The following is a 121,896-nucleotide window of genomic DNA, read 5'->3' on the forward strand; positions in this document are numbered from 1 at the left end:
TCCATTCCACAAACCACTGAGGAGAAAAAAAACCTACAAAAACTACAATTCAATAAATAACTAAAAAAAAACTAAATTTAACCAAGTTGAACCAAGGTAAAACTAAAATACATTCAGTTAAGTTACCGCACAGAGTGCAATCCCACTAAAGCTCCCAACCACTGAGTGCATCAGTTGGCAAATCTGTATTTGTTCAGGATTCTTCTTCCCAGGGGCCCCTTGGCCCACCAGACACATCCCTCATGACTACACAAAGGCCCTGACCAATATAGCTGACAAGTCTGTGTCCATATAATTCAGATAGGGCCACCATGTTCTATAAAACAGCTCCATTTTCTGGTGCACCATACTCATACGGAGGTCCAGGGGGTGTACTCTATACTTGATCTAAGCCACCCCGAGGGTCCCGGGGGATTCTCCGACACAGCTCTTAGAATGTTCTTCCTCACATGGAATGAAAGAATGCTGAACAGTTCCTTCCCATGCGTGTCCAAAGAAGGGAGATTTGGAAAGCCCAACAGGAGGGACATCGGACCCACCCTGACCTCAGTTCCCAAGACCCCTTCCAAAACACTTGCTATGACACCCCAATACCTATGACGCTTGTAGCATGACCAGAAGCAATGAGTAAGAGTACCAACATCTGCTTTACACTTGGGGCACACTGGGGCTGGTCCTATCTTAAATTTCGCAAGGCACTCCGGTTCCAAATGAGCCCTGTGGTGTACCTTCAGTTGCATAGCCTGCGTCCTGCTACAGATTGAAATTTTCCTTATATTCTCCCAAATATCCTCCCATGCCTCTGACAAGATTGTCACCCCCAATTCTTGAGTCCAGATTCTGCATAGCCGCTCAATGCCCTTCGAAACATTGCTTCCGAACAAGTGATAGAGGGTGCTGACCGAGAGAGCTCCCGTAGACTGAAGCACTCCCCTCTCCATATCTGATTTATAGGGACTAACCATCAATGTAGGCTTTTTCTGTATAAAGTCCTTAACCTGAAAGTAATAAAAGAGGTCCCTTCCTAGATAGCTCATATTTCTGGCTCAGCTGCTCGAAAGACATCATGTCCTCCCCATCAAATAAATCTCCCAAACAGGAAACTCCTCTAGACTCCCAGAACTGAAATCCAGAGTTCAATGACCTCGGCCGGAATCCTAACATTCCTACTATGGGAGTGAAAGGGGAAGTTTTTTGTAGTTGCCCTCACCTTGTCACATCCTTCTCCATGCTTTAACCGTGTTAAGCACAATTGGGTTTCTGCAATGCTCCATAAGAGTCCTCATCTTGTCCATAAAGAACAAATTGATGAGGGGGTATTTTGTCTGGGAGGCCCTGATGTCCAGTCAGATTGACTGTGGGTCCTGGCAGGCCCAGTCAGCCACATAGGATAGTAAGGTACTCAATTAATATTTCTTAAAATCCGGGAATCCAAACTTCCCATCCCCTGCAGAAACTGCAATTTGTCCAGCTTAAGAGAATGCCCATGATGCCAGATAAAAGATCCAAGCCAACCGTAAAGCCTCTGTAATGCTTGTCTAGGCCGCATCAACAGAGAGCATTCCTATGGGATATAATAAATGAGGAAGAACATTCATTTTGACCAGAGTTATTCTACCCAACCAGGATATCAGGAGATCCTCCCAACGCCGAAGGTCCTGCGTTATCTTCTCTTGCAACTGCACAAAGTTAACTTTATACAATTGATCAAAGGCCAGGGTGATAAAAATGCCAAAATACAGGAAACCTCCCTGAGACCACCTGAAAGGGAAACGGGTTCCATCCCCAAGATTGGATATTCTAGTGAGGCCCCCCACAGCATGGCCTCCGACTTCATAAAATTAATTTTATACCCTGAAAACAAGCCAAATAGATTAATCACTTGTATTAAAAGGTCCCAGATGTCATTGGATCAGTTAAAAAAAAAATCATCCGCGTAAAGGGTGATCTTATATCTGGGGCAATTATGTTGGGATCCCTCTGGATAGCCTCTGCCAATGGCTCAATCACCGATGTAAATAATAACGGTGAGAGAGGGCACCCTTGTCGGCTGCCTCTGCTGATACTAAAATTATCCGACCTTATAACATGAGTATGAACCGCTGCTTTCGGGTCACTATATAACACTGCCACCCAACTGGCAAAAACCCCTCCAAGACCAAACCGCTCCAGGACATGAAAGAGGTACAGCCACTCCACTCGGTCAAATGCTTTCTCTGCATCCAGGGAGACTACCAAACCCGGGATCGATCCTTGTTGGTATACCTGGACCATCTAATATTATTAGTTGACCTACAACCCTTAATAAAACCTGTCTGGTCCTCCTTTACAATGAAGGGCAAAAGCCTCTCCAACCTTAATGCCAGCATTTTTGACACGATTTTAAAATCCACATTCAGTAACGATATGGGCCTTTACGAAGTGCAATCCTCTGGGGTTTTCCCTTTCTTGAGAATAAGAGAAATATTTGCTCCTCTTAGAGAGGATGGGAGGCAGTCCTGACTGTATGAGTAGTTGTACATCCCTTGTGTCTTGACTGGCCTATCATTTCTATGCCTTCTTGACTTCCTTGCCAGCTCTTCTAATTTTGGCTATTCATCTCCTCCTGCTGAACTTTCTCTCTGTATCCCCCTCTTGCCAAGTTAGTTTATCCTTTCCAGCAGCACTAGCGAACCTCCCCACAGGGATAAGGTGAGGGGGGAGGGTGAGTGGGACTGGGTGGGGTGCTCTTTGGAGATCCAGTGTGGCTTTGTCGGGCTGAATGGCCTGTTTCCACACTGTAGAGATTCTATTCTATGAATGCTGACCCCATTTCTGGTTCAGGTGCAATCTGTCCACCTTGTACAGGTCCCACTACCACCAAAAGTGGCCCCAATGCCTTTGAAATCTGAAGCCCACCCTCCTGCACCATCTCTTCAGCTATGTACTCATCTGGACTAACCTCCCATTTCTGTACTCATTAAAATGTGGCATTGGAATTTATCTAGAAATCACTACCATTTGGGTTCTGTTCTTTAATCTACTTTCTAGTTCTCTAAATTCTGCTTGCAGGATGCCATCCCTTTATTTGTACGGATGGTTGGTAAAGACCATAAGACTACAAGACATAGGAGTGGAAGCAAGGCCATTCAGCCTATTGAGTCCAGTCCGCCTTTAATCATGGCTGATAGGCATTTCAATTTCACTTATCCGCACTCTCCCCATAGCCCTTAATTCCTTAAAGCTTTTGTGAAAGTTGTGCTTTTGTATGGATGGTTGGTAAAGCTTGCAGGAACAGTGAAAACAGAAGTATGACCATTACCAATAAAAGCACAAACTCAAAATAACCGGTGGCTGTGGTCTCAGCAAACAGACACCTGCAAGCAGATGACATTTTTTCTGAAGAACTATTTTTGTGGACGAAACAGTGTGCTTTGCTGTGATTAAGGGTAGAAAAGGCTGTTGATCTCTGTAATTTGCAAGAAGCTAGGTCTGATTGCATTGTGGTCACATGCTTATGCTTCTCCCAAGAGCTTTTATTAAATAAATGGCTTCTGATTGACTTATAAATTCGTAATGTGATATTATTTTACCTACAACACACAGGTCACAACAAAAAAATAAAACATTTTTAAAAAATTAACAAAGTAATCCATTAAATACTATATCAATATCAATTTTGTAATAAAAATACCTATTACCCTGGTTCCTTAATTGAAACATGGGAATTGGACCAGGGTAGGCCAATCTGCCCTTTCATGTCTGTTCTGCCATTCAATATGATTAAGGCTGATCATCCGAATTAATATCCTGTTCCCAGTTTCATCCCATACCCTTTGATCCCTTTAGTCTGAAGATCTACATCTAACTTCTTCTTAAAGACATTTAATGTTTTATCCTCAACTGCTTTCTGTGACAGAGAATTCCACAGGCACACCAACATAAGTTGGAGAAATTTCTCCTCACCTCTGTCTGAAATAGTCTAACCTTTATCCTTAAATTCTAACCCCAGTTCTGGACTTCCTGGTTCATCAAAAACATCTTTCCTTCATTTTATTATCAATATTGTTTTTTTTAACCCAAACAAGACTTATTCAATGAAGATGTAATAATCGTTTAACAAACACGACAGCGATAAAGAATTATAAATACTTATCCTTTTAATTATCTCCAAAACACACACATGAAAACATACTGACTTCAGACAAACAGAAAAATAAAAACTGATTTCTTTGTAGAGATTGATTTTCTGAAAAAGAAATTACATTGACCCATGGGTTATTCTGGAATGTAAAATGATAAGACGTAGGATGTGCCAGAGTCTGTTGTTCTGATCCTCTGGCATGTGTGGTCAAGTCACCAATCATGTGATTTATAGGAAACCTTGTTAAAAATGGATTTGTGATGTCCACAGGGAACTTCCAATGACCTCTTTTAAAGAACCATTGCAACAATACTTTAAGTCCTTCAAACAAGTTAAACATAAAACATCTCCATAACACATGGCACTAACCTATGCAAACCTGCTAAGGGTGCAGTAATTCTGCAACCATATAGTGCAAGGTTATGTGGCACAAAAATAGAAGTAGCATAAAATTTGCATGCAGCATACATCACTTTGATAGGAGTTGGATAATTGCACATTATGATTACCTCCACACAATTCCACTCTAGCCTCCAAGAGAATGACCTACCATCTCATTATAATGAAAGTCAAATCGTCACAGTCTTCACAATCTATCAATGTGCATCCAAAGTACTGGCCTTAATTTTAAAAAAAATCATAAAACAGTAATTTAGACATTAAGAGTTGCAGTTGCTGAGAACAAAGGTAGTCTTTATCTTCACTGGGCACTTTGTTGCCTTGATTGAAGCTCCATGGGTAATTCTCTGCTGATGCATCTCTGTGATGGGGGTGAGTGGGAGGTTGGGTGTATTCAGGATGCTTCCAGTGGAATGTTGATGCCCATTTTTTGCAATTTGAGGGAGTTGTATGTAATAACATATACAGACGTCAGTTATAATCATCTGTGCAGGGTGTATGTGGGGGAGCCTTGAGAAGAGCAGTTAAGCCCTTTGTGGAGGTGGAATGTAGATATTAATGACTTGCCGGTGGGCATTGACGACACACAGATGATCTGATACTGAGTCACCACTAAAACAGGCCTTAGGAAAAGTAAAGAGGTGTGTTAAGTAGGAATGGTGTTCTTGGCAGATTAAGAATGGGAGGTAGGTAGCTAGAAAACTAATGTGGAATTAACTAGCAACAACAGGATCAGGTACATTCGCTGATGATTGCAATTTTATTGCAAATCCTCAGATATTGAAGCAGTCTTTGTCAATATGCAGTAAGACCTGGAAAAACATTCAGGCTTGTGCTGATAGCAAGTAATATTTGGCCTTCCCAAATGCCAGCTTATGACTATATCTTTCAAGGAAGCATTTAACCATTTCTCCTTGTCATTTCTATTGCTGAAAACCCTATAATCAAAAGCTTGGAGTTTACCAATGACCAGAAATATAATTGGACTAACCATACAAATACCTTGATTATAACGGTAGACTAGGGCTGAGAATTCATCTCCTGATTCCCCAGAGCCTGTTCACCATCTACAAGGCACAAGTCAGGAGTATGATGGAGTTCTCTGTGCTTGCCCTAATGGATACAGCTCCAACACTCAAGAAGCTTGATCCTATCTAGAACAAAGCAGCCTATTTGTTTGCTATCCCATTCAGGTAAAAAGTGAGGTCTGCAGATGCTGGAGATCAGAGCTGAAAATGTGATGCTGGTTAAAGCGCAGCAGGTCAGGCAGCATCCAAGGAACAGGAAATTCGATGTTCCAGGCACAAGCACCTCATCAGGAATGAGGAAAGTGTGTCCAGCAGGCCAACCCAACCACCCCGTGGCTCAACACTTTAACTCTCCTCCCACTCCACCAAGGACATGCAGGTCCTTGGACTCCTCCATCGCCAGAACATAACAACACAACGGTTGGAGGAAGAGCGCTTCATCTTCTGCCTGGGAACCCTCCAACCACAAGGGATGAACTCAGATTTCTCCAGTTTCCTCATTTCCCCTCCCCCTACCTTGTCTCAGTCGATTCCCTCGAACTCAGCACCGCCCTCCTAACCTGCAATTTTCTTCCTGACCTCTCCGCCCCTACCCCACTCCGGCCTATCACCCTCACCTTGACCTCCTTCCACCTATCACATCTCCATCGCCTCTCCCCCAAGTCCCTCCTCCCTACCTTTTATCTTAGCCTGCTGGACACACTTTCCTCATTCCTGATGAAGGGCTTGTGCCCGAAACATCGAATTTCCTGTTCCTTGGATGCTGCCTGACCTGCTGCACTTTAACCAGCAACACATTTTCAGCTGCTATCCCATTCACTATCACAAACATTTCATTCCTGCATCATCTCCAGCTGGAGGTACATAAAAGATAAACTACAACAACTTGCCAAATCTCATTTCCAAACTCACAAGCTCTACCATCTGGAAGGATCTGCTCCACCAGCAGGCACATGGAAATGCCACAATTTGCTTGCTCTCCTCCAAACCATGAGCATTCCAGACTTTCTTCACTGTCACTGGGTCAAAATCCTAGGAACTCCATTCCTAACAACAGTGTGGATGTACCTATACAACATGCACTACAATGGTTTCTAAAGACGGCCCACCACCACTTTATTAAATACAATTAAGGATGAGGAACAAATGCTTGCAAGTGATATTCACTTCCATTGAAAGAACAAATAAGAACTTTGTATAATGGCTTCAGTGTAGAAAAATAAATTCCAGTTGCTTCATAAGTAGGCCACAATGGACAGCCAATTTGTTAGTAATTATTAATATGTAAATAATCCATTAATTTATGGTGAGTCAGAGATGGTTCACAATTCATTATCTATCACAAATGTGGTTGAATTTGCATTCATATATTATTAGCTTCATTAAAACATCGCTTTTCTCTCACTCTTTCCTTGTTGCAAACAGTTTCTGAAATATAGAAACATAGAAAAGAACATTAGTTGCCATCTGGCCCTTTGAACCTGGTCCTCCATTCAATATGATCATGGTTGATCATTCAACTCAGTACCCTGTTGCTGCTTTCACCCCATACCCTTTGATCCTTTTAACCCATAAAACTATATCTAATTCCTTCTTGAAAACATTCAGTGGTTTGGCCTTAACTGCTTTCTGTGAGACAGTTCTTTGATGTGGTTCATCATTCTTTGGGTGAAGAAATGTTTCCTTTTCTCAGTTATAAATGGTCCATCCAGTATCCTCAGACTGTGACCCCTGGTTCTGGACTCTCCAGTCATGGGGAATATCCTTCCTGCATTTATCCTGTCTAGTCTTGGTGGAATTTTATGGGTTTCTATGGTCAGTGCTGGTCCACTGATTTTCATTATTTATATAAATGATTTGGATGTGAACGTAGGAGGCATAGTGAGTAAGTTTGCAGATGAGACCAAAATTGGTGGTGTAGTGGACAGCGAAGAAAGTTACCTCAGAGTACAACGGGATCTTAATCGGATGGGCCAATGGGCTGAGGAGTGGCAGATGGACTTTAATATAGATAAATGTGAGGTGCTGCGTTTTGGAAAAGCAAATCAGAGCAAGACTTATACTGTTAATGGTAAGGACCTGAGGTGTGTTGCTGAACAAAGAGACCTTGGAGTGCAGATTCAACGTTCCTTGAAAGTGGAGTCACAGGTAGATGGGATAGTGAAGAAGGCATCAGTGAAATCAGAGGAGTTAGTCTACTGGACAAAGCCTACTTGTGGTTTCCTTCCCCTGGAATCTGGTGCTAACTTGCTTGAACAATAAATTGACAGCTGAGGGAAACTTTCAAAGATGCTTTTAGTAAGTAAAGGTATTTTGACAAATGCTATAAAGAGAAAATAATCTTTTAGGAAATCAGCTGTGAAGCTGCAACACCCACATCTCCCATTCCTAACACAGCTTTATTTAGAAAAGGAAGTTTTCCACCGACAAGCTGATAACGATTTGTTAATGCCTTTTCTTAAAGAATTATTGGTTGAAACGATGAGGCAACATGCATTTTCTCATGGTGTGATTTTATTTGATTTGCATTCTTGGAAGGTATCCTAAAAACTTTTGTTTTTAGTTTACAGTAGGCTTAGCTGATCACTGACCTTCTGGATTTGTAATCTTTAAGTGAATGAATAACTACACCATTCTTAAAAAGGATGACCAAATGCAAGTAGTACAGTATTGGAACATGTATTCAGAAGTTATAAATCATCATTGAGATTTTCTGTTTGTTATCTCATTTTGCCAAATATGTATTTATATCATGATCTGTTTATAATTCGTTGTACAGTCCTGGCAATTTGATGAATTTGTAGTTGTTGTTTGAAGAACATAATTGTTCTTTTTCCACACTATTGTTTTACTCCATAAACCTACTGTTAACTAACTAATCAAATCCTATTTCTATTTCTATTGAGAAGCTATAAGCTTGTCTTAGTTTGGTGAGAAGATAAAATCTAGGAAGTTACTGAGCTAATTTTCATTGAATTTCCATGGCTTACATCATTGGGAAATTATCTGTTCTTGAGCAATTTGCAGTGTTGCTTTGCATTGACTATAATAAACAGAACCAAAACAAAATACTGTCGGTGGCATAGTGATTAGCACTGTTACCTCACAGGATCAGAGACCTGGGTTCAATTTCCACCTCAGCAACTGTCTATGTGGAGTTTGCATATTCTCCCTGTGTCTGTGTGGGTTTCCTCCCGCAGTCCAGAAATGTGCAGGTTAGGTGAATTGGTCATGCTAAACTACCCGTAGTGTTAGGTGTAGGGGGGTGGGTTGTGGGTTGGTATGGACTTGTTGGGCTGAAGGGCCTGTTTCCACACTGTAAGTAATCTAAAAAAAAATCTAATGTTTATTTTCTGATATCTTCTCTTTCTATAGGCAATCCAACTGGAACTTAATCCTCACCACCTAATCTTCTGGCAATTAGTAATTCCGTGTAAAATAATTCCCCCAATGATGAAGCTTCAAAGTTTCATTACTCAATTGCTTAGAATCTAGTGTTTTATAAAATATGTAGTTTTAAAGTATCTGCATTTATTGAGCAAAATATTTTGAATACCAATGAACAATGTAGATCATTGTTTTCATCTTTTAAAAGACATTAATGTTTTTTAAATGTTTAACATTTTGAAAAGGATCCAAGCTAAACTTATTTTCTAAAAGACCACAGATCAATCTGAAGAAGATTTTAATTGTCAAGAGGAAATTCAGATTGTCTGGGTAAATGCCGTACTGTTATTTTCATACTCTTCAGTGATTAATGTGCACCCATGCTGGGCAAAGGCTTTGGGCTGGCCGTGTGTCCATTTTCACCAAGTAATAGATATTGCACCAGATAAGTTTGGTATGTGGATTTATGGCCACACCAAGGAGCTGCACAAATACCAGTTTAACATAAGGTGGCAAAGACCTGCTGAAATGGGAAAGTGAAGGGTGTCAAAGCTCTGAAAAATATGTCCCCATTATTATGTGCAACATCAAAGCTACTGAATTTTGTTGAACGCAAGTGAGGACTGCAGATGCTGAGATCAGAGTCAAGATCAGAGTGGTGCTGGAAAAGCACAGTAGATCAGGCAGCATCCAAGGAGCAGGAAAATCGACGTTTCGGGCAAAAGCCCTTTATCAGGAAGGGCTTTTGCCCGAAATGTCGATTTTCCTACTGAATTTGTTTGTCAAGCCAAATTCAAAATCCTGTAGAACCTTCAAAATCTCTATTAAGCACAAAGAATTTAGGCACTGCACAGCACATGGCTCTGTAACTGTCATACTTAATTTATTTCAAGCAGCCATTTGTCTTCTCAAATGAGGTTTCCCTCTGTAAAAGCATATATAATATTATTCGTAACATGATGCACAGGAACATCAATTGATACAAGTTCTAACATAACAATAGTATTTTTATTTATTTGTAGATGCTTTTAATTAATATAATTCTATTTCTGATAAAAATGAGGTTAATGATTCCTGTTATTCTATTCTATCACTGATGGAAGTTTGAAAGGATTTGAGATAGTGAAATCTGCAGAAGGATTGTCAAAAGGATGAATATTGGTGCTTTTGGTACAATAGGCATTCCAAACTAAAATAAAAGGCGATTTAAACCAACAGGATTCTGGTATCATCCTTATTTCCCAATTTTAACCAGCAGTCTATTCCTAATTTATAACCTAATTGCACAAAGTTGCATCTAAAATCAAACTGTCACTGTGTTTGGTTCACAGACACTTCCTAATAAATAAAGGTGAAGTTTATTCTTGTGTGTGCAATCATGCATATGGGATTTTCAATTTTTCCCACCATCTTTTGCCACAGATTTCAGAGGGGATCAGACCTGAATTAGATTTCCGGGGGAACTGGTGGAATTCTCATATTACTCTGATAATGAAAGCGTTTATTGCATTTCAATGCCCTGAATAAACATTTGCACTCCACCATATTTCAACAAGTGCTTCCACTGTGTTTTAAAGTTGAACGTGATGATAAAATGTTAATGAAACAAAGGCTACTGACCATTTCGGTCCACACCATGACAACTACAAGAAAGTCTGCTGTTCAGTCAGCTCATTGTAAATCATATTATTGTAAATCTTATCTGAAAGCCATGAAAGTTGCCATGGCGATATCCTAGCAACGCTGCTCTGCAACTAACTACTGTATACTATTTAAAATAACTTTCCATTTTATGTGGATCAATGGGGCCACCTAGTGCTTGAAGTAGATGAAGCAACTTAGGCAGGTATTCACAAACAAACCACATGTACTTAAGAGGGAAATCAGGAGGGCAAAAAGGGAACATGAGATATCTTTGGCAAATAGAATTAAGGAGAATCCAAAGAGTTTTTACAAATGCATTAGGGACAAAAGGGTAACTAAGGAGAGAATAGGGCCCCTCAAAGATCAGCCTTTGTGTGGAGCTGCAGAAAATGGGGGAGACACTAAATGAGTACTTTGCATCAGTATTTACTGTGGGAAAGGATTTCGAAGATATAGACTGTAGGGAAATAGATGGTGACATCTTGCAAAATGTCCATACTACAGAGGAGGAAGGGCTGGATGTCTTGAAACGGATAAAGTGGATAAATCCCCAGGACCTGATCAGGTGTACCCTAGAACTCTGCGGGAAGCTAGAGAAGTGATTGCTGGTCCTCTTGCTGAGATATTTGTATCACCGATAGTCACAGGTGAGGTGCCGGAAGACTGAAGGTTGGCTAACATGGTGCCACTGTTTAAGAAGGGTGGTAAGGACAAGCCAGGGAACTATAGACTGGTGAGCCTGACATCGGTGGTGGGCAAGTTGTTGGACGAATCCTGAGGGACAGGATGTACATGTATCTCGAAAGGCAAGGATTGATTAGGGATAGTCAACATGGCTTTGTGCATGGGAAATCATGTCTCACAAACTTGATTGAGTGTTTTGAAGTAGTAACAAAGAAAATTGATGAGGGCAGAGCAGTAGATGTGATCTATATGGACTTCAGTAAGGCGTTCGACAAGGTTCCCCATGGGAGACTGATTAGCAAGGTTAGCTCTCAAGGAATACAGGGAGAACTAGCCATTTGGATACAGAACTGGCTCAAAGACAGAAGTCAGAGGGTCGTGGTGGAGGGTTGTTTTTCAGACTGGAGGCCTGTGGCTAGTGGATGCCACAAGGATCGGTGCTGGGTCCTCTACTTTTTGTCATTTACATAAATGATTTGGATGTGAGCATAAGAGGTACAGTTAGTATGTATGCAGATGACATCAAAATTGGAGGTGTAGTGGACAGCGAAGAATGTTGCTTCAGATTAAAATAGGATCTTGATCAGATGGATCAATGGGCTGAGGAGTGGCAGATGGAGTTTAAGTCAGATAAATGCGCTGTGCTGCATTTTGGGAAAGCAAATCTTAGCAGGATCTATACACTTAATGGTAAGGGCTGCTACAGGCTGCTATGTGGAATGGGCTGCCACAGGAAGTGGTGGAGCCTAGTACAATTGGAACACTTAAAAGGAATCTGGATTGGTATATGAATAGGAAGAGTTGGAAGGATATGGGCCATGTACTAGCAGGGGGGTTGGGTTGGGAAATCTGGTCAGCATGGAGGAGTTGGACCGAAGGGTATGTTTCCGTGCTGTACATCTCTATGACTCTATGACTCTATAACACCAGGTTATAGTCCAACAGTTATATTTGAAAATACAAGCTTTTGGAGCACTGGTCCTTCATCAGGGAGGCAGTGGGCCAGGATACACAGGACACAGAACTTATAAATACAAGATCAAAGTATAATGCAAGTTGATAGGGTTCTTAAGAAGGCGTATGGTGTGTTGGCATTCATTAGCGGGGTTTGCATTTCAGAGCCGTGAGGTTACGCTGCAGCTTCGTAGCATCTTGGTTCGACCACACTTGGAATATTCTGTTCAGTTCCAGTCGCCTCATTGTAGGAAGGATGTGGAAGCTTTAGAGAGGTTGCAGAGGAGACTTACCAGGATAACAAGGTTGAGGGGGCTAGGGCTTTTCTCGTTGGAATGAAGAAGGATGAGAGGTGACTTGATAGAGGTGTACAAGATGATGAGAGGCATAGATAGAGTGGATAGCCAGAGACTTGTTCCCAGGGTGGAATTGGCTATCATGAGGGGGCGTAATTTTAAGGTAATTGGAGAAAGATTTAAGGAAGCTGTCAGAGGTATGTTCTTTACTCAAAGAGTGGTGGGTGCATGGAATGCACTGCCAGTGATGGTAGAGTCAGGGATCTTAGGGACATTTATGCAACTCCTGGAAAGGCACATGGAAGATAGTACAATGAAGGGTATGTAGTTTGGTCTGATCCTACTGTAAGATAAAAGGTAAGCACAACATTGAGGGCTGAAGGGCCTGTACTGTGCTGTACAGTTTTATGTTTTATGTTTTATGTTCCAACTGATGTGATGTATAGGACAAACTTGATGGCTGTTGAGTCTTTAATCATCAGGATGGGGACGTGGGTTTTGAATGATTAATACAGAAATCCCAAAATTTCTTTCAAGTCACTACCCTGAGATAACTTTTAAAAATTCTAGGATTTACATATTAATCATTTGAAGCCTGCATCCCCATTCTAAATGATTAAAGATTTAACAGCCATCGAGGTTTGTCTAATACATCACATCAGTTTTATGACACTTTGATCTTTCACTTATAAATTCTGTGTCCTGTGTATTTGCCTCCCAGATGAAGGAGCAGCACTGCAAAGCTAGTATTTTCAAATAAATCTGTTGGACTAGAACCTGGTGTCAAGTGATTTTCAACTTTGTCCACCCCAGTCCAACACTGGCACCTCCACATCATCACAACCAAACCAATTTGTTTCATTTCAATTGTTGAAAGGAAAAAGCTACTGTGGCACACTTTAAGCTTTTGCATATTTATAACTAAGCAAATAAAGAAAATTATAAGCCGGATTTTACAGTACCCACCAGTTTGAGGATTGGGTTATTTCCTGTCTGATTTTTCCTGATGCGCACGTATGGTTCATCTTCAATCATTTAGTGGCTACATAGGATTTTGTTCCTTCATGTTGTGGCTGTAAAGGACATTGGTTAGGCCACTTTTGGAATAATGTGTGTGCAATTCTGGTCTCCTTCCTATCAGAAGGATGTAGTGAAACTTGAAAGGATTCAGAAAAGATTTACAAGGATGTTGTCAGGGTTGGAGGTTTGAAGCTATAGGGAGAGGCTGTACAGGCTGGGGCTGTTTTCCCTGGAGCAACAGAGGCTGAGGGGTGACCTTACAGAGGTTTATAAAATCATGAGGGGCATGGACAGGGTAAATAGGAAAAGGCTTTTCCCTGGGATGGGTGAGTCCAGAACTAGAGGACATAGGTTTTGGGTGAGAGGGGAAAAGTTTAAAACAGGCCTAAGGGGTAACTTTTTCATGTAGAGGGTAGTGCATCTATGGAATGAGCTGCCATAGGAAGTGGTGGAGGTTGGTACAATTACAGGATTTAAAAGGCACCTGGATGGGTATGTGAATAGGAAGGGTTTAGAGGGATATAGGCCAAGTGTTGGCAAATGGGAATAGATTAGGTAAGGATATCTGGTCAGCATGGACGAGTTAGACTGAAAGGTCTGTTTCTGTGCTGTACATCTCTATGACTGAATGACTTGGCCTATAACAGGGAAGGCCACAAGGGGAGACCTTCTTCATGATCTTCTGGGACAATGGGAGGTACCTCCATCAGTAGGCATTGTCCATTTTAACCCTCTATGAGGGTCTTGAATTGGCCGCAGAATCACTGCCCCATCGGCCTGAGACCAACAATTTTAATCAGAACTGGGCGGACCAGCATGGTCAACTCGCTGACATCATGTCTGCAATAAGTGTTTGTGACTCAAAGAGACTCAGCTCAGGTGTCAATGAGGTGGACAATGTGCTTTGGACCCTGCTATACATTAGGGATGGGACAGTTGTACCAGCAGGCAATCAGATCATTTAGGATAGAGACCTCTGATTCAATCAGTGGTCAGGGGCAGATGGATTATCTACAACTTAGGCAGATAAAGAGAAAGAGGGCAGGCATGTCAGCCTCTGCAATAGTCCTCTTGGAATGTCTGGAGGGTTCCAGAGTGAATGAGCTAACTCATCATGGCATCTTGGTATGAGAAACTATTCAAATGGGGAAAGCAATAAGGGATGGAGTAGTAGTACAGGCTAGTATAGTAATGTACTGTTATGGACCAGACCAGACCCCTTCAAAATATATGAAGCAAATAGCCTTGACCCTAACTTTTTCTTATTTTAAAGGCAAGTGCCAGTTATTGCATTCTGGGTGCAATTTGATTGGTCAAACCACCAGATTTGAAACAAAACACACTTTATTCATACACTGTAGTTAATATACAACAAAAGAAAGAAGAAATTAGAATAACTTAATTTGATTGGAAAACTTAACAGAATAATAGATTATTTAACTACTAAACAGTAACTGGTCCAATACAATAACATCCCATAAACACGCCCTTGGAAAAAGGCATATTCAGTAAAATAGGTTGTCTCACATGCAATTCTTCAGGCCAGGAGGAAAAACATCAAGAATAAACTCTGATACAGAGAGTAGTAGGGAGGGATATACTGCAGCTTCGAAATCTTGCCTCAAGTCCCCAACAATAATTGTTAATGAAAATCTAAAAATAAATATCTGTGGCTCTGTGGGAGCTTGCCCCACCCATTTAGGCTGTTTCTATTGTTACTACTTAAAAAAATCCCAAGGCCTCCCAAATTGTTTACTTGAACAGCTCCAAGTAGACTACTCATCACCTGTCTCAACCTTCCTTCACAAAAAAAACCCAGGACAAAATATACCTCTAAAGCCATAGTCTCATTATCATATTGCAGCCAAGCTGCATAGATTGGCAAATGGCGAGAGATGGGTCATAGGCTTGGAACACTCAGGGCAGCAATGCTTTTAACACAACTTCATTTAATATGGAAGCTATCCAGGACTTCTGGAAATCTGAGAACAATTTTATCAAGTGATATCAGTGTTCCATATGTTCTTTGGAAATACTTACCACGTTGTCAAATCAGTTTCAAAATTAAGTTCCATTGTCTATATTTGCAATAATGCAGGATTTTATTTGTTAGCATTGGTCTTTGTTCCTTCTTCATGTCTAATGTAAGATAAACTATTGATTTTGCTTTTGACCAGGATCTAACACACACAAGAAAGCTGTGTCCCTTTGAAGATCTGGATAGATGAAAAGAAGTCAAGGACACCTGCATTCATTTCACATGTGCCACAGATACTAAGAATGTCAGTTCATGTTTGCTACAGTGACAGATAGCATCAGGAAAAATAGCTTGAAGTAATATGGATTATACCAAGACCTATTAGTGAGAGCCCATCAAGATGAGAAGTTCCAACCTACGTTTCATAGTCCACAAAGTGTGAGAGCAAAAAAAAAGAACATTTTCTGACAGCACGTAGAAGACAGGCGTAACACTTAATTGGAAATAGAGTTTCAGATTCATAACTATATTGCCTTGGGGGATACAATATTGTTACAGTATTACTTCTCTGATTAAATGCGTGATGATACTGTGCCTTTAAGAGATGCGTTCTGTGCTGTTTTTCTTGCAGAGGGATGTTGTCACAGTGGTGCTGAAATGTCTCCTTCAGACAGGGAGTTGGTGAACAGCTTTTGAGTTCTCCCTGGGTGTTGTTTTCTGACAATAAGACAAAAGAATCATGAGTAGGCAGGGTCAAGGTTCACACAGCCCCAGGAAAGGTAATTTCTTTGCTGTCAGTTGTTGAATAGGTTTTGCTGGCTGCTGCAGCAAAGAGCTTGAATTCTCTGGTGCTAGAGTGAAGTCTTAGACAGTGAGGATTCCTCAAAAGGAGCAGATTGTTTCTTCCAGATTGAGGGAGTCAGTACGTAACTATCCTGCCAAATTGTCTTTGCCAAGACTGCTGTCTATATTGGAACAGTTGATGATTAGTGGTTAGTAGAATGGTGGTGCAGTGGTTAGCACTGCTGCCTCACAGCAACAGGGAGCTGGGTTTCTGCCAGATACTCTTGTTTCTTCCCACGATCCAAAGATATACAGAGTAAGTGGATTAACCTTGCTACTGGCATGGCAATGTGGCTCAGTGGTTAACACTGCTGCCTCACAGCACCATGATCCCACATTTAATTCTACCCTTGGACAATTGTCTGTGTGGAGTTTGCACATTCTCCTCATGTCTCTGTGGGTTTCCTCTGGGAGTTCATTGAGTCACTACAGTGTGGAAACAGGCCTTTCGGCCTAACAAGTCCACACTGACCTTCTGAAGTGTAACCCACCCAGACCCATTCCCCTACCCAATTACTCTACATTTAGGCCTGACTAATGTGCCTAACCTCCACATTCCTGAACACTATGGGAAATTTAGCCTGGCCAATTCACCTAACCTGCATATCTTTGGATTTTGTGAGGAAACTAGAGCACCCAGAGGAAACCCATGCAGACACAGGGAGAATGTGCAAACTCCACATGGACAGTCCCTCGAGGTGGGAAATTGAACCCGGGTCCCTGGTGCTGTGAGACAACGGTGCTAAACACTTAGCCACCGTGCTGCCCCACGTAATGTTCTGTTTTCCTCCTACAGTCCAAAACTGTGCAAGTTAGGTGGATTGACCATGCTAAATTGCCTATTGTGTCCAGGGATGTATGGGTTAGATGTGGTAAATGCAGTGTTATAGGTTAGGGGAGTGGGTCTTGATGGGATGCTCTTTGAAGGATCAGTGTAGACTCGATTGGCTGAATGTCTGCACTGTAGGGATTCTCATTCCAAATTGTCTGTAGTGTCCATGAATGCGCAGGCTAGGTGGATTAACCACAGTAATTGCAGGGCTACAGGTATAAGGGAGGAGGCTGGGATAGGATGGGGTGCGCTTCAGAGGGTCTGTGAACTCTTGATGAGCTGAATGGACACTTTATGCACTATAGAGAGTCTAAGATTATATGCTTATCGATTTCAATAAAGTTATGCCAATGTTTCTTTTTGTCATATTAGGGAAGGCAATTGTCTAGCGGTATTATCGCTACACTGTTAATCCAGAGACCCAAGTAATGTTCTGGGGAACCAGGTTTGAATTCTACCACGGCAGATAGTGTAATTTGAACTCAGTAAAATCTGAAATTAATGATGAATGTGAATCCATTGCTGATTGTTGGAAAAACCCATCTGGTTCACAAGTGTCCTTTAGGGAAGGAAACTGCCACCCTTACCCTGTCTGGCCTAATTGTGACTCCAGACCCACAGCAATGTGTGGTTAACCCTTTAATTCCCTCTGGGCAACTCGGGATAGACAATATTTGTTGGTCTGGCCAGCGGTGCCCTCGTCCCATGAATGAATTTTTTAAAAACGACGTTGTTAGAATAAAGTGTGTTTTGATTAAAGCTTAGTGGTGGACCAATTGAATCAGATGTGGAACACAGTACCTTACTCTTGCCTTTTAACAAATATAAACATTAGGGGCTAGGCTATCACCATAATATATTTTGGCAGAGGAACCTGGTCTGGTCTATAACACCTGTCATCCACAGGTCATGATTCCAATGACATGTGTAGTGAACATTAGAAATAATGTCTTTATTAATGTGAGTGGTCAGCATTTGCATCATCCACAATTGACTATTTAAAACAATCTTTGCCACAGTGAGACAGGGAGGACTCGAACAAAGAGAGAACTATGGAAAGCCCACACATTGACATCTGACATAATGGAATGCATTCCCCCGATCATTGCAACACAAGGCATAGTGCTCAAATTCAGGAGGAGGTTATAGGATTACTGAAATCTTGTACCCCACACATCACCCAAGAATGGTAGCACTACCATACAACAGCAGGATGTCAAATGCTTACAATCGAAGCTGCGAAGAAATCAATTCCATGATCTTGTGCAGCCTCACAGAACTTGGATTGTTTTTGTGAATTGTGGCCCACAAGTAAGACTTTTAATTCACCTGTGATTACTTCTGCTTCTCAGAGATAACTATCTTCAATCTATGTCAAAAAGTGCAGCGCTGGAAAAGCACAGCTGGTCAGGCAGCATCCGAGGTGAAGGAGACTCGAAGTTTTGAGTATAAGCCCTTCATCTGGAAAGTGGAGGTGGCCCCAAGGGGGCTGAGAGATAAATGTGAGGGGGTGGAGCTGGAGGAAGTGGGGGAGGTAGCTAGGAATGCGATAGATAGATGAAGGTGGGGGTAATGGTGATAGGTCAGAGTGGAGGGTGGAGCGGATAGGTGGGAAGGAAGATGGACAGGTCAGCCAGTTCAAAAGGGCGGTGCCAAGTTGGGGGGTTGGATCTGGGATAAGGTGGGCGGAGGCGAGATGAGGAAACTGGTGAAATTGACATTGATTCCGTGTGGTTGGTGGGTCCAAAGGTGGAAAATGAGCTGTTCTTCCTCCAGTCGTCGGGTGGCCAGGATTTGGCGGAGCGGGAGGCCCAGGATTTGCATGTACTTGGCGGAGTGAGGGGGTGTTGAAGTGTTCGGCCACAGGGTGGTGGGGTTGTTTAATGCGGGTGTCCCAGAGATGTTCTCTGGAATGTTCCGCAAGTTGGCATCCTGTCTTCCCAATTTAGAGGAGACCACACTGAGAGCAATGGACACAGTAGATGACATATGTGGAGGTACAAGAAAATCTCTGTTGGATGTGGAAGGATCCTTTGGGGCCTTGGATGGAGGTGAGGGGAAATGTGTGGGTGCAGGGTTTACACCTCCTGTGGTGGCAAGGGAAGATGCCAGGAGTGGAGGGCAAGTTGGTGGAGGGGGGAGGGGGTGCGTGGACCGAATGAGGGAGTCGTGGAGTGCTGATAGGGGTGGGGAGGGAAATTTATCCCTGGTGATGAGGTCTTACTGTAGGTGACGGAAATGGTGGAGGATGATGAGCTGTATCTAGAGGTTGGTAGGGTGGAAGGTGAGGACCAGAGAGTTCTGTCCTTGTTGCGGTTAGAGGGATGGGGTTCAAGGGCAGAGTTGCGGGAAGTGGAGGAGATGAGTTGGAGGGCATTGTTGTCCACGTGGGAGGGGAAATTGCAGTCTTTGAAGTAGGAACTGTTCCACCTGTCCATCTTCCTACTCACCTATCTGCTCCACCCTCCACTCCAACCTATCACCATCACTCCCTACCTTCATCCACCAATCGTCCTCCTAGCTACCTTCCCCCAGCCCCACCCCTCTTCCATTTATCTCTCAGCCCCCTTGGGGCCCCCCAACATTCCTGATGAAGGGCTTGAAACATCGACTCTCTACTCCTTGGAAGCTGCCTTACCCGCTGTGCTTTTCCAGTGCCACACTTTTTGACTCTGATCTCCAGCATCTGCAGTCCTCATTTTCTTCTATCTTCAATCTGTGCCATGATCAATGGCCTGGTCAGGATTGCTTGTAGCCAGGATTTGGTCATTTCATGACTTTAACAGAAGTGCCAAATGTGCTGTATGGCATAAGTGTTTGATTCACTTGACGCAACTGCCTGTTGAAGAGCCTACTTCATGGCGACCACATCCTCAGGCAAAGTAAAACGTTCTCCACCCAGTCTGGGTGCAGTGGCAGTTACTTCTCGTTGCCATTACACTTTTCGGATTTGGATGTGGGTGGAAGCCAACCCTTTGTGCAGTGCGTCACAGGCTCAGCCTGTTCATTCAATGGTCACATTCCTTTCTTCTTCGCAATCCCTGTCAAACCCAAAGGTTCTGGGCAGCCCATCCAACTAGATCATGTAAGTCTTCATCTATCTCCCCATGTTACCACTGAGCTCCGGTCCTATACCCTAGCTCATAGAATCATACAGCTCTCGACCACCAAAAATAACCTACACCATCCCACATTCCTGTCTTAGCCACATCGATGTGAATGTTATGTCACTCCAAATGCTCAAGCAAGTCCTTTTTAAAGGTTGTGAGTTTTCCTACCTCAACTACTTTCTTCAGCAGTGCATTCCAAAACCATACCTGCCTTTGGAAGAGAAAAGTTTTCTTCAAATCCCCTTCAAATCTTCTGCCTTTTGCTTTAAAATTATGCCCCTTGATAGTGACAGTTCTAATAAGGGGCTTCCTATCTACACTCCTCATAATTTTTCGCACCTCTATCAGGTCTCAATTCAATGTGCTCTCCTTCAAAGAAAACAACCCATGATTATTCAGCCTCTCTTCAGAGCTGAAAAGATTCATCCCAGGAAACATCCTGGTGAATCTCCTCTGCACCTACTCCAGTGCAATCACATCTTTCCTATAGCGTGGTGACCAGAACTGCACACAGTACACCAGCTATGGCTTCACCAATGTTCTGTACTGCTCCAACATAACCTCCCTACTCTTGCAATCTTTGCCATAACTGATAAAGACAAGCATCCCATGTGCCTTCTAAACCTGTCCAGCCACCTTCATGGTCCGTGGACAAAACCCCAAGATCCCTCTGTTCCTCTGAGCTTCCTGGTGTCTTGTCATTCATTGAGTACTCCCTTGTCTTGTTCCTTGTTCCAATGTGCTTCACCTCACGCTTCCCAGAGTTAAATTCAATCTGCCACTGATCTGCTCATCAAACTAATCAGTTTATAAATCACACGCCACCAGGTTATAGTCCAACAGGTTTAATTGGAAGCACACTAGCTTTCGGAGCGACACTCCTTCATCAGGTGATAGTGAAGGGCTCGATCATAACACAGAATTTATAGCAAAAATTTGCAGTGTGATGTAACTGATATTATACATTGAAAAATTGATCATCTGTTAAGCCTTTCATCTGTTAGAATACAGTGATAGTTTCACTTCTTTCATGTGTAATTCACAAAACCTTTTTTTACAAGTTGCATTCTCGGGTTAGCTGTTAACAATGGTGATAGCTAGACAATATGTTGAAGGTGTTAGCCCCCTGTGTTCTCTGTCTATGACCTGATGTTTAGATTGATTCTAATCTAAAAAGTGAGATAACAGAGTTTACATAAATTCATGCAGTTTTTGACCTCAGAGTTCTACATGAATATATGCAGTTTTTGAGCAAAGTGCAATGTAACTCTGCAAGTACAAGTTCACCACACAAAATATATGTGTGCATGTGGGTCTTTGTCTGTCTGTCTGTCTGTGTCTGTCTGGGGTGGGGGTTGTGAGTGTGAGAAAGAGTGTGTGTGTGTAGTGAGTGCAGAGTGTCTTAAGTCTGTGAGGGGGTGCATGTGCGAGTGTGGAAGTGTGTGTCTATAAGGGTGTGTGTGGGTGTCTATGTGCGCATGCGTGTGTACCTTTGTCCATGTGTATGTGAGAGTGTGTGTATGTAGTGCAATAATGATCACCTGTATTGTGACATGAACCCAAAGTCCCGGTTGAGGCCCTCCCTATGGGTACAGAACTTAGCTATCAGCCTCTGCTCAGCCACTTTCCTCTGCTGCCTGTCCCGAAGTCCACCTTGGATTGCGGGACAGGCAGCAGAGGAAAGTAGCCGAGAAGAGGCTGATAGCTAAGTTCGGTACCCATAGGGAGGGCCTCAACCGGGACCTTGGGTTCATGTCACAATACAGGTGACCACCATTGTACTACATACACACACACACACTCTCACATACACATGGACACAGGTACACACGGATGCGTACACAGACACCCACACACACCCTTATAGACACACACTTCCACACTCGCACATGCACCCCCTCACAGACTTAAGACACTACACACACACACACTCTTTCTCATACTCACAACCCCCACCCCAGACAGACACAGGCAGACAGACAAAGACCCACATGCACACATATATTTTGTGGGGTGAACTTGTACTTGCAGAGTGACATTGCACTTTGCTCAAAAACTGCATACATTCATGTAGATCTCTGAGGTCAAAAACTGCATGAATTTATGTAAAACTCTGTTATCTCACTTTTTAGATTAGAATCAATCTAAACATCAGGTCATAGACAGAGAACACAGGGGGCTAACACCTTCAACATATTGTCTAGCTATCACCATTTTAGCAGCTAATCTGAGAATGCAACTTTCAAAAAAGGTTTTGTGATTTACACATGAAAGAAGTGAAACTATCACTGTATTCTAACAGATGAAAGGCTTAACAGACGATGAATTTTTTTAACGTATAATTTCAGTTACATCACACTGCAAAGTTTTGCTATAAATTCTGTGTTACGATCAAGCCCTCCACTATCACCTGATGAAGGAGCGTCGCTCCGAAAGCTAGTGTTTCCAATTAATCCTGTTGGACTATAACCTGGTGTTGTGTAATTTTTAACTTTGTACACCCCAGTCCAACACCGGCATCTCCAAATCATAATCAGTTAATATCCTCGTGTAACAGCCATACTGCCTCCTCACAGCCACCAGCCAATCGTGTCATCCACCACCACCACTACCACCCGCCCCCCCACAACATTCTCATCTATGACATTAATGAATATCACAAATGTTGAGGGACTCTGCACTGATCCCTGTGGCATGTCATTGCACACCATGCTCCAGTCACACAACAGTTTCCAATACCATTCTTTGTCTCGTGTTGCTAAGTCTATTTTGGATCCAACTTGTCAAGTTGCTTATTTTTTATTCACTTGTGTGACACTGGCTGGCATGTAATTGTTATTGCCCATCCCTACTTGCCCTTGAGAAGATAGCCTTTTTGAACCATTGCTGTACATTTGATGTAGGCAGACTCAAAATGTCCTTATGGAGGGAATTCCAGGATTTTGATCTTAAATCCCATGACCTTTTACCTTCTTTATCAGTTTCTCATATGAGACCTTGTCAAAGGTTATGCCAAGTGCCTTGTCAATAGTTATACCAACCAATATGATGCACTTTCACCCCATTGAAACAAAGGTGATGATGACCATCAATGAGCTCACGCTCCCCCCCCCCACCAAGTCTGTAATTTATGTCCTCCAATACTCTATCATCACCCACCCTTACATCCTGTTACAATTATTGATCCCCCAACATCTCAGCATGCTGCCTCCAATCTCCACAACTGACTTTCCCAACTTCCTTGCTGCAAGGGTGGCTCCTGACCCGACTGAAAAAACTCTGAGACTTTTTTACATCACAGAGTCATACAGCATGGAAACAGACTCTTCAGTCCAACCAGCCCATGCCAACCAAGTTTCCCAAACTAAACCCATCCCACGTGCCTGTGTTTGGCCCATATCCCTCTAAACCTTTACATATTTACGTACCTAACAAAACTTATTTTAAAGATTGTTTTGGACCTGCATCCAGTACTTCATGTGGTAGTTCATTCTGCTGTGAATCACCTTCTGTATGAAAAGGTTGCCTCTCAGGTCCCTTTCATCTTTCTCCTCTCACTTTAAAAATATGCCCACTACAGAAAAGAGCTTTGCTATTCATCTTATCTGCGCCTCTCATGATTTTATATCTTTCTAAAACATCATCCTTCAACCTCCTATGCTCTGATGAAAAAAGTCTCAACCTATCCTTATAACTCAAATCCTTCAGTTCCAGCATAATCCTGGTAAATCTTTTCTGAACCCTCTCCAATTTAACAATATCTTTCCTATAGCAGGCTGGCCAGAACTGAACATTATTCTCCAAAATTACCCTCACCAATGGCTTGTACAATCTCAACATGATATTCCAACTCCTATTCTTAATGGTCTGAGCAATGAAGGCTATCGTACTAAAGGCAAATGCCTATCTGTGAGGCAGCTTTCAAAGAACTGTGTACCTGAACACTGATGTCTAGCTGTTGGACACAACACCATCCAGGGCCCTACCATTAACACTGTAAGTCCTGCCCTTGTCTGTTTTACCAAAATGCAATACCTCTCATTTTCCCAAATTAAACTCCATTTGCCACTCCACAGCCCATTGACCCAATTGATCAAGAATCCTTTGTAACCTTAGGTAACCTTCCTTAAACCTACTAACCATGGCTCCTAAATTCTCATCAAATTATTTGGGTGAAGGTATTCAGTGTGCTGTGTGAACCACTGTCACACATTGCCAGTGTGAGATTGACAGAACACAGTGCCATACACCATGCTCATCACTGTTGACAACCTCGATAAAGTGCCCTGCTCTGTGTCTGTGCTGAAAGGAACTTAGTAAAATCACAATGACTAGAGGTTGTACTGAGCAAACTGACGGAATTACAGACTGACAAGTGGTTAGGTCCAGATGGACCTTGGGTCTTAAAAGAGGCACTTAAGGATGGAGGGAAATGCCGTGGAGATGGTTCAGGGGAGGATGATGCATAGAATGAGTGTGTTGTCTGAGGAGGATTAGTTGGACAGCCTGGGGTTGTTTCGGTTGGAGTTTAGAAGAGTGAGGATTGATTTGATTGAAATATATAATATTCTGAATTGTTTTGACAAGGCGGATGGGGAAAGGACATATTTTCTAGTGGTTAGGTCCAGCATTAGGGAGAACTGTTTTAAAATTGGTGATTACCCTTTCAGAACAGTGGTGAAGAGAAACATTTTCTCTCGGATAATTGTGTAACTGTAGAATTCTCTGCCATAGAAAGTAGTGAAGGTCAGGTCATTGAGTAGTTTTAAGGTGGAGGTGGATAGATTCTTGCTAGGTAAGAGAAACAAAAATTATTTGGGTTAGAGGGGAATGTGCAATTTGGAACATAAGCAGATTATCCATGATCCTACTGAGTACCAGAGCAAACTTAGTCCGGCTGCATGTCTTAATGCTGCTCCTATTCTGTATGTTCATACAAAGACCTTTAAGCAAGCTCAAAGGCAAATATTTTCATGTGAAAAGGCTTGAGGCACCATGAAGCTTAGGAAATTGTGGCAGAGTGTTGTGATGTCACAATTTCCCTTTCCATCACCTGGAAAGTCAGTGACTAATGTATTGCTGCCCACTCTAGATGCTCTGCAGCCATTTAACAACCCAACCAACGTTAATTCTGTGGAGATGTAACTTCATCCCCTCACTTGAAAATCCCACCTCCTACAGCTCCCACTCAAAGATTGGCCAGCAGCTGTCCTGTACCAGACGCTGCAGTAGATAGCACCAGTCACCAGTGTTAAAGTGCTGGGAGTTCAGGAAACATATATATGTGAGGTTTTAAGGAGAGGAGCGGAGGTGAGGCACAAAGGAGAAGGCGGGAGAGGGATTGGGGTGGGGTGGGCGGGGGATTGGAATAATGGTGGAAATGCCAGGAGGAGAAGGAGCACCAGTAGGGAGTGGACCGTCTAATGGGTATTCAGGCACTGGTCCCAATATTAAAAGGAGGCTATTGGCGGAGGCATCTCTACCCTCAGCAAGATCACTCTGGGTTTCCCCCTGCACCTGAACTGCTCCGGCCAGACTGAAAATTGAGGCTGGGTGGGAATCAATTCTAATGTGGACATTAATTGACAAACAGAGACTTGCTGGCAGAGGTCTCACCTGCCCCACTGTAAAATCTGGACAGGTTGGTTTGGGTAGCAGGCAGGTAGGAAGGCCAACTGAAGAATTCTATCACCCCCTGATTACCCCCACCAACCCTTAACCTTTAAACCTACCAGTGGGAAAATCACAAAATCCTGGCTTTGCTGTTTAGGCAGTGAAATATTACTGGAATGTCTGATTAATAATCTGCCTGCCACCTCATTTGAGTGAAGGATCTTGTAACATTGATCCCCAGCTCCCTCGGTCACCACAGAGATGAATGACCATTCAAATGCTTGTTTTCTTTTAATGAAGAAATATTCAACCACACTCTGAAAGATCTGCTCAAGAACTGAATATAGCATCTTTTCCAATCATCTGGGTTCCCACAAAGTTCCCTTCTGAACCCAACTAACTTCTTAATTACAATAATTATGGCTGAATGTACCTCTTTGGACTTATGCTCAGCTGTTGGAATTGACACTTTGTAGCTATATGGTCATGTAAGAAGAGGCCAGACCTTTTACACAGAATGTATAGAAATACTTGACTGTTTTCCTAGAATAGAGCTAAGTAGAGCTTAGTTGCCTCATAGCAAAACTATTGCACCAATCCACACATAAATCTGGTATACATAAAGACAATTCATTGCTGTTTGTCACAAATTGATTGAACATTGATTCCCTTAACAGAAAGATGTTTTAATGGTTCATAGCAATGCAACTTATGTATTTCTCCCTGAATTTTGGAGAATTCAACAATATTGCAGAACTTTCTTGTTTTCATGTCATTTTCATGCCTCTGTGATGGAATGGTACAAAAATGCATGCATTTGTTGTCTTTTTCAAAAGGTGGGTAAGTGAGAACTTCCGCAGGGATCCCCAGGACCTGATCAGGTATACCCTTGGACTCAGTGAGAAGCTAGGGAAGTGATTGCTGGGCCCCTTGCTGAGATATTTGTATCATTGATAGTCACAGGTGAGGTGCCAGAAGACTGGAGGTTGGTTAACGTGGTGTCACTATTGTGGTAAAGACAAGCCACGGAACTATAGACCGGTGAGCCTAACGTTGATGGCGGGCAAGTTGTTGGAGGGAATCCTGAGGGACAGGATATACATGTATTTGGAAAGGCAAGGACTGATTCGGGATAGTCAACATGGCTTTGTGCATGGGAAGTTTCAGGGACTTGATTACGCTTTTTGAAGAAGTAACAAAGAATTGATGAGGGCAGAGTGGTGGATGTGATCTATATGAACTTCAGTAAGATGTTCAACAAGGTTCCCCATGGGAGACTGATTAGCAAGGTTAGATCTCATGGAACACAAGGAGAATTAGCCATTTGGATACAGAACTGGCTCAAAGGTGGAAGACAGAGGGTGGTGGTGGAAGATTGTTTTTCAGACGGGAGGCCTGTGACCAGTGGAGTGCCACAAGGATCCGTGCTGTGTCCACTGCTTTTCATCATTTATATAAATTATTTCAATATCAACATAGGAGGGATAGTTAGCAAGTTTGCAGATGAAACCAAAACTGGAGATGTAGTGGACAGCGAAGAAGGTTACCTCAAAGTACAGTGGGATCTTGAGCAGATAGGTCAATGGGCTGAGGAGTAACAGATGGAGTTTAATTTAGATAAATGTGAGGTGCTGCATTTTGAGAAAGCAAACCAGAGCAGGACTTATACACTTAATGGCAAAGTCCTGGGGAGTGTTGCTGAACAAAGAGACCTTGGAGTCCAGGTTCATAGTTCCTTGAAAGTAGAGTCGCAGGTAGATAGGAGAGTGAAGAAGGTGTTTGGTATGTTTTCCTTTATTGGTCAGAGCATTGAGTGTAAGGTTGAGAGGTCATGTTGTGGCTGTAAAGGACATTGGTTAGGCCACTTTTGGAATACTGTGTGCTGTCTTGGTTTCCTTCCTACTGGAAGGTTGTTGTGAAATTTGAAAGGGTTCAGAAAAGATTGACAAAGATGTTGCCAGGGTTGGAGGATTTGAGCTATAGGGAGAGGCTTAACAGGCTGGGGCTGTTTCCCCTGAAGCATCGGAGGCTGAGAGGTGACCTTATAGATGTTTATAAACTAAAGAGGTGCATGGACAGGGTAAATAACAAAGTATTTTCCCTGGGGTGGGGGAATCCAGGACTAGAGGGCATAGGTTTAGAGTGAGAGGGAAAAGATATAAAAGGAACCTAAGGGGAAACCTTTTCACGCAGAGGGTGGTACGTATATGGAATGAGCTGTCAGAACAAGTAACGGAGGCTGGTACAATTGCAGCATTTAAAAGGCATCTGGATGGGTGTATGAATAGGAAGGGTTTAGAGGGATATGGACTAAATGCTGACAAATGGGATTAGATTATGTTGGGATATCTGGTCGGCTTGGACAAGTTGGACCAAAAGTTCTGTTTCTGTGCTGTACATCTCTATGACTCCTGGTTTCCACTTTATAATTTCAGCAGAAGATCAATGGCTTACAAACTGTTTACACCGATGTTCTGGGATTTTTGCCATTTGTCCACCATAGAACCATTAGGAGACCAAGTCAAGCCTTAGGTCAATTTTATATAAAAAACTGAAGCAGTGGTGAGCAACACATTGAGTGGTGTTACTCACAGTCACAGTAATTGCCTTTAAAAATCCAATGGGATAGAGACTAAGAACTGGGTTCAATTTCACTGGCATTTAGAAAAATGCTCAGGCTCCTCATCTGAATGTTGCTCAAGGGACAGAAGCTGAGAAAATTCAACTGCAAACCTAATGACAAGGAATTCTTCAGACATTGAAAACATCAAGGTGAGCGAGTTCGAAGCAACTTAAGACCCCTGTTTAAAAAGTGGCTGGAGCATTGTGGGGAAGAGCCAGCACCAATTTATATTAATCCACTAGAGGGCCTGCAAGATCGATGCATAGAGGCTCAAATTCCATATGTTTTACAAATTTCACAATTCAAAACTGGTCATCATGATGCACTGTGGGGCATCGACAGCAGCAAAATTGTGTTCAACAACAACCTTTCACTTAATAGCTCAACAGGTGATGGTGGAGGGTTGTTTTTCAGACTGGAGGCCTGTGACCAGTGGATGCCACAAGGATCGGTGCTGCGCCCTCTACTTTTTGTCATTTACATAAATGATTTGGATGTGAGCATAAGAGGTACAGTTAGTAAGTTTGCAGATGACACCAAAATTGGAGGTGTAGTGGACAGCGAAGAGGGTTAACTCAGATTACAATAGGATCTTGATCAGATGGGCCAATGGGCTGAGAAGTGGCAGATGGAGTTTAATTCAGATAAATGCGAGGTGCTGCATTTTGGGAAAGCAAATCTTAGCAGGACTTATACACATAATGATAAGGTCCTAGGGAGTGTTGTTGAACAAAGAGATCTTGGAATGCAGGTTCATAGCTCCTTGAAAGTGGGGTCGCATGTAGATAGGATAGTGAAGAAGGCGTTTGGTATGCTTTCCTTTATTGGTCAGAGTATTGAGTACAGGAGTTTGGAGATCATGTTGCGGCTGTACAGGACATTGGTTAAGTCACTGTTGGAATATTGCAGGCAATTCTGGTCTTCTTCCTATCGGAAAGATGTTGTGAAGCTTGAAAGGGTTCAGAAAAGACTTACAAGGATTTTGCCAGGGTTGGAGGATTTGAGCTTTAGGGAAAGGCTGAACAGGCTGGGGCTGTTTTCCCTTGAGTGTCAGAGGCTGATTAGATTCCCTACAGATTAAATTCCCTACAGTGTGGAAACAGGCCCTTCAGCCCAACAAGTCCACACCAACCCTCTGAAGAGTAACCCACCCAGATCCATTTCCCTCTGACTAATGCACCTAACACTATAGGCAATTTAGCATAGCCAATTCACCTGGCCTGCACATCTTTGGACTGTGGGAGGAATCCGGAGCACCCGGAGGAAACCCACACAGACACGGGGAGAATGTGCAAACTCCACACAGACAGTCGCCTGAATCTAGAATTGAACCTGGGTTCCTGGTGCTGTGAGGCAGAAGTGCTACCCACTGAGCCACCGTGCTGAGGGGTGACCTTATAAAGGTTTACAAAATTATGAGGGGCATGGATAGAGTAAATAGGCAAAGTCTTTTCCCTAGGGTTGGGGAGTCCAGAACTAGAGGGCATAGGTTTAAGGATGAGGGGGGAAAGATATAAAAGAGACCTAAGGGGCAACTTTTTCACAGAGGGTGGTATGGATATGGAATGAGCTGCCAGAAGAAGTGGTGGAGGCTGGTACAATTGTAACATTTAAGAGGCATTTGGATGGGTATATGAATAGGAAGGGTTTGGAGGGATATGGGCCGGGTGCTGGCAGGTGGGATTAGATTGGGTTGGGATATCTGGTCAGCATGGTCGGATTGGACCGAATGGTCTGTTTCCATGCTGTAAACCTCTATGAATCTATATCCTCCCTCTACTTTTACTGTCAGCTCAGAGCATCAACCCTGTTTCAACTGAGAGTACAGGAGGAAACGTGAGGAGCAGCGCCAGACATAGGCAAAAAAAGGTGTCAATTTGATCCAGCTATCACATAGGATTTCTTCCCAAACAGCATAAGCAGCAATTGATAGATAGAGCTAATCCATTCCTGAATCAATGAATCAGATTTAACCTCTGTAGTCGTCACATTTGGTCATGAACAGTGATGGACAATCTAATAGAATGCTGGCCTGTACATCTGGAGCTGAAAATGTGTTGCTGGAAAAGCACAGCAGATCAGGCAGCATCCAAGGAACAGGAGATTCAACATTTCAGGCATAAGCCCTTCTTCAGGAATTCTTCAGATTCCTGAAGGGCTTATGCCCGGAACGTCGAATCTCCTGTTCCTTGGATGCTGCCTGATCTGCTGCGCTTTTCCAGCAACACATTTTCAGCTCTGATCTGCAGACCTCACTTCCTCCCTGTACATCTGGAGGATTGGAATACAAGATGCAGAAGGTCTGCTGCAGTTATACCAAACCCTGGTTAGACCCACTTGGAGTAGTCAGAGCAGATCTTGGCACCACACCCTAGAAAAGATATATTGGCCTTGGAAGGAGGTTTACAAGAATGAAACCTGGACTTAAGGGGTTAACTTCTGAGAAGTTATACAAATCAAGACTGTTTTCTCCAGAATGTAGAAATCTAAGATGTGATCTGATCAAAGATACTAACAGGAAAAGACAGGGTAGATAAAGTTAAACTATTTCCACTGGTTGGAAATTCTAGAACTGGCAGGGGCCATTGTCAGAGAGTCATATCTCATTGATTGACAGTTTTAAACTTGAAGGACTGAATGGCCTATTTCTGTTCCTATCTTCCTAACTCATTAGAATAGGAGGCTTCATAAGTATCCCATCCTGAACAATGGAAGTGCTTAGTACATTTGTGCAAAAGACTAGAGTGAAGCATTTGCATTTTCAGCCAAAGGTTATTGAGTCCTTCGGTTCTCAACCTCACAGTTGCTAGTCTTTAACCAATTAAATTCACTGCACGTAATATGAAGGAAATTGGAAGCACAGGATTCTGTAAAAGCTATGGACCCTGTTAATATCTCAGCGAAAGAACCAGACACTTATGCTACAGAAGTAGCCGTTCCCCTAGCCAAAGTATTTCAGTCCAGCCACACTATCATCTAATCAGCAATGTAGAAAATTGCCCAGGTATGTTGAGTGCACAAAAAGTAGAACAAATTCAGTGTGGCTAACTATCAGTCTGTTAGCTTACTCTCAATCAGCAGAAATGTAATGGAAAGGGTCGTCAGCAATCCTGTCAAGCAACACTTTCTCAATAATAGTGTACACACTGACACTCAGTTTGGGTGCTGCAGTGTTACTCAGCTCCTGACCTCATTATTTCAAACATGGACAAAAGTGCTGGACTCAGGAAGGGAGTTGAAGGTGACTGCCATGATATTAAGGCAGCAATCACTTGAGTGAAGGAGTTCTAGCAAAACCGGAATCAATGGGAAATAAGGGAAAATTCTCCAGTGCTTAGGTTTCTACCTGAACTTAGAAAAATGGTTATGGCTGATGTCAGTCAGTCATCTCAGCCCAAGGACATCACCAAAGGTGTTCCTCGGTTCAACCATCTTGAACTACTAGATGAATGACCTTCCCTCCATTGTAAGATGAGAAGTGAGCATGTTCATCGATGATTCTATAATGCTCAACACTATTTGTGACTCCACCAGAATTCTAAAGTGGTCTGTTTCAATATTAATAAAGTTAACTTCGCAGCTTGGCTAACAAACGGAAAGTGAGAATTGAACCATGTCTCTTGACATTGAATGGTATTACCATAATTGAATAACACTACTATCAAAAGCCAGGGGGTTACCATTGACCAGAAACTGAACTGAACTAGCTATATTATTACTTTGTCTACAAGAGCAGGTCAGAGGCTAGGAATACTGTGGCGAGTAACTGAGTCCCCCCGATGAAGGATTTTTGCCTGAAATGTCAATGTTCCTGCTCCTCAGATGCTGCCTGACCTACTGTGCTTTTCCAGCACTACTCTAATCTTGACTCCTGAGTCCCTGTCCACCACCTACAAGGCACAAACAAGGAGGGGGATAGAATATTCCCCACACGCCTGGATGGTATAACTCCATGAAATTCAACATCAAGGACAAAGCAACCTGTTTGGTCCATCCATTGCCTTCAACATGCATTTGCTTCCCCAGCGATACACAATTGCAGCACTGCATATTATCTACACATTCACTACAGCAACTTGCTAGTGCTTCTTCCATAGAGGTTGTGTGTAGGATATAGGTAAAGTAGTGTTACTTCTGCAGTCATAATTACTTATGCAAGGTAAATGAACTCACGCCAGTGTATAATTGTTTCAACAAAGAGCTGAGTCAACAAGAATGAAAACTATGTGAAGGAAATATATAATTGTTTTTGTATTAGGTAAAATGTGCATACAAGAATGAAACGTGCCTGCAAACAATGGTAGATGTTACAGACAAATAGATAAGGTGCTGTGAGGTTGTAGGATAAGCCAGATATGCCTGTACAAACAATAGTTATAAGCATTTGTTTCCTGCTTCTGCAAAATCAAAAACAAACCCCAATGAAAAGGTCATAAGGTTCAATATGGTTGAGGAATGGGAGGAAATGTCACAAGTAAGGGAAACAGATGGCAGTGAAGGAGGATATACCTAACAATGGGCCACAGCAGGATGTGGTGAAATGGTCAAGTAAAACTTGTACTTTGTTATGCACAAGGCCGGATAAGGCAAGAGGTAAACAATAGTAATGAGCACCGGGTTTGGAGTAGTGAATCCTATATAAGATATGTACTTGCGAAACTGTGTGTGTCTATTTTAGGCACCACACTTGCAAGCGTATAATAAACATACTGATTGCTTCAGATCTAGTCTCAGACTGAAATTATTGAAGTGAGTGAGCTTCGTTTCTCACAATTGGGGGCCATCCAGGATATTCTTCCATCGCCGGGGGGAGTGGCTGGCCTTGGACAATGGGAAGATGTGTCCCGTTCCCAATTGAGGAGTGGTCTCATGTCCTGGTTTGGTCCGCTCCCTTGGGTGACTGGTATGAACTCCACAAGAGAGACATCTGAATCAGACAGTGAAAATACAGAAAAAAGGGGCCAGGCAACTCTGTGCACAGGCCAAGGTAAGAAAACTGACTTTTAAGTATTGCCTTGCTGGCTGGGAAAATGGGTATTTAATCACTGAGGGACTGGCGAGGGTCCCGAGAAATGGGGGGTAGGCAGAGTAAGTCGAACTGCGACGAAGTAAAGGAAGAAAAAGTCCCTGGTAACATTTCTCCTGAAAGTCCGTTGGGGAGGATGTTGTGGAAATGGCCAAGTAACACTTATACAAGGGAAAAAGATAAAAAGAAAATGATTAAATATTGTTGTTTCGTTTGGACCAAAGAACCAATCCTTCATCCGGCTGTCTTCTGGTCAAAGTATGGTTGGGACGAGAATTGGATATGTCAGTATTTAGATTTGTATGTGAATGAGAAAACAACCTTTTAGTCAAGAAGAGGCAGACTGTGTGTCCTGTCGGAAGGGCAGTTTGGGAATGATGGTAGTAAAGACAAGGGATTCCCCCTCGGCCCCACCCAGTCCCTGGGATCCTCTTGGCTGCTTCCCCCCTCCATACCATAAAATCAGATGAGGTGAAAATGGGGGAGGAGGAGAGACAGACAGGGACAGGGAACGGATGACCCACAAGAGGTGGACGAAGAGGGCGGTGGACGGGGATGTTGTTGTTCCAGACCCTCAATCCTCAACGAAAGACAGGGAAGATAAAGTAGACGTAGAGGAGGCCTCCGGAGCATCTAAACCAAAGCCTAAGGGGGAGAAACAAAAACAAAAAAAGGGGAAGAATGTAATGACTTATCCCCTTTGGGAGGTACCAATAGGTGAAAAAGAGATTGGGTTTGTAAGTGTCCCCCTCACCAGTGGGGAGGTCAGAACATTTAAAAAGGAAATGACGGTCCTGGTTGAGGATCTGGTAGGGTTGTCTGAACAAATTGATCAATTCTTGGGGCCCAGTCAGTGTATGTGGACTGAGTTAATGTCTATTTTGAATATACTATTTACTTGGGAAGAAAGGAGACTTATACAAGGAACAGCCATTAAAATATGAGACAGGGAACATCTCATTGGGGATGGGGATGCTGGACAGGGAGAGACGAAGTTTCCCCTCGGAGGCCCCGAGTGGGAAAATCAAAACCCGGAGCATAGAGAAGAAATGAGGGAATTGAAAGACCTGATTCTAAAAGGAATGAGAGAGGCAGTTCCAAAGTCGCAGAATTTGACTAAAGCCTTTGAATTTAGACAGGACAAAGATGAGATTCCCTCAGCTTTCTTGCAAAGATTAAGAGACTCAATGCGAAAATACTCTGGAATTAACCCTGAAGACCTAGTGGCGCAGGGTCTTTTGAAAGTACATTTTGAGATAAGGGCATGGCCAGACATACAGAAAAAGATACAGAAGATAGAAGGATGGAGCAAAAAACCATTAGATGAATTGTTAAGAGAGGCACAGAAAGTGTTTGTAAAGAGAGAGGATGAGAGACGAAAACAGAAGGCAAAAATGATGGTAGTTATGGTTGATGACGTAGTTAAGAAAAGAATGGAACCAATAGTGAGCAACCGAAGCGGCGGGTGACAGCATGTAGGACAGAGAGGAAGAGGGAGAGGGAGAGGACAAGGGGGAGCATTTGATAGAGGGTTTGGGCGACAGGGGCAGAGATGGAAGTCTCCACAGACAGGATGCTATTATTATGGAAAGATAGGGCATTTTAAGTGGGAGTGTCCTGATCTACAAAGGGAAGAAAGGGCAATTCCTCTTATGAATTTTGATGAAGAATAGGGGTGTCACGGGTTCCTGCCCCCGGGGACCCACCAAGAACCCTTGATAAACTTGAAGGTGGGACCCTTTAGGGAAGAGGTAGTCTTCCTAGTAGATATGGGGGCAGCACGGTCATCGCTGAATTTTAAACCAAAGAAAGTAGGAATGTCAACATGGTCAATTACTGTTTCCGGGGTAAAAGGGGAAGGATTTACTGTTCCAGTATTTGAACCTATGATGATAGAAGGTCCTAAGGATAGAGTCACAGGGGAACTGTTGTAGATCCCTGCTATAGGAAGTAACTTACTAGGGAGAGATTTAATTATCCTCTTAGGACTGGAGATTGGAATTCAGGAAAAAGAAATAGTTGTACAAATGGCGATGTTGACAGAGGATGTGGAGAGAGAGAGATAAACCCTATTGTATGGGCTAGAGAAGGGAATCGTGGAAAACTATAGATCCCTCCCCTAGAAGTAAGTTTAATAAGGAAAGGGGACATTGTCTGTGAGCGACAATACCCCATTTCCATAGAAGGTAAACGAGGACTGCAGCCAGTAACTGAGGGACTGATTAGAGATGGACTGTTGGAGCCATGTATGTCTCCTTATAATACCCCAATATTACCAGTGCAGAAATCTGATGGCACTTATCAATTTGAGAACATTAAATCGAATAGTACAGGTCAGACATCCAGTGGTGCCAAATCTCTATACGTTATTAAGTCAGATCCCTCATGACCACAAATGGTTTAGTGTGATAGATTTAAAGGATGCCTTTTGGGCTTGTCCCTTGGCAGAGGAAAGTAGGAATTTGTTTGCCTTTGAATGGGAAGATCCCAAGACAGGACGGAAATAGCAATACCGGTGGACTGTGCTCCCCCAGGGGTTTATGGAATCCCCGAATTTATTTGGGCAGATGTTAGAACAAATATTGGAGAAATTTAGCAGCCCCAAGGGAACTACCCTGTTGCAGTATGTAGATGACCTCTTAGTAACAGGAAAAAGAAGAGAGAGTAGTAGAAGCCACTAACAAATTATTGAATTTCCTGGGTCAGCAGGGACTGCGAGCATCTAAAAACAAACTACAATATGTGGAGCAAGAAGTGAAATACTTGGGACATTTAGTTTGTGAGGGAAAGCGAAAGATAAGCCCGGAACGGATCGAGGGAATAGTGGGGGCGCCGCTGCCCAGACTAAAAGGGAGTTAGGTAAATTTTTGGGTCTAACGGGATATTGCAGATTGTGGATTGATTCTTATGCTCAAAAGACTAAGAAATTATATCTCAAACTATTAGAGGAGGAACCAAAGTGTCTAAGTTTGGATGATGAGGAAAAAGAACTAGTTGAGGAACTCAAAAGAGATCTGATCCATGCCTCCGTGTTAGCCTTACCTTCTCTAGATAAACCTTTCCACCTCTTTGCTACCGTGGATAAGGGAGCGGCTTTGGGAGTATTAACCCAGAGGTGGGGAGGAATGAAACAGCCAGTAGCGTATCTTTCGAAGCTATTGGATCCAGTATCCCGGGGGTGGCCTGAGTGTTGTGCAGGCCGTGGCTGCCACTGCACTGTTGGTGGAGGAAAGCAGAAAGCTTACATTTGGGGGAGCCCTAATAGTAAGCATCCCACACCAAGTGAGAACGATCCTAAACCAAAAAGCTGGGCGATAGTTGACAGACTCGCGGATTCTGAAATATGAGGCAATATTAATAGAAAAGGATGATCTACTGTTAGTCACGGACAATTGTTTAAATCCAGCTGCCTTTCTTTGGAAAGGGGAAGGAGAATCTCCTCAGAATCCAGGGCACGACTGCCTTGACATTATAGAATACCAAACTAAGGTCCGTATGGACCTGAGGGATGTTCCGCTTCATGCAGGAGTCTGACTTTTTATAGACGGATCAGCCCGAGTGACTGAAGGGAAAAGACAGTTTGCAGTTGTAGACAGGACGAAAGGTAGAGTGGTAGAGACAGGGAGGTTGTCAAATGGGTGGCCAGTTCAGACCTGCGAACTCTAATCATTGGAAAGAACCCTTAGGGTGTTAGAAAATAAAGAGGAAACAGTATACACTGACTCTAAATTGTGCACACTTTCTGAAAGATATGGCAGGAAAAAGGACTGATCAATAGCCGGGAGAAGGAATTAGCACATGAGGAGTTGATTAAACGGGTCTTGGAGTCCCTATTACTCCCCCGAGAAATAGCGGTAGTGCATGGAAATGGTCATCAGAAAGGAAATGAACCAGAAGTTAGGGAGAATAGATTAGCCGATGAAGTGGCTAAGGAAGCAGCCCTGAACCCACAAGAAGTGGCGATTCATTCCCTAATACCTACTGTCCCAGATCCTCGGGAAGCTCCTATATTTACTGAAAGAGAGGAAAAAGAATTGAAAGATTTAGGGGCTGTAAAAACAGCAGACGGACATTGGATGTTACCTGACGGAAGGGAAATGTTAAAAAAAATGATGCGAGAAATTATGGCTGTCCTACATCAAGGCAGCCATTGGGGAGTACAAGCAATGTGTGATTTAGTTCTTAGAGAATATGGATGTAAAGGAGTATATACAATTGCTAAACAAATATGTAAGGGATGTATAATATGCAGATAGGTAAATAAGAAAGTCTTGAGAAAACAGACCCGGGAGGAAGAGGCCCGGGATTGAGACCCTTCCAGAGTATACAAGTAGATTATACTGAACTACCCAGAGTAGGAATTCTAAAATATAAGTTGGTCATAGTAGATCATCTATCTGGTTGGGTTGAGGCATACCCCCTTGCTACTGCCACTGCAAGTGGGGTGTCTAAAACAATATTGGAGCACATAATTCCCCGATATGGGCTAGTGAACCATACAGATTCTGACCAAGGAACTCATTTTACCTCTAAAGTCCTACAGGGGGTAGGTTTGGGAATTTCCTGGGAGTTCCACACTCCATGGCACCCATCCATCATCAGGAAGGGTTGAGAGAATGGGCCAAACACTCAAACGACAGCTCTCTAAATTGATAATAGAAACCAGACTCCCTTGGACCTAATGTTTACCTATAGCTCTTTTGCAAGTACAAACAGCCCCAAGGAAAGATTTGGGACTATTCCCCCTATGAAATCTTATTTGGATTATCTTATCTGGGAACGAATGGGGAATTACCAATTCCCGAAACTAAAGATTTATTCTTAAAGAGCTATATACTGGGCTTGTCCTCCTCTTTTGTGTTTCCTGAGGAAACAAGGTTTATTGGCACAGACTCCGCCCCTTGAATTCACCGTTCATCCCATCCGGCCGGGAGATTGGGTCCTAGTAAAATCATGGACAGAGACTAAATTGCAGCCGGACTGGGAAGGGCCGTACCAGGCTCTTTTGACTACCGAAACGGCAATAAGGACGGCGGAGAAAGGCTGGACCCACTACACTCGGATCAAAGGGCCAGTGGAATCTCCAGTTGAGGAAGAGGTCAGGACAGCCAAATCAACGCAAGACCCGCTGAAACTCAGACTAAAGAGACTTTGGGTAACAGATTATACAGTGGCGACGCGAGTGCAGGATTATTTCTATAGGATTGTATGTTAAGTCTTTTTTGCTTCAGCACTATTTTTAGAATGCTAGCGATGCTTAAAGTTATGATACTAGCCCTCTTAGTATTGGGATTTTGTCAAATATCATTTTCATATGTGTTATTAATGGTTCCAGAGTCTGATAATCCACAAGTAGTAGACGCTGATGCATGTAGCTTAGTAAATTGTGGGGATGTAGATAATCAGAGACAATACTGCAGCTCAGAGATACATCTTTAGTCCTTTGGGGATGGTACTTGGTATAATTATTTCATCACAGTACACCGGGACCCCTTCCGACCAGCTCTCGATTGTCCCAATAAAAAGTGTATCCCAATATACCTAACAATAAAGAAAACCACATGGCACGAAGCAATTCTTGGAGGCGGGGGGGGGCACCTATCAGGTACAATTAAATGAAACATTTGGGATAGAAATGAAAACAAATGGGAATGATTTCTCGGGCTCTTGTTTTTGAATTAGTGTAGAACAGGGAAAACAGGCAGAACTACTGGATAATAAGGTACAACCTTTCACCCCTCTCAATGACCTTAAAGTAGTCAAAATTATAGAGGCAAAGGACTTAAAACAGACCATTGAAATAGAAACTGGGTACGGGGATGCAAATGCCTGGGTTGAATGGGTAAAATATCCTGTAAAAAGTCTGAATAAGAGCAATTGCTATGCATGTGCCTCTGGTAGGCCAGTGGCCCAGGTGATTCCCTTTCTGCTCGGGTGGAAGCGAGACAGGCAGGGCATGAAAAGTATGATAGCCCTGCATCAGGATAAGACTGCATGGAATGACAGGAATTGTACCTCCCTATCTCTGATGTTCCCTCCCTTGGAGAAGAAAGATTCAAAAGCAACCCCCACGTTTTCAGCCGTAGTTGGAAATCACACGCCATGAGTGCATAGATGAGGTACAAATCAGTCCAGAGATTTAGGGGAGCTGAAATTATGTACAGAGATTAAGCTTGTCACCGAAACGGACAAGGGAGGGAACTACTCAGCACTAAAGGTTCCCCGAGCAGATCTATGGTGGTACTGTGGAGGCAAAATATTGAGACCCACCCTACTTCCTGATTGGAGAGGGATATGTGCAATTGTACAATTGGCAATTCCATTTACCCTGGCATTTGAGAAGGAAAAGATAGTAGGGAAGAAGGGAAGGAGTAAGAAATCACAGTTAGACACTTCTGTCAATGACAGGATTTATCTCGATTCTGTAGGAGTCCCGGGGTGGGGGGTGGGGCACCTGAGGAGTTCAAGGCTCGTAACCAGATTGCAGCAGGCTTTGAGTCAGCTCTCTTTTGGTGGGTAACAATTAATAAAAATGTAGATTGGATAAATTACATTTTCTATAATCAACAGCAATTTATAAATTATACAAGGGATGCGGTTAAAGGAATATCAGACCAGCTTGGTGCGACAAGTAGGATGGCATAGGAAAACAGAATGGACCTTGATATGATTTTAGCAGAAATGGGGGGTGGGGTGATGTTAGGAGGAAGCTGTTGTACCTTTATTCCTAATAACACTGCACTTGATGGTTCAATTACTCGGGCCTTAAGGGGATTGACTACCTTAGCAGAGGAACTGGCTGAGAATTCAGGAGTAGACTCATCTCTCACGGGATGGCTTGAATCATGGTTTGGAAAATGGAAGGGGGTGGTGATTTCCATCCTTACTTCCCTGATAGTAGTAGCTGGGTATTGGTGGCCATTGGCTGTTGTATCATACCATGTATACGAAGGCTCACCCAAAGACTGATTGAGGCAGCCTTAATGAAACAGATGCCCCTAAAAGGGAATCAGGCAGAGGAACTTTATCAATTAAATAATGAGGGGATGAGTGAGACCAAGATGGATGAAATCTCCGGAATGATGCTTGCGAATTTTGGGGGTGATGCTTAAAGGAAAAATGCAGAAGATAACAAATGATAATTAAAGAAAAAGGGGGAAATTGTGGGATAGAGGTAAAGTAGTGTTACTTCTGTAATCATAATTACTTATGCAAGGTAAATGAACTCACGCCAATGTATAATTGTTTCAACAAAGAGCTGAGTCAACAAGAATGAAAGCTATGTGAAGGAAATATATAATTGTTTTTGTATTAGCTAAAATGTGTATACAAGAATGAAACATGCCTGCAAACAATGGTAGATGTTATAGACAAATAGAAAAGGTGCTGTGAGGATGTAGGTTAAGCCAGATATGCCTGTACAAACAGTAGTTATAAGCATCTGTTTCCCACTTCTGCAAAATCAAAAACAGACCCCAATTGAAAAGGTCATAAGGTTCAATATGGTTGAGGAATGGGAGGAAATGTCACAAGTAAGGGAAACAGATGGCAGTGAAGGAGGATATACCTAACAATGGGCCACAGCAGGATGTGGTGAAATGGCCGAGTAAAACTTATACTTTGTTATGCACAAGGCCGGATAAGGCAAGAGGTAAACAAAAGTAATGGGCACCGGGTTTGGAGTAGTGAATCCTATATAAGATATGTACTTGCTAAACTCTGTGTGTCTATTTTAGGCACCATGCTTGCAAGTGTATAATAAACATACTGATTGCTTCAGATCTTGTCTCAGACTGAAATTATTGAAGTGAATGAGCTCCGTTTCTCACATTGTGGATTTGGAAAATATGATCACCTGGAAGGACAATGTCGGCAATTTCTCCTCCAAACCACTCCCGATCCTGACATCGAAACATACAGCTGTTCTTTCACTGCCACTGGCCAAGATCCTGGAACTTACTCCCTAACAGCTTTCTGTGGTTGTTCCTACACCATATGCACTGTAGCAGTTCAAGAACATTGCTCAGCAGCACCTTGTCCAGTGTAGTTAGGGATTGACAATAAATGCTGGCCCAGCCAGTGACGCTCACATCCCTTGAGCAAATAGCAAAACCAAAAGTTAAGGCCCCAAAACCAGGCATGTGGTAGGCCTTAGATTTTTACACCTTACACATGGAGAAATGGTGCCAATTTGAGTCAGTGTAAAGAGCTTTGTGAACCAGATTACTAGCCCAAATGTTAAATGCAGGATTCTTCAGTTTATTTTCCTTGTTAAAATTTCACTGATCCTCTTTTATTGTTAAATGTACATTATTTCTTCACAGGGTTGCACCTTAAGTTCTAATCAAATTAATACAGGTAATCACACTACACTGTATATTGGAGCTTACTTTATATATTAGCATCATTTTAATTGATTGCCTGTCTGTATAAAAGCAGGAAGCTTTAGAAATTCCATGAGAGTAGCTTAAGCAGGTCGGCCAGTCATGCAATTGGCTTTTCACCTAATTTGCAGGATGGATGATCCAACTTGTCCATACACTGCAGCATTTTAGCAGCCCTATCAAGAAAACAACAAACATTTTAAAAAAAAACTTTAAAATAAATGAACATAGCTCAAAACCCATACATCAAGTTTCACATTTTCATCTAAACAGGAACAGCCACTTGAGTAGTAAATGAGGATGTTTTGCAATTCAGATGTTTAGCACTAATCGCAGTGCGGAATTCACAATTTAGTACTTTACTCTCAATACATTTTGTCACTTCAATATTAGAAAAATTGAATACAGACAATGTTTATGCAAGATAGCTGTTATAAACAACAGTGAAAAATCTTATGAAGAATGCATTATTAACTTTGCCACCATTGTGATATTGCATGCATCGATGATCAGGCAAGCACACATCTTTAAGAGAACTAAGCAATGATATCTGCGTGACACCATGCTTTACAATATTCCTGTTCTACATCTCATGAGTTCTATCCAAAGTGGCTACGAATGACTGGGTGTGAAGATGACATGGGGGGTAGATTACGAGGTATTGGGAGGGATATGAATGGGTCTGGTGAGTGGAGCAAGTGAAGGGTAAAGGCAAGGGTACTTAAAGTTCATGTTCCAAACTGAGCCAAAGTTCCAGTGAATGGAGACGGGCCATTTAACTGTCCACATTGGAAACTGCCACCTCCGTGCCTGCCAAGGATCTGCTTCAGAAAGCAATGACCTCAAATCTAGCCTGGTCCCACCACTCTGCTGTGAAGATTATAGGATGGATACTGCCAAGCAGGATGGGAGATCAAAACAATTGGAAAAGCTCTGTTTTGTAAAATTTGCCTTCAGGAAGAAAATCCCAGCCTAAGAATCTCTGCTTAAATCCAGTCTAATTGTTTCAAAAATAATTTGATCTCCACTCCTTAGTTCCAAAGTGGATGACCTCAGTCTATTTTCCACATTGAACACCATCTTTCACAGTTTTGCCTTCTCACTGAATCAACTGATGTCCCTTTGCAACTATCAACCTCAACCTACGCAACTATATGTTGCATCATCTAACTTAGTGTCAGCAGTAAACTAGTGAGAAACAGCTCTCTATTTCTTCATTCAAAACATTTCTAAATATGAGCAAAGTTGAGGCAGGCCAGATATCTGAAGGGCACTGTTAGATACATTCTACCAATGTGAATACATACTCATATGTACTGGTTATCTTCAAACTCTGAAACAAATAGTCTTTAATTGATTCTGTCTCACTTTTGTTAACAGTCCCTAATGCACAATGTTGTTAAATGCCCCCTCACATTTATGGAAATAACATCCTTAGATGCTGTTAGATTTACCATCTGAGTTACTCTTTAAGCATTTTAATTAAATTTGTCAGAGTTAACTTTCCCACTGCAATTTCAAGCCATGGGCTTTGTTAAGATAATTTTCCCAAATTTTTTGTTTTTCTTTTCCAAATTGCACAATATTTGGAGATAATTCTTGAATTGGTGTGGCTTGGAAAATTACAACTACTTCATCAAACATTTCCTCATCTACTTCTGTTAATAACTGGGAAGGAAACATCAAAACCAGAGGAATTGTTTAGCTTTAATATCATGATTTTGATCATTGTCATTTACTAATCAATATAGTTAGTTCCTTGCCTTGATTTATTTCGAGATTGCTTAGAACCTCCAATATTTTATACCCACCATTTATTATGAAATGGATGTAAAATAGTTGCAGGGAGGGTCAGCCATGTCATAATTGCCAATTATAATATGATTGTAATCAAAGATTAGCCAGTCATACCATTTCTCTTAAAATAGCAAGATGGTGGAGATGGCAGGTTAGGTAGTGTTTGGAATCTTGGTCTATCTGCTCCTTTTTGGCTGACCGGCTGTATCCTTTTTATTTTTTCATCTTATAATCATTTCTTAATTTCACCTTTTGCAACAAGTTTACTTTCTTTGTTCTGCAGCTGAGGTGTGGCAGTTTCAGTGGGCCCACATCATTGGCAATTTCAGCAGGCTCTCAGTCTACAGCAATTTTGGCAGGTGCCTATTCCTCAGTGGCTTCAGCGAGCTCCTGCTTCCCCCGTGGTTGTGGCAGGCCCCCAGCCCCAGTCTCCCAATTGTGATCAATATGGATAGACCTTAGTCTTCGGTTGACGTGGCCCACCCCTGGCCTTCGGTTGACGGGGCCCACCCCTGGCCTTCGGTTGAAGGGGCCCACCCCTGGCCTTCGGTTGATGGGGCCCACCCCTGGCCTTCGGTTGATGGGGCCCATCCCTGGCCATTGGTTGAAGGGGCCCACCCCTGGCCTTCGGTTGATGGGGCCCATCCCTGGCCATTGGTTGATGGGGCCCATCCCTGGCCATTGGTTGATGGGGCCCATCCCTGGCCATTGGTTGAAGGGGCCCATCCCTGGCCATTGGTTGAAGGGGCCCACCCCTGGCCATTGGTTGAAGGGGCCCATCCCTGGCCATTGGTTGACGGGGCCCATCCCTGGCCATTGGTTGACGGGGCCCACCCCTGGCCTTCGGTTGACGGGGCCCATCCCTGGCCATTGGTTGAAGGGGCCCACCCCTGGCCTTCGGTTGCCGGGGCCCACCCCTGGCCTTCGGTTGCCGGGGCCCACCCCTGGCCTTCGGTTGCCGGGGCCCACCCCTGGCCTTCGGTTGCCGGGGCCCACCCCTGGCCTTCGGTTGACAGGGTCTGCCACCGGTCTTTGTGGTCTCGGCACGCCCTTGCTCTTTGGCAGATTTGGCTGATCCCTGGTCTTTGGCGGTATCGATGAGCTGACAGTCTTGGGTGGCTTTGGGGGGTCCTCAACCTTCGGTGGTCGTGTTGGGCCCCCAGTCTTTGGCGGTCTCGGTGGGACCCCATCTTCTGAGGTATCAGCAAGGTCTAGAGTTTGGTTGGTTTGACAGGATCCCAGTCCTTGACAGTCGGATAGGTCCTGGTCTTCGGCAGTACTTGATTTGTGAAACCAAGAGACGTGGAATGAACAAAACATGATAGCTGTCTTAGATTTTTAAAAAATAAACATACTTCATGTAATTAAGTGGCGCCAATTTTCTGGTGACTGACACATTTTTACAGTATTTACACAAAAGCAAGTGACAATAAATTTCTATCTATCTAATAGCTTTTAAAATGATGCTTGTGGCAGAACATTTCCAGGTGACATCCAGAAACACACCCAATTACTGCCATTTGATCTTAGGCCGGATGTTTAGTGTCAGAAGGCTTGCCCCTGGCCCTCAACAGAAACGTTGGTGCAATCAGGGTTTGTTCTATTCTCCAGTCCCTCTCAGCTCCACACAGAATCAAACAGAAATTTCAGGCTCTCTCTATATATATATACATGTGCTAACAGTAATAACTGCTGTTTGTCCAGGCTGAAGTTTTAATAAAAAGAAACTGCAACTTCAATTTGTATCAGTTTTGGGGGTGATGGTAGCATTGTGGTGATGTCACCCAGACCCAAATGGGCACAGGTTCAGGTCCCTGCACTTGGCCAAATTTAAGTTCAGCTCATGGTTGTGGTAGACAGGGTACAGAGGAGATCAACCAGGATGCTGCCTCAACTTGAGACCCTGTGCTATGAGGAAAGACTGGGAAGGCTAGGAATGTTTTCCTTGGAGTGGAGCATGTTGACAGGAACCTGATACCGGAGTATAAGATTATGAAGGGCATGGATAGGTAGGCACTTTTCCATGAGTAGGAGGTTCAATAACCAGGGGAGCATTGCTTTTAGGTAAGAGTGAGGAAGTGAAGGGAGGTTTGGGGAGAAACTTGTCACACAGACGGTGGTGGAAGCCTGGAACTCTGCCTGAAAGGACAGTTGAGTCAAAAACTGCTGTAACATTTCATCAGTATGTATATAATCAGTCGTTATTTCCTCCAGGACAATGGTGAAAAGCTGGAAATTGGGATTAATGCAGTCAGACCTGTGTTGTCCAGTGCTGACAGAACCAGCTGAATGGCTTCCATCTGTGCTGTAAACACTACTTGTCTTGTGGTATGTTATCAATTGTAAAGAGATGGTCAACTTTGTACATTCACTAATATGACCTATCCAAAAAGCTGACCAAATATCATCTGCACATATTTGGACACCAAATTTCTGAATGGTTTCATGTCACAGTTTCTCATAAGCTTCAGAACTGGAATGAAATGGTATACAATTCCTTGCCTATGAACTGAGGAGTCAAAAATGAAAACAGTGGCATGTTCACCATTTCTAGGTGAGGTCATGTCCATAATATGATAATAAATAATCAATCATTTTAAATGAAACCGACTTTGTCTTTCAAGGATTAATATAACAGACATCGATCCCTTTGTGGCAACAGGGAAAAGGACCATCCTCACTATCAGTGACTCACGCTGTAAAACTGATAGAAAAAAAAATTACCGTCCAGACAATGTGATATAATGTTAGAAACTTGATCTAAGAAATGGAATTGTATTGGAATTATTGAATCGATACAGTGTGGAAGCAAGCCATTTGGCCCATTGAGTCCACACTGACCTTCTAAAGAGTATCCCACACAGACCAACCATACCTCTGTAATCCTACATTTCCCACGGCTAACCCACTTAGTCTGCACATTGCTGGACGCTATGGCTAACTTAGCATAACTAAGCCACCTAACCTACACATGTCTGGACAATGGGAGGAAACCCTTGCAGACATGGGGAGAATGTGCAAACTCCACACAGAGTCTGGAATTGAACCCAGAACCCTGGCACTATGAAGCAACATTGCTAACCATTGAGCCACTGCGCCACCCTAGAAGGAGCAGAAGTTTCTTTTTATTTGGATTTATGACTGGCATCAGTCTGATCCTTCGGAATTGGAGAGCATGATGTCAATATGGAAATGGGGAAACAGTGAGCTACTGGGGATACTCTCTGTTGTCTTCACTGATGTGCATAATCTGTGAATACTGGTACAGATGAAGTTTGAGAATTTTGAAGAATACACATCATAGCAGCGTTGTGAGATGGACTGATCAATGATAATATATCCATTTCCCAGTGAAAGGCTCAGTGCACATGAATAAATGGACATTGCCAGGTTCTGAAAGAATCAGATAGAAACTGAAGTGATTCAGGGAACAACGATGCTGGCCTTGAATTTTTTTTAGATTACTTACAGTGTGGAAACAGGCCCTTTGGGCCAACAAGTCCACACCAACCCGCCAAAGCACAACCCACCCAGACCCATTCCCCTACATTTACCCCTAACACTATGGGCAATTTAGCATGGCCAATTCACCTAACCTGCACATCTTTGGACTGTGGAAGGAAACCGGAGCACCTGTCTACGCAGACACGGGGAGAACGTGCAAACTCCACACAGTCAGTTGCCTGAAGCAGGAATTGAATTCGGGTCTCTGGCGCTGTGAGGCAGCAGTGCTAACCACTGTGCCACCATGCCACCCACAAAGTTTGTACACCGTAGAAGGCAATGTAGATTGGGGATGGGTGGTGAAATGTAAGGATATGGGAACATGGAATAAGAGTTAGTCACTCAGACCCTGAAGCCTGTTCAATCAGATCACAATTGATCTGGAGCTTAACTCCATTGCTGTACATTGTTACTCATCCTTACCCAACAAGTATCTAGCAAAGTTAATTTGAAAAATTTCTACAGTCTGCCTTTGGTGAAGGGGGATAACTGAAAAAAAGTTCCAGATTTGTAATGTTCATAAAGTATCTCCAGATTTCACTTTAAAATGACCAGACTGAGTTTTAAGGTTAGCCTCCCTAACCCATGGATTTTACTGCATACTTCCAAATGGTGATCACAAGCCTGCACTTGCCAGCAGTGAGCTTGTCATTCTTCACGGGCTCCCGGTACTGCCAACCTCATCCAAAGGCCAGCACATCTGGAGGTTCGGCAGCTCCACCAGGAGAGCTGGGCTATGTTGGAGGCACGAAGCATCATAAAATGTGATCATGTTTGAAGCCAGTGGCTTCTCAGAGTGGAGATCAAATGCCACGGAATGAAACCTTTGTGCCGTGGATATACTGCCTCCCCCTCGACAGCCCCATCACTGGGGCAAAGGCACTCTGACTCTAATGGTCCCAACCCACGGTGGGGGGCGGGGGCGGGGGGGGCTCCCACCAGCAACCTGGTAGCCACTGACTGTGATGGTCAGGAGCCCTGCAGCAGCAAAATGCTGATGAGGCTGCAGAATTGCCCTTATTACAGGCATCAACCAGTCAAACTGGGCGCCTTCTCCATGGAATGGACAGCCCTCCATTCGCTGTCCTTCTCCTGTAGTAGACTGCATCAGGGTACAGCCTTGACACACAATTTTCCCTTACTTCCCGGCCTCCTTCATGTCTCCAAGTCCGGTACCACGACACTGAGAAATCTCCACTCCGTTTATTGATTCCCGCACAATAGAAAATAGTTTCTCTCTACCTACCCTATCCACTCCTATGATCGTTAATAATAACTTAATTAGATCACCTTAGCAAGGCTCCATCAAACTGACACATAACATCCTCTCCTTTGAAACAAAGTCTGACATTCCACATGTCATTTTGATTGGTTTTGTGGCTACAGATTTAAAGGACATTGGAGAAGGAGAGAATAATTTGAGCATGTTCAGACTGTGGAAGAGCAAGGATGAAAATTATCTTAAAATACTTAAATACTACATAAAAGAAAGCGAAAAAGGTCACCAACTTTCTAAATATTTCAATGGTTAAATATGAATCAGATATAGTACATACTTGTAATTATCTTTGCAAGAGTAGCTGATATTTTTCTCCTTTAGAATCCTTTCCAATACTGCCACACTGCCAACATCACAGGATTCTCTGCAAATCAAAATATAGTTGATGTTCAATATAATTCCCAAATTTAATTTTAATTACTCAAACAGATGGCCTCATGAACTTAAAAATAAGTACTTATCAGGGCTACCTGAAATAAAAAGTGTTGGAAATACTCAGCACAACTGTGGAGAGAGAAATTGAGTCAATATTTTGAGTTAACTATATCTCTTTTTGCTTCATGGGAAAATATTAAAAAGTTTCATAAGTGTCTAAGATGCATAAAGGGCATAAAGTTAAGATGAGGAGTATTTTTTCACCCAGCCGGTGATGAAAATATGGAACATGTTGCCTGAGAGGGTGGTGGAGGCAGGTATGCTCGCAACATTTAAGAATCTGGATGAGCAGGGGGGATCCAAGATGGCGGCGATCTGAATAGATCTGCCTTGCTGAGCTCTGCATCCCAGCTCAGCGGTAGTGATATTTTTACCCCAGTTATCCACTAGTGCATGTCAAAATGCTGTTTAGTTGATAGTTGAATGCTGGGTTGCCTGGTGTCGTTTTTGCAGGGCTTTCGAATCTTGTTCGGATGTTCTGGGATTCGGAGATGCGCTGTTCGGATAGTCAAGGTTCTACTGTAATTCCTTTTTGTGTGCGCAAGGATGACGAAAGGAAAGCATAAGCCAAGCTCCAACACACGGGGCACTCACTGAAGGCACTGGTTTGCCTACAACCGTGACTGTAGCTGCAGTTCCCTCGGCAGCCTAGAAAAGGTACCTGCCGAGCAGAACGTCACTGGAGAATGCGTGACAATCCGAGGGATGATCAAGGAGTTGATGGAAGACCATCATTCTCAGCTGGAGCCGATTTCGGTCATGCTACAAAAGCATGAGAAGGTTTGGATGGGCTTGGGAAGCAAGTTGAAGAGGTCGAGCGGTGGACTGTGGCGTAGGATTCTACCTCAGTCTCCTCGACAGGGTGGAACCAGGCCCTCAAAAACCAGGCCTGGGCCTTGACTGAACAGGCTGATAATCTGGAAAATCGAGGTAGGAGGAAAAACATCTGGGTGGTTGGGCTGCTGGAGGGAAGGGAAGGTGGACAGCTAGCAAGCGTTTTTGAAGACTGGCTGCCACAGTTTTTTGGCTGGGATGCCGAGGTGGACCGGGTGAAGGTTGACAGAGCTCAATGGGTTGCAGTGCTCCTGCTCGGTCCAGGTACATTTTCAAAGCTACAGGGACAAGCAAAGAGTCCTGGAATCTTCTAGAAGGTTGGGGAAAGATCCAAAGGCCCTTACCTATTAGGGAACTAAGATAATGTCCTTCCAGGACTTTTCTGCAATGGTGATCATAAAAGGAAATCGTTTGATGAAGTCAAGACATAATTAAGAGACCTTGGTATTCAATACTCAAAGAGATACCCAGTAGTGCTTTGTATTACTCACAAGGAGATGGTACAGTCATTTAACTCCTCTGAACAAGTAAAAAGTATTTTGGTCACCTTAAAATATTTTGGATGGAGTTATAGACTTGGACAATAATGTTTGACTTTTTAATTTCTCTTGCTATCTTTCTTGTGATGTTACCCTTTTCTTAAAGAAGCTGCTGTTCAGGTGTTTGTTTTGCTCGCTGATTAGGATTGGTGTTGATGTGTAGTCGGGGGTGGGCAGAGGCTCATTATTTTGTCTGTTTCCTTTTATTACTTGGGTCTGGGGTGTGGCTCAATCTGGATAGGGTAATGGAGAGATGCAAGCCCTCTCTATCGCCAGGGGATAGAATCCCCCATTAAGTGCCTTTTGTGTTTTGTAGTTAGTTTAGTGCTTTGGTTTTTCATAAATCGACTCCACGACGTCTTCTTTTGAATATGTCCAGCATTCTGTAAGTCAAATTCTTCCTCCCAGCAGGTCAAAGATGGTTGTAAAGGATTATGGCTAATAGTGTTCTTAAATGGTGCACCTGGAATATTAGAAGGATCCATTTGCCAGTTAAAAGGAAAAAGATGTTGTTGAGTCTTAAAAAAGAAATGTAGATGTTGCCCTGTTGCAGGAGACCCACCTTAATGACAAGAAACACTTGACGTTACATCAGGATGGGTTTGATCAGGTATTTTTCTTGTCCTTTCACACCAGGAGCAGGGGGATGGCTACACTCATCCAGAAGAATCTTCCATTTAATTTAATAGATTGTGTTAAAGATGAATATGGTTGAAAATGTGTTGCTGGTTAAAGCACAGCAGGTCAGGCAGCAGGATGCTGCCTGACCTGCTGTGCTTTAACCAGCAACACATTTTCAACTGTGATCTCCAGCATCTGCAGACCTCATTTTTTACTTAAAGATGAATATGGTCAGTTTGTTACCCTTAAGGCCCTAACACATGGTGAGGAATATGGTATTTTGAATGCTGTTGCCCTTGGCCCAACCCCTTACATTTCTGACTGATGCACTAAGCTGGTGGCCTTTATATTGCGGCATATTATTATAGGGTGGGACTTTAATTACCTTACGGATCCTGTGCTGGATAGAATGCCCAAAGGCCCCCCAAAGCTTTCTGCACAATCTAAACAGTTGGGTTATGTGTGTGTGGAACTGGGGTTGGTAGATGTTTGAAGACATCTCCACTCTACAGGCAGAGACTTTATGTTCTTATCCAATCCTCATAAGTGCCATACAAGGATTGTTCTTTTCCTAATTCCTGTGGCTCTTTGAGATTTGGTGGTACCTTGTTCAACTGGGAATATTACCATCTCTGGGCATGCAGCACTATATTTAGTGGTATAGATTAAGGGTAATGCAAATGAAGTGGCAAAGAGTACTGGCGAACGGATCCCTTCATTCTCAAGGACAGCAAGTTCATGGAACATTTTCCTAAGGAATTTGAAGCATTTTTGGTCATCAACTCAGGTATAGCTGGTGACCCATCCATTCTTTGGGAGCTTGCTAAAGCTGATGCTAGAGGGATAATTATCTCGTACTTGGCCAGTCACAATGGAGAGAAGCAGCGGCTGTTCGAGGTATGATTGAAGACAGCCGAGATGGCCATATTACAGCAGACTGTCAGTGATGAAGCTGCAACAGATCACAGCCCTACAATCCACCTTAAACTCCATGCTTACACATACAGCCAGGAAGGAACTTTCCCTTGTGAAGCAAAGGTTGTTTGAGCATGGTGATAGGTCATGTAAATAATTGGCATATCTAGTTAGGAAGAAGAATGCCTCCCAGTCTATTCTATTAGGGAAGGGAGTGGGACTCTTACCTATAATGCTAAAAAGATCAATGTGGCGTTTCAGAGGTTGTGTTCTGAACTGCAATGGTCTGAATGTTGGGAGGATAGACAGGATAAAATGGAATCTTTTATTTAGGAACTTGGATCTTCCTGGGGTGTCTGCTGAGCAGGCGTCTCTCCTCACTGGTCCATTAACAGCACAAGAGATATAGGAGGCGGTGAGGCGACTTCAAAGTGGAAAGGTGCCAGGTATTGATGGTCTTCCCAGTGAGCTTTATAAAGAATTTTTAAACATACTGTCAGGGCCAATGCTAGACCAAATAACTCTCCATACAGTCGTGATTGTCTCCTGCCATCCTTGAGAGAGGCAAATATCTCTCTTATGCTCAAGAAAGCTAAGGCCCCAGAGGACTGTGCTTCTTATTGACCAATCTCGCTCTTAAATTCTGATTATAAAATTTTATCTAAGACTTTGGCATTGAGGTTGCAAGGGGTGTTGCCCTCCATTGTTAAAGATGATCAGATGGGCTTTATAAAAGGTTGCAGATCCTCTAATAAATGTTAGGAGGTTGCTTAACATGATTCAATTGTGCCAGCAGCAATTGGTCCAAGGATTGTTTGTCTCTTTGGATGTGGAGAAAGCATTTGACTGGGTGGAATGGCCACATCTTTTTTAATACCCTGGAGCAGTTTGGCCTGGGTGAAGTATTTTCTAGATGGGTAAAAGTCTTTTACAGTGATCGCTGGAGGCTGTTCTCACCAATGGTATAAGGACTGATAATTTTAACATTGGTGGGACAGTTGGCAAGGCTGTCCCCTCTCACCTTTGGTTTTCATACTGGCCCCCACCAACGGCTCAACTATCATTCAGGGGAACACTAGTGTAGCTGGTCCAAAGGTAGGGGCTGAAGGTGCATAAGATTACACTAAACTTGGATGATGTTCTTATTTGTTTTTGAACCCAGCAGTTTTGGTACACTGTTTGATATGGTGTATTAATTCATTTGGTTCTTTCTCAGGTTACAAGATCAATTTTTCAAAGTCAGAGGCTATGCCTATTTGGTGGGGGTGGGGGGGCGGGGAGATGCGGTTTAGGGGAATACCTGACCTGGAAGGTGGGTTCCCCTTTAAGTGGGCACAGGGAGGTTCTCTTTACTTGGGCCTCTCTGTTACCCCTAGCTTTGATCAGTTATTCAAGACTAATTTTTGTTCATTTGTTTGACAAGATTAAACAAGACATTCAAAGATGGGGGCCCTTCCAATATCATGGTTGGGTCAAGTCCCTCTAACCAAAATGAATGTTCTCTCTCGCTTATTGCACCTTTGCGATGCTTCCTTTGCTCTTTCCTAGGCAAGCATTTCAGGAATTGAATGGCCGGTTTAGTTCTTTTATTTGGCGATATAAAAGTTACGCTTTATTAAACTTGTGAAACTGGGAATGGACCTCACAGATATTACAAGATATCAACTGAGCCCCCTCCTATCTTTTGTAAGTGACTGGGTCTGTGTGGACTTGGCATGACATGGTTGATTGATGCCTCCCAGACAAAGTGTTCTCTTAAAGTGTTGTTATTAGACAAAATAAGGATAGTTGTGGAACATTGCCATAATCCAATAGTTACTAACATGGTCAAAGCATCGAGGGCAATGAAGCAGATGGAGGGTAATATGCCAAAAGTAATTTTTTTTTATCCCATAGTTGGAATGCCAGAGGTCCATCCAGGGACAACAGATCCAGGTTTAAACTTTGGGTGGAAGGGGGAATCTCGTTTGGGTGATCTACTGGAGGATTAAACGTTGATGTCATTTGATCAAATAACTTGGAAATATGGATTGTCGAGTATGGACCTCATCGGTTTCTTTCAGATTAGAGATTTTATCTGAAAGGAGATCATGCTCTTGAGTGTTATAGATCTGACATGGAAACAAGGGTGCTTCAGGCTAACAGCACTCTTTCAGTAAGTACTTGCTATCATTTGTTGGTGGGGGGAGATGTTCCTCGGGTGACATTGAGCATCTCCATGAGGTCTGGGAGACAGTGAGTGAGGAGTTGCGATCACTTTAGAAACATGGGAGGACATTTGTGAGAATGCGAGGAGGATTTTGCTATGTAAGAGGACCCATGGTATGCAGTTAAAGATTATTCATAAAGCTCATCTGGCCCCAGATAGTCTTGCATAAAACGTCTTCAATATGCCCCAAACGTAAAATAAATATGGTCACCCTCACTCATTACCTGTGGTCCTACCACAGGCTCTGTGCATATTGGAGCACTGTGGCAGGAGTAATAGAGGGGGTCTTGGGGACCGAAGTCAAGGTGGACTCAGTCTCTTTGCTCATGGATTTGCCAAATTTATGTCCCTTAGACTTAAGTGGGAAAAAGCTTTTTAACGTTCTTACATTTTGTGCAAGGAAAAACATTCTGATGTGTTGGGTGTCTGAGAAGTCACCAGAGCTATAGGGGTGGCATAAGTTAATTATGGAACATATTCCTTTAGACTTTCTTACAAATATGGTACACCAGAAAATTGACAACTTGTATAAGATGTGGCAGCCCTTATTGAATTATTTGGAATTAGATCAGTCTGCCGTTTTGATTAGGGCTTGTGTCGAGGCATGATGGTCTGGACTGATAAATTCTTCCTCTTGGGCATTCATTAATTGATGCTCTTGAAGGTTGAGAGCAATGGTCGGTCGGTCGGTCAATCAATCACACCGTTCAGTGCAACAAGTGCAGTTTTAATTTCTTTTGTAGAGTGGTATAGTATTTGGTTTATTGTTTATTTTTGTTTTTGATGTTATGATGCTATATTTTGTAACTTTCTAATTTTGTAATGAAAACTTTTTCAATAACAATATTTAAATAAAAAGAATCTGGATGAGCACTTACAATGAGAGGGCACAGTAGGCCATAGAACAAGTGCAATTAAATAGGATTAGTGTTGTTTCCTATTAGCTGGTCAGCATAGACATGGTGGGCTGCGGGGCCTGTTCCTATGCTGTGTGACAATAGATGAGAGAGATCAAGTAACAACAAATTGTTTGCTGTTGCACCTTTAACCTAGATCATGAGGGGACTTTATTTTGCATTTTCTGTTTGACCTACAACTTCATTCTATCCTTTAAACAGAGGAATAATTTTCTGACACCACGAACTGTCATTACTAGTCTCACATGTGTTCTCCATTCTGACAGTGTCGTAGAGTCATAATCATAGAGGTGTACAGCACAGAAACAGACCTTTTGGCCTAGCTTGCCCATGCTGACCAGACATCCTAAATGAATCCAGTCCAATTTGCCAACACTTAGCCCATATCCCTCTAAACCCTTCCTATTCATATATCCACCCAGGTGCTATTTAAATTCTGTACAAACACCACGTTCTGCATAAAAGAAGTTGCCTCTTAAGTCCCTTTTATATCTTTCCACTATCACCCTAAACCTATGCCCTAGAGTTCTGCACTTCCCCATCCCAGGGAAAAGACCTTGTCTATTTACCCTATCCATGCCCCTCATGATTTTATAAACCTCTATAAAATCACCCTGGCCCTCTAATGCTCCAGGGAAAATAGCTCCAGTCACACTTTCAAGGTGAGAGGTGGAAAGTTTAAGGGAGATACAGGCGGCAAGGACTTAATTCACACAGAGGGTGGTGGGTGTTTGGAATGCGTTGCCAGCAGAGATGGTAGAAGCAGGCACGGTAAATTCATTTAAGATGCATCTGAATAAATGCATGAGTAGATGGGGAGTAGAGGGATACAGATGCTTAGGAATTGACGAACAGATTAGACAATACATTTGGATCGGCTTAGGCTTGGAAGATTGAAAGACCTGTACCTGGGCTGTAAATTTTCTTTGTTCTTTGTTCTGTTCAGCCTCTCCCTATAGCTCAAATCCTGGCAACATCCTGGTAAATCTTTTCTGAACCCTTTCAAGTTTCACAACATCCTTCCCATAGGAAGACCAGGATTGCACACAATATACCAAAAGGGGCCGAACCAATGTCGTGTACAGCTGCAACATGACGTCCCAACTCCTATACTCAATAAAGACAAGCGTACCAAACACCTTCTTCACTATCCTATTTACCTGCGACTCCACTTTCAAGGAACTATGAACCTGCACTCCAAGGGGTCCGTTCAGCAACTCTCCCCAGGACCTTACCATTATGTATACAAGTCTTTCCCTGATTTGCTGTTCCAAAATCCAGCATCTCACATTTATGTAAATAAACTCCATCTGCCACTCCTCGGCCCACTGGCCCATCTGATCAAGATCCCGTTGTATTCGGAGGTAACCTTCTTCGCTGCCCACTACATATCCAATTTTAGTATCATCTGCAAACTTACTAACTATGCCTCCGATGTTCACATCCAAAATTGTTGATATAAAATGACGAAAAGCAGAGGACCCAGCACCGATCCTTGTGGCACTCCACTGGTCACAAGTAACCCTCTGCCACTACTGTCTGTCTTGTGTCTGAGCCAGTTCTGTTTCCAAATAGTGTGATTTAATTTGAAATAAATTGATGTTTGCCTCCTCATCATTCACTATAATAAACATCTGTTTGAAATACCCCTCCTAGTCACCTCTTTTCAGGATTAAAAAAAAAAGTAGGATTTTCTGACTTTATCATCCATTTGGCTAAAGTGGTTATTGCGAAATGTATAATAGAACATAGAATGGTAGAGCACAGTACAGGCCCTTTAGCTGACCTTTTAACCTACTGTAAGATCAAACTAGCCTACATACCCTACATTTTACTATTGTCCATGTGCTTATCCAAGAGTCACCTAAATATTCCTAATGTATCTGGCTCTACCACCACCACTGGCAGTGCATTCCATGTACCCACCACTCTCTGTAAAGAACCGACCTCTGACATTTCCTCTAAACCTTCTTCCAAACTTCATGAAATTATGACCTCTCATGTTCCCAGGATGGAAATGGCTATCAAGTTGTTGGCTATCCACTCTATCTATGCCTCTCGTCATCTTGTACACCTCTAACAAGTCACCTCTCATCCTTCTTTGCTCCAATGAGAAAAGCCCTAGCTCCTGCAACGTTTCTTCATAAGACATGCCCTCCAGTCCAGGCAGCATCCTGGTACATCTCCTCTGCACCCTCTCTAAAGTTCCACATCCTTCCAATGCAGAGGGAACCAGAACTAAACAATATTACAAGTGTAGTCTATAGAGCTGAAGCACAATCTCATGGCTCTGAAACTCAAAATCGCCCTGCTAATGAAATCCAACACACCATACGCCTTCTTAACAACCCTATCAACTTGGGTGGCAACTTTGAGGGATCTGTGGATGTGGACCCAAAGATCCCTCTGTTCCTCCACAGGCCAAGAAGTCCTGCCTTTAACCCTGTATTCTGCATTCAAATTCAACCATCCAAAATGAATCACTTCACACTTTTCCAGGTTGAACTCCATCTGCCACTTTCAGCCCAGCTCCGCATCCTGTCAACGTCCCATTGCAACCTACAACAGCTATCCACAACTCAAACTTACTAACCCACCCTTCTGTTTAATCATCAGACTCATTTATATTAAAAAAAAATCCCAGAGCAGAGGTCCCAAAACAGATCCCTGTAGAACACCACTGGTCACCGATCTCCAGGCTGAATAATTCCCATCAATTACCATCCGATCTTTCATGGGTCAGCCAGTTGTAACTGTATCCTATGCCTCCTTACTTTCTGAATGAGCCAACATGGGGAACCTTATCAAACACCTTGCTAAAAGCCATGTACACCACATCCACTGTTTTACCTTCAATGTGTTTTGTCACACCCTCAAAGAGTTCAACAAGGTTTGAGAGGCATGATCTGCCCCTCACAAAGCCATGCTGACTATCTCTAATCAAGCTATGCTTTTTCAAATAATCATAAATCCAGTCTCTCAGAATCCTCACCAATAAGTTGCCCACCACCAACCTAAGACTGACTGGTCTATAATTCTATTCTCTTTCTTGAACAAGGGAATAACATTTGCCTCCAATCACCTGGTACTATTCCAGTGGACAGGGAGGATGCAAAGATCATTGCCAAAGGCACAGCAATCTCTTCCCATAGTAACCTTGGGTATATCCAGTCTGTCTAAGGGCACTTATCTATCCTCATGTTTTTCAAAATTTCTAGCACATCCTCCTTAACATCAAACTCTTCAAGCATATCAGCCCGTTTCACACGGTCCTCACAAATGACAAGATCCCTCTCATTCATAAATACTGAAGCAAAGTATTAATTAAGGACCTCCCCTACCTCCTCTGACTCCAGGCACAAGTTCCCTCCAATATCCCGGATCAGCCCCACCCTCTTGTTCCTCACACAAGTGTAGAATGCCTTGGAGTTTTCCTTAATCCTACCCACCAAGGCTTTTGCATATCCCCTTCTAGCTCTAAGTCCATTCTTCAGTTACTTTCTTGCTACCTTGTGAGCCTCTAGAAACCTGCCTGTCTCTCCCCTCAACATTAACTAAGATGTCTTCTTCCTCTTGACTAGATGTTCCTCCTGACTAGGTGTCTCCATAATGGCCACAACATCATAGTTACAAGTACTGAGCCATGCTCTAAGTTCATCATCCTTAATTCTGACTCGTGTTAAAATTGATACAATTCAACCCATCACGCAGACTGCAACTTTGCCCTATCAACTGTCTATCCTTCCTCAAAAGATTCTGTATTTGCCACTTCACCAGCTATCCCATCCTCTGATCCATAGCTCTGGCTCCCACCCCACTACTAAACTAGTTTAAAACCTCCTGAAGAGCTCTAGCAAACCTCCTGCTCAGGATATTGGTCGCCTTCTAGTTCAAGTGCAACCCACCCTCTTTGTACAGGTCGCACCTTCCCCAGAAGGTATCCCAATTCTCCACATACCTGAAGTCATCCTTCCTACAACAGCTCTACAGCCGCATGTTCAGCTGCACCTGCTCTGTTCCTAGCTTCACTAGCCTATGGCACCAGTAGCAATCCTGAGATTAACACCCTGTTCATCATGCTTTTTAGCTTCCAACCTAACACACTTTATTCACTTTTCAGGCCCTCATCCCTTTTCCTAGCAATTTCATTGGCACCAATGTGCACCACGACTTCTGGCTGCTCACCCTCCCCCTTAAGAATCCTGTCTACCGGATCAGAGACATCCTTGACCCTAGCACCCAGAAGGCAACATGCCAGCTGGGAGTTGTGTTCACAACCACAGAATCTCCTGTCTGTTCCTCTAACCATTGAATCTCTTTATCACTATCACTCTTCTATTCTCCTCCTGCCTTTCCTTTTGAGCCACAGAGCCAGACTCAGCGCCAGAAACCTGCCCACTGTGGCTTTTCCCCTATAACACAATGAAACAACCCATAAGATGTTGGAGTAAAGGTACACCATTTGGTGCATTAATCCAATCTCATTAAGTGGCTGATCTGATAATCCTCAGTTCCACTTTCCTGCCCCTTCCCCATCACCTTTATTACCTTATCAATAAGAAGTCTTTGTACCTCAGCCTTGAATATATTTCAAAACAGCAGCGATAATCTTCTGCATTAAAGTATTCCATTGATTCACCACCTTCAGAAACAAATTGCTCCTCATCGCTGTTGGTTTGAGTGAATCCTTATTCTGAGGTCATGCCCTTGATTCTTAGACTTTCCCATGAGGGAAAAAAAAACAACAATCTCTTCACATCTCTCAAGCCCTTCATAAATCATATATATTTCAAAAAGTTTGCCTCTCATTCTTTTAAACTTCACTGAGTATAGGCCTAACCGACTCAACCTGTTGAGAAAATCCCTCCCTATCCACATAGGTTTTATGTCAAAGTGCCCCCTGACAAATCTGACTCAATTAGCTAGAAAATTACCTTTTGCTGAGTTTTTCCAATAGTCTAACAAGCAGCATGCTAAAGTTAATAACTTTCTCTGGCTTTTCTTAGACAGTATGATGGATGAAAATGATAAACCTGACAGTTGAATAGAAATGTGCATCAGGCAGGCTCACTGATAGAGAGACCACACCAGGCTGGTCTTGTACAGTTTCTTTCTCTTGTATTCAGAAGGTTTTCATATAGTCATTCACACCTCATTTATGTTTTTATAAAAGTATATCTAAAAGTTAAAGCAACAAAGTGCTGGACAGATTCAACAGATCTGGGAGAATCCATGGAGAGGGAAGGAGTTAAGTTTGAGTCCAGCAAGACTCTTCTTCAGAACTTTGTTTCTTTACTATAGGTATATCAATTACTACTGTCTTTTGTTATTTAATTTCCCTTAGCTTCCACCCTATCACGGGCTTTCCCCTTTGTTCTTCTTGCCCGTACCTCCATGATATTTCTATTTTCCTTATCGTCTGATGGCAGGTCATCGGTCTGAACTGTGAACTCTGTTTCTCTCCCCAGAGGTTACCTGAAAAGTGGTGCTCTTTCACTGGAGGGCAGCTGGCAATTTCATTCGGCTACAACACTCATGACTGGGCTTGGACTGGCCGCCCCGAACAATTTAATGGCCCAAAAGCTGCAGACTTCTTTGCTGACTGGAGGTGGGCTCATCCATGATTTTTGGAGTCGGGGCTTTGGGGGGCTCACTGTTTCTGTGTAAAATTCAGGCCCACATTCCAATTGCAATCTAAGTAGTTATTTAGGTCAGGACTCAAACCTTTGGTCTTCTGACACGGAGGTGAGAATATTACCTCTGCTTTACAGACTTACTCCATTTATAGACTATGCAATGGGTGCTCTGCATGTGACTAGTGAAAACAGATACGGAAATGAATACTCAGATGTTATTTGTTGTATATTCCCAACCCGTACTACTCCCTCACTCAGCCACCAGCTAGGACTTACCCTTCTCCATTGTGGATCTCAGTACAAGTTGTGTGCCGTTTGCACAAGGGGATAAGTTGGCTACCTGTTCTCAGGCCCTTGTCAATCCAGATGTGTGGAGTCTCTAGCAGGATTATGATAGCAATCAACTGCCAGCTTCCTTTCGTTTTTCCTTTCTGTTAAATGCCCATGTTCCCATCTGGTCTCTGTGCAACAGCACAAATACAGCAGGCTCTCTCTCTCTCCACTTGGAGAATCTATACTGTTCCTCTCAATTAGATACAAAGGTTGAAAATCTAATTATGTTTACCATTCCACTAAGCTGCAATGGAGATGGCAAGAGTATTATCAATAAAACCAACATCATGCATGCAATTAAAAAAAATTAATAGACTTACTTATCAGGGCCATCAATATTGTCCATGATCCAGAGGTGAACGAAGGTAACCCGCGCATTGTCTAATTTGCCAAGTTCAATTTCAGCAAAAATGCTAGCGACAGGAAAGAAAGACATAATCAGTCAAATAAAGTGAAAATAATAAATGTAATCAATAAGAATAGGGTATTCAATGCTAAGTGTTTTAAATTAAGCCGCTGATTAATTGATATACAATTGTTATACACCATAAATTCCTTTTACAATAATGCCAAAGAAAATAAATATACATGTCACAATGAACATTTAATGTTCATCAATATAATTTACTCAACTCTTGAAAGTCAATAATGGCCAAGAGGGCTCCATTACCTGTTAAATACACAGTTCAAGTATAGTAACCTTATCATTGGGTATTTACTGCATTTGGAAATTATAAACCCGTATTTGACCTCAAACTACCTTTATGCTGGTTCATCAATGCCCCTTTCTAAAGAAAAACACAAACATACACACCCACTGCTGACATTTTTTTTCTGATTGGCACTATCATGATTTTCACATTTTGTGAGTAACTATGGTGATGGTGAAGGTGGCAGCAATAGAAGGTTAATACAACATTTGTTATCCAACCTTGCTTCCTGACTTTGAATTATCTGGTGGAAAGTGGGTCTAAAGCTGTTGAAAACTGAAATTAGGTAAAAATGTTGTGTTACCATGACTTGCTTTGTTGAAAGGAAGGTCACCAATCAGGATACCAATAGACTTACATTATTACATGTCAAGATTATTTAGTAGCAATGCTGAAGTGCAAAGACAAATAATCTTGGGCATTGCTGCAAACTGGCTAATGTGACAAATAACTAAGAGTCCACATTTCTTCTGTGTAAACTTCCAGAACAGATCAGTTCAGCAAGGGTCAGTTTCTTGAGGAAAGCTAAATTCAAAATTAACATTTCAAGATGGGTTATCAATTGATTTCCCAACTAATTTCAGATAATAAAAAAGGTAAAATGAAATCTGTAGTACTGACAGTGGAAATACGCGACTAGTAAACTATTTCTATTCATTATGGCAACTTTGGTGATAAGGCTTCAAAAACTTTTGCAACACAATCGTTATATATATGATTACCTACAAACTCTCTATTTCTAATCTGTCCATTTGTACCCCAAAGTGATAAAGGTTTGTAAGATAAGAGAAGTTTATCACAATTAACTGCATAAAACTATGAGAAATTGTAACTCCAGATAAAGGCCACTTTAACTCCTACCTCAAATTTTAGGAATCTACTTACCATTACCTGAAATATCTAAACAGATCTGCAGTAAAGATAAGAACAGGTCCCATCACTGTGAAATACACCATTAAACCATTATCATCAATGAATTCGCCCACTAACAACATCCTTGCTGCTACCATTGGCCAGAAAATCAAATGGACTCACCACATGGACAGAGTGACCATAAGAGCAGGTCAGAGGTGAGGAATACGGTGGTGAGAGACTTCTCAAAGCCTGTCTACCATCTACAAGGTATCAGTCAGGAGTGGCATAGATTACTCCCCACTTGCTTGAATGGGTGCAACTCAAATAACATCTAAGTTTAACACCATCCAGGACAAAGCAGCTGCCTTGAATGATAACATCCACAAAAATCCATTCCCTCCACCACTGATGCTCAGTAGCAGCAGTGTACTATCTACAAGATGCACTGCAGAAATTAAAAGCTCCTTAGATAGTACATTCCAAACTCTCAACCACGTCCATCTCGAAGGACAAGGGCAGTAGATACATTGAAACACTACCATCTAAGAGTTCTCCTCCATGTGACTCACCATCCTAACTTGGAAATGTATTGTCGTTTCTTCATTGTCACGGAGTCAAAACACCAAACTCCCTCCCTAACAGCATTTTGGGTCAACTCACAGCATGCGGACTGTAACAGTTCAAGAAGGCAGCTCACTACCAGCTTCTCAAGGGCAACTAGGGACAGGCAATAAATATTGGTGAGCCAATGTCTACATCCCACAGGTGAATTTACAAAAAAAAAACAAACAAAAAAATTTGGTCCTTATCATTCTTCAGGTTAACTGCTTATTCACATTTGAGTGAAAGCCCCTTCTTCAGATCAGGACTCATACTGTCTGCCCATAACTTTGGTGGGAGAACTGTGGAAGCCATTCAGAAAATGTCTATCAAAGTTCATGAATTTCTACCATGTAATTTCCAAAGAATGCCATCATGTTGACATTATTAGCACTGTACCTGTTATTCCTGAAGGTGTCGCCACGAGCAGATCCATTCAACATCACTGTTACTTCTCCATGAGCCCTCATTGCATACTGCAAGTGCAATGTACACAATTACTTTCCTACCATCTAACCAATCCAATTCAAATCTAAACCACAAGCATCATTTTCCTTCTGAAAAAATAATAAAGCCCCAGTTTTATCTGACAATTGAATGCCTGCCCAGTCAGATAGGAATAAACACTGGCTGGCTTTTCATTTGTGAAGCATTGTCATTAGGTTTCCAACCATCACCCATAACGCTGCACAGTTAGAAGGGTAACCCACCTTGACTATTAAGTGGCCTACTTAGAATGTAGAAGTTATGGTCTATCGATGTTATCAGTGCTGTGGCAACATGGTGCAGATGAGACCATTCAGTCTTATCTCTTGCATACTTCTGCACATTATTAATTAGAACAAGCAACCAACGTCCTCTTTAATGCCTCAGTTAAACCTGTCTCCATCATAATTAGAGGCAATGCATTCCATACTCTAACTCCTCACCATGTGAGAAAGGTTTTCATCAACTGGCATGTGCTTCTGTAAAACACATCAAAATGGTGATTCCTGATCAGTTTGTACTAGGGAACAGTTTGACCCTATCCACTCTGTCCAGACATCATTTTGAAAACTTCTATCAAATCTTATTTAGCCTTCTCCTCTCTAATGAAATAAAATCCAACCTTTTTTGATCCACCCTCACAACTGAAGTAAATCACTGCTGGAACTATTCTTGCAAATATCTTCTGCACTCTCTCCAAATCATTTAATTTCTTCCTATAGAATGACACCCAGAATTGTACGCAATACTCCAGCGGAGGTCTATGAAGCTTAGAATACTGGATGCTTTAACAACTCTATACCTGCCTTCCAACTTTTAATGATTCATGTACACTTACAACCAAGTCTTTCTACTGATGCATACCTTTTTAATAGTATCTGACCATGTTCTTCCTACCAAATTGTCTCATCTCACATTTCTGTGCATTAAATGTTCATCTGCTATCTGTCCAGCCACTCCACCAACATGTCATTGTTCTTTTAGAGATCTACACTGTCCTCTTCACAGTTTATAAATTTTCCTGAGATTTGTCATTCTCAAACTTGGAAATTGTCCCCTGCACAGCAAGATCTAGACTACTGATATGCAGGGGAAATGAAGGTTCCCAATACCGGGGAACTGCAAATCTTCTTCCAGCCTGAAAAAAAAAGGTAGCACTCTATTTCGTATTTCTCAGCCAATTTTGAATCCACATTGTTACTGTTGCTTTTATTCCATGACTGATAACATTACTCAAGTCTAATGTGTGGCACTGTACCAAAAGCCTTTTAAAAGTCCAAACCTGCTATAAGTTAGCAGAGTAGCTAAGGCAGGTTTTTTTTTTAAAAAACCCTTTGGTTAGGCCTTGTTCTGGCCCTACAAGCAGTTCTTAGATCTTGCTGACAATGGGCCTTGTATCTCCCTCTTAGCTTCAGATGTTCCTTGGAAATTTTTCTGCCAGCATTAAGTTCTCTTGCTCATCATGGCCCTTGGACCATGGCAACTTGCATTTCATAGGAACAGGGATTGTACTATCAGCCATGGAGTCACTGCCCCAACCCGTTTGGGGTTTCTATTTGGAAATAGACTAGAGCAATTAAATGGAGGCACAGGAGATAAAATAACCCCCCAACACTAAACTGTTCAAGACAATTTCCCTCCTACTCCACTCCTGACTGCATTCAAAATTGGAATTAGGATTAAAACGTTTCTGTAGTTTACCAGGTATTTTTCCTTAAAATGACACTTTTATTTTAAAATTGATTCCTTTTCTCTTCAGTTTCATCCAGAGCTTCATCTTTGAAACAACAGAAGCGTTTGAGGTCTTTCTTTTATGCCCTAATTATTCTCACTTCAATTCTAATTTTATTCCCTCTAAATAGGCTGATTCAGGCCAACGCAAGGTCCCATGTGCACAAAACAGAGACAATATTTTGTCCAGGATGACAAATGAAAATGATCATTTTGGTGGCGACAATCATAGGGGGCATGACAATTGAACACCAATCCTGTTCACCTGATGTTCACTCATTTTATTTGCAGCAGAAAATCGCCCACATGATGATTTGCTTTCCCTTCTTTAGTTTAGGCAATATCCTTGTCATTTCTACAATCCCGTTTCCACTGCAGCTTATGTATTATGCAGCCATCTTACATGATGAAACAGGAGGTGATTCTTAAACGAAAAGGTATATAATTGATGAGGTGGAGGAATCGATCCCAGAATGGTCTTTTTGTTGTAGGGGTTGGTTGGGCTTTGACCACATTGATACAAATAAAGACTCTGATTTTATTATTACGTGAGGATATATATTGGAACTAATACCGAATAGGACATAGCTATCTTGAACCAGAAAAGATGTTGCTCCAATGTTACTAACCTCGAGCAATACACAAATTCCACCGGACTTAATTCAGTGACAAACAATATACTTACAGCTTCAGACGCTGCCTTCCAAAATGAACTTATTGAATTGTTTTCGCACTCTTTCCACCCAGGACATGCTTCAAAATTAGGCTCTGTAACAAATCAAATTATTGTGCATTTAAGTATCACAGTTGCTAATGTAAAGGAGTTGCTTGTTTAATATTGAGAATTTTTAAAAATGGTTTTAAGTGTCGAGACATTGTTTTTAAAAGAAAAACAGTATAAAACCTTAAACTCACGAATAGGTTTCTTTGAACAAAAATTTATAACAATCTCTCAGGCCTAATTTGAATGTGGAGGCACATTTTGAGAATACTGAAAGATGCAAGAGTGGAAATTGCAGAGGCAATGGTATTAGCTTTGCAATCTTCCCCAAACTCAGGGGTGGTGCCAGTGACTACAGACATGCAAATGTAACACCCTTTGCTCAAACAAGGTTGGAAAGAGGAGCCCAGTAATTACAGGCCATTCACTCAGTTTAACATCAGCAGCAGGGAAACTTCTTAAACAGTTATTTGGAATAGTCACATGGAAAAATGCAAGTTAATTAGGAAGTGCCAGCAAGCCAGAGGGTGGGGAGTCTGCAAAACTCTTTTACAGACAGCAATGGAAGCCAAATCAATAAATATTTATAAAACATAATGTCACAACTAGTGCAAAAACTAATTGTTAAAACATATTTAAAGGCAAGAACAGCAGAAAGTTCTTAGAAGTTAATATCAGCCAGACAATGAACACCAAGAATCTCATGATGGGTCTGGATTAATAACTATTGTGTTATAATCGGCTATGGAAATGACAAAGCTACAATAAAAATACTTACATAAAAGGTTTACATGTTGCATCAGTTCACAACAAGATGGATTAATGATTTTTTACTTAACCTTGTCAATGGGCCATAGACAGATGGCTATCTGAAATGCAAGTCTTTGCCTTGCTGGAAATAACTTGTCTTCACCTAGCCTGCCACAGCATGGAACCCAACCGTCTTTACAACAATACAATTTTGAAATAGCAGATGGTTTAGGGATCAGCCCTGCTATATATAATATTTAATGACAATACCCAACATCTTAACTGAGCTACAATGGAAGGAAGCCTCAGTGCAAATCAACCTCCTTTGCCAAAATTGCAAAACAGAAATTACAAGCGAGCGAATTTTTTTTCCAAAAACTTGGAAGGGAATTTTAAAAGAGAAGGAAAGGACTAAAAACCTCAACTGTGAGCTAGCCAATCATACACCTCCACAGGTGAAAGCAAAGACATCGATAGATACAAAGCATGCGAGATTCAAGTGAAGAGCTGAATAATCACTTTATCTTCTCCATTTATCGATTTTCTTGTATGTTTTTTAGGGTGCCTGTATGGGGAGAAACCCCCATCCCTGCATCAAAGAGTGTGTGAAATAAGCCTTACAACTTTTCTCACCTTACTACATGGTTGTCATGGCCCTTAAAGTCAGAACCCACAAACAAAGAGTGAACTTACCACTGCTTAGAAAGGAGAAAAAAAATCAAATCACAATCTGCTTATAGATAGGCAGTGAACAGGGAGAGATTGGTTTTAAAACTTGCAATCGGACACTAAGAAAAAAATAGATTTTTTGCTGTTAGTAAAAAGGAGCAAAGAAAATAGAAAGTAGGCAGGAGAGTGGAGTTCAGGCCAAAATCAGATTAACCAGATTCTTACCAAGTGGCAGAAGAGATTTGATGGGTTGAATGGCCAACGCCTGCTCCAAAGCCATACGTTTGTATATGGATATGTTCAAAATGGATAGGGTCTAGGTCTTACAGGCTGTTCATGCTCTCTGTCGTAAAGGATGTGATTACTCACCTGGGCTGGAGAGTTTTCCACACCAGTTCAGGCCGTCCACCATATAACCAACCAGAGTGCTCTCAAGAGGCATCACCTTGTGTGTAACACCAGTGTACTGAAGAATGAGCCCTTTGGTCTGGCTCCAGAAGATTGACTACATGGCATAAATGTAGATAATATAATAAAGTCTCAGCAGTGTTATTGAAATTCAAAAGAAACAACATGCATATCAAAAAGGATTTGGGATTGCACCCAATGGATTATTATTGTGTTGGGGCTTTCTTCCTTAAAATGAATTTTAACATTAAGGAAAATCAACAGGTAAGTACTTTATGAAATTTAGTGGAGGTCAGTGACTGACATTAATTGGAAATAATCTTTCTGCTTATTCAAACAAGGTAAGAAGTGTATTCAGATACTTGTGGCTTGCTTTATGATTAGATTAGATTACTTACAGTGTGGAAACAGGCCCTTCGGCCCAACAAGTCCACACCGACCCCGCCGAAGCGCAACCCACCCATACATTTACCCCTTACCTAACACTATGGGCAATTTAGCATGGCCAATTCCCCTGACCCGCACATCTTTGGAATGTGGGAGGAAACCTAAGCACCCGGAGGAAACCCACGCAGACACGGGGAGAATGTGCAAACTCCACACAGTCAGTCAGTCGCCTGAGTCGGGAATTGAACCCGGGTCTCTGGCGCTGTGAGGCTGCAGTGCTAACCACTGTGCCACCGTGCCGCCCACGGTGGCACATTTAGGGATCCACAAAGAGGTGGTCCTAGCAAATAAGTCATTAAAATGAGTTGATAAAACAATTTTAAAGGGATCCACAGAGTATTAATAGAATACCTGATCTAGATTATGTGATAATGTAAAATAGCTAGCAGAGAATTATTAGTCAATTTGACATCCGCCCTTATTTTTATATTAATGTCCTTCAATGAAAACATATTTATTAAAATAAAGTTGCTAATTTATCATCATGTTACATTGTTGGACAAAATCAAGTTCTGTTCCATTGACTGTCACAAAACAGAACAGCCTATATAGTTCGTCAGGTCAGCACTGGCCTTCATGAGGGAAGTACATCACATGTATCAGATTTATAGATTGTTATGTTTCAGATTGTTATGAAGCTGTATTTAGCTTAGAGGAAAATGAAGGGGACATTATGATCTGCCATGTTCTGCCTAACAACAAGCCCGAGTGCCATTCCTGTTAAAGGATAAAGTGAGGCCCAGGTTGTTTTGACAAGGTGTTCACAATTGGAAGTATTGGCAGCAACATCTGTGCTTAAGTGGTTAAACTGTTAGTCTTCAATATCTCCAGCAATTGTTGAGAAAGTCAAGTTGTGAACCATTATATACTAAACTGCTGACGTAGTTCCAAGTTCAAAGGGAGTTTGCCTCATGGGTAACTGATTGGCATTTCTACCAGGATACAAGACCCATGTGATTCATGTGTCCATGGAGATGGAAAGCCTTCAGCTCTCAAAGCTCAAGTCATCCCTAAACCTAACAGACACGGGATGTGAGAGTAAAGAGGAAGAACATCTACAGGAAGCAAATCTGTGGTTCACTGCACAGGAATGGATCTCGTGCATGCATTGAAAAGACTAAATTTGAGAGAAGAATTTTAGGCTTTCATCAAGAGAATTTCTGCAGGATATCACCCACCATTGTGGGCAGTTCCATCGACAGAGGTTAACAGGTGGAGAAAGGAACAGAATAGAAGTAAACATTTAGGAAATAAGAATCTCTTTGGATTAGATCCTGGAGAAGTGATTGTCTGTTTATAAAGAATACTGTAATGTATACACACAAACTTGAATTCTCCTTGTATTTACAGTCAAATGGGAAATGTTCCATTCTGTACTCTTCATATATTGTTTAGACAGAAGTGCTTTTAGTCTGTTTTTCACTGTAAAAGTAATAAAAATGTGCAATATTGTTGTTCAATTACTTCAACCTTACAAATAGCAGCTGGAAGACTAATAGTTGAAGTTCCCCTTTCCTGGTCACTCCTTCATTCCTTTAACATTCTCCTTTTGCAAACAACTGGGGAATAACTTTTAAAAAGCAGTTAGGGACTTCACTTCAAGATTAGATTACAGCCAGCAATACTGTACCGCCAAAGATACGAATCTTGGAACAATCTCATATTTGCCTCATGAATACCAGTGCAGATACATTGGACTACATAGGCTGTTCTATTTTGTGCCATTCAATGCAGCTCAACCAGATTTTGTCCAATAATATAAAACCAGTGATAGTGAAAATGCACTTGAAACTTCCATGTGGACTCATCTTATCACTTTCCATAACTTAAGGGATAACTAATATAATGAATCAGAATTGATATAAATTCCATCCAAAGCCCCTGGGCTTGCTCTTTAATTCTTTTCATGATTGTCTTAAAATTTCAGCCATCTGCTTAGTTTTAGATCATAGAATCCTGCCAGTGTGGAAACAGGCCCTTCGTCCCAACAAATCCATACCGAAGATTAACCCACCCAGACCCATGTCCCTATCTTATACTTACCTCTGACTGATGCACCTAACTTTCACATCCCTAAACACGATGGGAGTCTAATCTTCAGCATCTGCAGTACCCATGTCTGCCTAGCAAGTTTAGCATGGCCAATTCATCTAAGCCGCACATCATTGGACTGTGGGAGGAAACCCACACAGAATGTGCAAACTCCACACAGATAGTTGCCAAGCCTGGAATTGAACCTGGGTCCCTGGCACTGAGAGGCAGCAATGCTTACCACTGAACCATCGTGTCACCCCAATAGTTTTACCACTATTGTAAGCAATATATTATTATTCATCGATCTACATGACCAATTGGGTAATTTCGACTTGGTCATAACTTAGTGTGGTTAGAAATGATTGGTAAAGTGCTGTGTCTAGGTCCTGACTTCTTTACCCGTCCTTCTGGCACACCCACACAGGAATATCAATGGCAGCATGGAGAATTGTAATGCAATAGCAATGTGAATTTAACTTCTCTTTGGTGCCCTGTTAGGCAACATTGCCCATTCTTGGTACTCTCAACACCAAGTGGTGCAAGAGCCAATGATGTGTTGTGGAATTTATTTATATTTAGGTCTGACTGAATAAGGATAGAAAGGTCCTCTTTAGTGAAGGACTTCATTGAGTAAGTTAGTAGTTTCCACATCAATCTTTTCTTTTGTCAGCCCACAAATTAAATAGACTTACTGAATTCAATTTTACAAATTTCATAGTGGGATTTAAACCTACATCTGGCTTCTAGCTCAATGCTATTAAAACTATAATGTCAAATGTTCCATCTATTCATATTCAATGAATTAGCATTGACAAATTACATCAAATAAAGTGAAGTTTCAATATCATTCCTGTATTTTACTTTAGACTATCACGAGAGACTCCTGAAGTTCCTTACCTGATTAATTGGAATGTCATGGCCTGCCAAATCCAGAAATGGTTTATAATCCTCTGTTGTAATTTTGCATGGGTCCTTCCCACTAAATGCACTCAGAAATGCTTCCCATAGATTTGGACAGTCTTTCTTCCTGACAAATAAAAGCAAATACACCATCAGAATTAAGTAATCTATTTTCATTACTGCTGGGAAACACTGTTGCTGAAAATCCCTGACAAAAACATGCAGCTACATAAAAAGAGGCAGGATTTGTATAGTGCCATGCACAACATCCTACAGCACTTTATATCTTTGAAAAGAAACCTTATATGATGTAACTTGGGAAACACGGCCCTGGATTATCATTAAATTGGTATGATTCAGAAGGTCTTTTTTTAAAAAAAAACATATCCCAACTCCGGATTCCTGGCACTAATCCTGGGCCTTAATTTTCAGAAGAGATGATATTTGAGAGTGAGTGACTGGCTGTGGGACTTACACAGGGCACTCTCCACCTGGCCAGCTCCAAAAAGGGGAAAATAGCTCTCCTTTACAAGTTTCATGGAGTTAGACCAACTTCTTGAAGAGTCGCGATTTATGGTACAGAGTCCCTGCTTGATTAACAGCTTTGGCTCTCTGGTCTCGGCTGAGTTGAAGTTTTAGCTGTTGATAATTTAAAGAATCTGGGTGATTGACATCTTATTATTTTGCACACATCTTATCATCACTACAGCATGCATTGCCTCCCTTCCTTTGGGATTGTCAATGACCCGATGGTATTATCGTTAGATTATTGATCCAGAGATATTGGTAATGTTCTGGGGACCCGAGTTCAAATCCTGCCATGGCAGATGGAGGAATTTGAACTCAATAAATATCTGGAATTAAGAGTCAAATGATGACCTTATTACCATTGTCAATTGTCAGGAAAAGCCATCCGGTTCACTAATGTCCTTTAGTGACAGAAACTGCCATCCTTACCTGGTCTGGCCTACAGGTGACTCCAGACCCACAGCAATGTGGTTGACTCTTACCTGCCCAATGGGCAATAAATGCTAGCAGAGCCAGTAACACCCTCATTCCATGATGATCCAAACAAGCCTCATTTCTTACTCCCATTACTGCTCCACTCATCTTCCATTCCTCTTAGATACCCTCAATGTGTCTTCTTATCTCTTATGTCCCTAAATGCCCCATTCTCTTTCCATGCTCTCTCATACCCCTATGATCATCTTTTTCCGGTATTCACCATATACAATGAGGCATTGGTAATTCTGGTAAGACTTTGAAATGTTCCTGAAATTAACACAATAAGCAGAGACTATGAAAAATTGCTTTAAAAAGAGATCACCTTACTACCACTAGTGCTATTCACAGAATCCATATCAGACTTCTTACTCTTAGATAAGCAAGCATACATATAAATTAAAAAAAACTCTTAATAATCTTTTGTATAACTCAAAATGTCAAAAGGTTTTCCCCATCCTTTACAAGGGTATTAACTTTGCTTGCTATAATTGAAGTAGATCAGTAATTTTTGAAGTTCAGCCAGGCATTTACAATAATGCCACCTGAATACTGATTTCACAAAAGCAGGCTGAACAGACACCTCTTTATAAGGCTGCGTGGAACCATATTGAAATAGAATCACCAAGGTTGATGGAAAAGTAAACTAAAGTAAAGTAAAAAAGGTAGACAGGAAAGGGTGGAATGATTCACTATATTGAATTTTCTGATAAATTCAAGGAGGGATAGTATACCATCGATAAAAGTCACAAAGAATGACATGAATGATTCTGACAGGAGCAATGATGACCATCACAAAAATGGAGGAAGAGATGTCAACGAGCCTTTGTATTTGGAGATGCAGAGATGGGAAGAATGTTTTACTGGGCTAGAAATTGATTCTTTTATTATGCATCAAAAACTCTAAACTTAAAAATGTAGTAACCCCATATGTATTATTCCTTCTTCAAAAGGATTTCTACAATTAGGGCATGGATTTAATTGTAAAGAAACCAATGAGTCTCTCAGGACTCAATCGGATTCTAGTATAAATTGAACAGCAACATCCAGCAATCATACCCACACAGATACATGCAGACATTTGAATTGCACTGTGGCAATTTCAGAGTGTTCTGAAGGACAAGAACATGGGCCTCATTTCCTTGCTAACATTTGCATGCAGCATTTGGGGGTGGGTGGGGGAGGCTCAGCCAGCTGTAATAAAGCAAGTGCAGGAGGAAAGGAGGGGAAGGATTACATCACAGCTGGAGTAAGGGCTTTCCATTGACATCCTACTTGCTTATTGACACTGGGATTTCTTCCTGGATAAAATGTCGTTAGCTGAATTGTTTTTATTCAGACAGTTGTTGGATTTTGATTTCTCCTTTAAAGAATTCATGCCTTGCAATGAAGATATCTTACTCAAGAACCCTCCTCTTGTGGTGATGATGTATTTCAATGGGTTTCAGCTCACAAACATCAACAAAAGGGATTTCGTAGAAACGAGAGAGAGCAAAAACCATTGTTTCACCAAGATACAGACCAGTAAGTCTCACCTCACCCTAGTTCCAAACTTCCAGCTCAGCACTGTCCCCATGACTTGTCCGGACTTGTCCTACCTGCCTATCTTCTTTTCCACCTATCCACTCCACCCTCTCCTCCCTGACCTATCACCTTCACCCCCTCCCCCATTCACCTATGCTACTTTCTCCCCACCCCCACCCTCCTCTCATTTATCTCTCCACCCTTCAGGCACTCTGCCTGTATTCCTGATGAAGGGCTTTTGCCCAAAACGTCAACTTTACTGCTCCTTGGATGCTGCCTGAATTGCTGTGTTCTTCCAGCATCGCTAATCCAGAATCTGGTTTCCAGCATCTACGGTCATTGTTTTTACCTTGTATATGGACTTCAGCAAGGCATTTGATAAGGTTCCCCATGATAGGCTCATTCAGAAGGTCAAGAGGAATGGGATACGGAGGAACTTAGCTGTCTGGATGCAGAATTGGCTGGTTACCCGAAGACAGCGAGTGATAGTAGAAGGAAAATATTCTGCCTGGAAGTCAGTGGTGAGAGTGGTGTTCCACATGGCACTGTCCTTGGGCCTCTATTGTTTGCAATTTTTTTCAATGACTTGGATGAGGGGATTGAAGGATGGGTCAGCACGTTTGCAGACAACACAAAGGTTGGAGGTGTCGTTGACAGTACAGAGGGCTGTTGTAGGCTGCAGCGGGACATTTACAGGATGCAGAGATGGGCTGAGAGGTGGCAATGGAGTTCAACCTGGATAAATGCGAGGTGTTGCATTTTGGAAGGTTGAACTTGAAAGCTGAGTACAGGATTAAGGATAAGATTCTTGGCAGTGTGGAGGAACAGAGGGATCTTGGTGTGCAGGTACATAGATCCCTTAAAATGGCCACCCAAGTGGACAGGGTTGTTAAGAAAGCATATGGTGGTTTGGCTTTCATTAACAGGGGGACTGAGTTTAAGAGTCGTAAGATCTTGTTGCAGCTCTATAAAACTTTGGTTAGACCGCACTTGGAATACTGCATCCAGTTCTGATCACCCTTTTTTGGGAAAGGTGTGGATGCTTTGGAGAGGGTTCAGAGAAGGTTTACCGGGATGCTGCCTGGACTACCTTATGAGGAGAGGTTGACGGAGCTAGGACCTTTTTCATGTGCCTGTCCTGACAAGTTCAAAATTAAAAAGCTTCAATAGCAGATTTTTTTTTGTCAGTAATACCCAGGTTCTGTACATCAGGCAACTACATTAAAAATCACATGGAGTAATGCTATGTCAAGGAAAGAATGATAAAGTCACTGACCCTGCATCAACATTTACTGTTCCAAGGTAGTTGAAGCATCTTCCGATCATTATTTCTTTCAAATTTTCTGTTGATCCTTTTCCTGTCCAAACCGTTTCTGTGCCAGCCTTTGCTAATGGTCTTTCTGTATAGCCTAACAGCACTAGCCCAAGAAGGAGCAGACCTATTAGGAGCAAGAAATTAATATTCTTATTATTTCTGTAGGTAAGCAGTATGAATGGCTATACATTTGAAGAATGACCAGTTCACATTACACACGAGAGAAGTTACCATTTGAAATGCTCTCTTTAGGTACAGCGATTAAATGAGATTCTCAAATGATGTTCAATGTAAGGATGATTGCAACTCACTTGTGTTTGAAACCTACAGATCTTTCTTCTATAACACACATATTAAATGCAATTTGGCTGGAATATAATTAGTGAATTGCGGACTTTTTGAATAAAGCAAATTCCCATTCACTGTTACACGATTAGATCCTTGGCACTTATCTGGACAGCAAAACCTAGCCTCAGGACCCTCTGTCTGCAAAATGCAAATTCGGTGTGTTCAGCTAAAACAGGAATGTAACAGCTCTGCAAACCTCGAAACTGAGCTTGAAACTGGGAATTATAGTCAATATTTAGAAGTGACTTTATTTCAAACCAGGGAAGAATCTGGAGGACTGGATTTCTGTGTTGGCATCACATGGTCAGTCAGAATATGTGCTTTCTGGTGAAGAGCTTTGTGAAAAGGACATTGCTATCAATGAGTTTAGTGTTAAAGTTATTGTATTATTTCATTAAACTATATGATTTAAAGATTTACTTAGATTGTGTTCTCATTTGTGTTAGGCTAACTATTATTTTTGTTTTGATTTTTACTGATATATTTTGGCGATTTGTCCCACTCTGTTTTTCCCATAGGCCCCATGATTCATATTGTGCAATTTTCCATAACACTGTCACACAAGAACGCAATTACTGCATTATGGGAGTACTCCCTGTATGTGGAAGTGGGCGGGGAGAATTGATCTTTGTGGTGTGCAGTTTTTAAAGTTGCACTCAACTTCCCAATATCTCAAACCAACGTTTGAAATGGAAGTTGGGTTTTGTCTCCAAAGACTGTGCAGAGGTCATTCTTTCATTGGTGATCACATGGTAGTCTCTGTATCTCTGTCTAGAAAACATCAGTGTCTAATTCCCTTTATACAATAGCATACAGATTTTGCTTACATTCCAATCTGGAAGATGTTCTTAATTTTTTATGTATCTGACAATGGTAACCTTAACAGCCAAAGATGCTTATCTGAAGTTGTAGCAGGAGCCGTTGGCAGATTTCACTCATTCTTTATTTAAAGAGATGAAGACAAACACAGCACTGGTTGTTGCTGAAGTTCAGTTAGGAGGATAGCATCTCGGAAAGCCCTTGGTAGATCTGGTGTGATCTTTACATCATTGTCTTGCTCCTTTTACTAGCGGCTGGTACTGCTCTGGAAGGTGGCTCAGCTCATTCTCTCAGTCATACTGAATTCCAAATGGAAGATCTACAAAGATACTCATGTCGGAAAGGAACTTGTTCAGTACAGTGTTTGAATTGCTATAAATATACTTCTGCTGCAGAAGTCTGAACACTCCCTGTAAAACTACCAAAAATAAAAAAAACTTGAGAGCTCCAAATATACACAGTACAGCACCAGCAGCCAGAACAACTAATTTAGTGACTAGCATCTAAGTCATTCATGTTTAAGCAGAGCTAGTGGAAATGGTCCTTTATTGTCTTGTTCCTTGTGAAATACTCTTGGTTCTCTCTGCCACTATTTCTTCCCGTTACCGGCTCAGAATATCACTAGAAGATCTCCTGGGGACACAAACAATCTTTTCAATCAACATTTCCAATGCACAAATCAGAAAACATGATGTACAGGATGTCCCACGGCTAACCATTTTTCCACACTTTCACTGCAGAAATCAACAAGAACGACCACTCATTGACTCCAGGAAGTGATGTGGAGGGCACACTCCTGTCTGCATCAGGGGTGCTGATGTGGAGATGGTCAAGACTGTTAGATTCCTGGAAAGTGATAATCCCCAACAATCTGTCCTGATCCACCCATGTCGGTGCAGTGGTCAAGAAAGCATAACAACATCTTTACTTCCTCAGGAGGCTGAGAAAGTTCAGCATCCTATCTGGATGTATCAACGTGTCCATAAAAAAAAAAATATGGAAAGTGTCATTGTGGACATGCCGAAGAAGAAGAGATGTTATTGTGCTTTCTTGTGCTTCCCAAGACCACAAGAAACTAGAGAATCATGAACACAGCCCAATCCATCACATAAACCAATCTTCCATCCACTGACTCCATCTATACTTCCCACTACATCAGGAAAGCAACCAACATAAATCAATGACATCACCACCCCCCACTCTGGTTATACTCTCTTCCACCCTCTTCCGTTGGGCAGAAGACATTAAAAAAAAGTGTTTACACATATCTGAATAGATTCAAGAACAGCTTATCACATTCCTCGCTTTGTTCTATTACCCTAGTGCACTTTGCATTGTATGATCTGCCTGTGCTGCAAGCAAAACAATATTTTTCACTGTACCAAGGTACATGTGGCAATAATAAAATCAAACCAAATCATATGGAACCCATTATGTAATAAAATGACCAAAAAGGTGAATTATAAGCAGTAGGAAGTTAAAAATCACAACACTAGGTTATAGTCCAACAAGTTTATTTGGAAGCACGAGCTTTCAGAGCACTGCTCCTTCATCAGGTGGTTGTGGAGTATACGATCATAAGACACAATTTATAGCAAATGTTTACAGTGTGATGTAACTGAAATTATTTATTGACTGGGAGGGAGGGAGCACTCCTGTGTGTTGGTTGTTGTGTGGTGCCCATTTATCCATTGCCGTAGTCTCTGCTTGGTCTCGGCAATGTACCGTGCCTCAGGGCATCCTTGCCTGCAGTGTATGATCAATAACACCATACAACCTTGTCATGGTAGACGCTGCAAGACGTGTCAGAACATCGACACTGATACCACTATTATGCATGGGGACACCTCCTACTATGTACGTGGTCAGGTACTCGTGTGAGGCGGCCTACCTCATATGCCGCAAGAACGCGAAGTGACTGAGCAGAGGCTGATGGCCAAGTTCGGTACCCATGGAGATGGCCTCAACCGGACCTTGGGTTTAGGTGATCCCATTGCATACACACACGCGCGCGCACACGCGCACACACACACACACATATTCCTACAGAGACACACACTCCTACAGACCATATATTCACACAGACACATTCTCTTAAGCTCACACACTCACGTGCATGCACACACTCACACACACACTAAATCTCCCTCAACCCCCACTCCCCAACACATACACACAAAAGTTTGTGGGGTGAATTTGTACTTGCAGAATTACATTTTATTTTGCTCAAAAACTGCATGAATCCATGTAAGATTCTGAAAATCTGTTTTTTTTTAAAAAAAAGTTGATTCAGTCTGATTGTGGCGCAGACAGAATCACACAGGGCACCTTACATGTTCATCAGCCTCCAGCTGTCTAGTCAAGTCCTGGAGAGGGTCTTGAACTCAGAACCTTGTCAACTCAAAGAAGAGATTGCTACCAAACTAAATCAAAACTTACATTAATCTATCCAGTTATGGGATTCTACTAAGAAATAATTGCAGGTGAAGAATATTGTACATAGAACCAACTTTATATTTGTGCATTGACTCCATATATTAATCATTAAAACAAAGCCAAATTGCACACAAAAAAAAACCAATTAGCATATTTTCAGTGGCTTAAAAAAGTGCAATTGATTTGAATTAACACAATCTAGAGAAGAATAGGTTTTTCTCATTAATCTCTGATACATCCACTTCCTGAATCTCAAACAAAATACTACCTTAAACAGTTGCTGAACATTTGCATTGATTCTGGGCATTAGATCTAACCTTGCACAAATATCAAAGGTCTGGTAATTAGATTCAAAATGTGTCACAAACATTTTTACAATCCCTAAATAATTGGATTTAAAACATGATTTTGGATGGATAAAACTCTATTAAAATTTGAATACATTTGTTTGTTCTGCTTTTTACATAGAACACCCCACATCCAGTAGCATTTTACCACGAGGTTTAGTCAGCGAGTTGAGACAATGACAAAAAACACTACATAAAATAATTGGCACCGTTTGATCTTCAGAAACAATAGTATATACACATACTTGAATCAGATTTGGAGCAAAACCACAGACAATTGTTACATAATAAGTGTTTTTACCTGTAAGGTGCAAACTTTTCAGCAAAAACATCTTCAAATTGTTGTTTCTTCTTTGGTACTGGATCAATGTTAAAAGCTACACCCTTCTACAACTATTCCCAGATTACTTCCCTTTTAAACTCTTTCCTACCCATTTGTAAACACAACCAATGTTAACCAATCATAAAGCAGACAAATCAGCCAATGAACTCGAAGATCTTTAAATCATTTAACAATTATGACCAATAGCAACCAAGTTTAAAAAAAAGTTACAGCAATAAAAGTTTAATCCTCTGAGATAACAAACATATACAATTAATACCCTATTTATGGCAAACCTATATCAGCTATGTTTATTAGTTCTGCCCAGTAACATCTCGAGTAAAATTTACTATATTATTTTATTTCCCCTTGATCTTCCTTTTAGAAACCTGTAAGACATGTATATCTGTCAATATCTATCAATGCTATTGGTCAAGACTCATACTCTGATAATACTACAGAATATATCTTTATCACTGTCAATTGGAAGGTATTACACAGCAACTCTCAGCATAGTTTATTTTCATGTTGCACATTTTTAGGGATTGGCTTTAAACTTGGCTCAGCATTAAAGGGATTAACAGCCTCAAAATTGCAGCGTAAACTTACCACAACATTAATGATTCTGCAGGCACACAAAAACATTTAGGACCAGTGCAATTCTGAATATCTCCAGTCCACAATCACGACTTATCCAGCTCCTTCTCCCCTGCCCGACCCCCAGACTATACTTGCTGCCAGATTGACAGCTTCCCCGCTGCCTGATTTGAGATTTTGCTAGAATCTAGAGTTGTTCATCAGGATAGCTGCATGACCCACAGTACTTGGCAATCTTATTTAAACAAGGCTGAGGCTTCAAAATTTGGCGTTTCACCCCCAAAACAGGTGCATGGCTGGCACATTCTTCAGAGTTGGTTGTCAAAGTTGATGCCTTGCTGAGTTATACATTGCTCAGTAACCTTTGCCTTGAATATGGCCCTACTGTAATCAGACTACGCCCTGTTCTTTGTTCCTTTCTAATTGCAGTGGCATCAATAAAGGAAATTAATTCCAGCTTTCAGTTTTCTTTGCTTTTTCTCAAATAGAGATTGTCTTTGAATAAAACAATGAAGAAGTCAACTTGTTGCACGTATGCTGACTCCTTGTAAAACCTAGAAAAGTGCAGCAGGTTAGGCAGCATCCAAGGAGCAGGAGAATCGACGTTTCGGGCATGAGCCCTTCTTCAGGGAAAACCTGCCTTTGTAAAACTTGCCTAATGTACCTCATTCCCCTTTCCATGTGGCCCAGCTAGCAATCCCTTTTCGTTATCTGTTCTATCAAAACCCCTCATATTTTTAAAGCTTCTCTGAAACACCACTACAATGGTTCAGACATTTTGGTCACACTCTATCCTGGATTCACGTTCTTTGCAAGTGTCGTCCAACTTGTGTTCGGGGCATTAAGAAAGGACATCTGCTGTACCCTGTACTCAGGTGCTCTGATAATATCCAAACTCAATTTTAATTTGTCTGAAACTGCAGAGCTCAGTCTTACTGTCAATCTGGAACTCTCGTTGTTCCACTGACTGCCAGCAGGTAGTGCTGTGCACCAGTCTAGTTCTAACCCTTACTTTCAACCCTTGAGTTTCCTGCTCTCTCCTCACCATTATCTCTACTCGGGTCCATTTTTTTTCTCTCTGTTTTCAACTTTTTTCTTTCCCTCTTGGTTTGCTGCTGCCCCATTTGTGTTGCTTTTCTTGCTTTCTGGCATTAAATGAAAAGCACGCTGGGCAGTCTTCCCAGAGAGTGCTTGAACTCTTTTCAATATTTCTATCATCAGCTTTTTTTTCGCTACTTAGCTTTCAGACTTCTTGAAAAGGCAGCAAAAACTCACACATGAGCACATTGACACTGAGGAGAAAGTGAGGACTGAAGATGCTGGAGATAGAGTCGAAAAGTGTGGTGCTGGAAAAGCACAGCCGGTCAGGCGGCATCTGAAGAGCAGGAGAGTCGACGTTTCAACTGTGAAGAGCTCATGCTCGAAACATCGACTTTCCTGCTCCTCGGATGCTGCCTGACCGGCTGTGCTTTTCCAGCACCACCCCTTTCCACATTGACACTGAGCCTCATAAAGAAAAATGCCTGCAAATGACCCAAATATTGATGAAACAGACAGATTTTAGTAAGTCACCTGAAGGAAGAAAGAGATGTGGAAAGATGGATAGATTTAGGGAGGGAATTCTAAACATTACTAATTACACAATCACCATTGTGAAACAATTATAATTTGAGATGCTCAAGAGTCGGAATTACATGAGTGCCAATGTTGGAGAGAGCTGGAAGACAATTATGGAGTTAGAGAGAAATGAGGGCGTGGAGGGATTTGAAAATAAAGACGAGAATTTTAAAATACAGACAATAATTCATCAAAGACATGATAGGTCAGTGAGCACAGGACGATGGTTGAATGTGGCTTAACATGAGTAGGGAAAGAGACCACAGGATTTCTAACAATCTCAAGTCATTGAGGATAAAATGCAGGTAGCTGGGCCAGGAATATGTCGTAATATTCAATCTAGAAGTAGCAATGACATGGATGAAATAATCATCAGAAAATGGGCTGAGACAGGAGGGAGGGAGCATTGTTACATGAAAAATTGAGATATGAAAATAAGTGACCTTAACTAATGTTATAGAAATATTCTGAAAATGCATTTCTAGATTAAAAATAATAAGATTACAAGCAAACTGGTTCCAACTTCGAAAATTGTCATCAAAGGGAATGGAGTTGGTGACGATGAAATAGACTCTAAAATGTGTGAGGTACTAAAGACAGTGGCTTCGATCTTCCCTTCTTCAATCTTCTGTACTTGGAGAAAATTTCTATCTGTTTGAAGGAATGTGTGCTTTATGGCTGTCACAGATTGCACGCCAAGGTCTTACAGCAGAGATAAAGATCGTGTAACTATGGAAAGCCAGCCAGTACAATTATGTTTCTTCAAACATTCCCCTTTTCATAAAAACATCAAGAAAATATCATTTAAAATTACAAGTTGCCCAGTGTACATGGTCACAATGAAAATTACCAGAAGTTGACAGAAACATGTTCTAAGTCTCATTAGTTCCACTTTCATCAGTCAGTATACATGCACTGCATACATGGTCATTAAAAAAAGTAGGTCACCCAGTGGCATGTGTGCACTTTCCCACTGATTTTTTTATCTGGTATCTGGTCATTCCAAGGCTGATGTTCCTTCTTTAGGGGAATGCCATTCCTTTGGTGCGTGCTGTTTTCATGGTATCTATTTTGGCTGATTCATTTCCATTACTGGGCAACAGTGGGCCTTTGGGACTGATGAGCTATACTCTGTGGCAATAGTGAGATCACATCTTCCTGATCTGTGAAGGAAAGGCTTATCGAGCTGTGCATAGATCCCTGTGATTGTGCTGATATGTCTAGTTATTCTTGTTCACCTCATACAATTGAGCTGACATGCCTGAATTTATTCGATTTTGTTATGATCTCTTTGGCGATTTTTACTGCCACCTCTGTATTTTCATTTGCATGAGGTTAGTGTGGAGATAGGGTGTGGTGTGGAATATCCCAAATTTTTAAAGATGCAGCTGAATTCTTCCTGCAGTATTGGAGAGTTACATCTTTAAGCAGCGTTTACCGGATTTGACTCTCTGTGAAATCATAGTACCCCAGTTATAGCATCAACATCACTAGTCATTTGATTCTAGTGAAAACTGCAACTTGCTCGATGTCCCAATATCACAACCTTAGCATTGAGGTTCACATTCTTATAAATAATTAGGAAAGAACTTTGCTAAACAGTTCACAAATAATTGTACTGCGTTCACATCTGCTACAGCTATGACCTCGTCATGAACTGGGCAAAACCCTTTCACTGTCAGTAAATGGCCTATGTACTTGATCTCAGGCATTTTCAATTGCATTTCATTCCTGAATAAAACAAAGAACTGCAGATGCTGAAGTTTGAAATAAAAACAGAAATTGCAGGAGAGACTCACTTGATCTGTCAGCATCTCTGGAGAAAAAGCAGAGTCATAGAGTCATAGAGAAGTACAGCACGAAACAGACCCTTCGGTCCAATGCCAACCAGATGTCCCAACCCAAATCTAGTCCCACCAGCCAGCACCTGGTCCATATCCCTCCAAACCCTTCCTATTCATATACCCAGCCAAATGTCTTTTATATGTTCCAATTGTACCGGCCTCCACCACTTCCTCTGGCAGCTCATTCCATACACTTACCACCTCTACGTGAAAAAGTTGCCCTTAGGTCTCTTTTATATCTTTCCCCTCTCACCCTAAACCCATGCCCTCTAGTTCTGGACTCCCCGACCTCAGGGAAAAGACTTTGCCTATTTACCCTATCCATGCCCCTCATAATTTTGTAAACCTCTATAAGGTCACCCCTCAGCCTCTAATGCTCCAGCCTGTTCAGACTCTCCCTATAGCTCAAATTCTCCAACCCTGGTAACAGCGTTGTAAATATTTTCAGAACCTTATCAAGTTTCACAACATCCTTTTGAGCTCTTCAAACTGATAGCAGCTAGGACAAGTTTGGTGTAAATGCTGAAGACAAGAAGTGCCCAGCCTGCATTTCATCTTCCCATTATAGAACATAGAACATAGAAAAATACAGCGCAGTACAGGCCCTTCGGCCCTCGATGTTGCGCTGACCAAAGCCAACCTAACCTACACTAACCCAATAACCTCCATATGCTTATCCAATGCCCGCTTAAATGACCATAAAGAGGGAGAGTCCGCCACTGCTACTGGCAGGGCGTTCCATGAACTCACAACCCGCTGAGTAAAGAATCTACCCCTAACATCTGTCCTATACCTACCACCCCTTAATTTAAAGCTGTGTCCCCTAGTAACAGTTGACTCCATTAGCGGAAAAAGGTTCTCACTGTCAACCCTATCTAAACCCCTAATCATCTTGTACACCTCTATCAAATCTCCCTTAAACCTTCTTTTCTCCAATGAGAACAGCCCCAAGTGCCTCAGCCTTTCCTCATACGATCTTCCTACCATGCCAGGCAACATCCTGGTAAACCTCCTCTGCACTCATTCCAATGCCTCCACGTCCTTTCTATAGTATGGCGACCAAAACTGCACACAATTATAGATGAGACCACATTGTGAGCAGCGTGTATAGTAGACTGAACTGAGTGAAGTAAAGGTAAATCACTGCCTTATCTGGAAGGTGGATAGTGGGGAGGGAGAAATTAGTGTCAAAAAGTGTGATGCTGGAAAAACACAGCCTGTCAGGCAGCATCCGAGGAGCAGGAGAGTCGAAGTTTCAAGCATAAGCCCTTCATCAGGAATGCCTGAAGAGCTTATGCTCAAAACTTTGACTCTCCTGCTCCTCAGATACTGCCTGACCGACTGTGCTTTTCCAGCACGACACTGCTCGACTCTGATCTCCAGCATCTGCAGTCCTCACTTTCTTCGAGGAAGGAGAAATTAAACAGGCAGGTGTTGCACATTCTGCGATGGCATGGGGAGGTGCTGTTAGAGTGTGGGGAGATGCTGAGCATGGAGCAGGTATGGACCAGGCTGTCCTGAAAACAATGGTCCCTGCTAAATGCTGACAAGAGAGGGGAGAGACACATATTCCCATCTATATCTCCCAAGTAATATCTGGAACATACTTAGAAACTTATTTTATCCAGCTCACTTGCCTGTAACTCTCTTAGCATTGACGGTATTAAAGACCTTTGCATTAGCATTTTGTGTTAAACTTTTATCAATGGTTGATATGGATTGGTCGCATCTCTTTAAATCCTCATTGACATCCTTGGATTTATGCACACCCTTAGTTTTCCAGGTTTTTTTCACTGCTACCATGGCCATTAATCCAGTCTGCAGGAGTTGTCACTTTCTTGATTACGACCTACCTCGCCAGCTTTTTGACCTTGTCCTACAGAATCGTAAGCTGCATGCATCCTCTTGATCTCTGTTTTACTTTTCCAGGACTTCTTTCTTTGGTCTCCACCTGAAGCGATTGCATCCGAACTGTGAAACACCTGATGTTGTATGAAGTGGTCATTCTAACAGTCCCAAACTACTTTTAGACCTGGCAATGCCAACTTATGGTATGGCCTAGAGTGCTTCATCATAATCTTTGGTTGTTCCTCTTCAGCAGCCATTTCTTTCAAGTTGATTTCTTTCTTTCTAGCCAAATACTTATATGCAAAGTAATTCAGCGTTTTGCAGTTAAATCACTGCTTTTGTCATGCTGGAGAAGCTTTCTTTTCTGTTATATGATGTTCTTAGCAATATTTGTATCCTGTCCTCTTGCCTAGATCTTTCTTTCTGCAGATATTTCTTCTTTTTATCCAGTCTATTTGTCTTTGGGCTGGAATATCTCTGAGTATCTCTTCACCCGTTAATTTGCTGTTGCTGTTGATTGACAATCTCAGAGCTTGTGTGTGTATTGATAGCTTCCTTAAGAGGTAGTACAACCTTTCTCAGCAGGTGTGCTCACAAGCAGGATCCCCCTCGTGGCTAAGAAAATTCAATCTCTTTCAGTTGCCCAAAATCTTATAATTCAGCTAGAAATATCAATGTGGTCGCACACTGATCAATATTCTGATGTTGAATGCATACCATTGATAAATAACTTTAATGTGGGGTTAAATGTTTGTCTTCAAAGCTTTCAGAATCTCTCCCGTTTGGCTTTTCTGCTCCCCAGTGAAATCCAGAGTGCTATACACCTTGTAATATTCTTTGTCAGTACTGACAGCAAGGCTACCTCTCAAATTTGCACAGTCTTTTATTTAAATATATGGTTATTTGATAATGTTACACATAGAGTTGAAAAAATTCAGTTTTCACTGATATCTCCCTTAATATCCACAGCAAAAGGGAGTTGATAATGCACCACCATTTGACTTACCTAGTGATTTAAAGTTGGAGACTGTTTTGTTTTTCTTTCTTTGTATAGCTTACAGCAAGCCCGTACATTTTTGACTACTCTCCTCTAAGTGATTTGTGCTTAAAGGCTCCCAAAGACTGAACCCTGACAGCAGAGGAAGATGTCACATGAATGAGGTGAATCAGCCAGTACATGAATTGTACAATTGCATTCTGCCAAGTGTTCTTCATCTAGCACTTAACAACAGACAAGTAGTCTGACAACTGAAGGTTGTTCAAATAGAATCTGAGGCATAGAGTTGTTGTCAGTACCATCTGCAAACAGGTTCTGTATTTCCGTGATTGGGAGTGTGTAGGTGAGAAGTCAGGGTTATTGTCAAATTGCAGAGCTAAGTGTGTGAGTGGAGTGAGAGATAAGAATAGAATTACCTCAGTGTAATCCCACCCTGTTAGATGATAGTAGAGAGTGAGAGAGGAGGTTGATGTGATCAACTGCTTCAAAGGTGCAGGAAGATGAAGAAAGGTAGTTCACCTTTGTCACAGTCACATAAGATATAACTTGTGATTTTGATAAGAGCCGCTTTAGTACTGAGATAAGGTGGACATCTGATTGGAGGGATTAAAGCACAGCATTCCAGGACAGATTTGGGAGGCAATGTCACACCCTTCCCATTGGAGAGGAAAAGGATGTAGGAGATCAGGCAGTAGGTTGGCAAAACCAAGGTTTCAATGACTGCATTTGGAGGAGAAACACAGCAGATCTGAATGAAGAGGAATTCCCAAAGAAGTGAGAACTATTAACAATATCAGTCTAGAGTCAGAAAAAAAATCAAATGATGAGCACTGAGCCAAAGAATGAAATATTTGAACAGATGATCAAATAGTTGGATCAAAATGTGTGGTTTTAAGGAGCAATCTAAATGCCAAGGACACATTGGGAAAGTGTGACGTTTATGGGGGTGAACATAACATAGGGCTGGGGTTTGAGGGCGGAGGTGCGGGATGTGGACGAGATGCGTTGGAGGGCATCTTCAACCACGTGGGAAGGGAAATTGTGGTCTCCAAAGAAGGAGGCCATGGTGTGTTCTGTGGTGGAACAAACCCCATCCCTCCAACCATAATAAGGACAGAACACCCTTGGTCCTCACCTTCCACCCGACCAACCTTCGCATAAACCACATCATCTGACGACATTTCTGCCACCTCCAAACGGACCCCACCACCAGGGATATATTTCCCTCCCCACCCCTTTCTCCTTTCCGCAAAGTCCATTCCCTCCAATGACCATCTGGTCAGGTCCTTGCCCCCTACAACCCACCCTCCTGTCCTGGCACCCTTCCCTGCCACTGCAGGAGTTGCAAAACCTCCTCCCTCACCTCCATCCAAGGCCCCAAAGGAGCCTTCCACATCCATCAAAGTTTTACCTGCACATCCACCAATATCATTTATTGTATCCGTTGCACCCGATTCGGTCTCCTCTACATTGGGGAGATTGGACGCTTCCTCGCAGAGTACTTTAGGGAACATCTCCTGGACACCCACACCAATCAACCACACCGCCCTGTGCTCCATTTCAACTCCTCCTCCCACTCTGCCGACGACATGCAGGTCCTGGGCCTCTTCCACTGCCACTCCCTCACCACCCAACGCCTGGAGGAAGAACGCCTCATCTTCTACCTCAGAACACTCAACCCCAGGGCATCAATGTGGACTTCACCAGTTTCCTCATTTCCCCTCCCTCCACCTCACCCCAGTTGCAAACTTCCAGCTCAGCACCGTCTCCATGACCTGTCCTACCAGCCTATTTTCCTTTCCACCTATCCACTCCACCACCCTCTCTGACCTATCACCTTCATTCCCATCCCCATTCACATATTGTACTCTGTGCTCCCTTCCCCCACCCCCACTTCCCATCCACTTATCTCTCCACCCTGGAGACTACCTGATTCTGTTCCTGATGAAGGGCATTTGCCCAAAACATCGATTTTCCTGCTCCTCGGATGCTGCCTGACCTGCTGTGCTTTTCCAGCAGCACTCTGATCTAAACTATGATGACAATGAACTACCTAAACCGAATAAAAAAAATCCTCCTGAAACTTTTTATAGGCACGTAGCTTCAAAAGTCCTAATTGTTTGTCCTCCATGCTTATATATCCCGACATCAACTAAAAAGATCACTGCCATCATGCTCTTCTTCCAGAATGTCATTAGTTAATATTCGTATGTAGGTTTACAGCCACAAACAGGACCTTCCAGGTGTGGGCATGTTTTAACATGCTAGTGCCAAATTTGAAAAGCCAGAAGCAAAGGAACAATTTTCTACAAAAGTCAATTAGTGGGAAATTGTTTCTTTGCTTCTGGCTTTTAGAATTTTGCAACAACTGTTTAAACATGCCCACATCTGGAATGTTAAGGATTTGGAGGGATATAGGTCAAATGCTGACAAATGGGACTGGATTAATGTCTTGACAGCATGTACAAGATTGACCGAAGGATCTGTTTCTGTGCTGTGCATCTCTATGACTTTACTTGGCATTATTTGCTTATCTCTTCCCTCAGTTGCATGCCCTTCTACAAGCTAAATGGATGGAAACTACAATCCAGCTGCAAGGATGGGTCAGCCCTAACACAGGATATACTCACTTGACGTGCCTGAGTATCAATAACTCAGGAGGCTCAGATTCTTATGGTAAGTCACTCCAGATGGCTGCAGATGGTGGAAGACCTCCTTCTTAGTGAACCATGTAACCATGTAGATACACACAACCCTGTGCCCAATAAGATGCCTGTCACTGGAGGCCCATAATCATTCCCCATTCCCATTCACATCTCCATCTCTGACTTTACAATTAGGCACTCTACAGCCGTCTGGACTCAGCATTGAGCTGAACAATTTCAAATTGTAAACTCTATTCCCTGTTCTGTTTTATTTTCTTTGCCTGTTCCACTTTTCTTCCAGTCAGCAACACACCTACTCTAGGCACACCTTTTGTTTCTTCCTGCAACTCCATTTCTTCTGGGCTTGCCGCTGTCATTCAATCCTTTGATCTCTTGCTGCACAGCTGTCACATTGCTAACTTCTCCCTGTTCTGGTTCTCTCTCTGTACAGATGCTACCTGCCTTGCTCAAATCCTTTCTAGCACTGTCTGTCTTCATCTCAAATGTCCAGCATCTGCAATTTTCTTGTTGTTTGTTGACTCTGCATCCTCGCCCAAAACCCTAAATGACACTCTTCTGAGGTTTCTTTCAAGGTCAGTTTTAATGATTTTCTGATGTATGCTGTCATGTAACTATGACCACAGTAGTCACTGACTTTGCTAGCTGGTTAGAACCAGTAGAGAGTGGGGAGCTCTGTTGACCTCTTATATAAATATTACTCAACATTGTTAATGTCCACCTCTTCCATTTTAAACATTTAAAAGTATGAGTCAACTATACAGAGTCTCTGATGTGTTCTGAAGCGTTACTGCTTCGAAAAGAACACTACTCAACACTGTTAAGAAGAAAGCTGGAAATCTGGCTTTAACTTGTGTGAAGAACAGAAGAATTCAAACTAACAGAGTTTCCTCCTTTCCCCTCACATCTGGGAACACTTCAACTTCCATCTTTTAGGAGAAAGTGAAGATTGCGGATGCTGGTGATTCCTGATGAAGGGCTTATGCTCAAAATGTCAATTCTCCTGCTCCTCGGATGCTGCTTGACTGACCGTGCTTTTCCAGCACCATACGTTTTGACGACAACCTCCATCCTTTCCTGTATTATGCTCAGGTTGTAGTTCAGTCTCAGGAAAATGCCAGTCTTTCTTTCTCTCTCCTTCTAATCATACATTTTGTTAAATGCAATTTGACACTAGTTGTGAGTGTGGTCCTGGAAAAGCACAACAGGTCAGGCAGCATTCAAGAAGCAGGAGAATCGACATTTCCAGCATATGCTCTTCATCAGGAATGAAAGTCACATTTTGGGTTATGAGGGCAGAAGCTGGGTCAAATAAATTGATTTAAAGGAGTATTGTAAAGTTGAAAAGAGAGGTGGAGAGATTTAGGAAAATAATTGCAGACATTAGGCTCCTAGCAGCTGAACAACAGCCAGCAATCCTTGAACAATTAAATCAGGGATATTAATATCCAGCTCTTCCATTTTAAATATTTAAAAGTAGAGGTCAACTTTATGAAAACATTAAAATTTCAGATGATTTCTGAAAGTTTACTGCCTTGAAATGCAATTGCATGGCTCATAGAATTCACATTTAAAGAGGTTGAATTTTGAAAAATCGTTTCCATTGGAAAATTGAATGCAGTGCTGAAGTAACATTTCCTTCAAATAGGAGGCAAACATACCTAGTTTCTTTTTGAACTCCAATATAGCTGGTTGCATAAGAAGTGTAGTGATTACAGTATTTTTGGAAAGGTGTCGTGGGGACAGGAAATGCTACAGAAACTGAGATGGGAAATAAAAACCTGGAAAGAGCAAACCAGCCAGCATTTTCCCACAGATGTACCTGGGACAATGATCCACTTCAGCACTTTTATGTGTTTTGTTACCACCTTGAGTTTGTCTTAGGTAACTTCTTGGATTCAGACGGTATCAGTCACACATGGGCACAGACTGACAGATTCACCTTTCTGAGTTGTTGACTCCCAATGCTCTACACTTTAAGGATACAACACTGGAACGTAATTTGTTCATATCAAAGTGTGAGGTTTGGCAAATGAGGTAGGGGGCTTTAAAAGGCTTTAGGAGAATACATTTAGTTGACTCAGGAGTTCATAGAAGTCAACTGAATAATTATTGGAGAAGATTGGATGAAAACAATTGCTGGAGCAGAGTCTACAAAGACCTAAAAAGATAACCAGCATCTTACAGTCCTAGCAAAGTTTCAAAAGTGTCATGACCTTGGAATGGCACTCCTGTTGTAAGCATAACCCCTTACTGGGAATGTAGAATTCAAATCCATATAAATAAAACGTACTTTGTTCTGAAAGGAATTAAGCAACTCCTGTTGTTTTTTTGCAGAATTTTACTAAAGCCAAGCAAACGTGTACAATCCTACAAATGCAAAATGATTCAGCACAAGCTCCCAGACATTATATAAGACAAAGCTCGGACCCCAGCGTGATCTTCTGATTAAATACATTTGCAGGCTGGATGGTTTGGCAGGTCCACACATTGCAGCAGGCGAATAACTCTGCACAAGAACGAGAAAGCAAAATGTGTTTCTTAGAAAATTCTGTGGTCAGTGATTCCCAGATCGTGTGTTTAACAGTGAGCTGGGGCATTTCATAGGGTGGCAGGTTAGGAAAATTTGGGCACGCAAACCTTAATCTTCTATTCATTACACAAACTGGAACAACTCAGACAGTGAGACAGTATTACAAACTTTGCCTTCAAGTGCCTCTTCCCATCTGGAGTGTCCATTCAGAATATGGCTCTTTCTATTGGCTACCTGCAGTGAATCAGGTAGAATGGAATAAACTTCCCAATCTTTTCATGCATTTTCATCTATTTTATGGAAGAAAAAAATAGATGTGATTCTAAAATTCAATCCGCGGTGCACACAAGCCTGGATTATCCTATCATGGTATCAGAAAGGCACTGCTTATTTTTGAAAAATAGATTCCAACAAAGGTCCAAACAGTTTATATCAGTGAGTATTCTTCCATGGAGGTGAACATTTCTAAATACATTTACCATCTCTGTTCCCAACTTTCTTTAACAGGTTTTACCAAACTTCACTGGATTGTTGAGCTTGGGAGCTAATCGTCAGACTCAGGAATAGAGCTATGTGGAAGACGAGATAGACTTGGGCAACTTAAGCTGGATAGAAGGTTATAAAAAATGTGAAGGCTATTGAAAAGGTAAACACAATATCACTTTAAATCACATTGCAAGATTAGAAAGGTATGGTGCCTTGGGAATGATGACCATCACAAGCCATTACAGAATGGCTTGCAACAGCCCACCCTCCCAATCAAGGAATTGGCTCTAGGGGGTGCAGGAGAGGGAAGACTCTGGTGAGGGCATGGGGTTGATGCTGTTGAAGCCAGAGGAGGCTTGCCACAGGAGTGACCATGCCACCAAAGGGTCAATTTGTTAAACACAGAGTGTCTGATTAAGGGGGCATCAACTAAGCCCTGAAGGAATTCCTGCACTTGGCGATTTCCCCTGTAATGGAAGGCTTATACACTGGTAAAGTGGTGATGGGAAGAGGCTTTTAAATAGTAAATAGTACTGGAAAGAAAAGCTGGCTCCAACCTCCCACAGTTGGCAAAATGCCCTGGTGGGCATACAACTACACGTCACTCAGTGTGTGAAGTAACTCATGATAGGCTCTCTCTCACATGCAATGTAATTACATTTTCTTCAGAGATTGGTGACTAAAACGTGAAAGAGTTCAACAGCAATTGAAGTTTCAGTTAATTCCCTTTATATTCTAGTGTTTGCTTAAAATACAAATGAATAATGAGATAAAGAGATAGTTTTATCAATTAGACAAACATCCAATTTATTAGTTCAGATTCTTTGGTTGTGAAGCCCAAAGACACTTTGTTATATCATTTCTGATAAACAGGAAACATCACCACATCAAAAGTTAACTGGTGCCGATCAACCGTACAGCAGCAGCTCACAAACATGGATTACTTTTTATCTGCACTTAAAAAAAGTGAGAATTTGCATGGTCATTCAGCTGACAGATGTTATAGTGAGCAATTCCTTTCATCATGGACATACAGTGTCAAATTAAACTAACAATATTATCTAGCAACTCCATTACATATTGAATGGCTGCCATCAACAAGAACTTGCTGTGCAAAAGTTTCGGCATTGGAGCCAAAAATAGCAAATGAATTGGTTCTTAACTGCTATTTACTCAAAATTGAAGTGTATCAATAGAACAATTAAGAACATTGCTGCCTGATGGCCAGTTACTGATTTATGTCTCCCCATGTCTTATTGAAGTCTTGCTTCATGTGGACTTCCAAATAGAGAGTATGGAAGTTAGTGTCTGTAACTATCCAATAACCACTACAGGTGATCTAACCCAAATGAGACTTTGACAGTATGGGTGTCTCTGCTCATGGGCATGGATCATCCACCACATTTCTTTGAATTAGCCCCATATCAAGATTTGGGAAGGGTGTCAGGTGAGGCCGAAATTGTTTATTTAATTTCTTTCCTGTCATGCTTCGAGCACCTCTTCTGCCATCTTGTAAAGAACATTTTGATGAAGAGCAGTAGCTTCAAACTAACTAAATCAGTTTTCTAATAGGGAGTTTATTGCTTAAAAGTGCCACTGTTTACTATAATAAAATAACACGTGTACCTGTAATTGTCTGTGCAAGAGTAGCTGAAATGTCGTCCTTTTATGATGTCTTCAAGATCTTTCACAGTGCCTGTCCCACAAGTCTCCCTAACAGAATGAGTAAAGATGAGCACAAACTTAATAGAAAAAGCTTGAGTGTTGTCTCATATAAGAGACGTTACCGTTGCAAACCAATAGTAGAGATTACTCTCAGTACTTATCACTACTTTGTTTGCCATAAGGGTGCACTGAAAAACATGCTGTGTGTATTAATTTTCTGATGTGCATTTGGGTGTGGAAGATATCTTTCCAGAAAATTCTATCCCCCTAACAAAACAAGTAAAGCAAATGAAATGAACAGCTACTGTGTACACGATTTTGACCACCATATAGTTCACAACATGAGGCAGGAATGGGGATAAGTTCACACCACCAGCTGCCATGCTGGCTTCCTGGCATCATGCCATCTTCCAGCCATTCTCCAGAGGGCAGATCAGGGTGATGGCAACCCGCTTAGGTAATTTAGTAAGATCCTTAAAAGTCTAATTAAGGCAAATTCTAGTGTTATCTTTGTCTAGATTAGTACAAATAAAGCTACAAGGTTCTTGTGGTGCAGTGGTAGTGTCCTTAACTCTGAGTCAGGTGGCCTGGGTTCAAGTACCACCTGCTCCAAGGAAATGTAGCAACATCTCTGAGCAGGCTGATCAGGGAATGCCCACAAATGAATCTGAAGGTCAGTGTAGAGGTTGAATAATGGTCAACTCTTACTGCTATCAGAATCAAATCCTAATCCTGCTCTAAAGACACTTTAGTGGGAAAAAGATAATTTGTCAAACTAATAAACTGTGGAAAAAGATGTTGCTGTTTTAAAAACAATCATTTACTGGAACTTATTGAGAGTTACATCTGTAATGTTTATTATTCAGGCTATGGGGAAGAGACTAGACACCACGGCTTCTTGGTGTGTGTGTTCAGGGCAAGAGTCTGGCCAGTGACAGACTTTTGGCTGGTTTTTCAACCAGGACCAGTTTGTTTGTTTGTGTGTGTGTCTGTGTCTGTGTCTGTGTCTGTGTGTGCGTGTGTGTGTTCAGAAATACTCAGCACCATAACAATTTTTTATTTGGTTCTCAGGGTGAGTGGCTACTGCTTTGTATTTGGACAAACAGCAGAAAGAGCCAGCTGGTGAAAGAGAAAACATTTTAATCCATTTTTGTGAGCACTCCCTCTTCTGTGAATGGAGATTTGAAAGAGATTTCGAGCAGCTTGCTCTCTGCAAAAAATATCCTTGAGATACATTGAAAGAGAAAATCTTCAAAAAGTGAATGAAAGATTTAGAGCTAGTGTATCCACGACATTGTGGCCTCATCAAAGAATTGAAAGGAATTGGAATTAAACGGAAGGAGAACCAACCCATTGATACCTGTAATCTGGACTGATGCCATAACTCTTTCACTTACTTATTTATTTCTTTCCCACCCATATATGTCTTTTTTGACTGAGTCCAGGAGCTTTTTAAAAAAGGTGTAGAGTTATAAGTTATAAAGTTATAAGTTAGCAATTCATGTTTATTTTGTGCCATTAAAACAATTTATACTGTCACCTTCTTATATGGTCTTCACTGCTTCTTTAATGACTTTTAAAACTTACTGTCCCTCTCTTTTCCAGTTTATTTCCCATTTATTGTCAAGCAATGTTTCATTACGAAAGGAGAATCAGGAAGGATTGTTATACACACAATATATACTCCATTTCTTTTTTGCCTTCCACTACCTTTCTGCATAAATTTTCTTTGGGCAGCACTGAAAGCAAAAAGTGTCGGAAATCACAGCAGGTCAGGCAGCGTCCGTGGAAAGAGAGCAAGCTAACGTTTCAGGTCCAGATGGTTCTCACCAGAATGCTGAAGAGTCATCTAGACTCAAATCATTAGCTTGCGCTTGCTTCACAAAAGCTGCCTGACCCGCTTTGATTTCTAGTAAAAAGTGAGGACTGCAGATGCTGGAGATCAGAGCTGAAAATGTGTTGCTGGTTAAAGCGCAGCAGGTCAGGCAGCACCAAGGAACAGGAAATTCGACGTTTCGGGCATAAGCCCTTCATCAGAAAACTTCATCAGGATCAGGCTTATGCCCGAAACGTCGAATTTCCTGTTCCTTTGATGCCGCTTTGATTTCTAGCTTTTTTTTGTTTTCAGTACAGATACCAGCACATGCAGTATTTTGCTCCTTTACTTTGGAGCTCTGTTATTATAACCTTATGTTATATATTCTATTCACTCATTTTCTAAATAGTATTTCTCTCATTTATTCTCCACTCTATAGTAAATTGTAATACTGTGACCAATCCCTCACATCCATTGTCACAATCACTTGGATTTTGTTCAGTAATGGCCTTTTATTAACTATTGTCTTTCTGCCATTATTGATTAAAACATATATGTAACCTGAAACCTTTCTCTCCTTTCATTATGGGTTGTAATATTTAACCATCTGCATTAAAACAGGGAGAGTAAGAAGTTGATACTTTCCATTGTATCTTAAAGAATAATATGGAATGAGTTGGCAATATATTGTGATTGCCTGACAGTTGATTAGTCCTTTTCAATTTGTCTATTCAAAAGGAAGCAATCCTTAATAGTCAGGGACAAAGGGAATCAAAGATAATATTCAAGGAGAATGGTGCTCTCAGGACTCTCATTTGTGGTTTCCAGGTATAGGCTTCATGTTGACATTTGTATGTTGCCTGGTTGAGGTCTGGTCCCCTTCTATCCTGACAAGTGACAGGCTGGAATTAACAAATGGCTCCCAGCAGGACAGAAATTGCAAGATGACCTCAAGGCAAGGTGATGGGCTGGGGAAGGCTTTACCTTGAGTACCTGTCCCTGGTAATTGGGATGGGATCAAACAAGAGATTGACATGAGGTAAGCCATCAACCCTTAGAAATGCAGCATTTAAACGGGTGTTCCCAAAGGGAAGCATGCTGACTTCAGATGGAGGAAGACTAAGGAAGAGGGAGGAAGATCAGGAAAGGAATTTTCTAACACTTTAATTAGAGAGCTGCCACCACCAGCTACAGAGATTAATGCTGTGCTTTCCATTCCTTAGGGGCCAGTAAGTCAGTTGTGACTGTCACAGGTTGTATGCTTTTCCTAAATATTTAGTTTCTGCCTCATTTTGCTGCTTCTTAATGAAATGCCTTCAAATAATTTTTGAACTCGATTCATTTTTTCGGTAATTTACAACACCTGAAAAACGAACCTTATCCCATTTGTACTAAACTAGTGACAGTTAGAAAATATCACAAGGCTCTTACTTAGCTTTTAAAATGCAAACTGTTTCGACAGGAGATGAAGAGTTAATATGATGTTTGTTTTCATTTATGGGTGGAAAATATATTGCTATTGTCAAATATAAGAATCAACACATCATCTTTACCTAACAGGTCCATCAATATTGTTCATGACCCAAATCTGTATTTCAGAGATTTTGTCATTTCTTAAATTCGGAAGCTCATGTTTAGCGAAAAACCTGCAAAGAAGAAAAGATGAGACATTTTGTTGTTGGTACAGTTTGTGTATGCTGATTTATTTTGTTTTATCTGATGCTATCTGTATTTGCATATTACAAACAAGACAGAACCAATCTAATAAATTGGTCTTGTGTAACTACATCATCTACATTGGGTCTCAAAACAACACTTATACGGGTGGGCAGGTGAAGCAATTTTGCTGAGATTAGATTCCCAACAGTATGGAAAAAGGCCCTTTGGCCCAACAAGTCCAGACCAACCCTCCGAAGAGTAACTCACCCAGACCTATTACCCTAGAAATAGGTAATATTAATATTACCCTAGTAATAGGTAATAGGTAATAGTACGTCTGGGGTAATAGTAATATTACCCTACTCTAGGTTTATCCCTGACTCATGCACCTAACACTATGGGCAACTGAGCATGGCCAATTCACCTGACCTGCACATCCTTGGATTGTGTCAGGAAACTGGAGGAAACCCACGCAGACACAGGGAGAATGTGCACATTCCACACAGACAGTCCCCCGAGGCGGGAATCGAACCCAAGTCCCTGTTGCTGTGAGGGAGCAACGCTAACCACTGAGCCACTGTGCTGCCCTGGTTGAAACCATGGTTTAAATGCTGACGCAGGAAAGAAAGATGAGCTAGTGATGATAAAAAATAATCAACATTTTGTAGTAATTTGGAAACTAAGCTTTACTCAGCTTTGTGTGGTATTTCTGAAGGAGGACAGACACAAGGACAGCCACAAACCTTTTTCCTTCTTCAAGTGGATAATTCATTACTTGGCAGAAATTAAATGGAAACAACCTTTCACTGCAGAATAGGTTGTTTCTATTAGTGGAGGATGAGGAATTCGGAGATATTAGAACTCCAATATACTCATTGGGAGGACCAAGGGGAGACGATGGAAGAAGATTCTCAGATTTTGGGCCATTTGATTAAGAGATTTTTCAGCATAAATGGATGAGTTAATATTTGGAAAGGAATGTTGTGGAAGGAAATGGGGTTACAGAAGAAAGTGCCACCACATACAGCAGCACAGAGGGCTGACAGGCCTCCTCATATATTGTAATTTCATTGCATTACAACTCTCCTTATTGAGTCAAACATCAAGATGTAATTTAGAAATGTTGGTGTTGAGCTGAACTTAGGAAGCTACTCTCTGTGAGAAGAAGGATTCAAAACACTAATCCCCTGATTTTGTGAATCACTCCAGATGGGACTGAAGTAGGACAGAGAAAGGGGAATGGTGAATTGGGAGGGGTACTGAGTGCAGTAGGTGTTGGGGTGCCATACTTCATTCAGAATGCTCCTGTGAAGCACATTGTGGTAGATATATAGAAAATAGGAGCAGGAGTAGGCTGCTTGACTTTTGAGCCTGCTCCACCATTCGTGGATGGTTGTTGATCATCCAAAACAGTACTCTGTTCCCTATCCTTTGATCCTTTTCACTCTAAGAACTATATCTCACAACTTCTTGAAAATATCCAGCGTTTGGCCTCAATTGCTTTCTGTGGCAGAGAGTTCCACAAGCTCGCTATTCTCAAGGTGAAGAAATTTCTCCTCATCTCAATTTCATGTTTCATTATATCAATGATGCAGTGTAAGCTGTTGCTATTGACGATGAGATGGTGGCAGCAGTAAACTACTCTGTGGAAGACCACCTATGGGACAGAGATGGATTTCAGAAAAGGGACCTTTAGAAGGACAACACAAACTAATCTGGAGATGTGGCTGAGGGACTCATTATCTGTCCCCTGTACAGTGGACCCCAGGTTCAAACAACATTCAATCTGTGCCCACTGACTCCTGTTTCGATTCTGCCTACTGGGACATACTGACAGCCTAGTCTGGCACAAAAGCCTGCTCTGTGCTGGTAAATCTATAACTGACCATTCCTAGTAGGATTCTAGGATTAGGCCAGGAACCTTCATCATCTACCTCACCCCGATACACAATCAAATCTGATCTTGACAGGTTGAAAATGCTCAGGATTATTTCTGTCAGAAACAATATGCAGCAATTAAACCAGAAAAAATCTAAGTTTTGGTTCCTAATTTTGGCCGTAGTCCTCAGTTACTGAAATGCTTGATAAATGCCCCAAAAGGGAACATTCTAAGCTAATGCATCAAACTCGTTCAATGGGCAAATCAAAAGAAAAAGAAGTTTTCACAGAAGATTTCGAAATGAATTAGAACAGTCTTTCTCTTACCCTTCTTTTGGAAAAGTTCCATCTGAAACCGAACCGTTCAGCATCACTGTCACGACTCCTGAGGCTTCCTTTGCATACTGAAGGCAAATGGCAAATTTTAAATCGCAGTGTCTGATGTGTGCGCAAATTCATTTTGAGAACCCGTGTTTGTAATCATTATTTAATATGTTACCATTTAAAATTGTATGAACTTAGAAATGAAGCTGAAAATAGACATCACTACAGAAATGTAAATAATACCCTTCGCACGTCATTCAATAAATTGAATATTAACTGTATAACTGTATATTATTTATTGAAATTTGGAATGAATATTTTCAACCATTCCTCAACTACAAATCCATCATGCTAGCTGATACTTTCTATCAGTCATTCAGTACCATTGAGTTGATGAGAGAACTGCAATAAGCCATCAAATCACTGTGAAACAACACAGTCAATGTGGTATTCCAACTCTGAATCAACAAAGCTGGAGGCATTTGCCCATAACAAAGCTCTGTGTACTCATTCTCAGATTTAGGAGGAAAAGGAACTCCCCCGCCTAACTTCAGGAATGCAACAATTGCATCTATGTTCAAGAAGGAAGGCAAGTCCTACTGTGGAAACATTGGAGATATTTGCCTCTGTCCTTGGTGAGAAAATCTTCATACACATTCTTCAGAATTACTCACTTTCTGTCAGTGAGGAAATCCTCCCAGGGAAACAATGTGGTCTCCTCTACGCTGGGGAGACAGAATGCCAACTTGCGGATTGTTTCAGAGAACACCTCTGGAACACCTGTACCACCAATCCCATCGCCCTGCGGCTGAACATTTCAACTCCCACTCCCACTCCACCAAAGCCATGCAAGTCCTGGGCCTCCTCCATCACCAAACCCTAACCACCCGACACCTGGAGGAAGAACGCCTCATCTTCTGATTTGGTACACTTCAACCAGACAGGTTCAATGTGGATTTCACCAATTTCCCCACTTACCCTTCTCCCACCTTATCCCAGTCCCAACCTCCCAACTCTGCATCACCTTCGTGAACTGTCCAACTTCCTTCCCACCTCTCCGCTCCACCTTCTCTCTGACCTATCATTTTCACCCCCACCTTCATCTACCTATCGCACTCCCAGCTACCTTGCCCCAGCCTATCCCCTCCTATTTATCTCCCAGCCCCCTTGGCCCACAAGCCTCATTCCTGATGAAGGGCTTATGCCCGAAATGTCGATTCTCCTGCTCCTCGGATGCTACCTGACAGACTGTGCTTTTCCAGCACTATACTCTCAACTCTGATCTCTAGCATCTGCAGTCCTGACTTTCTCTGGTTTTATAACTTGTGGTAGAACCTCTGACATGGTCCTTGTTAGAACAAATACAAGATAACTGTAGACAACAACTCAAGGAACACCTGATTTAATTCTTTGACTTGACCAAAGCATGTAACTCAGTAAATGATGAGGTTCAGGGGATTGGTCTCAAAGTAGTGGAGTTCAAGAAACTTAACTCACAGTCAGACCGCAATCCTATAATTGCTTCATGATTTACCTGCAACTCTCTTGAGTGGAAGATCTAAAACAGACAGTCCAAGATTTGGATTGTTGTCAAGCAAGGTTGTGTGATAACCCCATACCATTTACAAACGGCCTAGCAGTGGCTGTAGCCCATTGAAGTGGAAAACTCTAAATTCAGTTATCTCAATGCTCAAACTAAACTGACTATTGCCGACCTATATAATCTACAGTTTGAAGGTGAGTGTAATGAAATTGCCTGCTTAACATTGGATATGTAAGCCACACTTGACAAAGTATGGTTTCCTTTGATAAGGCACAGACTGCATTTGGATATTAAACAAACTGAAAAGGACAAAGAAAGTTCTTCAAACACATTCTGAAGCTTTCTTATACAATTGCAGTGTGCAATTAGGAAGGAAAATAGTTTTGGCCTTTTTAGCAGGTGTGTTAGACTCCAGAGGTAAGGATTCTTTGTTAACATTGAGTAGGAGTTTGGTCAAGATACATCCAGACTACTATTCACCGTTTGACCTCTCTATTTAAGAAGATATACTTATCTTAGAGGCAGTACATCAAAGGTGATTAGTTCATGCGATGAGAGCATTGTCCTTTCATGAGGAGTTGAATAAATTGTTATTTGTAAAATTGAGAGTTGATTTTATTGTAAGGTGCAGAGTCTCAGGGTAATAGGGTAATTAATTGAGATGAGGAGGAAATTAGTTGTGAAAAGAATCTTTGCAATTTTTTTTATCGCAGATAGTTGCGGCTGCATGATGATTGAGCGATATTCCAGTTGGGTGAATATTTTGACTAGGGAAATTAGGAGTGCGGCGATTGGGTTGAGGAGTTTAGGTTGAAAATCTGTCATTCTATTAAATAATAAAGCAAGTTTGAAAGGTCCAATACTCTCCTCCTACCGCTGGTGTTCTCAAGAGCATTTTATAATCTCAAATAGTTTTAAGAATAAATGCTAAAAAAAAAGGCTTGTCTATTTATGAAGACAATAGGGTTAAATTGAGTATGCATAAGGATGCAACAAAGACAGAACTGGTCTTGATTCTCTGCATATGAGATGCCCAACATTCAGCTTAATTGCAGACAATGGTAGTTAAAATGGTGTGGGGCCTATAACAGGCAATCAAAGCCATACTGCCTGTGCTGTGACCCACCCAGTTTGAACTTCATCCCCAACCATTCCTTGAAATAATTCTGATATCTTTTTAAATACCAGTACCATATCATGCAAGTTTAAACACTTTGCTTTAATATTTTCATCCCTTCCCTCTTTACTATCAAAACAAACTAGAGGTTTTCCTCACTACTTTCAAGATAGATATGGGAAATCTTTTCTGTAGTCACTGCCTACAGCTGTACTAGTCTGAAAATGCCCAATCTTGTCTGATCTCGGAAGCTTAGCACACTCAGGGCTTGGTTATGCTCAGACAAGATACTTCTTGAATACCAAATGCAGCTGTATTTCAGGACACTTGTGCCTAGGTGGTAATGTCCCTATCTCTGAGCCAAAAGGTTCATGTCCCAACTGTTCCAGGAATGTGTCATAACTAACCTGAACAGTTTGGTTCAAAATACTGGTATTTATGATGAATGAGCTACAGCATCAGAATGATGTTTTCAATGTAGCAAATAGTATTTGCTCATCCTTGACTGTTTGTATGTTCTTTTGTTCTCTTAAAAAGCATTGACCTCTCACACTGAATCAAACAGATGAGAATTTTTACTGTCTGCCAATTAAAAAAGGTATTTTATGAGATGCGTAAAAAGTTAAAAGAAATATAAATCAATTGCTGCAAAACTCATTTTGATTAAAAGTCATGAAATACTGTAGTTCAAAAATAGCAGAATCAAAGAAAAAAAAGCTGCAAGTTATTAAGGTAATACACCTTCATTTTGACTTTTAGAACGCAACGCTCAATTAAATATGATATTGTCAACAGAGAAATACTTGTTGCCAGTCCTTGTCTGAAACATTGATGCCTAATGAACAATTGTACCTGCTTTGTTGATCACTCCCTATCATTAAATCTGACATTATATAATCATAACTTAGAATTCAACTTCAAGCTTATTTACCGTTTGTTGCCATGACAACCGTTCCACCTCGGCAATATTGCCTTACTTCAACAAAATAGCAGCCAAAGATTTGTTATCTGATTATTCCGGCTCAACTTCTGGAATGCTTTCTTTGTTGCATATGAACCTGAAAACTGCAACTTTAAACTATTACGCCACCTCCACATCGACCGCCACTGAATTCCCAGTAATTAATGGATTTATCTCAATGTGCTTTTCCTGGTGTATAACCCTCCCTGGGGTCCACCTCAAGCTTACTGTCTAATATTTATCTCCAAGCTCTGTTTGACTATTGCCGACACAAGTGATTCTATTTCCCCTGCTATGATGAAGATTCAATCTGCTTGGCCCACTGTAAGGAAATACATTTTGATCGAAAACAACGCATTAATCAGAGTATACATGTAAAGGAAAGAGACAGAGGGGTGTAAGTGAACAAAGGATGCCAAACCCATCGGATTCAAAATTGGTCGCCAGGTCATTTCGGAACTTGAATTAATTGGACTCTACAGAGTGCATGCCTGATTCAAACATTTTTCAAAATTTAGCTTCAGATTTCCTCATAATACTTGTAGTAACGGCCAAATGAGTCATATCTCCAGAGGCGGTTCACAAGTCACTACAAGTTCTACTTAGACCAGCAGACTATACATGCTAGGAGTGGAGGTGAGAAAAACGTTGGTGGGAATTTGACAAGAGCTAAAGTTGAAAAATACCTTTTTGTTTGAAGCAGATTGGAAAATTATGTGGTCAATTTGAATAAGTCATTTTTCCTGGAAACCACTAGGGTAGTGAGCCATAAAGCAAAGTCTGCTTTCCCCAGTTGGATCAAATGTTAAAATGCTTTTAAAGTATGCAAGAAGGTCAAATGACTTTGGCTTTCAGACCAAGGTTGATAGAAAGCATGGACCAGGTTTCTCTAGTAACCAATCATTATTATTTATGATAGGTAATTGGATTATAGGTACAGATAAACAGGAACCTTGGATGACGAGAGCGGTGGAGCTTCTCGTCAAAAGGAAAAGGGTAGCTTACATAAGGTGGAGGAAGCTAGGGTCAAGCTCAGCTCTACAGGATTACAGGCAGGCGAGGAAGGAGCTTAAAAATGGTCTGAGGAGAGCCAGGAGGGGGCACGAGAAAGGCTTGGCAGAACGGATTAGGGAGAAGACAAAGGCATTTTACACTTATGTGAGGAATAAGAGAATAGTCAAAGAAAGAGTAGGGCCGATCAGGGATAGCATAGGGAATTTGTGTGAGGAGTCTGAGGAGGCAGGAGAAGCCCTAAATGAGTTTTTTGCTTCTGTCTTTATGAAAGAAGTGAACTTTGTAGTGAATGAAATGTTTGAAGAGCAGGTGTGCATTCTGGAATGGATAGAGATAGAGGAAGCTGATGTGCTGAAAATTTTGACAAACATTAAGAATGTCAAGTCGCCAGGCCCGGACCAGATTTGTCCTCAGCTGCTTCGGGAAATGTAATTGCTTCGCCACTTGCGAAGATCTTTTCATCCTCGCTCTCCACTGGAGTCGTACCTGAGGACTGGAGAGAGGCAAATGTAATTCCTCTCTTCAAGAAAGGAAATAGGGAAATCCCCAGCAATTACAGACCAGTAAGTCTCACATCTGTCATCTGCAAGGTGTTAGAAAGGATTCTGAGGGATAGGATTTATGACCATCTGGAAGAGCATGGCTTGATTAAATGCAGTCAACACGGCTTTGTGTGGGGCAGGTCATGCCTCACAAACCTTATCGAGTTCTTTGAGGATGTGACTAGAAAGGTTGATGAGGGTGGAGCTGTGGATGTGGTCTATATGGACTTCAGCAAGGCATTTGATAAGGTTCCCCAAGGTAGGCTCATTCAGAAGGTCAGGAGGAATGGGAATCAGGGGAACATAGCTGTCTGGATACAGAATTGGCTGGCCAACAGAAGACAGTGAGTAGGAGTAGAAGGAAAATATTCTGCCTGGAAATCAGTGGTGAGTGGTGTTCCACAAGGCTCTGTCCTTGGGCCTCTATTGTTTGTAATTTTTATTAATGACTTGGATGAGGGGGATTGAAGGATGGGTCAGCAAATTTGCAGATGACACAAAGGTTGGATGTGTCGTTGACAGTATAGAGGCTGTTGTAGGCTGCAGCAGGACATTGACAGGATGCAGAGATGGGCTGAGAGGTGGCAGATGGAGTTCAACCTGGATAAATGCGAGGTGATGCATTTTGGAAGGTCGAATTTGAAAGCTGAGTACAGGATTAAGGATAAGATTCTTGGCAGTGTGGAGGAACAGAGGCTTCTTGGTGTGCAGGTACATAGATCCCTTAAAATGGCCACCCAAGTGGACAGGGTTGTTAAGAAAGCATATGGTGTTTTGGCTTTAATTAACAGGGGGATTTGGTTTAAGAGTAATAAGATCTTGTTGCAGCTCTTTAAAACTTTGGTTAGACCGCACTTGGAATACTGCATCCAGTTCTGGTCGCCCTATTATAGGAAAGGTATGGATGCTTTGGAGAGGGTTCAGAGGAGGTTTACCAGGATGCTGCCTGGACTGGAGGGCTTATCTTATGAGGAGAGGTTGACTGATTTCGGACATTTTTCATTGGAGAAAAGGAGGAGAAGAGGGGACCTAATTGAGGTATACAAGATAATGAGAGGCATAGATAGAGTCGATAGCCAGAGACTATTTCCCAGGGCAGAAATGACTAACACGAGGGATCATAGTTTTATGCTGGTTGGAGGAAAGTATACCGGGGTTGTCAGAGGCGGGTTCTTTACACAGAGTTGTGAGAGCATGGAATGCATTGCCAGCAGCAGTTATGGAGGCAGGGTCATTGGGGACATCTAAGAGACTCCTGGACATGCATATGGTCACAGAAATTTGAGGGTGCATATATGAGGATCAGTGGTCGGCACAACATCGTGGGCTAAAGGGCCTGTTCTGTGCTGTACTGTTCTATGTTCTACGCTCTAGATAGAAATGATTGGCCTATAATACTATTAACTAAAACTCTAATCTCCCTTATACACACACACACAAATAGGCAAAGTAGATTATTGGCAGAAATAGAATAAACTGAAAAGTTAGCTCAGTGGGTTTTGCTTCTCAGTTGATGATAAATGACTGCTTGGCCAAATGCCTTGTTGTTCAAATGTCTCCCTGGATATAAGGAGTACAGAGTGGCTGATTCCCTTGAACTGAGTCTCTGATTTATCAATTTAAGAGTTACAGCTTCCAACAGTTGCTACAGGAAAAGTGACTGGTTTTCTTCAGCCTTAAACTGAGTTTTTTGACTGCAGAGAACCAGCAGCTTCTGGGCTGGAAGAAGATCCACACACTTCTTTTTCCTCTCTTTGTGTTTGTAAATTGTTTTCAGCATCAAGCTACTCAACCATCTAAGAGCCAATCGCACAGAACATCCCTGTCATTAGTAACTGCCACTAGGTCACAGACCAATCAATTATTTGTTGCCTACAATAACTATATCAATGCAGACCCTTGGCTCCAGACTATCTACAATCTGAACTTTAATTACAGTTTGCTCAAACAGTTGCTCACAAGATGACTGGCATGCGTATCAGGTTATCTGTTTTCAAAACTGCCACCACTATTTCAAACATTGGTTTTTAAAACAGCTGAAGTTCATTTCAGTCCCTCGTTTTTAAAAACATAAAAATAAAAGGACACAGTCCTGACACAACTTACTGATTCAGATGCTATTTTCCAAAAGGAATTCACTGGGTTATTTGTGGGGCAGGTTTCATAGTTTATGCCTGAAAAAATAAAAATGTGATCAATAAAAGGTAAATGTAACATAATAGTCACCATTAAAGGCACTGTCTATGTTTGAATGCTTAAGTTGAATGCATGCTAGTTTGGTATGAGGCAACTATAATTTTGAAATAGTTTTGATTTTATTGTATTTATTGTTTTCTGTAACCTCTCTTACAACCTCACTTAGTACAGAAGCTCTTGTCTGTATTTTGTAGCCTGCCTTGCTCTTTCTATCTGGTCTCCATGAACCTTTGGCACTTTAGGCAATCTGTGACTTCAAGTTTCAGCCTTGCTGGAATGATTGCACTTGAGAGTCATTTAGGTAAGGGACAATATCCAGGTAACAAATGTGGATCGGTGCTAGCATTTCTTCTCAAATCAGCAGGATGTGGTTTCAGTTCCATTCCAGGAACAGTACACATGTGGAGGCTGACATATCACTACAGCAGAGAGACTTAGAAAGGCAAGGCAGCCTCTGGGATCAGTTATTCTTTCTCTTTGTCTCCTCAGCAAGCTAGTGGGATAGTACCACGTACAATTTTGTACAACAAAACTTCAACCTTCACATTTATTTTCTGAGAGTCAAGGCAAATTGGGTTGTGACCTAATGAACAGAATGTACAGACTCTGGGTTGTTGAAGGTGGGGGAGGGGCTGGTCAATATCAATGCAAATTATTGGAGGTCAGATGTATACTTATCCAAGATTGGAGTAGGCTTTAATCCCATCAAGTAGCCTAGGTAACCCTCCAAATACGTAAGTACGAACCCTCCAAAGTCTCTAATTACAACGTTGGGTTTTCAGAGGTTTCCAGGTTCAGGGGAATCTCCCAATAGAAGTTTAAACTTCCAGGGCAGTCCGTGTAATCTCTGCATCGGGAATACCAAGTGGTCCCAATATTCATCTATAATGCTGTATCTAGTATCAGATAGCTAGACTGTGCAAGGTCTATGCAGTCAGTAATGGGTTTTGTGCTCATTAGATACCTGGCCAAAGGTATCACATTCACAACACAATTTAGCCCCATTTATTTCTGACATGCCTTTGTAATACACTATAATCTTTCCTGTACATTATGAGTGAGAATATTAAATCGCTGTAGTAATCATGTATCTCACCAGGGGGTTCACGTTGTCCACACCAGTCCAAGTTATCTGCCAAAAAACCAATCAGAGAGTCACCAAGAGGCATCATCCGCCTGGCTTTATCTGAATATCTGTGCACCAGAAGCTTGGTATTTTCCCAGAATAATGCCTGTAATTAAGTTAATAGCATCAGTTATTCTATTTAAATAAGTACAGCTTTTTGACAGTTCAGGACATAGAGCAACTACTGTGGGAATAGTTAACCTCATTCATGGGATGTAGGCATCGTTGGTTGGGACAGCGTTTATTCCTCATGCTTAACTGCCTTTGAACTGATTGGATCACTAAGCCATTTCAAAGGGCAGTTAGGAGTCAATCAAATTGCTGTGGGTCTGGAGTCACGTGAAAGCTGGACCAGGTAAGGAAGGCGGATTTGCTTCTCTGAAGGACATTTGTGAACCAGATGGTCACCATCAGACTAGGGTGAACTCCAAACCTTCTTAATTGAATTTGACCATCTATTATAGTGGTTGTTGAACTTCTAACCCAAGAATATTAGTGACATTACAATTGTGCTCACACCGTCCCAAATCATGTGAAAAGAATTTGAGTCTGCTATGTGTTAATGCAGGATTAGATAGCTTTTTATTACTACTTCTAATGAAATTCCAGATTTTCTCACATACTTTATGTTGCTATTGGTAATAGCAAAATTAAAGTTTATCTCACTGTGTCACTCATATTTAATAAACAAAGGAAATGTTTTCCTGGATCCTTTTGGGAATCAATGAGTTCAAACTGAAACCACCTGTGAAAGAGCTAAAAGTTCTCAGATTAAATATTTACAGTTCCTGTAATCACATTTTTCAGGCAAAAACAAAATAGCAGAAAATGTGAAAATGTACTCCTTTGAACATGATATCACAAGGCATGAAGGTCACCTTTTACAAACTAAAAGCACTATGACTTTGTTGCTTATTTTAAGGCTGTAATAAACACCACCTGTAGGAGGCGCAAACATCCAAGCCAGAGCCAACAATGACACACCCAGTTGTGATGCTGTCTCTGCCATGATCCAATCACATCCAAACTGATACCTCGCCCCTCCCATCCTGACCACCTCCTACCTCACCCCACCCCAAAAACTCCCCAACCTGTCAAATTCAACAACTTCTGAGCTGACACCCTGCCCACACCCAGACTCACACCCACCATACCCTCCCCACACTCAGACTCACACCCGCCATCCCCACCCCACACCCAGACTCACACCCGCCATCCCCTCCCCACACCCAGACTCACACCCACCATCCCCACTTCACACCAAGACTCACACCCGCCATCCCCACCCCACACCCAGACTCACACCCGCCATCCCCTCCCCACACCCAGACTCACACCCACCATCCCCACTTCACACCCGCCATCCCCACCCCACACCCAGACTCACACCCGCCATCCCCTCCCCACACCCAGACTCACACCCGCCATCCCCTCTTCACACCAAGACTCACACCCGCCATCCCCACCCCACACCCAGACTCACACCCGCCATCCCCTCCCCACACCCAGACTCACACCCACCATCCCCACTTCACACCAAGACTCACACCCACCATCCCCACCCCACACCCAGACTCACACCCACCATCCCCACCCCACACCCAGACTCACACCCACCATCCCCACTTCACACCAAGACTCACACCCGCCATCCCCTCCCCACACCCAGATTCACACCCACTATCCCCTCCCCACACCCAGACTCACACCCACCATCCCCACCCCACACCCAGACTCACACCCGCCATCCCCTCCCCACACCTAGACTCACACCCACCATCCCCATCCCACACCCAGACTCACACGCACCATCCCCGCCCCACACCCAGACTCACACGCACCATCCCCGCCCCATACCCAGACTCGCACCCGCCATCCCCACCCCACACCCAGACTCGCACCCGCCATCCCCACCCCACACCCAGACTCACAACCACCAAACTCCTCCCCACACCCAGACTCACACCCACTATCCCCACCCCACACCCAGACTCACACCCACCATCCCCTCTTCACACCAAGACTCACACCCACCATCCCCACCCCACACTCAGACTCATACCCACTATCCCCCCCCACACCCAGATTCACACCCACCATCCCCTCCCCACACCCAGACTCACACCCACCATCCCCCCTTCACACCAAGACTCACACCCGCCATCCCCACCCCACACCCAGACTCACACCCGCTATCCCCTCCCCACACCGAGGCTCACACCCACCAAACCCCTCCCCGCACCCAGACCACACCTATCCTCCCCTCCCCATACCCAGACTCACCCCCACCAAACCCCTCCCCACACCCAGACTCTCCCTGAGCTGACACTCTCCTTATCACACTCTGACCTCTGCCCTCCACCCAGACTCTCCCTGACCCGACAACCGCCCCTGCCCTGACTCTCAACAGCCTTACACTCTGCCACTGGCCAAGACCTGATACCTGATCCAACCCTTGAGCTATCCTCAGCACATTTACCTGGCTTCCTGGCACACTGTTCCTCAAATTATGTAATCGTAAAGAAGGTTATGGCCAAGGAATCGGTTCTAATAGTAACTAGGATTTCTGGGCAATTGTCTCCCCAGCCAACTCTGGTTTAATTAAAACCCACTGAAACTCATTGTGTCTGAAAATAGCTTAATCAGTTAGCTCACGCAATGCTTAATAGTTTTGACCAGGAACATAGAAACTATCTAATTAGCAAACCAGGAACCCGATTACATGATGAAAACTTCTGGTGTACATCATTTCAGTCCAATATTAACATTGTCTGCAAGATTCTCTCTACAGAACAGCATACTATGGGAAAAATGCAATTGCACAAGGGAAAGCATGTTCTTAGATTGCATGAGAGGGATTTACCAGAATTGTGCCTGGTCTGGAGTGTCTAATTCATGACGAAAAATTGGACAGATGGGAGTTGTTTTCCTTGGTGCACTGAAAGTTAAAAAGAATGCTGACAAATTTGATGGGGCACAGATAGGTTAGTTAGGAAGACCCTTTCTCCATTAGTAGATGCTATGAAGTTGAAAGAGTGTATAGTCACTTTAAGAGAGAAGTGCCTTCTCTGAGCTGAGTGATTCTGACAACACACACACACACACACACACACACACACACACACACACACACACACATATATATATAGTCACCATTAGCTTGGGATTGTGTTTTGATGATAAGGCAACCAATTAATTTAAATTATGCCGAGGAAACCAAAAAAAACTGATCGAATTTGAATTTAATTGTATTGACAACATCAGACCAATGAGAGGATACAAGTCTTGGGTTCTAAAAAAGCAAGGTCATTTTGAAAATTAGTCAGAGCTAACTGCCCATCGAACATGAGAGCCAACCACCAAAAAAAAACACCTCCACACTCTCAACAAAATCTCTCAGAAGGCATAATCTATTAACGGTACCGAGGAATTTTATACAAAGACACTCGCAGTAGAAAGGAAAAATCATAGACGACGACCCAGGGAGAATATATGTGCGTGTGTGTGAGTGTTTATATGTGCGTGTGTGTATATGTGGGTGTGTGAGTTGTGGCTGCATGTGTATGCATGTATGTGGATGTGTGGGTGTCTGAGTGCATGTGTATGTATATGTGGGTGTGTGGGTGCATGTGCGTATGTAAAAGTGTGTGTGTGTGTATATGTGGGTGCATGGCCGCATGTGTGTGCGTGTGTGTATATGTGGGTGTGTGGCTGCATGTGCATGTGTGGGTGCATGTGCGTGTATATATGTGGGTGTGAAATTGTGTGGCTGCATGTGTGTATATGTGGGTGTGTGTATGTGGGTGCATGTATGTGTGTGTGTGTGTATATGTGGGTGTGTGGGTGCATGTATGTGTGGGTGTATATATGGGTGTGCGAGTATGTGTATATATGGGTGTGTGGGTACATATAAGTGGATGTGTGGGTGTATATATGTGGACATGTGGGTGCATGTGAGTGTGTGCGTACGTGGCTGTGTGGGTGCGTGGGTGTGTACGTGTGTGTTTATGTAGGTGTGCGGGTGTGTGTATGTAGATGTGTAGGTGTGTGTATATGTGGATGTGTATATATGTGGGTGTGTATATGTGGATGTGTGGGTGTATATATGTGGACATGTGGGTGCATGTGAGTGTGTGCGTATATGGCTGTGTGGGTGTGTACATGTGTGTATTTATGTAGGTGTGTGGGTGTGTGTATGTGGATATGTGTGGGTGTGTGTATGTGGATATGCATGGGTGTGTGGGTGTGTATATGCGTGTGTGTGTATATGTGCGTGTGCATATATGTAGATGTGTGGATGTATATATGTGTGCTTGTAAATGTGGATGTGTAAGTGCATGTATGTGTGTGGGTGTGTATGTGTATGTGTGGGTGTGTATATGTGGATGTGTGGGTGTGTATATTTGGGTGTGTATATGTGGGTGTGTGGCTGCACTTGCATGCGTATATGTGGGTGTGTGTGTGGCTGGATGGGTGTGTGTGTGGTTGTGTATATGTGGGTGTGTGAGTGTGTGGCTGGATGTGCATGTGTGTGCATGTGTGGGGGTGCCTGGCTGCATGTGTGTGCTGTGTGTATATGTGGGTGTATGGGTATGTGGGTGCATGTATGTGTATATATGTGGGTGAGTAGGTGCATGTATGTGTGTGTGCACGTAGGTATGTGGGTGCATGTGCATTTGTGTGTATATGCGAGTGTGTGGGTGTGTGTGTGTGTGAATTATGTGTATGTATATATGTGTGTATATATGGGTATGTGTGGGTGTGTGGTGCACGTGTGTGTGTGTATATGTGGGTGTGTGGGTGCATGTATATTGTGTACATGTGGGTGTGTGAGTGTGTGGCCGCATGTATGTGTGTGTGTATATGTGGGTGTGGGGCTGCATGTGTGTGTGTATATGCGGGCATGTGGGTGCATGTGCATGTGTGTGTGTATTGAGTGCTTGTGCAAGTGTGTGTGGCTGCATGTGTGTGTGTGTAAGTGGGTGAGAGAGAGTGTGGCCACATGCACGTGTGTGTGTATATGTGGGTGTGTGGGTGCATGTGTGGCTGCATGTGTATATTTGGGTGTGTGGCTGCATGTGTATTGTGTATATGTGGGTGTGTGAGTGTGTGGCCGCATGTATGTGTATGTGTATATGTGGGTGTGGGGCTGCATGTGTGTGTGTATATGTGGGTGCATGTGCATGTGTGTGTGTATTGGGTATGTGAGTGTGTGGCCACATGCACGTGTGTGTGTATATGTGGCTGCTTGTGTGTGTGTATACGTGGATGTATGGGTGTGTGGGTGCATGTGCATGTGTATATGTGAGTCTGTGGGTGGGTGGGGGTGTGTGTGTGTATATATGTGTGTCTGTATATGTGGATGTGTAGGTGTGTATAGTTGTGTGTGTGTGTATATGCGGATGTATGGGTGTATGGGTGCATGTGTGTGTTGTGGCCACTCTGCCCTGGATTTGTAAGCACAACTGAACCAAACCTCTGTTTTAACCCTAAAGAGATTGTTGTGGCTCATTGAAAAATTGGACTTCACCAGCAGAAGATTTGGAGGGAACACACCACAGTCTTTATCAAAAAGCACCTGACGATGAAGCAGCGCTCTGAAAGTTTGTGATTTCAAATAAACCTGTTGGATTATAACCTGGTGTTGTGTGAATTCAGACTTTGTCCACGCCAGTCCAACACCGGCACCTCCATATCAAAGGGAAAAGAAATAATAGAAAAAAATAAAAATACTTCGGCCAATGAACAGAAAAGGAGAAATACTACGTCATTCAGTTCATCCCTCCCTTTTATCAAGTAACAGAAATTGGAGACTCTGGTCAAATTTTCAGACTTGTTTCAAATAGTTTAAGGCGAGACCGAAGGGCCGAAAAGTCTGACCAGAGTCCACACCTAAGAAACCAGCCTGAATTGGATGTTCAAAGAAACCAGCTGAAAGCCAGGAAAGAAAAATCCAGATGCTGAACCAAAATTTAAAACAAATACACATAACTCTGTGAATTCTCCTAATCATAAAATTAGAACAAAATGTTACATTGCAGTCCAAAGATGTGTGTAGGAAAGGAATACTTGTCTAATAAAACTTTAGCCACTCTAAGTCTAGGACAATGGAGATTTATAGCTTGAGATGTAGATAACACTACCAAGTGAAGCCAAGAGATCAAGGTACTCCAGAAACCTTGAGCATTTAAACCTCAATTCACATCCAGATCAGGTGGAAGGAGAATCAGGGCCTAAAACTGATTTGGGAACTTGATGCTTGCTGTGTCTACAATCTGGTTTCTTTAGTTGGCACAGCAATCACTATGTTATTCTTCAGATCCCAAAAAAAGGGGAAGATCATGGTCATGCTCTACCTTTGTCTTATCCATGACTGTAATATCATCAGTTATGCAAAACCAGCCAGAGAGATTCTCAATCATCCTATTCATACGCTGCTGAATAGGTTTTGTCTAACGGATAGTCCAAAAGGTAACCAACAGAAAAAAATACCATCCAAATTGTAGGCTGGATGTAGTGAGCTCCTGGGATTATTCCAACAAATATATGGAATAAGCCGTGTTTTGCAAGGAGTTTGGGAAAGAACTTCCTCCCTGAACATTTAGGATTTAATTTACCAACATTGGTATTTTATATGGACACCTTCTAAGAGAAAACTTGAAGCACCGTGCATCCAGGCTTATTCTTATGGTACCATCCTTCTTGAAGGCACACATGATCAACATACACCAATCTAAATGGTCTTCGACCTTCTGAGTTACAGTATTTTTGTTCCATCTTGTTCAGTTTGAATCAAAGCTTCTCCTGATAATACAAAATGTACTTATATGAAGGACCAAGAAATGGGGCTGCATCATCCTCAGGATGCACTATTGGATCACTCTGAGATGGTCATAATGACTTGGACGGTGCAGTGAAAGAGAGACTCACTGAGATCCTAATGTAAGGCTTATGCCTGAAACGTCGATTTTCCTGCTCCTCGAATGCTGCCTGACCTGCTGTGCTTTCCCAGCACCACTGACTGTAATCTCCAGCATCTGCAGTACCTACCTCAATTGGACAGCTAGCTCACACAATGAAGAGTAGTTTGGACTAGGAACATAGAAACACTCTTGTTCATCTGGGAACCCAATAACATGACCAAAGTTCCATGTCTCTGAAAAGGTCATTTAATTGTAACTTCTTATCTGACTTATTTTTGTATGTGAAGAGTTATTGTTAACATGGGAACAGATGAGTTATGAGCAAGAAGAGACCATTTGGCCCCTTGAGACTACTCAATATGGCTCATGCAATTGTAACCTGAACTCCATATTCCCACCTTCTCCTGAAAAGTTTCAACTCCATGTTTACCGAGAATCCTTCCATCTCTGCCTTAAACAATTCAAATATTCTACTTCTACTGCATTTTGTAAATTAATGCCAAAGCCTTAATCTGAGAAAATGAAAACCACCTCATCTGTGACTGAGATGGTGAGCCCTCATTATTAAATAATGACCTCTAGTTCTAGCAGTTTCCCCAAGAAAAAAAAAATTATCTCTGCATTGACCTTATCAAGCCTGCCCACAATTTTAGATGGTTCAATCAAGTTCCCTCTCATTCTCAGGAACTCCAGCAGATAAAAGCCTAAACCATCCAACCTTTCCTGATATGACAAACCCCTCCAACCCACTCCCCTACTATAGGCAATAGTCTGGTAAGGCTTTTGTGTACTGCTCCCAATGTCTTTACATCCATCCTTAAATACAAAATCCAATACAATACATGGTGCTCCAGATCTGGTCTGACTAATGCTCCGTGTAGAGTGGTGCTGGAGAAGCACAGCAGGTCAGGCAGCATCCCAGGAGCAGGAAAAGCGATGTTTCAGGCAAAAGTCCTTCATCAGGAATGACGTTTGCCTGAAACGTCAATTTTCCTCTTCCTTGGATGCTGCCTGACCTGCTGTGCTTCTCCAGCACCACTCTAATGTAGACTCTGATCTCCAGCATCTGCAGTTCCCATTTTCACCTGATGCTCTGTGTAAATGATACATAATCTCTTTACTTTTGTATTCAATTCACCTTGTGACAAATTATGACATTCTATTAGCTTCACATTGTGGCTTGTTCAACCTCTCCAGAAAAAATTCCAGAAAAACTTTTCAGTTCACCTGAAAAATGAGTCAAAAACACTGCTACAACTGTAACCATTTGAAGAAGAGATTCTGTAAGATCTGCCTCTTAAAAAGAACCTTCACGGGTCTTGAACGGTTTAAGCTCAGTCAAAAATTATCTGAATTAATGTTATAACTTTGGAATAATTGAAAGTTCAAGTACTTTCCTTACCTTACTGTCTTGCTTCATTGTATGCTTGTGTGTGTGCACATGTTGTAACAATCATCCATCGAGTTTAAATGCATGAATAAACCATGGCTTCATCTTTAACTATAGTTTGTTGCAGATCGTTTAAAAATTGGATTTAGCAAATAAAGGGTTTTGTGGTTCACCACACCTTACCTCAAAAAGGAGGAAGGTGAAAAACACCACTGGGTAGAGACGAAAGAGGAGGAAAATAAAAAAAACATCCGATTTACAATCTCATTCTTATATGTAACAAATGGTTCAATAGAAGGAAATAAATGTTTTTCTTTACATCAGAATGCTGCATGCATTACAGCAACATGTGACCAGATCGTTTACATTTTACAAAGTAACAAATCACCATTCAACTTGAATCACATACTAAAAGAGTGTTTCCGCATTTTCAAGTAAGTTTACCTTATCCCGAGGGATAGCATGCCGTGCCAGATTGATAAAATCCTTATAGTCAGTCGGAAGGACATTGCTGGGCTCCTTATAAGCAAAGGCATTTCGAAACGTTTCCCAGATTGCTGAACAGTCCTTTTCTCTAAAATGAAACAATCATCTTCGAATGTATTTCTGTATCAATAGATAATACTATTGAACATGAACAAAACAGCCATAGTATATTATATGAAATAATACTAGGTGTTAATTGATAAAATAAATAATATTAATATGGGAGACAAATTCAATAACACTTGAACATATTAATTTCACCCTGAGGTATAGCAATAGCAAACTATTTCCACCTTTTTCATGACGATCCATTTTTTCCATAAGTGTTTAAATAATTATGCACATTTGCATTCAGTCAGCATGGCCAAAAAGATACAACTAGATATTGCTGGATTATCCTGGAATAAGACAAACAAGAACTTGCATTTATGTAGCATTTTCATGGCAGCTCCATTGGCCAAAATGATTTCCAGCCAATAAGTACTTTCTGATTGCAGCCGGTGTGTAATACAGAAAACCAATTCAAGACACCGTTTGAGAACAACGGGAGAAAATTTTAAAACAAGTTGTTTTCATTATTTTCTTTGAATATTTTTATTTTTGGTTAGATGAATACAGGTGATGGGAAAAAAGGCATGACCCACAATAGGAGATTGTAAGCATGGGAGTATTACTGAATGCTAGTCCTCTCTGCTTCCCCTCCACATCACCCAAGAAAGGCAGTCTTAGATATAAGAGCATTTTGATGAATAATTATAGATCAAGGTGAGAGGAAATTAGTTTGTGTCCTGTGTAACTTGTCAGATCTTGGATAGTCTTTGTGAGCCTGGGATTACTTTTGCTTCATAGAGATGATCAGTGACCAATGACATAGCCAGGATTGCTTGTGACCAGGTTATTTATGCCATACAGGTGCACACAGCATCCATTTCACACAAGGACCTCACATCATAGAGCCCATTTGCTCAGATAAGAATAAACAAACTCTTACTCCACCCATTCGGGGTGTGGTCAAAGCCATTTCCCATTTCTGTTATGCATTCAATAATCACATGAAAATGGGAAGCAAAGCAGGTCACATCTGGCAGGGTTAACCACAGACCATGGGTGACCCACCTCCCTCCCTTCAATTGGACCCTGACTGATCTGCGTGCAACTGAACCCTAACTGATTTATCACAAATTCCTGGACTGTTTACACTGGAATTAGGGGATGGAGAGTGGCCCACTTTTCACACTGCAGTGACATTACACCCTTGACCCTGATACACCTGCAAGTGGCTGTTGATTATGTCCAAGCCTCTGGATTGAGAACAGATGCTCTCCTTGACTGACTGCGGCAGGACCAACTAACCTGATGACAAAACCCCTTGACTTGACTGAGGTCTACTTCCCTTCAACTTGGAGAAAAGAGCATTTGGTTGAAGCATATTCAGTGTGCTTTCTATCTAAGCTACTGCCATAGAGTGTCAGTGTGATACTGACATAGCACGCTGCATACCGCAACAAATCCATTCCCTTAACTGATCGCTGCTGACAGCCACCAGAAAGTGCCTGGCCTTTACTGCACCAAACAATGGGGCAAGACAGAAAGATTGTCAGCCCTTAAAGACTGAATGAAAAGATAAAATGCTAAAAAAACCCAGGAGAAACAGAGATACTGTGAACATCAAAGAAGGTGTGAAGTGAATGAGTACAAGCAGAGTAAATGAAGAGTGCTCTGATGCAGCCTGGTTCACTCTGAGAGGTGGGTGCCTGTCCCTGTGTGCAAAGGGGCCCTACAGCTGCAATTTAACAACAGATGGAGGTACACTTTATAGTGTAGCACTGAAGAAGAGACAGTGAGGCTGGCATGTGCCCATCGCCAAACTTTGTGAACAGTGGGTGGGTTGCAGACAGTTGCTGCCCATGGAGCAAAACCTGAGATGCTGGGGATTGCTGTTCCTTGATGGAGGGCCAGAAGAGCAAGCAGCCACCAGGTACCCACTCTGACTTTCACACTGGGATTTGTAACTGTGCCGTTCCTTCCCTGCTTGTGCGATAATAGGAAACCACATATCAATAAGGTGGGATTTCAGTACGAATGGCATGGAAATAGGCCACTTTCCACTCACTATTAATTCGCATATTATTACTAAAAATGCAATTGCAGATTCGGATCACTGGTACTTTGGCAGAAGTGGCAGACGATCTCTTTCTAAAGATTTGAACTTCATGGTAACCAAAGTGTTTAAAAATAAGAGAAAAATGTCAAGACTTCGAACATTGTATCTCTTCATTCAGAAATTAAGTTAAAGACTGACAGCATTATTCTAAAAGTTATAATTACAAAACATAACATCGAAATTTTCCTAAGAGTCTAGCTGTGAAACTTTGTAAGTCAAAAAAACTTTGAATTTGTTGTGACTTTAACAAAGCTTTTGACATTCAAGTTTCCTCTCGACAATCTTTCAGAAAGGTCAGAAACCCATAATCACATTTTAAAAGTCTCCAAATCACGCTGCTGAGAAATCCACGTGTCGATTATTTGACAAATACCAAAAGGGAATTCGATTCCAACAGCAATACATCAACACGAACAAATTCACAGAAACTGAGCACAGAGTGGCCAATGTATTCAACAAATCTATGAGGACCATACAAAGCAATAGGTAATTGTTTAAAAATTGACAACACCCATGTAAATTGCTTTCCTTCATTTTACTACACGTTAAAATTCTAAATAAAATTACTAACATTATTTGAGAGAACGATGTGGCCTGTACCTGTTAAATTAATCAACATCCGCCAGAGCATCTGACATAATTATCATGGTAGCAGAAAATTTTCAGTCTCATTATGATCCTGTGCCTCTCGTGAACAGGTAGCAAAGCTGTGCGCTAGAACACTAAGGATATGTGTTCTTGCAAATTGCAAATGCAAGGCTTTTTAACAATGCACGTGCCTTAAATAAATATTATGAAAATAAATTATTATGGTTTCTGATATTCTATTTCTTTTGAACTATGTTATGATCATCATAGATACTAATCACAGTTAAAATACATTTAGAGTTAAAAGCTGAAAGAATGATAAGTTTTCATAGTTTAGGACATTTATTGTAACAAGTAACTAAAGCACAATTATCTTTTATATGCAATTTATACTTTTCACCACAGAATAGAATATCCTCCTAATTTCAAACCTAATTTTTAAAAAGCACACTGCAGGGTATCCATATATAGATACCCCATAAAGCTAACACACAGGTAATCAGTGTCAGGTAATCAGTAAGACTAAAAGGAATGTTGCCCTTATTTCAAGGGGGTTAGAGTACAAGAGTGGGCAGTCTTGTTGTGCCTGTACAAGGAGCTGGTAAGCCACATCTGGAATACTGTGAACAGTTTTGGTCCTTTTATTTAAGGAAAGATGTCATTTCATTGGAGGCAGTTCAGAAATGGTTCTCTAGAATCATCCTTTATATGGAGGGAATGTCTTATGAGCAAAGGTTAAACAGGTTGGGATTCTACTCAATGGAATTTAGAAGCATGAGAGGTGATTGCATTGAAACATTTAGGATTCTAAAGGAACTTGATAGGTCAATGCTGAAAGGATGTTTCCCCTCATGGGAGAGTCTTGGACCATCGTCTCAGAATGAGGGGGCATCAATTTCACTCTGAGATGAAGAGGGGAAGGACAGGAAAGTGAACATGAGGAGTGTCTTCAGATCAGCCATGTGTCTTGTGTTAGTAAATATACAATCTAACAGCCCACTCTTTTTCATCTTGGAGCTAAACACTCAGTTCAAAACACAACTATTTACAACCAACACTCCAACCACTTTTCTGTGACTTCAGAGACTCTCAGTTTCTCTACTTTTAACACACAGCTGCTGCTATCGTCTCCAAGTGCAAATACTTTGTATCATCTTCCCAGTAAAACAAACCAAGTCCTCTTTTGTTGTCTAACAATTAAACCACCAGCCTTGTTTTCATGAAGACTTCAGAGCAGGTAATAAAATTTCTTGCATTTTACTTCGCATTTAAAGATCTTCAAACATGACAACTGTATAAGCCTTACAATTTTAGCAATCTATTGTTAAGATTTAGAGTGATTGAGCACTTGCATAAATGTGAATTGGGACAGAGAGTATAGATTTGTAAAGGGCAAGATTTGTAAAGATAGATTATTGGGGAGGTCAGCAATGAAGTTTATCCGGAAATGTCAATGAATGTTGTTTATATGGATTTCTGGAAGTAACTTAGGAAGGTTCCACTAAAGGGGCTGTTAACAAAACTGAAAACACACGGGACAAAGGTAACCTTTTGAAAAGGAGGTAGAAAATAAATTAAGGGTAATGGTTAAGTTCCAAATAGTGTAAAATGATTCACGGTATTATACAGTCATATAGTCCAACCAGTCCATGCTGAACATAATCTCAAACTAAACTAGTCCCACCTGCCTTTTCCAAGCCCATACCCCTCCAAACCTTTCCTATTCATGTATTTATCCAAATGTCTTTTAAACTGTGCAATTATACGCACATCCATTACTCCCTCAGGAAGTTCATTCCACACACAAACCACCCTCTGTGCATTTCATTGTATTCATTAATGGCTTCATAATTTGTAATGTTTTTCTGGTTGCATCCTTTTAGTCAAACCACTTGTAGCACAGCTGACCATCACTAGTAGGTTTTGCAGTTGGCATCATGCTTCTTACCAATGAGGGTTAATGACCGCGTGTAGAAGAAGAAAGTTAATGCCCAGTGGTTCTGATTTGTACCACCATGTACTCTTAATAAAGAAACCATTGTCTTACCCTACTGTAGGATTCACTACTCTGATGTAATTATAACATCTGCCAATTATGATCTCCTCCAAGTTGCGAACTGTACCATTTCCATGGTGTGACTTTACCAATGCTGAGAAATCCATCAGCAGGATTCCAAGCAGTAACACGCTGCATTTCGCCATTTTGCGAAATTGAGTCTCAATTTCAATTACAGTGTTGCAGCATAAGTTCCATGTCTTCACTCGTCCTTGAGCATATCACAATTATATGGAAAATATGGCAAAATATATGTAATAATTAACTCGTTGAAGAACTACTAAAACAAACAGGTTTGATAGCAGTTGTCAACAGAAAATGCTGAAAACCATCAGCAATTCATTCAGCAACCATGAAAAGAAAGGAATTTATACAGAGTTTCTGATGATGGGGAAGTGACTGTTTTAGCCATTAGATCTGGCTGGATCGCATAACCCACCATCAGGTCCTCACTTCATCTGATAAAATGTCTCAAC

General features: G+C 41.9%; 2 protein-coding genes across 2 annotated transcripts; both read right to left on the reverse strand.

The window, feature by feature from the left end:
• Nucleotides 1-42,126: 42,126 nt before the first annotated feature.
• LOC132815982 (uncharacterized) lies at nt 42,127-79,474 on the reverse strand. Its single transcript, XM_060825377.1, has 9 exons — nt 79,367-79,474; nt 75,077-75,239; nt 71,272-71,401; nt 67,855-67,990; nt 66,031-66,113; nt 63,528-63,604; nt 61,284-61,376; nt 48,802-48,888; nt 42,127-45,020 (listed from the first exon to the last, which is right to left on the reverse strand). The coding sequence occupies exons 1-9, from the start codon at nt 79,395-79,397 to the stop codon at nt 44,105-44,107; spliced, it is 1,716 nt and encodes a 571-aa protein (XP_060681360.1). The 5' UTR covers nt 79,398-79,474; the 3' UTR covers nt 42,127-44,104.
• Nucleotides 79,475-91,401: 11,927 nt separating this feature from the next.
• Nucleotides 91,402-121,566, reverse strand: LOC132816861 (ADP-ribosyl cyclase/cyclic ADP-ribose hydrolase 2-like). Its single transcript, XM_060826888.1, has 8 exons — nt 121,412-121,566; nt 116,571-116,700; nt 107,784-107,919; nt 106,598-106,665; nt 99,318-99,394; nt 97,007-97,099; nt 93,599-93,685; nt 91,402-91,462 (listed from the first exon to the last, which is right to left on the reverse strand). The coding sequence occupies exons 1-8, from the start codon at nt 121,564-121,566 to the stop codon at nt 91,402-91,404; spliced, it is 807 nt and encodes a 268-aa protein (XP_060682871.1).
• Between the last annotated feature and the right edge of the window lie 330 nt (nt 121,567-121,896).

The sequence above is a fragment of the Hemiscyllium ocellatum genome, chromosome 1 (assembly GCF_020745735.1).
Source record: "Hemiscyllium ocellatum isolate sHemOce1 chromosome 1, sHemOce1.pat.X.cur, whole genome shotgun sequence".
Lineage (NCBI taxonomy): Eukaryota > Metazoa > Chordata > Chondrichthyes > Orectolobiformes > Hemiscylliidae > Hemiscyllium > Hemiscyllium ocellatum.

Excerpts from the sequence above, each read along its gene's own strand:
- LOC132816861 (XM_060826888.1), bottom strand. The coding sequence starts at position 121,566 with ATGGCGAAATGCAGCGTGTTACTGCTTGGAATCCTGCTGATGGATTTC. Across the intron at positions 99,395-106,597 it reads GGAAAATAGCATCTGAATCA|TATGCAAAGGAAGCCTCAGG; the intron begins GTAAGTTGTGTC and ends ATTTGCCTTCAG. Across the intron at positions 93,686-97,006 it reads AATATTGATGGACCTGTTAG|GGAGACTTGTGGGACAGGCA; the intron begins GTAAAGATGATG and ends TCATTCTGTTAG.
- LOC132815982 (XM_060825377.1), bottom strand. The coding sequence starts at position 79,397 with ATGTTTTTGCTGAAAAGTTTGCACCTTACAG. Across the intron at positions 66,114-67,854 it reads TGGAAAACTCTCCAGCCCAG|AGCCTAATTTTGAAGCATGT; the intron begins GTGAGTAATCAC and ends GATTTGTTACAG. Across the intron at positions 45,021-48,801 it reads TCTTGCAAAGATAATTACAA|TACTGCCGAAGACCAGGACC; the intron begins GTATGTACTATA and ends TCACAAATCAAG.